This window comes from Macrotis lagotis, chromosome 1 (genome assembly GCF_037893015.1).
Source record: "Macrotis lagotis isolate mMagLag1 chromosome 1, bilby.v1.9.chrom.fasta, whole genome shotgun sequence".
In the NCBI taxonomy this organism is placed as follows: domain Eukaryota; kingdom Metazoa; phylum Chordata; class Mammalia; order Peramelemorphia; family Peramelidae; genus Macrotis; species Macrotis lagotis.
Genome location: NC_133658.1, coordinates 359,353,902 through 359,498,080, shown reverse-complemented (window position 1 = coordinate 359,498,080; position 144,179 = coordinate 359,353,902). Strand labels below are relative to the sequence as shown.

Sequence of the window (144,179 nt, the reverse complement as noted above, 5' to 3'; positions counted from 1 at the left end):
TCTGGCCCTAAGGGGTGGTATGGGGGCTCAGGGCTTCTTGGCCCCAGGACCAGGAATCTGTCTGCTGTGCCACTCAGTGACCCTACAGCAGAGTCAGAGTGAAAGGAGAGAGAAAATATAGCACATGATAGTGGAGAAATAAGAAAGGAGGGAGTTGCAATCAGCAATGGCAACATTGGAAAAATATGGAAGCAACTTTTGCGATGGACTTACCATAAAGAATGCAATCCACCCATGACAGAGTTGTTGGTGTTGGAACAAAGACTGAAGCACATTTTTTACTATTATTATTTGGAGGAGGGTGCAGGGCAAATGGGGCTGGGTGGCCTGGCTGGGGCCACAAACAGGGTGATCTTTAGGTGTCTGAGGCTGGATTTGGACTCGGGTGCTCCTGGCTCAAGGGCTAATGCTGTGTCTGCCACCCAGCCACACCTACTATGATTACTATTTTATTTTATTTTGGGTCTTTTTTTTTCTTCTTTTTGGTTTTTGCCGGGCAGTGGGGATTGGGTGGCTTGCATGTCACATGGCTGGGTGATCATTGGGTCTATGGGGCTGGATGTGGGCTCAGGTGCTCATGGCTCTAGGGCTGTTGCTTCGTCCATTGCACCACCTGGCCATACCTACAATTATTACTATTATTTTTTTTAATTTTAATTTTTTTTCTCTCCCCTTTATCGCCCAAGCAAATATATATTCATGGGGGGGGCATTTTGTTTACTCTTGAACAAGAATATTTTATTAATGTAAAAAAAAATTTGTACAAAATGAGAATAAAAAATATAAAATAAAATAAAAAGAAAAATGATGTCTAGACTCTTTTTTTTGGTCATGACATAATTTTTAAATTATCTTCCCTAATCTGTTTTTCAGGTAAGCTGTTTTTCCAATGAGATATTTCACATTTTCTTCTAATTTTTCATTTTTGGGGTTTTGTTTTATTGTTTCTTGATTTATTACAAGGTCCTCAGTTTCCCTTTAACTCCATTTTATATTTTTCAGGAATTATTTCCTTCATTGAGCTTTTGTATCTCCTTTTCCATTTGATCCAGTTTTTTTTAGGCATTCTTTTTTTAATGCATTCTTCTCCTTATTGTTTTTTTGGACCTCTTTTTCAGTTTGGCTGAGTCTGGTTTGTTTTTTTTTTGTTTGTTTGTTTGTTTTTATTTTTATTTTTGTAAGGCAATGGGGTTAAGTGGCTTGCCCAAGGCCACACAGCTAGGTAATTATTAAATTTCTGAGGTTAAATTTGAACTCAGGTACTCCTGACTCCAGGGCCAGTGCTCTATCCACTGCACCACCCAGCTGCCCCCAGTCTGGTTTTTAAGATGTTATTTTCATCAGTATTTTTTAATATCCCCTTCACCAAGCTGCTGACTCAGTTTTTCATGATTTTTCCTCATTGCTCTCATTTGTCTTCCCAATTTTTCCTTAACCTCTCTTACTTGATTTTCAAAATCCTTTTTGAGCTCTTCCATTACCCTGAAATCAGTTTATATTTTTCTTGGAGGCTTTGAATGAATATAGAAGCTTTGACTTTGCTATCTTCTGAGTGTGTATTTTGATCTTCCATATGACCATAATAAAACTGTATGGTTGGATTTTTTCCTTCTGTTGCTCCCCAGCCTGTGACTTGATCTTAACTCATTGTTAAAGTGGGTCTCTGCTTCAGGGAGGAGGTTGAAGGTTTTTATAGATGGTTTCAGGTAATTCTAGGGACCTGCATGTTTTCAGTTCTGTCAAGGTCTTATAAAAGGTTATGAGTTCTCAGGGCAGCTAGGTGGCATAGTGGATAAAGCACTGGCCTTGGAGTCAGGAGTACCTGGGTTCAAATCTGGTCTCAGACACTTAATATACCTAGCTGTGTGGCCCTGGGCAAGCCACTTAACCCCATTTGCCTTGCAAAAACCTAAAAACAAACAACCCCCCCAAAAAAACCCCAAAAGTTTATGACTTCTCTCCTGGCCTGTGCTCATGTCTGTGGGTGATCACAAGCTCTCCCCTCTTCGCTGGAACTGTGAGGAGGATCCCTGCTCTGCTACAGTAGTAACTTCTGTTGTGTTTCTGCTCTTCTTACTGGGACTGGCGCCCCAGATTGTGACTCAGACAAGAGTATGGCAAAGCAACAGAGTCCTGCCTCAGTGATAGCAGAGACCCTGTAATCTCTTTCTGACCCCCTTACTGTCTATGAACTGATAGCTCTGGGAGCATTTGCTGCTGGTGGTTCAGTGGCTCCTAAGGTCTGTTGGGGTCTGGTCTATGGGACTGTGCTCTTCTCTCATCCTCTTGTGGCAGAGTTTTCCTGATGACCTTCCAAGTTGTCCTTGGCAATCTCTGAGCTAAGAGGTCTGGAAACCATCACTGCTGCCAATGATTCAGTTGCCCTAGGGTCTGTTCCTGGATTGTTGGGGTTGGTTTGCTCTGGCAGGACCTGCACTGAATTGCAGATCCTTTCTAATTACTTTTATCATTGCTATTTATTTAAGGCAATTTATTATTTATCATTTATTTAAGTGACTATCCCAGGGCTACACATCTAGTAAATATTCAGTGTCTGAGGTCAGATTTGAACTCAAGTCTTCCTTACTCCAGGGTTGGTGCTCTATCCACTGTGCCACCTAGCTGCCCACCCTTTCTAGTTCCAGTGTAACAGATCCTTTCTGTTGATCTTCCTAGTTATCTTGACTGGAAAATTGTTTCACTCAGTCTTTTTGTGGGTTCTCCCACTCTAGAAATTATTTAGAATTTAAAAGTATTTGGAGTGGTTTGGGGGAGAACTCGGGAGAGTTCCTGCCTTTATGCTGTCATCTTGATTTTGCTTCTCTATAGCTAGTTTTTGCCAGATTCTTTTCTAGTTTTCAATAATTTTACCAAATACTGTATTTTTATCCTCAAAACTAAAATCTTTATATTTTACCACATACAAGGTTACTATAGTCATTTACTTCTATGGATTATATGTCTACTCTGTGCCACTGATCTTTCTTTCTATTTCCTAGCCAGTACCAGATAGTTCTTAATAATTTTGCTTCAAGATGGCAACAAGAGGGGATTGTCTCTTAGGTGCTCTCTCTCAAAACTTATAAACTAAGTACTCTAATTACATTTCTGAGAGACAGAATACACAGAGGGATCCAGTGAGTCAGTTCTCCAGCCCAAGATAACCTGGAAAAGAGCAGAAAGGCTCTGTTCCATTGGGTTAGAGGAGCAGCCCACCAGAGCAAAGGAACTTCAGCCTCCCGGAGGCAGCCCCAGGATGCTGGGAGCAGGGGCTCATGGCAGCAGGGGCAGTTTCCTGACCTACAAATCGGGGAGCACCAGACACAACTAGGGGGATCAGTGAGGTGGGGGGGACCTCTGCCAGAGCTAGCGCGTGAAGCCCAGACCTCAGAGCACTCAGTGAGCAGTGTGGCCCAGCAACCCAGATCCAGGAACTGGAAGCAGGAGCCAGTAAGCAGGAGCCTCCAGGGTGTGAGTGGTGAGCCTAGGGAAGGGAGTGGAGAGAAACTGCCGAGCTCTGTCCTCTATCCCTGGAACAGGACTCTGGGGCTCTGACCACATTCAGATCCTGATTGCAGTCTAGGTCCCTCATAGAATAGCAGGGCCCCCCCAACCTCAGCCCTGTGGCAGAAGGGTGTGCTTGTGGTCATTCATGGACCAGGAGGGAAGACAGAGCCTCACATAATGAGATCTTTGTGGGGGGATACCCCAATAATACTCAAAAACTCAGGAAGCACCCCAAAACCAGGCTGGGGAAATGAGTAAACAGAGAAAAACAGAGGAATACCACTGAGAAATACCTTGCTTATGATCCCAAGAAAGATCAAAACACTCACTCTTAAGGTAAGGAAGTCCAAGTTCCTGCATCTAAAGACTCCAAGAAAAACAGAAATTGGGCTCAGGCTATGACAGAGCTCAAAAAAGACTTTGAAAATCAAGTGAGGGAGATAGAAGAAAAATTGGGAAAAGAAATGAGATGCAGGAAAAACATGAAAATTAAGTCAGCAACTTAGTCAAGGAGATCCAAAAAAATTGCTGAAGAAAATAACATGTTAAAAACCAGCATAGGTCAAATGGATAAAACAGTTAAAAAAGTTACTGAGGAGAAGAATGCTTTAAAGAGCAGAACTGGATAGATGGAATAAGAGATAAGAAAGCTCTCTGAGGAAAACAAATCCTTCAGATGTACAATGGAATTGAGGGAGGCTGCTGATTTTACAAGGAATCAGGACACAATACTTCACAACCAAAAGAATGAAAATTTCGAAGAAAATGTGAAAGGTCATATTGAAAAAAACAACTGATATGGAAAACAGATTCAGGAAAGATAATTTAAAAGTTATTGGAATGCTTGAAAGTCGTGATCAGGAAAAGAGCCTTGACATCATCTTCAAAGAATTACTACAGGAAAATTGCCCTGATATCCCAGAAGCAGAGGGCAAAATAGAAATTGAGAGAATTCACTGATCTCCCCAAGAAAGAGATCTAAAAAAAAAACAACCCCCAGGAATATTATAGCCAAGTTCCAGAACTCCAAAGTGAAAGAGAAAATATTACAAGCAGGCAGAAGGACACAATTCAAAAATTGTGGAGCTGCAGTCAGGATCACACAGGACTTAGCAGCAACTACATTAAAAGCTCATAGGGCTTGGAATATAATATTCCAGAAGGCAAAAGAGCTCAGAATGCAACTGAGAATCAACTACCCAGGAAAACTGAATGTCCTCTTCCAGGGAAAAAGATGGACTTTCATTGAACCAGGGGAATTTCAAATGTTCCTGTTTGGAATGGCCAGAGCTGAACAGAAAGTTTGATCTTCAAGTACAGGACTCAGATGAAGCATAGAGAAGAAGGGGAAAATATGAGGAACTTAATGATGATTAACTACATGTATTCCTGTATAGAAAAATGATACTGATAATGCTCATCTGAACCTTCTCATTTAATAGAGCAGATAGAAGGACTTTTATAGATGAAGCACAGGAGAGAGCTGAATTTGAAGATATAATATAGTGTAAAAATGGAGTCAATGGCTAAAAGTGAAATGTAATGGGAGAAAGAAAAAGGAGAGGTGAAATAGGCTAAGATATTTCATGTTATAAGATTTTTTATTACAATGATCTACTGCAATGATATGGAAGGGGGGAAGGCAAGGGAGAATGAAGGAATCTTCACTTCCATCAGAGGTGGCTAAGAGAGGAAACAGAATATATACTCAATGGGGTATAGACATGTAGAGTAAGAAGGAGAGAAGGGGTACATGGGGAAGGGGGAGATGTGAGTGATGGAGGATAGGATGGACCATGGGGGGAGAGTGGTCAGATGCAACACATTTTCTGTTTTACTTCTTGCAAGGGGCTGGGATTGGATGGCCTTTCCAGGACCATAGGGCCAGGTGGATGCTGGGCCTAAGGGGTGGTATGTGGGCTCAGGGCCTCTTGGCCCAGGGCCGGGGATCTGTCTGCTGCACCACTCAGCTACCCTACAGCACATTTAAGAAGAGGGACAAAGTGAAAGGAGAGAGAAAATGTAGCATATGGTAGTGGGGAAGTATGAATGGAGGGAATTGCGAGCAATGTCAACAGTGGAAATATATGGAAGTAGCACTTGTGATGGACTTATCATAAAGAATGTGATCCATCCATGACAGAGATGGAGGTGTTGGAACACAGATTGTATCAATTTATATTATTATTATTATTACTGCTGTTATTATTATTATTATTATCTTTTGGGGGGGGGGTTGTAGGGCAAATGGGGCCGGCTGGCTTGCTTGGGGCCACACAGCTGGGTGATTGTTGGATGCCTGAGGCTGGATTTGGACCCAGGTGCTCCTGGCTCCAGGGTCGGTGCTCTGTCTGCTGTGCCACCTGGCCACCCCTACTATTATTATTATTATCATTTTAATTTATTTTGGGTCTTTTTTGGGGGGGTTTTCAGGGCAGTGGGGTTGGGATGGCTTGTCCAGGGTCACACAGCTGGGTGATTGTTGGGTGTCTGAGACCGGATTTAGGCTTGGGTGCTCCTGGCTCCAAGGCCAGTGCTCCATCCACTACACCACCTGGCTGTACATCATTATTATTATTATTATTATTATTTTTAATTTTAATTTTTTTTACTTTACTTTAGCACTCATGTGGGTCTATATTTTTTTGGGGGGAGGGGGTATTATGTTTACTCTTAAACAAGAATATTTTAGTAATGTATAAAAAATCATTTGTGCAAAAATAGGAATAAATAAATAAACAATTTGCTTCATAATATAGTTTCATATTTGGTATTACTATACTTCTTTCCTTTTTATGGTTTTCCTTAATTCCTTTAATATTCTTGTTCTTTTGTTCTTCCAAATGAATTTTAATATTATTTTTCTAGTTTGACAAAATATTTTAGAAATTTTTTCCTAATTAATATTCCATTAATTTCTCCCAGTATTCTCATGTAATAGATAAGCCACATTCCATTTTACATTGAAAGCTGATATGCTTAGAAGTTAAAGTCACATATTTTGCCATGATCCATCAGAAAGGGCAAATAAGCAAAGTTTGAGATTTTAGGGGTGAGACAAGAGAAGGATCAGCAGAAACTAGGACCACTGTTTGGAGTGATAGGATGATAATGTTGAGATTTACTCAATTAGTGTTCTGCTTGTTTTCATTACTAAAGAGAATGGTTTTCAGATTGGAAAGAGAAAATCAACAGTTTAAAACATTTAAATTTAAATTAATTAGTAGATAGAAAAAAATCTAGTTATTTTTAATGAGGTCCAGTAACTAGGGCAAGAAAAATAAAAGTACTCAAAGAAATTGTGGAAATGATGCTACATTGTTGGTGACCTTTTTTTTAAATGTTATTTTATTTTACTTTTTTCAATTATATGCAAAGATAGTTTTCAATATTCATCTTTTTGTAAGGTTTTGAGTTCCATACTTTTCTACCTCCCTTCCTTCCCTCCTCCCTTCCCATGACAGAGAGTAATTTGATATATACAAGTATATATCAAGTACAATATGTTAACCATAATTTGATTTTTTTTGCTAAAAACAAATGACAAAGTTAGTTTTATAAATGAAGTTTTATAAATGAAGATCCTTTGGTAAGGATCTTACCAAAACCCATGGGTGGATGGCATCCTTACGAATGCCAACAAAAACAAACAATTTTGGGGACAATTTATACAGAATGAGCACAAAATCATAAAACTTTTGGTGGCTAACCAATCAGGTTATACATTTGTTTGTCATTGACTACTTTGATGATTATCTGACAAGATCTATTTTTCTCCAGCATAAATGTCTCTTCTTACCAAGGTATCAACTAGAAAGTTTTCCTATCCTTCCAGGATGACTTTCCATCTAACACACAACTTGAAAGCCATTCTTTGAGATACACATATCAAAAGGTCTGCACAGACATAACCTCTTTCCTTAGATCTATCAAAAGGACAGACCCTGTGAGGGGGTGGAAATAAATATCCCAAACCCTACATTCCTCAGGTAGAGCTAACAGAAGAATTACAGAGATCAAGAAATATTAATAAATTGTTAAAGGCTATTAGATTAGGCAAAAAATATTCAACATATTTCCATGTTATGAAAGTTGTGAAAGAAGTCATGATGTAAAAGAAGAATCAGGGGGTTATTAGGTCTCCACCTGTGGATAGAGCGCCAGCCCTGGAGTCGGGGAACCTGAGTTCAGTTCTGGCCTCAGTCACAGGCCTTGGGCAAGTCACTTAATCCTATTGCCTTGCAAAACATTAAAAGAGAAAAGGAAAGAGAAAAGAAAAAAAGAAGGGAAAAAAAGAATCTGAACTAAAAGGGGAAAAGCATGAAAAAAGAAAAAATCTAAAACAAATTTTAAAAAGTGAAAATGGCATGCTTTGGTTTGCATTTAGACTCCATAGTTTTTCCTCTGGATGTGGATGGCATTTTCCATTACAAGTCTTTTAGAATTGTCCTTGATCACTGAACTGCTTAGAGGAGCCAAGTTCATCACAGTTGATAATCACACAATTTTGCTGTTAATGGAGTTTGGTAATTTAAATGGGATGGCTTTGAATAAATAGATTAGTTTACATAGAATTTTTTTTTTATACTTGGCTCTGCTCACCCATTAACATTTCTCCAATTATTTAAATATGACTTTATTTGTATAAGAAATGTTTTATAATTATGTTCATGTAGTTTCTTGACAGGTATACTCCCAGATATTTTATACAGTCTACAATTATTTTATTGTTGTTGATTTTTTTGTGGGGTGGGGCAATGGGATTAAGTGACTTGCTCAAAATCACACAGCTAGGAATATCAAGTGTCAGAGGCTGGATTTGTACTCAGGACAGGTGCTCTATCCATGACACCACCCAGCTGTCCCTCCTACAGGTACTTTAAATGAGGAATCTTCTTGTAGGATTTTGTTTATGACATATAAAAATGTTGATAATTTATGTGGGTCCCGACGTGATTTTCTTAAAATGCAAGGTTCATAATGACATCCAGCTGGCCAATATACTCCATTGGATCCTGCTTGCCTTTAGTATTAAATATTAAATTGTCTAAGAGATTTTTTTTAAAAAGTAGAATAAATTATTAGCAAGAATATAAAACTATAAGCGTATTTACAGATAAAAATGCAGATATGCTTAGAAGTTAAAGATCACACAATTTGTCATGATCAGTCATAAATGATAAATAACAAAGTATAAAGGGAATTCTAGGAGTGTGACAAGAGGAGGATCAGTAGACCCTTAAGACCACTGTTGGAGTGATAGGTTAATAATGTTGAACACTACCTGATTAGGATGCTTAGTATTTGGTAGTTTTACCAAAGAGAATAGTTTTCAGATTGGAAAGAGAAGATCAACAATAATTTTTATAAATTCAAAATTAAAATAAATTAGGAGATAGGGGAAAAGTCTGTATACCAAAAAAGTACTCAAGTCAAAAATAACAGATTGGAAAAATATTTATGTCAAATATGATATAGAAAATGAACATTTAAAATGATAAGGAAGTGATAAATATATGGAAGGAAAATATTCAGTCTCCTATCAATTAGTCAACAAGCATTTGAGTTACCTATTTATTATGTTCCAGGCATTGGGATCAACCCTGGGAATACAATGAAAGGTAAAGGACAGTCCCCGACTTCAAGAAGCTTTCATTTCATTTTAATGTGGGACACAACTTGCAAACAAATATATACAAAGGAAATATAAATAGGACAAAGTAGAGATAAATAGCAGTGGGAAGGTATTAAGATTGAGGGAAGAATAGGAAAGGCTTCCTGTAGAGGATGGAGGAGCCAGTGAAAAGGTTCAGAATCAAGAGGTAGAGGTTCCCCTTATTTGAGAAAGAGCCAGGAGTATGGATCACTGGATTGCAGATATGTAAGAGGGAATATGAGGTGTAAGAAAAATGTAAAAGTGGGAAAGAAACAGGTTTTGAAGGACTTAAAAGTCAGAGGATTTTGTATTTAATTCTGGAAGTAATTGAGAATCACTAGATTTGATTGAGCAGCAAGGTAATATCATTCGATCTATGATTTAGGAAGAGCCTTTTAACAGCTGAGATAGAAGTGGGGTGGGGAGAGATACTTGAGACTGAGTGATGAAGTAGAATATTGCAACAGTTCAGCCATGAGGTAATTAGCGTCTGCACCAGAGTGGTGGCAAGGTCAAAGGAGAGAAGGGCATATATACAAAAGATTTTATGAATGTAGAATCAGCAGGACTTAGTAATAGACTGGAAACGGGTCTTGAGAAAGAGTGAGGAAACTTGTCTGCCTGGGTGAGTGGGAGGATGATGGTACCTTTACAGAAATAGGGAAATTAGGAAGAATGAAAATTTGGGGGAGGAAGATAATAAGTTCAGTTTTAGTCATGTTGAGATGAAGATGCCTGTGGAATATCAAGGGGAGATCAGAAGAGAAATTATGGTTGAACAAGTATATCTGAAAATCATCAGCATAGAGATGATAATTAAATAAGAGCTGATGAGATCACAAGTGAAATAGTATAAAGGGTGAATAGAACCATAAATAGCACCTTGAGGCTACCCCAATGTTGTCAACAATAGATAATAGATTAAAGAATGTTGAACAATTTATAAAAAATGAAAACAAACATTTACTATATGAAGTTGTTTAAAAATAATTAAAAGGTATAAAATTTTATGCTGGTTAGAACTGATATACTGATAGAACAAGTATTAGCTCTATTCTTGGTGGAATTGTGACACTAGAATCTTTTTGGAGAGCAATCTGGAACTACTCTGCAAGTAACAAAAATAATTATACCCTTGTGTTAATCATGTACAAGGAATGTACCCTGAGGATGTTCTGAAAAATAATAAAAGAACTATCTGTTCAAAGATAACTCTAGCAGTATTATTTATAATTAAAAAAAAAACTAGAAGGGGACCTAATGTTCAACAATAAGAAACTGGTTAAATTCATTTTTTTGCATATTAATGCAATAGAATACTAGAATTCACTTAATAAGAAAAGGTAATATAAAGACAACTGGAAGACCTTTAAGAAACTATGAAAAGGGGCAGTTAGGTGGTGCAGTGGATAAAGCACTGGCCCTGGAGTCAGGAGTACCTGGGTTCAAATCCAGTCTCAGACACTTAATAATGACCTAGCTATGTGGCCTTGGGCAAGCCACTTAACCCCACTGCCTTGCAAAACCCTAAAAAAAAAAAGAAAAAAAGGAACAAAAAAATCAAAACAACAAAGGTAAAAGGATAAATATATGAGAGACTGGACAAAAGTGATGAAGAGTGATTCACAAGTTATTTTGAATATTGTTGTATTGAAATTAAATTATTCAAATGTAAGTATTTGTGGAACAAGAATAGGGATTATGGGTTTTGTTAGAGTCCCAGCATCTCAGATTCTGAAAGAAAATTCAGAGGCCATCTAATTCAATTCATATTGCCACAGAAATTCTCCCTATGACATCCAACCTTTGCTTAGCTAGGCCCCCCAAAATGCATGCTAGATATTTTAGTGTATGTGGGGATTTTCTTCTTATTGATGACTTCCTTTGGAGAGATAAGTCCATTAACAGAATCTCTGGTTCAAAGGATATGAACATTTTATTTATTATATTTGCATTTTACAGTTCCACCAACAATGAATTAGTGTTCCTATCATTCCACATTTTCAGCACTATTGCCATTTTTATCATTTTTGTCAATTTCACAGTGTGAAATGAAAGTTCAGAGTTGTTTTAATTTGCATTTCTCATTATTATTTGGAGTATTCATTCATGTAATTATAAATACTTTATAATTCTATTGACAATTGTTCATTTCTATCCTGTGACCATTTATTTATTGAGGAATTTTTTACAAAATTTTATATTTTCCGTGAGCTCCCTCTTCTCTTATCTCACTCATATATGCCTTCTGCCACTCTCTCCTTCACTCCATTTCACATGATAAAATGTTTTTTACTCCTTGACAAACCTAATCTTTTTACCTATTCAAAGGACCCCATTCCATCTCACCTCTTCCAATAAATTGCCATCTCTGTTGTCTCTGTTCTACAATCTTTCCCTATCTAGATTCTTCCCTGCTCTCTACAAACATGCCCAGGTCTCCCTTGGCTGCAAAAAACCCTGTACTTTGATCTTTCCATCCCTGCTATTTATTGTTCTATTTCTCTTCTGCCCTTCCTGTCTAAATGCCTAGAGAAGGCCATCTAAAATAGGTATCTCTCCATCTCTTCTTTTACTCTCTTAACTCCTTGTATAATCCAGTTTCTGATCTCATCATTCCATGAAATGGCTCTCTCCAAAATCTCTAGTCATCTCTTAATTGCTGAACACAAAGCCTTTTCTCAATTCTTTCTTCTTGAACTCTCTATAGCCTTTGACTCTGTTGATCATCTTCTTTGATACTTCACCATAGGTCTTTAGAAAATCTCTCTCCTGGTTTTCCTTCTACCAATCTGACCATTCCTTCTTAATCTTTTGTAGGATCCTCTTCCAGATCATACCTTTTAACCTTAGGTAACTCTCAGATTTCTGCCTTAGATCCTGTTCTCCCTCCACTACTTAACTGACTGATACCCCTGCCAACTATTCCCTGAGATTATGATGAGGAAGTGGGCAGGGAAAACAGCTGTTGGTGGTCTCTTTTCAAGAATCTGCATGGCTGTGGAAGGATACTTAAGTCATCCTGAGTCCTACTGGTTTCCATTCAGTCTTGAATAAACCTGTTTATCTTACCCTCCATAGTTATACATTTTGAGTCTTGTAAACTTGTTTGCTTATAAGGGAAATATATAATTACATCTCTGGGACTATGAAAGGGTCTTAATACTGAAGTTCTCAGCATATGATTGGGGACAATGAGTCATAGAAATGAAAAATACCCTCAAATGCATTTAGGTCTTCCCTCCAGGGAAAATAGCAGTGTTCTCTCATGTTCAGTCTTTGCTAACGATATCAATTAACATAACATAAAATTGGCAGACTACACTATAATGCTAACACTTTCAGGCTTCTGGGCAAAGCACACAAAATTATCAGTACATAATGTTACTGGCACTGCCTGGATGCCCTGGTAACTGGAATTGGCAGTGATAGTCCCTAATGGAAAGCCTGGTGGGTATTGAAGGAGCCTCACTAGTTTTAGCTAAGTTCTGAAAATTTCTCCTTCCGAATTTTTGTGTGGATTATAGGGATGGGAGCAGAAGCATTCCTCTTGTAACTCATCATACTTTGCTTCAGTTCTAGGATTTTCTTTGCACTCAGAGGACCAGAGAACCATGATCAGGTCACTTCACTGACAGCAATGTCTTGGCAACTATAAGCCTACCTAATTGTAAATGAGTAGATCAAATAAAAGAATTTCATTCTGCTTCCAATGGTAAGCTCCTTTTGTGCAGGGACTGAGGCTTTTTGTTTGTTTGTTTGTTTTTTATACCTTTTGTCTTCTAAACTCAGGTGAGGGACCTTGACCAACTTGACTGAATAAATATTGAATTAAATTGGAGTTTCATGTCAGAGTCTGACTCTTTGCCTAATCTTCCAAAGTTCAAAATTCTATTTTGTTTGTCACACAATAAACCCTGAGGTGTTGTTAATAACCAGAAACCCAAAAACCTCCATTCTCTTTCGACTCTTCAGAGGCAGAACAAATGGGTGACCCACTCTTTTTTTGGAAGACTTGTTGGTCTAAGGTTTTGCGTCTTTCTTAGGCTGTAAGGGGTCCCCACTGTTCAAGTTCTAGAAGATCCCATGTTAAATTTTGATCATCTTATTTTTCTTCCTAATAGAATTGAGACTTCTCTTTACCTCTTTCCACTGGAGTCTTCAAACCTTTCCTGTAATACACAAGGCTTGACTTTTAAATAATATTTACTTGTCATTAGAGGCATTGAGGTGGCTCAGTGGATGGAATTCTGGGTCTGGAGAGTCAGGGAGACCTGTTTTGAAATCCCACCTCAGACAATGGGTCTGAGCAAGTCACTTAAACTCTGTTTGCCTTAATTAACTGGAGAGAAAAGGACAAACCACTCCAGGATCTTTTATCAAGAAAACCACATATGGGGTCCTGGAGATTTGGACATGACTGAAGCACTGAGGAGAGTGAAATTTTCTGGGGTTAAAAATATGTCCATTTATACTTATCTCCATTATTTGCAAAGGTAGAGGTCTTCTGGTATGAAATGGTACATATAATGTCAGGTTGACATAATTGCTAGTATCTCTGTGATATGGAGAAATTAGATGCTGACAATTGAAGTCCTATAGATCAAAATAGTTCCTTGGGACTTGCCAAGTGCCGAGGATGAAGATCATCAAGAAACTCAAACTGAGCACCAGCATGAGATGCAAGCAACTTTGGTTAAGTTTCTTTACTTTTGTTTTGGAAGGAAATGGAGAAAACAACAGTTGCTTCAGTGCTTGCCACTCTGCTATCAAAATGGTTGGGGGGAGAAGAGTAGTATGCCAGGAGAACTACACTCTGGAGATACTATCAAGGGCTAAGATAAGAGGCATCGTGGCTGCTTGGTTCTACCTGAGATGGATGACAATGACACTTTCTCCTCTTTCTCATCTCATTTTTTTTTCTCCCTCTCAGAGAGAATTCCTATTCGAAAATTTTTTTTTAAATATCTTATATCTTAATGAATGTCAATGCCAGCTGGATAAAGAATTAATTCTGTTTCTGGTTATGCACTTATTTATGAAGGGGAAGGCAGAAAGAAAAAGGGTAGTGAATGAACTATGGTCTGTAAAGATAAAGGTCAGAAGATTGAATCAGAAAGCTCTAGGTCACTCAGACTCTATTCTGACTGGGGATTTGAACCAACTAAGGAATTGATTTTGATTTAAAAAAATAATTTCAAAGGAAATCAAGTAAATGTCTTTCAAGTGGGGAATGGCTTAGCAAACTGTGGTATATGTATGTCATGGAACACTATTGTTCTATTAGAAACCAGGAGGGAAGGGAATTCAGGGAAGCCTGGAGGGATTTACATGAACTGATGCTGAGTGAGATGAGCAGAACCAGAAATATATTGTAAATCCTAACAGCAACATGGGGGTGATGATCACCCTTAATGGACTTGCTTATTCCATCAGTGCAACAGTCAGGGACAATTTGGGGCTGTCCGTGATGGAGAAAAGACCATCTGTATCCAGAGAAAGAGCTGTGGAATTTGAACAAAAACCAAGGACTATTATCTTTAATTTAGAAAAAAAAACCCTGATATCTTATTATATAATTTTGCTCTCTCATATTTTATTTTTCTTCCTTAAGGATATGATTTCTCTCTCATCACACTCAATTTGGATCAATGTACAACATGGAAACAATGCAAAGACTGATAAATTGCTTTCTGTGGGGGGTGGGGGTGAGGGAAGTAAGATTAGGGGGAAAAATTGTAAAACTCAAAATAAATAAAATCTTTAATTAAAAAAATAAAAAGGAAAAAAATAACTTCATAAATTGCCCAAGGGGAGTAATAACCCACATGAATCTGGATCTCATAATTCTTTTGGAATACAAACTTAGAGAAAGAAGTTTGGTATCAAAAGGACACTTTAGCCAAGTTCACTTTCCCCATTGTCCTGATGACTTAGTCTGCTTCTGAATGCAACCTGCCAGAGTGCAAGCATTTATAAAGGTGAATAGGACTTCTAGAGCAGTTTGAAAGGAGGAGTTGGGTAAGTCTACCTATAACTCCATATTATGACAAGGCCCAGTCTCTTAGAATACCTTTCCACTACTATTTCTCACCTGGCCTGCTCCACCTCCAAGCTTCCTCAATTCATTCATCAATGACTAATATATTCCTGGAATGCCATTATACCCTTCTTAAGTCAGTGACTTTGAATTCCTTGCCTATCATCAGACAAATCTTGTTCTTGGACTTTCTGGTTTCCTTTTCCAATCTGTCACTGAAAATCAACCCACCCCTTCCTCTATGCATCCTGGAATACCTGTTCAATAAATAATAAACTTGCTTTCAACTAAACTCTTTTTCTTTATCCTTCCATCTTCTTGCATTCATTTAGAACTGATTCCCTCCTGATGATACAGCATCATTGGTCACCTGTTTAGCACTGATTACACTTTCACTGATTGCCCCAACTCATGTGGATCACGATTGGGGATTTGGAATACTCCTTGCTCCTCACTGACATTTCCAGACTCTCCCTGTAACATTGTAATTCAGGGATCTCTTTTCTGAGGTTCATTCAATCTGTATCTATCACCCAATTAAGTTCTGGTAAAGATTATCTACTGAAATTCGGGACATTCTCTTTCCTTCCTGAATGAGTTCAGTGCCTGGCTCACAGTCTTTCTCTCCTCCCCCTCCTTTCTCATTCTCTTCTTAACTCTGGTTTTTAGTTTCCGATTCCATCCTCCAGCTCAGTCTGTCTTGTATTCTGTATTATTTCTGCAGCAATAGCCACTAATATTTAATCCATCATTGTTATACTCATCATATTGATGACAGAATTATTATGGAAAATAATAATTAACTTTAAAGTTTAAAATGTTTTAAAATTTGCAGAGCTCTTCACATACATTATCTCATTTGAGTTTTATGATAGCTCTGTAAGATAGCGGGTTATTTCCTCATTTTACAGAGTAAGAAACTGAAGTTCAAAGAAGTTAAGTGGTTTATACTTGCTCACACAGATAATTTTTTTTGGTTGGTTTTTTTTTTTTTGGTTTTTTGCAAGGCAAATGGGGTTAAGTGGCTTGCCCAAGGCCACACAGCTAGGTAATTATTAAGTGTCTGAGACCGGATTTGAAATCAGGTACTCTTGACTCCAGGGCCGGTGCTGAATCCACTGTGCCACCCAGCTGCCTCTACAAAGATAATCTTAAGGGATTCTCAATCTAGGGTTTGTGGGAGCCTGCTTTTTGTAAATCTTATATGATAAAAGGTTCATCTCCTTCCCCATAGAGTTTATATAGCCAATATTGTAGGTCAGAAACCAAATTCAGTTAATGATATCCATCTTAAAAGGATCCATAAGGCTCTCTTATCTCTGGAATGATAGAGTATAGGTATCAATATGAGAATATTTCATTTTTCTTCTCTACATTAGCGTTACAGGTAGAACTTGAACCCAACTTCTGCATTCTATCCATTGTACCCCAACAAGTATTCCATATTGTTTCCTATTAGTAGAATATAAGCTTCTTGAAGATGGGGACCTTATTGTTTTTATTACTCCAGCTCTTGGAACAGTGTCTACCACATAAATACTTACTCAACTGAATTGGGGATAGACTAGAGATAAACTAGTTGGATTCGTGCTAGTGTAGTTCAAAGTGGAAATATGGAAAAATAGGATAGGAAAAATTCCTGCAGCTACAGGGAAGATCTCAACACAAGGCCCAAGGTGTAAAGAACATTAAGAGGGTGTCAGGGTGTGGGGGGGAGTCCATTTCCCCCCCAAAAAACTCCATATGTAAGTCACATGGAGTAGCAAATTAGTCACCACAAAGTAGTGGCTCCCATCAAAGAAGCCAAGCTATCAGAATTGCTAAATTTTGCATAGGTGTAAGACAATTAATGGTGAGTCTCCCAAATCGAACCCTGGGTCAAGAGAGAACTTTGACATAAGGTTTAGGAGTTATCTAGATGCCTCTGGGATTTAGGAGGAGACTTTATAGGGAACCGCGTGGCCTGATCATCTCAGGGGCACTGAACTGCTTATGTGGTCAGCCAGCCTCTGGGGTCCTTGTGTGTCCCTCTCTCATTTATCACGTTTGGCCACAAGCCTATCCTGCAGAAGCAGCGATGAGACAGGAAAGATCTGAGTCCTGGAAGCGGCCATCGGGGTGGCATGGCTCCCAAGGTGTGGCCTCCCTCTCCCCACCAGGGCTGGCTTGGCGGGGTGGGGGAGGGGCGAAGCCGGAAGGCGTTCCTTTTAACTTCCGGAGGAAGGCCTGCCCGCTGTGCCGTCGCCGCCCTATCCCTGGGCCTCCTCTCTAATGTTCTCTTGGTGGCTACTCTACGTCTGTTTCCCTGCCTTTGTGGAGGAAGGCTTTTCCCAGCTAGTCTCTTCTGTCACCCGGAGGGAACGATGGTGGAAAAGCTGCACTTCGGGGCGGGCGCGGGGAAAGCCGAGGTCAAGAAGGAGGCGGGGAGGAAGAGCGCCGACCGAGAGGAAAGAGCGTCATAAAACTAGGAGGAAGGAGGGGTGCTGTTTTCCAGGGGCGGGACAAGTTGGGGGCATAGTGAAGGGAGCTCAAGGATAAGGTGGGATCTTAAAGAGCGAAGCAGGGCGGAGGGGTCACCGGAAGGGGCGGGGAAGAGAGAGAGAGAGATGGTGAAAGATCGGAAGAGAAAGGGAAGGTCAAAGGGGAAAGGCAGGGCCACCGGAAGGGGCCGGCAGAGAGGGAGGGCTCATACCAGGACAGCGGAAGTCATAGAGAGAGGCGGGTTTACGGGAAGGGGTGTGCCCACGTGAGGGGGCGGTTTTCCGCAGAAGGACCTCACTGAGTGGCTAATTCTTCGGGAATGGGCGGGTCAGAGCCTTGCGTTTGTCCTATCTCCTGCGCAGCCTCCTGCCTTGGAGTCCTGTGGTTGGGCCATTTCTCCCTCACTCAGTGAGACTCTGGGTTTGTCTCTTCCTTCCCCGCTTATTTTATTTATGTAGAATAGCATCAATCAAGAGTATCAACCTCTTTTATAAAAAGGAAGAAGAATCACAGCATACCATTGTTTTATAACAAAAATGCGGAAAACCCCCAAACCCTAGAAAAAAAAAGATACCACCGTCAGCGGGGTGGGTTGTGCAGGGCCAGAAAGAGGGAGCAGGGGAATAGTTATAAAAGCTTGCAAAAACCTAAAAAAAAAAAAAAAAGCTTAGGAGGGCAGCTAGTGGGCGCAGAGGATAGAGCACCGGCCCTGGAATCAGGAGGACCTGAGTTCAAAAACGACCTCAGACATTTAATAATTACTTAGCTGTGTGGCCTTGGGCAAGTCACCCCATTGCCTTGCAAAAAAAAAAAAAAACCTAAAAACATTACCTACCCTAATGAAATTATAGGTTCAGAAAAAATATCAAAAATATTACCGGGGGGGGGCAGCTAGGTGGGGCAGTGGATAGAGCACTGGAGTCAGGAGGACCTGAGTTCAAATCGGACCTCAAACAATAATGACCTAGCTGTGCAGCCTTGGGCAAGCCACTTAACCACATTGCCTTGCAAAAAATAAAAGCTTTTATCGTGCCCTGAGATACCAGGATGGATCCCCTGTTTGTCATAATAATAACTAGCATTTATGGAGTTTGCAAAGCACCTTACCATTATCCTCAAAACAAACCCTGTAAGCTGGATGTTATTCTCCCCATTTTACAGATGAGGCAAATTGAGGTTTAAAGAGAGTGTGTGACTTCCTACAGGGTTCCAGGGCCAATGAGGTCACATTTGTGTGTGATAAAAATACACTAAATAAAATCTTCAGAGACTGGGTCTGAACAAAAGTTTTATTTGCTTTCTCGAAAAAGGGCAGACTCAAAAATCACACCAAAAGTGGCAAGAGTCAGAGAGCTGCACTAAAAACACAACAAATTTGGTTTATATAATTTCTAACTAGTTTCTCCCTTACCCCCTTTTCCCTAACCTTCTTTCCCTTCAGCCCATTGGCTGGGTTTTGGGGGGTACAATCTATTCATGGAAACCTATCCTAACAACAGACACAAAGAAAGGAATGTAATTATTTTCAAAATGTCTCTCACCAGATGGTAGATGACCTGTCACCAGATCCTCTTAGTTTAGAGATCCTTATGACCTTCACATTGTTTTGACTAGAAAAAGCAGAATTCTCATGATCAGTGCCTCAGTTAGTAAAACAATCTTATTGCAAAAGCAGGATGTAATGGGTCCCTTGAAATGTAATGTTTTTTCTTGACAAAAACACTTCTTTAACCCTGAGAGGACTTCACCAGAAATATTCCACACACACACACTTGAAATCAAGTCCATCTAGACCTAATCTCCATAATGTGTGTCCTGAGGCCAGATTATTTCCCTGTTGCCTCAACTCTTCTTCAATCCATTTCTTTTTTTTTTTTTTAATGTTTTTGCAAAGCCAAATGGGGTTAAGTGACTTGCCCAAAGTTACACAGCTAGGAAATTAAGTGTTTGAGGTTGGATTTGAACTCAGCTATTCCTGACTCCAGGGCTGTTGCTCTATCCACTGTACCACCTAGCCACCCCCTATCCATAGTTCTGAAAGAGATCTTAACAGATCTGATTATCCAACCCCTTCATTTTATAGATGAAAAAATTTTGTTTCAGAGGTGTTAATTTTCTTTTGAAGGTCACTCAGTTATTAAGCTAGGCTGGCATTCAAATCCAGTTTTCTTAGCTCCCACTACTACATCAGGCAGCCTCTGTATAAGCCTCATTGCTACCATTACATAACTTCTTTTATTACTAGCTAGCTCCTGTCTCAGATATAGCACCATTCAGGATGGTGATGGTGGGGAAGAAGTCTTGATTGTTGGGGCGGCAGAAGACTGAGTGCTTTATTTGGAATTAGGAACACCTGAGTTCAGATTCTATCTCAGACTCTCTGTGGAACCCTGAGCACTTAACCTCAGCCTCAGTTTCTTCACTGTAAAAATGAACATAATAATTGCAGGGTTATGAGGATTAAATGAGAAAGCTAGGTGGCGCTGGGCCTATGGTAAGTTCATTTTGAACCTGGGCTAGTCTACTTAACCCTGTTGGCTTCAGTTTCCCATCTGCAAAGTATCTACCAAGAAAACCCCAAATGGGGTCAGCAAGAGTTGACCTCAACTGAACAATGACTAAATGAGATAATATTTATTAAGCAATATGCAAACCTTAAGGCAACAAATATATAAATACCATTCATTATGATGAAATGATGATTACTGTTGGGAATGTGGTCTGCATCCTATGAGAGATCCCAGGACTATCTAGGCTGCCATGCCCTACTCTTTCCTACTCTTTCACTGGCTACCACTTGGACTCCACCATACCTAGAACCATGTCTTTCTCTTGCTCTTAGAGCCTCATCTGTCTCCTGCATCTCCTGCTTTGCCTCCAGTTCTGCACCTAAAGAGATGAAGAAATAGCTCCCTCCAAGCTTTTTCCTCAGCCTTTTGAGGCATCAATAAGTATTACATACTTACCATGTGGCAGGCAGAAGCTCAATACTGGGGATATAAAACAATGCAAAAACAGTTCTTGCCTTCCAAAGAACTCACTTTCTGAACAGGGAGACAACATGTAAACACTTATGTACAAAAACACTACCGAATAAATGGAAATACTCAGGAGAGGAAGATCAGGAAAGGAGGTCCCTTGAAATGTAAGGAGGATCAAGAAAGGCTTCCTGCAGATGAAATCTTAGCTGGGACTCTAAAGAAGCCGAGAGAGAGAGAGAGAGAGAGAGAGAGAGAGAGAGAGAGAGAGAGAGAGAGAGAGAGAGAGAATTCCAAGTGTGGGGGCCCGCCAAAACAAGGGGAGATTGGGGTGAACTGTGAGAGAAACAATAATGAGGATGATTTCACTGGTTCAGAGAGTACTTGGAGAGGAGTCAAGTGTAAGAAGACTAGAAAGAAAAGAATCTAACAAAGATTTTATATTCATGATTCTGGAGGTGATAGGTGGGCCCTAGAGGTTAATGAGGAGAAGGATGACATATTTAGTCCAGCACTGTAGCAATTGATAGTATTCAAGGGGTGAGAGTGAGAGTAAAGAATGGAACAGCTGCTCCTCTCTAGACCATTTGAGGCTGTCACCGCTCTTCTTCTTGGTTTCTCCTTCTCTTGTCTAGTATTTAAAACTGGAAGGGACCTTGAATGTTATCTAGTCCAAAGTTCTCATTTTTACAGATGAAGAAACTGCCTAAAAGTTACACAGGTAGTAACTAGCACTGATGGTTTCACGCTTCTCATTTCCTCTTTTCTCATTTTTTTTTCTTTTTATGGAGAGCATGTTGTGTTCAATTTTCTTGTTCATCCTCAAAAATTTTTGCTTCTTGGGGTGGCTAGGTGGTGCAGTGGATAAAGCACTGGCCCTGGAGTCAGGAGTACCTTGGTTCAAATCCAGTCTAAGACACTTAATAATTACCTAGCTGTGTGGCCTTGGGCAAGGCACTTAACCCCATTTGCCTTGCAAAAACCTTAAAAAAAATTTTTTTTTTGCTTCTCTGACTCTGGAGTCAAAGAATTTGGATTCAAATCCTGCCTCTGACACATCTCTGTGATGTTGGACAAGTTAATTAACTTCTTGGTACTTTTGTACCTCTTAGTGTAATGAGATTTACCCCATTCAATCCCCTCCCTCCTCCCATGTCTTTCCTGTCCCCCTTTTTAAGGAGGTAGTGTTTTTTAGATCATTCTGAGTCATAGAAAATTCTGAGTATCTGTCACTTCTAGCTAAGTACATTCTATCTAATAGAGTTAAAATTCTTGATAGTTATTAGAGTCTTTCTCCCAAGTGGGGTTAAAGCCAGTTACATCCCATTACATAGCAGTCTCATGTATAGATCATGAATGTTCATCATTTCTGGCTAGGTATATTCTTTCTGTTAGAGTTATTTATGAGATTTATGAGAATCTTTTTCCCCATGCTGGGATAGAGCCAGTTTCAACTTATTGGATAGCAGTTTTTTTTTCCTTTTACCACCCCCCCCTTTTTTTTTTAACCTTTCCATGTGTCTTGAACCTCCTGTTTGAAGTCCAAATTTTCTATTTAGCTGTGGACTTTTAATCAGGAATTTTTGGAATTCTTCCATTTTGTTAAATGTCCATCTTTTTCCCCTGGAAGAGAAGGCTCAGCTTTGCAGGATAGTGGATTCTTGGCTGCATTCCAAGTTCCCTTGCTCTTCGAAATATCTCATTCCAGGCCCTTCTATCCCTTAATGTTGATGCAGCCAGGTCCTGCATGATCCTTACTGTGGCTCCTTGATATTTAAATTGTTTCTTTCTGGCTGCTTGCAGGATTTTCTCTTTTATCTGATAGTTCTGGAATTTGGCTACAACATTCCTTGGTGTTTTCACTTTAGGATCTTTTACTGGAGGGGATCCATGTATTCTTTCAGTAACTACTTTGCCCTCTGGTTCCATGATATCAGGGCAGTTTTCCATCACTAGATCCTGTAATATTAAGTCCAGGCTTTTTTTCCTCTTCAATGTTTTCAGGAAGTCCAGTAATTCTCAGGTTGCCCCTCCTCGATCTATTCTCAAGGTCAGTGGTTTTGTTGATAAGATATTTTACATTTTCTTCTATTTTCTTCTATTTTTAAATTTTATTTAACTGGCTCTTGCTGTCTCATGGAGTCATTAGTTTCTACAGACTCCATTCTTTTTTTTTAGGGAGTTTTCTTCATTAACCTTTTGCAACTCCTTTTCCAATTGGTAAATTCTACTTTTGAAAGAGCTTTCCATTTGACCAATTGAGGTTTTGAGAGAATTATTTTCTTTTTGCATTTGCCTAATTGAGGATCTGAGAGATTTATTCTCATTTTGTATTTGTCCAATTGAGGATCTGAGAGATTTATTCTCATTTTGTATTTGTTCAATTGAGGATCTGAGTGATTTATTCTCCTTTTGTATTTGTCCAATTGCATTTTCTAAGGATTTCTTTTCTTGTTGAGAGGTATTGTCTCTCCCAAATTTTCCAGTTGATTTTTAAACTCCTTCCTTATTTCTTCAAGGGAGTCTTTCTGTGCTGAAGACCAGATTGTATTCTCCTCAGAGGTTCTAGGTCTCTCTGAGTTAGGGTCTTTTCCTTCCAATAATTTTTCTATGGCTCCACCTTTCCGCTGACCCTTCTTCATTTTGCTAAGACCTTGAGTTGGGGAGGGGCTGGTTCACAGGGGCTTGGGATCGCTAGAGGTTTTACTCACTGAATGCAATTGCTCTGGATGGCCAGTAGGAGGTGGTGATTGCTTTCTCTGGAGTGTCTGTGACCTTGATTGAGGCCTTCTCCCTTTGCTTGAAGGGAGGATTTGAAGCTATTGAATTCTTTTGCCTTCAGTCAATGGTGGGCTTTACCCTGGCCTGAGGTCATTCCTCTCTCTATTGTCAGCTGGGCTGGTTCTTCTGCTCACACACCTGTGCCTGAGGCAGAAATAGTCTGTAATTGTTCTGGGAAGGGGCCTCAACTGCAATGGAGGCATGTGAGTTCTTCAGACCAGAGGAGCCCAGGGATGGTGTCCAAAACTCTCCTGCATGGGAACTCTCCCCCAGCCCTATTGGCAAGCTCCAGAAGGACAGCACCAACACCAGTGCTTCTGCTCCCTAGTTGACTCAAGCCCCTGCCATCTAGCCCCACCACTGATCCAGCAGGTCTGGCTCTTGGGCCCTCAGACTCCCTGGCTCCAATTCAGCTGCTAATCTGGCTGATTGGGGGCTGACCCACCCTCTGAGTCCAGACTCATCCACCCAAATTCGTCTAATGCTGCTGCAGGAGACAAATCCTGAGGTAGTTGTTCATTCTTCTGGCTTTTCTTTCTGGGTTTTGTGGGTTGGATTTCTGTTAAGAGGTTTATTTCATATGATAGATGGGGAAAGATCAGGAGAAGTTAGAACTGTGCCTTTCTTCTCTCCACTATCTTGGCCAGAAGTCCTATATGGTCCTTCTAACTGCCCTAATAAATGAGATAGTTCATATGAGTTTTGTCAGTAAATATCATCTTCTCATACAGGAATACATGTAGTTCAACATCATTACATTTCTCATAGTTTGCCCTTCCTGTCCACCCTCTCTGTGCTTTACCTGAGTACTGTACTTGAAAGTCAGATTTTCTGTTTAGCTCTAGCTATTTCATCAGCAAAGTTTGAAAGTCCCCTATTTCACTGAATGTCCATCTTTCCCCTAAAAGAAGATGTTCAGTTTTGCTGGGTAATTGATTCTTGGCTATAATCCAAGATCTTTTGCCTTCTAGAATATTATATTCTAAGCCCAATGAGCCCTTAATGTAGAATCTACTAAATCTTGTGTCATCCTGACAGTGGTTCTATGATATTTGAATTGTTTCTTTTTGACTGCTTGTAATATTTTCTCCTTGACTTGGGAGTTCTGAAATTTGGCTATAATATTCCTGATGGTTTTCATTTTGAGATCTCTTTCATGAGGTGTTTAGTGTATTCTTTCAATCTATTTCTAGGATATTAGGGCAGTTTTCTTGGAGAATATCTTGAAAAATGAAGTCAAGACTCTTTTCCTGGTCATGACTTTCAGATAGTCCAATAATGTTTAAATTATCTCTCCTAAATGTGTTTTACAGGTCTGTTGTTTTGCCAGTGAGTTATTTCACATTTTCTTCTAGTTTTTTGTTCTTTTGGTTTTGTTTTACTGTTTCTTGATTTCTCACAAAGTCATCAACTTCCCTTAGCTCCATTCTACATTTTTTTAGGCTTTTCCAAGGCAAATGGGGCTAATTGGCTTGCCCAAGGCCACACAGCTAGGTAATTATTAAGTGTTGGAGGTTGGATTTGAACTCAGGTACTCCTGACTTCAGGGCCGGTGCTCTATCCACTGTGCCTCCTGGCTTCCCCTCCATTCTACATTTTAAGGAATTATTTTCTTCAGAGAGATTTTGTACCTCCTTTATATGGCCAATTCTTTTAAAGACATTCTTCTCCTTATTGACCTTCTGGACTGCTTTTCCCATTTGACCCAAATTGGTTTTTAAGATGTTATTTTCTTCAGTATTTTTTTTAATCGATTTCACCAAGCTGCTGACTTGGTTTTCATGATTTTCTTGCAATCGCTCTCATTTCTTTTCCCAATTTTTCCTCTACCTCCTTTTTTTGATTTTGAAAATCTTTTTTGAGCTCTTCCATAGCCAATGACCAATTCCAATTTTTCTTGGAGGTTTAGATACAGAAGCTTTGACCTTATTATCTTCTGACTATATAATTTGACCCTCCATGGGACCAAAGTAATAATCCATGGATTTTTTTTTCTTGTGTTGCTTACTCATTTCCCAAGTCTGTGACTTGATTTTAACTCTTCTTTTTTTTATTATAAAAATGCTTTATTTCCTACTCAAGTTTTTGAGCATAGGCATCCTTGAAATCCTCTCTTTTTTAGTTTTCTTTTTTTATTTAAAATTTATTTATTCTCATTTTGTACAAATAATGTTTTTTATACATTAATAAAACATTCTTGTTTAAGAGTAAACAAAATACCCCCTTCCCCCCAAAATATAGACTTGCTTGAGTGATAAATTAAGGGGAGAGAAAAAATTAAAATTAAAATAAAAAATAATAGTAATAATTTTAGATATGGCCAGGTGGCATAGTGGATGGAGCACCAGCCCTGGAGCCAGGAGCACCCAAGCCCATATCTGGCCCATACACCCAACAATCACCCAGCTGTGTGACATGCAAGCCACCCCAACCCCACTGCCCTGCAAAAACCAAAAAAAGAAAAAAAAGACCGCAAATAAAATAAAATAGTAATAATAGTAGGGGTGGCTGGGTGGTGGACAGAGCACTGGCCCTTGAGCCAGGAGCACCTGGGTTCAAATCTGGCCTCAGACACCCAACAATCACCCTGCTATGCAGCCCTAGACAGGCCACCCATCCCCATTTGCCCTGCCCCCCCCAAAATAATAATAATAAAATAATAATAATAAAAAATGTGCTTCAGTCTGTGTTCCAACACCAACTGTGTTGGGGTGGATCACATTGTTTTTTTTTTAACAGTTCAAAATCACATTTATTGCTTTGCATACAATAGCTCATATAGTTATACAGTTAAAGAAAATACTCAAAACAAAGCAATACATCTGGCATTCTCCCCCTCCCAATGGAAAATACATTTTGTTGGAGGGAAAAAAATCAAACTGTATTAGAGAATTTGTACTTCAGTGGGTAGTTACAATTGATAATTACTTAAACCATTACACCAATAATCCAATTAACATTAGCTGATTAGCATGTAAACAAACAGGAACCCTTTCACCACATTTTGGTAAGCAGTAAAGAAAACAAAGCTGAAAACAACCCTTTTAAATGGTCATTTTCAAGTGAGTTTCTATTATATTGAATTTCTTTTTCTTCAGATGAGAGCTCATTAATAGAACATTCCTATATAGACACACAAAGATGCACAAACTGATTATTTATTTTTATTTTTTATTTTTTTGCAAGGCAAATGGGGCTAATTGGCTTGCCCAAGGCCACACAGATAGGGAATTATTAAGTGTCTGAGACCGGACTTGAACCCAGGTACTCCTGACTCCAGGGCCAGTGCTCTATCCACTGTGCAACCTAGCTGCCCCTACAGTATTTATTTCAACAACAAATTAAAGGTCATAATATATATAACTTAAATACCCCACATGCTGTTACTGATATTGGCTTCTTATTCTTTAATCATAAGTTTCTTCCTTTGATGTTCACCAATGAAGTTTTCTCATTAAAAGGCCCATTCTTATCTTCAGGGATGATTGGCATCAAACAAAGTTGTATCATCATCATCATCTGATTCTAAAGGTGTTAATTCCATATTTTCTAGATTTGTGTCCAAAACTCCATATTTTCTTGTTTTTCTATTTCTTCTTTGCATTCTGATGGTTCTGATCACAAAGTACACCAGGACAATGGCACTCACTGCCATCAGCACCAGCAGGGCCCTCTGGGTCATAGGCTTGTTGCTGGGGTTCGGGGTCACAGCCCTCTCCAATCTCAGTAGGCCCCGCTCCCCGGCCGCTACCACTGTTTCTGAGTGCATTCTGGCCATGAAGGGGATGTGACCCTGCCGCCGCCTGGGAGGCCTGGGAGGCTGGGTCCCTCAGGGAGGGAAGCCTCCGAGGCTTGAGGCGTCTTCATCAGGGTCACCTGCAGGGCCTGGGGGGTACTTGGGGCTGCTGCTCCATCCAGCACTAGCAGCAGCAGGAGCAGTGCCAACAGCCTCCTGTTCAGCAAGACCCAGGGCAGGTGGTGGCGACAGGGGTGAGGCAAGGGAGGCATTCTCCTGGGCCGCCCGCTCACCACTGTGGCTTCACCCGCCCCACTGCCCCAGGCCCAGCCCAGGCCCGGGCTTGGCAAGCAACCATGGGCGCAGCAGGAGGAGGCAGACACCCAGATCACATTCTTTATGATAAGTCTATCACAAAAGTTACTTCCATATTTTTCCACCGTTGCCATTGCTGATTGCAACTCCCTCTTTTCTTATTTCTCTACTACCATGTACTATATTTTCTCTCTCCTTTCACTCTGACTCTGCTGTAGGGTAGCTGAGTGGTGCAGCAGACAGATCCCTGACTCTGGGGCCAAGGGGCCCTGAGCCTCCAGACCACCCCTTAGGCCCAGCATCCACCTGGCCCTATGGTCCCAGACAGGCCATCTAATCCCAGCCTCTTGCAAGAAGTAAAAAAGAAAATGTGTTATATCTGACCACTCTCCCCCCATGGTCCATCCTCTCCTCTGATGGGAGTAAAGATTCCCTCATTCCCCCTTGCCATCCCCCCTTCCATATCATTGCAATAGCTCATTGTAATAAAGAAAAATCTTATTATATGAAATATCTTGGCCTATTTCCCCCTTCTTCCTTTTGACTCCATTTTTGCACCATATTACATCTTTAAATTCAGCTTTCTCCTGTGCTTCATCTATAAAAGCTCCTTCTACCTTCTCTGTTAATTGAGAAGGTTCATATGAGTACTATCAGTGTCATTTTTCTATGCAAGAATACAAGCAGTTCATCATTAAGTCCCTCATATTTTCCCCTGCTCCTCCAATCTCTGCTTCACCTGAGTCCTGTATCTGAAGATCAAACCTTCTGTTCAGCTCTGGCCATTCCAACAGGAACAGTTGAAATTCCCCTGGTTCATTGAAAGTCCATCTTTTTCCCCTGGAAGAGGACATTCAGTTTTGCTGGGTAGTTGATTCTTGGTTGCATTCTAAGCTCTTTTGCCTTCCAGTATATTATATTCCAAGCCCTATGAGCTTTTAATGTAGTTGCTGCTAAGTCCTGTGAGATCCTGATTGCAGTTCCACAGTATTTGAATTGTGTCCTTCTGGCTGCTTGTAATATTTTCTCTTTGACTTTGGAGTTCTGGAACTTGGCTATAATATTCCTGGGGGTTGGTTTTTTGGGATCTCTTTCTCAGGGGATCAGTGGATTCTCTCCATTTCTATTTTGCCCTCTGCTTCTAGGATATCAGGGCAATTTTCCTGTAGTAATTCTTTGAAAATGATGTCAAGGCTCTTTTCCTGATCATGACTTTCAGGTATTCCAATAATTTTTAAATTATCTTTCCTAAGTCTGTTTTCCATTTCAGTTGTTTTTTTTTATAAGATGTTTCACATTTTCTTCTAATTTTTCATTCTTTTGGTTCTGAAGTATTGAGTCCTGATTTCTCATAAATTCATCAATCTCCCTGAGTTCTATTCTTTGTCTGAAGGATTTGTTTTCCTCAGAGAGCTTTCTTATGTCTTTTTCCATCTGGCCAATTCTGCTTTTTAAAGCATTCTTCTCCTCAATAACTTTTTGAATTGTTTTATCCATTTGACCTAAGCTGGTTTTTAGCATATTTTCTTCAGCATTTTTTTGGATTTCCTTGACTAAGCTGCTGACTTCATTTTCATGTTTTTCCTGCAACTCCCTCATTTGATTTTCAAAGTCTTTTTTGAGCTCTGTCATAGCCTGAGCCCAGTTTCTGTTTTTTCTTGGAGTCTTTAGATGAAGGAGCTTGTACTTCCTCATCTTTAGACTGAGTATTTTGATCCTTCTTGGGCTCACAGGCAAAATATTTCTCAGTGCTGTTCCTCTTGTTTCTCTGCTTGCTCATTTTCCCAGCCTGAGCCTGTTTTGGGGGTGCTTCCTGAGCTATTGGGACACTCTCACAAGGATCTCAGTGTATGAGACTGTCCTCCCTCTTGGTTTGTGAATGACCATATGCGCCCCCCCCCCCCCCCCCCCGCCACATGGATGAGGTGGGGGGGGCTGCTGTTCTATGGGGGGTATAGACTGCTATCGGGATCTGAATGTGGTCAGAACCCCAGAGTCCTGTTCCAGGGCAGAGCTGGGCAGTCTCTCTTCACTCCCCTCCCTAGGGGCTCATGCCCTGGGGGCTCCTGCTTAAGGGCTCCACCTACTTTTGTTTCCTTGATCTGGACTGCCTTGGCCATGCTGCTTGCTGTGTGCCCTGAGGGCTGGGCTTCATGTGTTCGCTGTGGCAGAGGTCCCCTCCCCTGTTCCCCCAAGTTGTGCCTGTTGCTCCCTGGGGCATAGAGGAGGAAACTCCCCCGCTGCTGTGAGCCAGGGCTATCAGTGCCCTGGGGCTGCCTCCGGGTGTTTGAAGTTCTTTTGCTCTGGCGGGACACCCCTCTGGCTGGCTGTCCCTCCAACCCTGGGGAGCAGAGCCTTTCTGTTCTTTTCCAGGTTACCTTGAGTAGGAGAACTGCCTCACTGGGTCCCTCTGTGGGTTCTGTCTCTTGAAAATTTAGTTAAGAGTCCTTAGTTTACAGGTTTTATGAGGGAGCACCTAAGAGACAATCCTCTCTTGTTGCCATCTTGGCTCCGCCCCCTTCCTCATTTCTGATTTTAACTCTTCTTAAAGTGGGCTCTGCTTCCAGGGTGAAAGATATTGTCCCAGGTTTTTGAGGGTGTTTGCAGCTGTTTTCAGAGATACCCTCCCAGGGACCTCAATTCCTCCAAGGTCTTATGTGAAGTTCTAATGGCTCTCCTGGCCTGTGCTATGGTCTGTGGATGACCACAAGCACTGCCCTCTGACCTGGAGCTGTGAGGGGAGTCCCTGCTCTGCTTTGGCAGTATGGTGCTACAGACTACGACCTGAATCTGTGTATGGACAAAACCACAGAGATCTGCCTCAAGTGACCTCTGCAATCTTCCTTGACCCCCTTACCATTTGTGGACTGAGTGCTCTGAGTGCACTGAGTGCTCTGGAAGTAGCTGCTGGTGGTTCCCCAGACCTGTCCCTGGGCCCCTGGGGTTGGGTCTATACTGAGGCCTGTGTTGGGCTGGCTCTGTTCTCACCCTGCTGTGTCAGTTTTCCTGCTGAGCTTCCCAACTGTCCTTAGCAATCCCTGGACTGAGAGGTCTGGAAACCACCCCTGCTGCCTTGGTACCCTGTGATCTGTTCCTAAATGGCTGGAATCACTTTGCTCCTATCTGGGTCTGGGGTGTGCTGCAGGCCTGTTCTAACCCTGGTTTAACAGACCCTACCCATGGATCTTCCAAGGTGTCTTGGGCTGGAAAATTGTTTCACTCAGTTTTTTTGTGGGTTCTGTCACTCTAGAATATGGTTAGAGTTATTATTTTAAAGGTTTTTGGAGTGGTTTGGGGATTCCTATCGCTAATAATTAAAGAAATGAAAATTAAAACACCCATTTCACACCTATAAAATTGACAAAGTTGACAAAAACAGAAGAGGGGCTATGGAGAAAACAAGCTCATTTCTACATAGTTGGTTGAACTGATTCAGCAATTCTGGAAAGTTATTTGGAACTATGCTCAAAAAATTATAAAACTGTACATAATTGATGATCCAAAGAGATCAAAGAAAGAAACCAATGTATTTATAGCTGCTTCTTTTTGTTATGGTTAAGAAGTGGAAACTAAGTGGGTGTCCTTCAAATAGAAAGTGGTTTAACAAATTATGGCATTTAAAAGTATAGAATTCAGTAGGGTGCGTGTTTAGAAATGATGAAAGAAACAATTTCAAAGAAATCTGGGAACTTTGAAGAAAGTGAGTAGGGTAATGGAAGCAGAATGCAATTTACAGAATTTCCCCATGTATAAGACACACCTTAATTTTGAGCCCAAAATTTGAAAAAAAATGTATTACATAAAGCTATTGAACTCAAGTTTTATTCATCATAAAATTCATACAATTCCTCATCACTGCCAAAACTCCCATTCATTAGCTCGTCCTCATCTGTGCTTGATGATGAATCACTGTCTTAGGAGAGACTCTGCCTGCTTTCTTGCCTGTGCCCTGGTCTGTGAAAGCACAAGCTCTCCCTGGGCAAGTCTAGTTCATGCACATATTTAGTCTATTTCATTTCATGAACCTGAAGCACCAATTGTGTCCTCCTTTGAAATCAGTCACTTCTTTATATTAAAAAAAAATTTAATTCCAAATTCTTTCCCTTTCTCTTGTCTCCCCTCCTTGAGAGAATAAGCAGTTTGATGGAGGTTATACATGTACAGTCATGCAAAGCATATTTCCTTATTAGTCATGTTGTAAAATGACAGACACTTGCCCCCCTCCAAATGTGAAAAAAAAGTGAAGTGAAAAATAGTATGCTTTGATCCACATTTAGATTCCATCAGTTCTTTCTCTTGGATGTGTATATCATTTTTCAACATGAGTCCTTCAGAATTGTCTTGGATCATTGTATTGCTGAGAACAATTAAATCATTCTCAGTTGATCATCCTTTAATATTGCTGTTACTATTTTGGTTCTGCTCACTTCACTTTTCATCAGTTCATATGGGTCTTCCCAGGTTCTTCTGGGATCATCCTGCTTGTCCTTTCTTATAGCACAATAATATTTAATTACAATTCTATACTACAACTTGTTCAGCCAATACTCAGTTAATAGATATCCCCTCAATTTCCAATTCTTAACCACTAAAAAGAGTTGCTATGGGGGTAGGTAGGAACACTAGCCCTGGAGTCAGGAGGACCTGAGTTCAAATCCAAGATGAGATACTTAATAATTAGCTGTGTGACCTTGGGCAAGTCACTTAACCCCATGGCCTTGCAAAAGAAAGAAAAGTTGCTATAAATACTTTTGTACAAATAATTCTTTCCCCCCTTTAAAAAAATTCTTTTTGGAATGCAGATCTAATAGTACCTTTTAGACATTGTTCTAAATTGCTCTCCAGAATGATCGACTCAGTTTTTTCACATCTCCTCCAACATGTATCATTTTCTTTTTCTGTCATATTAGCCAATCTGATAGGTGTGAGGTGGTATCTCAGAGTTGTTTTAATTTGCAGTTTGCTAATCAGTAGTGATTTAGAGCATTTTTCATGACTATAGATAGCTTTGATTTCTTCTGAAAACTGCCTGTTCATATCTTTGACTATCTACTGTATTTCTCTGAAAATAAAACCTAGCATAGATGCTTTCAGGATGCTTGTAATATAAGCCATACTCCAAAAATAAGTCCTAGTTAAGATCATTAGCTAGATGGACATTGCTGTAATACAATGAATGTACTAAATTATAAAATAATAATATTAATCTATAATTAAATATAAATTTTTTTTAGTTTTTTTTGCAAGGCCATGGGGTTAAGTGGCTTGCCCAAGGTCACACAGCTAATTATTAAGTATCTGAGGTCAGATTTGAACTCAGGTACTCCTGACTCCAGGGCCGGTGCTCTATTCGCTATGCCACCTAGCCACCCCATAAATGATATTATTGACAATACTTAAAATAAATGATAATATAAATTATAATTAAGTATTTGTAAATACCTTTGAATGAGAGGTAAATGCCTATATAAACAGATGAACTGGAAACTTATTTCTGAATTGGAGTATAGACACAAGGCATGAATAACGTGGATAGTGGATAAAGTCTGGATGGAAAGAAAATCCCACCTCTAATCATCACTAAAGGCAAAAAAGATAAAACTGAACATGTTTCAGGCTTTTATGTTCTTGAAAATCAAAAAAGCCTGGTACAAATTATAAGGAAGTGGGTCGACTTAATGCTGCTACTTGTTTTGCAAGATGACCAAAGAGTTCTGCTAGTCTGGGATTCAGCCAGCATGGGAAGAAAGTCCTTGCAGAGAGAAGGATAGATCAAATAATGATTCCCATAGAAATGACTACCTAACCAGACATCCCCTGAGAATAAGCCCTAATGCATCTTTTGGAGCAAAAATTAGTATAAAAATTAATATTATTTCAGGGAAATATGGTATCAATTGATTTGTTCTTATATATTTGATTTCATTCTCTATATATTTGAGAAATGAAACCTTTATCAGAGACATTTGGCGTAAAAAATTTTCCTCAGCTTTCTTTTTTCTTTCCAATCTTGGCTGTGTTGGTTTTGTTTGTGCAGTATTTTTTTAATTCAATATAATACAAGTGATCCATTTTATATTTCTTAATGCTAGCTGTGAGACTCTGGACAAGGCATTTAACCTTTCAAAGCCTTAGAAAATGCTCTTAAATATCTGAATTGGTGTAGAAGTCTCTAAATTAATGAAATTTCAGATCTGGATTCAAAAAACCAAAATACCAAAACTTCCATTAATTACAACTATCATCATCATCATTAGGTTGGCCATTGGGTGGTGAAGTAACTCATGAAATAAAGAAAATACAAAATGAACCTCAATCCTATGTATCCCCTTCCACTTCTGAATTATTAATAGCATAGTAATGGAAAAAGGGGGACAGGTTTTCAAACATCACATTTTTTAGACTGTCTATAAATAAAAACATAGATGATGATATTCAATATGAGATCCCTGTTGAATGACCAACAAGTGGATATATTGTACTATTGGAGAAGCTGAATTTTGTAAATCTTGACATTCTTTTGGAATTTGAGGGGATGTCCAGCAACTGGGAATGACTGAACAAGTAAGTTATGGTATTTGAATGTTCTGGATTACTATTGTTCTATAAGAAACAAGGAGTGGTTGACCTTTAGAGATACATGGAAATGCTTGCATGAACTGATGCTGGAAGGGAGCAGAGCCAAGAGAACATTGTACACATTAAGAATGACATTGTGAGATGATCAACTATGATGGACTTGGTTCCTCTCAGCAGTTCAGAGAACAAGGACAACCCTGAGAGGCCTGTCATGGTCAGTGCCATCTACATCCAGAGAAAAAATCCACGGAATCTGAATGTAGTCTATGTTCCCTTTTTAAAAACTTCTCTTGTGTTTTTCTTCCTATCTTATGGTTTTCTTTCTTTCCCCTTAGTCCTAATTCCTCTTACACAAAATGACTGATATGTAAATATGTCAAACACAAACGTACAACTTTTACCAGACTGTTTGCCACCAAGGGAAGGGAGGAGGGAAGGGGGAGGTAGAAAAATGTGTAACTTATAAATTTGCAAATGGATAAATGCTGAAAAACTACCATAGCATGTAATTGGAAAAGTAAAATAAAATATCAATTAAAATTTTTTTTGCTATTAAAAAACTAGAAGAAAATTGCAGCTAAATGGAAGGATACCTCATAGGTTCTTTTTAGAAAGACCAATTAGGTAATTGGCCAAATTTGCTTTATTATGTGCGAATAATTGCAATAGGAAACATGATTTTATGGGACATCTAGTTATCTTGTATTGTCATAAATATTTGATAAATAAAAATAATTAAAATGAAATAATCTCATGAAAATAATTGCAATTTACATTAATTGCAATTGGGATAATATCAATAGAGAATTTAACAACACTATAGCAAAAAATAGTTTCTATATAAATGTTTTTCCCCTATTCTTCTCCCCAACATCATTTGCGGAAGATGAAGAAGTAGAAAAATTCTATGCAGAATTTAATAAGAACCTATAAATTAAATAAAGCCTATACTTTAATAGAGGCTGCTAGATAACTCAGTGAATACATTAGTCCTAGAGTCAGAAAAACCTGAGTTCAAATCCATCCTCTGACACTTATTAACTGTGTGATATTGTGCAAGTCACTTAACTTCTGTTCTAATTCACTGGAGAAGGAAATGACAGACTATTCCAATATCTTTGCCAAGAAAATTTCATGGACAGTATTGGTATATCCAAAGGATCACAGAAAGTTGAACATAACTGAATAAACAATAATACTTTAATAATGAGTATTTTCAGTCTTAAAAAAACCAATATCTTATTCATGGATAAGGTGAATATGGGATGATACTTAAGAGCATGTTGGAAAACAGGATTTAGCTATGAGACACCAAAAGTTTATAGATGATACAAATTATTGATGTGGTAGTCACTCTTGAATCAGTGCATTCAGGTCATCAGATTGTTAGAGCAAAGACCAAAATTAATACTAAACCAGAAATAATAAAAATGAGCACTATAATGTTCAATTAAAATAACTCCAACTGGCAATTTAGCAAGGTTATTGATCCTTCATCCAAATTAGTCTAGAACTAAAATCCTGGAAGATTGTAGTTAAGAAACAATGTAATCTTAGAGCAGTGGTGTCACTGGAGATATTCTCTGGATTTACAGAGGTGGTAGATGATGCAGTGGCTAGGGCACTGTTTCTCATGGTTATTATGAGAATCAAATGAGAGATCTGGCAAGTGCTTAGCACAGTTCCTAGTAACAGTAGGTGCTCAATAAATGTTTCCTTCCTTTCTGTGAAATTGCAGATCCTTGTAATACTGGTATTGAAGAACACCAAGTGACAAATGAGAAATTTAGAAGAAATCAAAAAGTGTAGGACCACAAATTTTAAAGGTGTCTTAGAGATAATCTACTCTTTCATTTTATAGAGGAAAATTTGGGTTCAGAGAGGAAGTTTCTTGCTCAAAGGGGTCCTAACGTTACATCACAGTTGTCTCTGCTCTAATTAGCAGATAGTCTTAGGCCTCATTGCATGCAGTAGACCTTTCTGGCTGAACTTTCAGGAAGCTCCCACAGAGCTACCTTCAATGCTCCACAGTCAGAACTATCTGTCTTTGGTGCTTGGTAGTGTCTATTTCTCTGCTCTACCCTCTTCAGTTAATTTTTAATTTTTGTTTTGTCTTATTCTGGGTTTCTATAAACTACCTCAAATCCTTGTGGGAAGCAGGTGACATGAATAAGCATTGGGAAGCAAGCAGCGTGTAAGTAAACATATGGAGAGAGTCAAGTTCACATGTCATTTGATTTAACTGTTCACATTTATTTACTGGTAATTTCAAAACACTGACAAAACACATCACACTTTGTAACTTTCCCCCCATTGAAATCTCTGTATACTTGGGACATAAAGCTCCAGATTAGCGGCAGTCACTCAAACCAGAGTATTTTCTTCATGATAACACAAAAAATGGTGCAAATATCAAAAACGTGTCCAAAAAATGTGCAAAAGAACCAAAGTGCAAAAGTTTCCTTTGTTGTTGTCACCACAGTAATTCCACCCCCCCCCTCAAATGCCAAACTTAAACAAAAAGGGCCTCTCCCTTCTCAAATAAAGGGCTAGGTTGGGGCCTCAGGGAGGCATCTCCCCAACCCTTAGAAATTGGCAGGGTGGGCACAGGGGGATGTGAGGAGAGGGGGTAAAAGAAGTTAGGTCAGAAACAGTCTCCATTGTCTCCCCCACATCCGAGTGCAAAGATTTCATCCTGGAGAGACAGAAGGCAATGGATGAATTTTCTCCCCTTCTGTGATTTTTCTTCCATTCCAAAGTGCTTGACATTGATGCAGAAAGTATGGATGTTTCCACGTTTGGAGAGGTGAAGGCCTCTTCCTTGAAGAGTCCCTGGCTCCTCTTATTTTCTCCACACCAAAGATTCAGCCCTCCATGGAAACAATACTGTCCTAGCATCTCACCCATGGGTCCTGGACAGGCTAACCTAGCACCAGTCATTTTGCCTCAAGGCAGGAGGTGAAAGAACATCTCTCCATTTAACAGAGAGGCATGACTAGAAAAAATGCCAGGTCCAAGAACCAGAACTAGAGGAGGGTCATTTAGACTTCTTGCCCTCTGCACCAGTAGGGTCTTGACAAAACAACCCTATCATGGCAAAGGACTTGCAAGACATGCCCTTTTGGAATGAGTCACCCTCCTTCCATTGCTGGGTTCTGAGGTCGCTCTTCACTTTGGAGCAGTAATGCAGAGGCAATGGGGTACGAGTAATTCAGCTGGCACAAGCCCTAGACTGCTGAACTCACAGAAGTGGGAGGGTAGAGAGCAGGCAGGATGCTGACAAAGCAAGAGACCCTTCCCCACCAAGGCACCAATTTGCCTCATCAACAGGGGAGTAGTTTCACCACCAAATAGGTAACCCCAGAAAGGGGGGGGACTCCTGCCAGGTCCTATCAGCCCCAAGTTACTCTGGGCAAGTGGTTGCAACTATTTTTCCAGTTCCCCTTAGTCCATCCCAAAATGCCTTTGGTTTTAAAATCCCCTGGTCAGGATAAGCAGTAGTCACTGTAGCACCATAGACAAAAATATCAGCAAGTTCCCATCCTTCTGAGGGAGTGATGCAGGTGGCACCAGGATACCCTTTCTCACATTTCCTAGGACCTGCCCCATTTGTACAGGGACCCCACCTCCTCCCTTCCCCAAGAAAGACTCCTCTGTGACTCCAGAGGTCCCATTTTCAAACCCCCACTCTATGCATCCACAAGAACACTCTTCTACTTCTACTCGGCTATCTGTGGCTGGAGGACTGAGGGCCCAGGACTTCTCATTTCAGCTTCTTCAGCTTCAAGTGAACCCCAGCAGGGCTCCATCTTGGTGAAGTGATGGGGGTAGGAGTGGGCAGTGCTTTGGGTTTTTCTGTCTTTGTTTTGTTTTTTTAAGAAAGAAAAATTCAAATTGTAATAGCCCTTAACTTTCTCCCTAAGTCCTGACCTTATCCTGGGCAAATGGCCTTTCAGGTCAGCACCTATGGTCAGGGCTCCCTACACCCAAGGACATCCCCAGCTCCACCTGCTCATAGTATCATAGTATCACATACTTAACCACAATATTTCCTCACACATAAGACTCACAAGCTCCCATACCTCTCATGTTCTTGCTTTTCTTCCTTGCCACACACAAGATACAACACCTTCTTCACCCCCACACATAACATTTTGCTAAATTCATACTTGTAGGCTCATATACCCCTCCATATCACCCTCCTTGCCACTTTCCTTTATGCTATCCATTTTTATAATACATATTCCTCATATCCTTCAAATAACATATAGCCATGTGACCCTGTGTCAATTGTATGACATACATTTCATATCTCTACCACACTCATACTCAAATAAGACACAGATAATATTGCTCTCACAGGTAATTTACACACTCATGGATCTCTCCATCCACACACATACCATGTATACACACATAGAACACTCAACTATCTGGTAGCATTTCAGTTAATGTGTTCACACCATGCAGATAGACATGACTTCACAGATATTATATATGGGTCCCCTTCATAGAGACATCACAATCCCAAATCATATTCTAAGTTCATATCGTGCACAATTTCATTCACTCATATACTTCCCTTAACACACACATACACACACACAATCCTCCCCTTTACCAGCCCAACATGTCACACAGACAAGCACATCACTCTCCCTCTGGTTCACTTCATCCAGGCATTACACTTCTTTAAAATGACAAATTCAACATGTATATAGGGCAGAGCCTGAGCAAATCCAGGGGCCAGAGCAGAGCTGGTCTGCTTAAATTGGGGCTGGGAATCCTTGGGTTCTTGCCACTGAGTGGGACAGGTAATTAATTGACCTACCTGAAGCCCACTGAACCACTGGCTCTGAACTGTAGTCTATAACCCTGGAGCTCTATGAACAGATTTATACTTTATGGTTTTGGGTTTACCTTTGTTCTTCTTGGAGGCTGGTTCTGTGGACCTCCAAAAGAAGGGAAAATATAGTGTCTTCCCCTGCACTCCTTGTGAAGTACAAGGTAGCTAGACACAGAGCATCCTCTGGCAAAGAGCTCCTGGTCACTAAAGTCTTCAGGGTGGATGGCAGCCACAAGGAGGGCCCATGGTAAGGATCTGAACCCGAGAGTCTTTCTTGCCCACATTCTCAAAAGACCTCACTGATAAGGCTGGAAACAAAGGAATCCCAACATTCCAGCCCAGTCCCCTTTTCAGGAAGATGGTTAGGTGCCACCTGGGTCAAAGGGCAGGTTTGGCAGTGACTGCTCAGGGCCAAGGGTCCCTCTCCTGTCACCACTCCACTCCCAAGCAGAGGTGGCCTAGGTTCCCAGGAGTCCTCACCCTTGTAGGAAACAGTTTGGCAGTGGCAGAGAGAAAGGACAGTTATGAGAAAAGGACAGATGCCAGAGAACTCATTTAAAAAGATAGAAAAGTTCACCTACATGCGTTCCCCACCACACACACTCACAGCCTCCCCCCCCACCCCAACATCTCTTCTTTTAAAAAATTTCTCATGAAGAGCAAGCAGCAAACATGTAAATGACAGGTCAGAAGCGACCCCACATATTCAGTAATAAAGAGTCAAAATGCGACATTTCCATGGGAAGCCTAGCATGAGTTTGACCCACACACTAAAGTGGATTGTAGACATGTAGTAGTGAAGACAGGTTGCTGGTGTTCCATGATGAGAGTGCCCTTCCCCATCCTTGGGGGACAGGGAGGGGCAGCCATTGGAGAAATGGGAACTTGATCTTTCCCCTGGCCCCACGAGCTGCTCAGGGATTTAGTAGAGATTGTCCTGCAAGAGCTAGGCCAACCTCTCTCTCACTAGCAGTCACCTCCAAACTCCTCTGCTTGGGGGTGGTGGGGTGGTGGGGACTTTAGCCAATGAGAAGAGAGCATGTTGGAAAAGCAAAGGAGTGGTCTAAAAAAATGATCCAAACCTTTGTTTGCCTTGAAAGAGACCTTAGACTGTCTCCCAAACCCTGGAACTGGGACCTTGGCACATCATATAGCCCAGGGCTGGTACTCAAGGCATGTTCAAAGAAGGCATCTTGGCTCAAATTCTGACCTCCTCAGCAATGGGGAGGAAGGCAATGAGGGATTTGCCACAGATCCTTTAGAAGCAAGTCTCCCTGTGGTTTAGAATATCGGGGAAAAAGGGGAGTTGGGTCGGTTTTGGGTGGGCTCTACCAGCAGAGGTGACCTTGCCCAGAGAGTCAGGCCTGTGGTTAGGTAGAGTCACCTATGACAGAAAAGGAGTCAGGGTCTTTGCTAAGGCTGAAGGAGAAGAGGGAAGCTGTAGTAAATTGGTGGGTCAACTGAACAGAATAGGAAATCTGACAAAAGAGAGAAAAGTGAGTGAAGACTTCAGAAACATTATGTCAGAAGAAGATGCTTCCTCTTGGATGCTTCCCATTCTGCCAAGCTTTTTTGAAAAGTTGTTCTTGATTGCTCTAAAAAAGTCCAGTTGCCAAAAAAATGAAAGTCCCAGGGGGAGTTACTGAGGAGATTTGAGGGACCATGTGATTACAGCCACTCCATGATCAGAAAAGTCCTATCCCTAGCTACCCCAGCACCCAATAGCACCTACAACAGTTTTAGAATGTGTGGGCACAGCACTGCACCCAAGATAATGGGTTAGCTTGGAAGGAAGGTCTCTCTCCAGTCCATACTCTGCCTTTGCCAGGACCTCAGGAGAAAACTTGGCTTCTGAAGCTAGGGACTGCACTTTCTCCCAAGTCCCTCCATTCCCACTCCCTAAGGACCAACCCCAGAAACATGGAGACCAAACCTGGGATGGAAATAGATGAGACTCCCAACAGGGAGAGTCAAGACAGAGAGAGGAGGGGGATGTAGTTCTGGGGAGCTGGGGCCAGAAGTTGTCAGCAGGAGGGGGAGGACCCTGGTGATTGAGAGTCCTGGCCCGGGGAAACAGTCACTTTAAGGTATCATCGGCATTTCTGAACATGAGAATGGCATTATAGATCTTCAGGGCTGGGCCCAGCTTGATGCACATGATCTTCACGATGTCCGCCTGTGTCAGCAAAAGGAAGGCCTCGCCATCAATCTTCTGGGGTTGGGAGGATGGGGAGGGGAAAAGGTGGTGAGGAGGAAAGGAAAGGCAGCAAAAAGTAAAAGGAGAGAGAGAAAAGGGAGAAAGAGAGGAGAAGGGAAGGGAGAAAAGGTTGATCAGGGAAGAGAAAAGGAGGAACAAGAAAGGGAGGAGGAAAAAAAAGAAAAGAGAAGATGAAAAGAACAAGAAGGGAAGAGAAAGAAGGGAAAGAAAGACAGAAAAGGAGAGAGAAAAAGGGGAAACAGAGATGGGAAAAGAAAATAGGGAGAAGAAAAAGGAAAAAAAAGGAGAGAATGGGGTTGGGAGAAAGGAATAAAGGAAGAGGGACCAAGAGATAAGGACAGAGAAGGAAAGAAAGATGTAGTGGCTTCTCTATAAACACACAGGCATTTGCACAGGCACTGTTGGTTTAGGAACAAAATGTCTTTGGAGTTCATAAAAATATCTAAGGTTGGAATACTGAATTCTGTGTTTTAAAAAAAGAAATTAAATGAGTTGAAGATTTTCTTCCCCTTAGGAAATGTCACCCAAAACTTCCTAATTAGGAAGATATTTGAGCAATGGAAAATTAGGACCTGCTGACAGATATGAACAATACCAGCTTCCAAGTATAACCTCACCTCCTCATAATCCCATCAAATGGAACAAGGAGTTCCCTTGATCATTTATCTTTGCATTCACAGTTTGGTAGCTATTGATTGAGTGACAGAATAGGGAGTGATTGGCATTAAGGGAGACAAGTTAGGGAACTAGGTCTAGGTCTTAAGGATGGAAAAGTACAAGCCAGAACAATTGTTTGTGACTTGGGGAGCTTTTGGGTTTGAAACTATTGTGGGGGCATGGGAAGAAAAAAAGAGTTGGACTACATGAGTTCTAGGGTCATATGATCCAATGTAAGTCCTGAGGGTTATGTGAAGAGGGCATCAAGGGAGCTGTTAGTACTAAGTGTTTTTTTTTTTTTTAGGTTTTTGCAAGGCAAAAGGGGTTAAATGGCTTGCCCAAGGCCACACAGCCAGGTAATTATTAAGTGTCTGAGACCATGTTAGTACTAAGTGAAGGGAGTTATGTGAAGATCAATCTCCCCTACCCCTGGCGCCATGAACATCCCTTCTTAGAGGGAAAGATGCCTGAGAACCAAGAAGTTCTTTAAGGGGGGGGGGAGAAAGGCTTTCTGAACCTGGGGGTCTGATTGTTCATCATGGAAAACCCAGAGAACAATGCTGTTCTCATTCTTCCCATTCACCATCTAGGGGTTCTGGGATCATAGGCCTCTGTGTGGTGGCATGCAAAAGCAAGTACTCTTAGGACATATGTCTTTTCTAGGCTCTTAAAAAGTCAACAATGGGGGTGGCTAGGTGGCAGTGAATAGAGCACTGGCCCTGGAGTCAGGAGAACCTGGGTTCAAATGTGGCCTCAGACAATAATTACTTAGCTGTGTGGCCTTCGGCAAGCCACTTAACCCCATTGCCTTGCAAAAACCTAAAAAAAATAAAGTCAACAATGAGGGGTAGCTAGGTGATAGTGGATACAGCACCGACCCTGAAGTCAGGAGGACCTGAATTCAAATCTGACTTCAGACACTTAATAATTACCTAGCTGTGTGATCTTGGGAAAGTCACTCAACCCCATTGCTTTGCAAAAATTAAAAAAAAAGTCAGCAATGAGCAGAAGGCAATGTTCTCCCAACATGGAAGAATCTATCTCTGACTTAGCCTTCCTGGGATGGGGTTGTGGGAGGGAAGGGTGTCCTTTATGACATCAGCTTCAAGGCCCAAGCTTTTCTCAAACCTGTGTGTATGATTTCCATCCTGTATCATCTCTGGGGTATTGGGTCCTGGATACTCATACCCAGTCTGGAAAGCAGTACAGAAGGTACTAGATCTGTGCTGTTGCCACTAACTGGAAAGCTCCAGGCACCTGCTAGTATTGGCAGAAAGATCTTTGACCAGGCAATCAGAAAGGATATGACCTCCCAGTACTCAAGAATGAAATGTTTGTCCCATTTGGCTAAGGAGGCAGCAGAGGGTTGCAAAACTTCATTGCTGCTTCAATCCATAGTCCTCATTAGTTTATTTTCTAAATCCAATGTTTATTTTTCTATTTAGAAATTCTGATGGCAACATAAAACTGCTTTAGTTTGCTCATGTGGCCTCTCTCCAATTGCTTTTCCTACTGGCCTAATTCTGAGAAAGACCTTACGTTACCTTACATTTAGGGTATCTCAAATGTCTTTAAGTTTTAACAACTTAAATAGTAGTAGTTATTAAATAGGAATTTTTTTTTGTTTTTTTGCAAGGCAAATGGGGTTAAGTGGCTTGCCCAATGCCACACAGCTAGGTAATTATTAAGTGTCTGAGACCAGATTTGAACCCAGGTACTCCTGACTTCAGGGCCAGTGCTTTATCCACTGTACCACCTAAACATCAAAAAACTTAAATAGTATTAGTCATAGAATAGGAATATGAAATAGTATCTAATAGTTTTAATTCATTAGCAATATTAAGTCATATCTAATAGTTTATTAAATAGGAATATTAAAGTTTCTAGTAGCTTATTAATATTTCTATTAAATAGCATTTAAGTCTTAATAGTATTTATTATTAAATAGGAATATTAAATAGTATTTAGTTACACAAAACTAATTAATTGATTTTCAATATCTATCTATATATATATATATATATATATATATATATATAGGCAAAGAGGCTCCTGATTTCATTAGATGAGATTTCTAGGAGGTGAAACTCTGCTTGGAAGCTTGGTTCATATCTTTCTTTTATTCTTTACAGAAATATTTCTTTCCTTTATCTTTTTTAAAAATTGCATTATTTTCATCCTTTAAAAAAAATTTTTTTTTTAAGTACAAATACTTTTTTTTCTTTTTTTTCTCCCAAACCTTTCTCCCTATAGATTATGGCCAGGTGGCCACAGTCAGGAGGTGACTCCAACTGAACTATGGATGGAGGTGCTTTCCACAGAGCTTATATACACAAAGCTCTTTCATTTACTTGAGGTGTTACAAGCACTTTCATCTTTCTCAAATATGATTTCTTTGTCTTCTTTTTCGCTAAGCTCCAGGAACAGATTTGGGGTCGCAGATGTCAGTCTACATCTCCCCCAAGTGCTAGATAGAGCAGATTCCACACAATAATAGAGGCTAAACAAATGACAACTAAATTCATTCCTAAAGGTGAAGAGACTAATCTTCCCAGCACATCTTAGAAAGGTAGTAAGGAGGTAAGGGATCATTGGGCCAGAGATGTATCCAAGATTTAGAAAATTTGAGTTTTAAACACCTAGAAAAAAAATAGAGACATGATCCCAGGACTAAGGTTGAAACTATGCTGCAATGAGGTATATTGGTGGTGAGAATACCTATGTCTATCCTTCAAAATGAAAGTCGAGCAAGAGTCACACTTTCCCCTCTTTCTTCCCACCCATTCAACCACAAGGACACAATGATCATGCTCCACAAAGTTGGCCAGAGACTTTAAAAGGGAAGAAGGCTTACGGGAATTTCTAAAAGAGAAAATTTTGATCATATGGTAGCAAATAGTTGCAATGTGGAAGACAAAGGGGAAACTGTTAAACATAGGAACTATTAAAAGGCTATATTCAAAAGATGGAAGAAGTATCCCATGATTAAGGCCAAGTATTGTACAATATAGTAAGCCTTTGTGTATAAGAAAAGTATTACAAAGTGTAGGATAGGCTGAAGTTTGCAAAAAAAAAAAGCTGAGAATAAGAGAAGTATTGTTTAAAGTCATGCTTAGAAAAAGAAGTAGAAAGGGAAAACTCTGCCACTTTGTAAATATTTATAATTTTAACTTATGACAGAAAAGAATACACTAGGTAGCTCCTCTTTTGTTCCCATCATCACTAGCAATGAGAATGTTCTTCAAACTGGAAAGGGCAAGACCAATTCAAGGAGGAATTTCATGATACCTAAGACAACTGAATATTAGATTATACTCTCTTTGAAGGCAGGGAATGGTTTTTTTTTGTGTGTGTGTGTGTCCCCAGCTGCTGTATCCCCAGCTTGACATAGCAGGAACATAAAGAATATCTACTGATTGATTGAACAGGCAATAAGAGAATTCCTACTCCCTTTACACTACAAGTCTCCAGGTCCAGATGAATCACAACCCAGGCTATGTAAAAGAATTTTCTGATATAATCCCTCAATAACTGCCAATGATCTTTGAGAAATTATGGAGACCAGAAGAAACCCTGGAAGACTGACAAATACCCGCTTTTAAGAGGGGAATAGGGTAGAACTACAGAGCAACTAGCTAGATAGATATATCATTAAATTGCAAAATTTAAAAATGGAATATCAACCAGAGTTTGTAAATATTTAGAAGATGAAGAGCTAATATTAGTTCACTCTAAACTAGTCATCTCCTTTTTTAAGAATAGGTTTCCTTTGGGAGTATGTCAGGGGAATGTGGCAGGCATCACATGTCTTAATATTAAATAGAACACTTGGTACTCTCTTATGATATTCTCAAGGATGAAATGGCAAAATAAGAATAGGGATGATAATAGTATAAAGTAGATTGGATAACTTTACCCAAAGTATGTAGATTGATGACTGAATATCCCAAAGAGAGCAGTTGCAAGTAGGGCTTCTATTTTACCATTATGTTCAATATTTTTAACTTGTTTGATCATTTTCAATATTTTTGCCAATGACTTGGATGAAGACTTTTGAAAATCTTCTCTTATGTAAGATTTTCTTATTAAATCTGCTGATAGATAGCTAGGACCAATGATGACAGAAGCAATATTCAAAACAATCATGAGAAATCAATAGAATCAAATATATTCTAACTAATCAATTGTTCAAGTAGAAAAATGAAGTGGGAAGCCTAGAAGAAAAATGAAGCCTGGGAAGATGATAATGGTTCAAGTGAAAAAGACCTAAAAGGTTTTAATATATAAAACACAAATTCAATGTTAAACAAAAGTGTAATGCAACTGCTAAATACAACCAAATAAAACAAACAAACAAAAACAGTCACAATTAGGCTGCAATGAGCCAAAGATTATTGCCCAGAATAAAGGATGTGAGAATCCTACTGTACTCTGCATTAGTCAGGCCATATCTAAAATATATGTCAGTTGTGCTGTCTGTTCTTGGATTCCTTCTTTAGGAGGGTCATTGACAAATTACGGGGTGCCCACAGGAATGAGGCCTGGATGATGAGAAGTCTGGAACCATGATATACTAGAAATAATTGAAGAACTGGTTGTGAAGAGTCTTGTGAAAAGAAGATTTAGGGGAGATAAGAATAATTATCTTCAAATATTTGAAGGGTTGTCAATGTGGAAGAAAAAGCATGTTTATTCTGGATTTTTCCAGAAGCAAACTTTAGACCAATGAAATAAAATTATAAGGTTTTATCTTAGATGAAATAGAGATTTCATCTCAATCTAAGAAAGATCTCTTCCTAAAGAGTGAGAGCAGTTCAACAATAGAATGCACTCTTTCAGAAGGCAATGAGAGTCCCATCACTGGAGGTATGCAAGCAGAAAAGTATAGGACTTCTAGACTGTTTGAGTAGTTAGACTAGATGGTCCCTAAGGTCCCTTGCAATCCTTAAGAGTTTGAAATAATTGTCATGAATTAGAGTCTGCTTTCTATTTTTAGTTTATTCGACAACCATTTATTAGCTCAAACAAGACCCTTCCTCTTGATTTTAAATGTCATATTTAGATATGTAATGTTATACCTGTGAAATTTTAAAAATATTTACACTGATTGGCACTTCAGACTAATGCTTATTAGTTCAAATAAACAAATGCTAACAGGAGAATAAACACAAACTGAATTAACTTCTTAAGTGCTCATTATTGTCCATCCTGAAATCTAACTGGTACAGAAAGAGACCATTGTGGGCTCTCCAAGGGTTCTGCCATTCCCCCTTTCCATGCAACATTCCTCCCCAGGATATGGGTTATTATTAAGAGGTAGAGATTGAGGGCTGTGAGGAGCGAGGGGTCTCTGATGGAGTGTCTTCTCTGCAGCAGCTAGCAGGGACACCTGCCCTCCCTGATCCCTCTGGCTTGAACAGCAGCCTCCCCGTTGCTTTGACAGGACTTTCCTTACCTCATCTCTGAAGAGTTTAGCTTGTTCATCACAACCCGTCAGAATCTGGACAAAGCTGAAAACCTTAGAAACCACAGAAGGAAGCAGAAGGGAGAGGAAGAGACGGGAAGTAAGAAGGTAAAATAAACAGGTCAGAAAATCTCTGGTTTCCCATGAAGCATGCAGAGGTTGGTTTCCTGTGCCCAAAGCTACCAGATGAGGCTGACCCCAGGCAGGATCTCAGAATGTTACATTTAGTGGCTGCTCCAGAAGTCAGGGTAAGAAGGGAAACCTTGACCTGAGGGCACCAAATGGGAATACTCCTACCCCTTTCTGGGCTGGACTGGCAGCTCCTCTTCTTCACCCCCCTAAAAAAGCCCCCCCCCCCAGTAGGCTTTCCAAAGGTCAGAAAATTGAAGCAGCACCATTAGATGAAAGCATTTGAAAGAGAGCCAGATTTGAACCATTAAGTGTCAGAATATGGGATGGATGATCCTGCAATCATGACTCGCCACCAGTTTGGCTGTACCAGGCTCAGGAAGAGAAGACCTAAAGTTGGGAAGGGGTATTCAGGGCACCTCTGCCAAGTTCTTTCATGCATGGGGTGTGGAGGCAGGGGGAGGAGATGTCCTCCCCCTAGATTCAAGTAGTGCCCTCATACCTCCTCAATGGTCCATTTGGTCACTGATGCTGCATTGACACTTGCTATTCCTGGCAGGAGTTTGCAGTGTTGCTCCCAACATGTGGACAAAGAACGACCCGGGTGAGCTGGCAAGGCCGACATGAAGAAGGATTGGTGCATGTTGTCGGGGGGCAAAGCTGGAAACCAAATGCAAAGCCTGACAGACAAATGGGGAGGGGCGCGAGGCCCACTCTGGGCAGTGCAGGATGTTCCTGAAGGACCACTAGAAGCCAGAAGAGAAGCTGAGACTAGGGAAGGGGGCATGCTTGGAAAGGAATGGGGGGCGGGGATCTGTGAATGTCTGGTGGGTCAATCCCTTTCAACCTCTTTTGTGATCACAATTCAGGTAAGTAAATTACGTGTTTCTGATTCCTCAGAGATTAAGACCTCCCACTTTGCCCCAATACAGGCTTCAGACTTGAGCCGTCCATTCTTAGCCTTTTCCCAAGGCTGATCTTAATCCCTATCCTTGCCTACCCCCCAAATAATGAAAATGTACAGGTGAAGACACTTGGACATCCCATGTAGCTTTATCTTACCAACTTTGAGAGGGAGAATGATTATTGATAAATTATTGATTATTAATGAGAATTGTTATCCATTCTGATGGATCAATATGAATTCATCAGTGTTAATTCTCCACATTGATGGGATGAGATCTGAAGTAAGAAAAATCTGGGTTTGATTTCCTGCCTGACACACTTCTGGGCAAGTCACTTAATCTTTCTGAGCCTCAGGGTCCTCATCTGTAAAATGTGACCACTGGACTGAAGAACATTCTAGCTCTAAATCTGCTCTTATAAATGGTAACCCATTCCTATCTTCCCATCTTATGACTCTCAAACATGCTTCAAATGCTTCACATCCTCTCATAAAATTTCCATGGGGGGGCCTAACATAATGGAAGTCACCCTCTAGGTTTCTTGACATAGTATGGATACAAACAGATGCATATGGATTTCACACTGATTATCTAAATGAGATGGGTGGTGTTTGGCTATGGCAACTTAAAATGGGGATGAGGGTCTTACTCAAGGTCACACAGGTTATGAGAAAGTGGGAAATGGGAGAGAGGGACAGAGGAAGATAATTTATTAAGCTCCCACTATATGCAAAGCATTTTGCAAGTATTAATTAATTGATGAGATAATTTGTTTTATTGATCCTCATCACAGCCCTGGAAAGAAGGGCTATCATTATCATCCCCATTTTACAACTGAGGAAACTGAGGCAGGCAGACAAGTTAAATGACTTGCCCAGTCACACAGCTGGTAAGTACTTGAGGTTGGATTTGACCTCAGGTCTTCCTGACTCCAGGGCTAGTGCTTCATTGTGCCACCTAGCTACCCCAGGCTCAAAAAGAGGAGCTTAACAAATACTTGTTCATTGTGGATTGATGGGATTACACATGTTACATCCCTATCTGACACCAAACTCCCTCTTCCAAGGGAACAAATAATTATAGGGGTTTGTTGGGGACCCAGTTCTTGACATTGTAAGATCCATTTGTGAAAACATTTGAGCTCTTATGTCCTCAGCAAGGTAACATTTAATTAGCTCCTACTGGATGCTCAACATTTTTCTATGTATTCACTATCTCTAGGGTGTCCAGCACTTAGGGTCCATTGTGGTCTTTTAGGAGAAGTGATGGCTCTAATGTTGAAGAGGTCTGGGGTCAAATTCCTCTCTGACATTCACTTGCTGGGTATGAACCTGTACAAGTTATTTAATTTTTATGTGTTTTACTATCCCCATCTTGGGTTTATCTGCTAAACTCTAGGAAGCTGCTCCTACTATTGGTGGAAAGATTCCTTAAATGAGAATTCCTTAAACTGATAAAATCACAGACCTTTCAAGCATTCCTGTCCTGTATCCTCAGGATTGTGTTAAAGGCTGGGGTGGAGCACAAATAGCCCCTATCGATCAGTGCCAGCCAAGACTGGCAACCCTTTCCAAAGCCAGAAAGTTCTCCCTACCCCTTTCTCTGGGGGGGGGGGGGGGGATGAGTGTGGTGCAGTGGAAAGAATATTGGAACTGAAGTCAGTGGACTTGAATTCAAATTCTGATTTTGTCATTTACTATCTGTGCCTTTGGGTAAATCATTTCATTTCTCTGGGTCTAATTTTCCCATCTGTAAAATAAGAGATCTTTAAGCTCCTTTTCATCTCTACATCTGAAATCTTTTTTTAAGGTTTTTTTGCAAGGCAATGGGGTTAAGTGACTTGCCCAAGGCCACACAACTAGGTAATTATTAAGTATCTGAGGTCAAATTTGAACTCAGGTACTCCTGACTCCAGGGCTGGTGCTCTATCCACTGCACCACCTAGCCACCCCTTTATGTCTGAAATCTACCTTTTCTCTCATTCTTCTCTTCTTTTTTCAACTTCTTGTTTCTCTGTTAACTAGCTAAAGAACCAAACTGTATTCTTAAAATTATTTCTTTTAGGTTTTAATTACTGAATTGAGTTTTATGATAGGTATTCTTAAGTTTAAAAGGGTCTTAGAATACCTCCTTATTTATTTATTTGTTTGTTTTTTAGGTTTCTGCAAGGCAATGGGGTTAAGTGGCTTGCCCAAGGCCACACAGCTAGGTAATTATTAAGTGTCTGAGGCTGGATTTGAACTCAGGAACTCCTGACTCCAGGACTGGTGCTCTATCCACTACGCCATCTAGCCGCCCCACCTCCTTATTTAAAAAGTCAAAATCGAATGACTTTTAAATGTGTCTTAGCTAATTAAAAAAAATTTTTTTTGGATTGAGTTTAAATGACTTGTTCAGGGTCACACAGCTAGTAAGCATCTGAGGTCGAATTTGAACCAGGATCCTCCTGACTCCAGGGATAATGTTCTATTCACTGTGACACTTAGTTACCCCTCCACTGATTTATTTTTGAGGGTCAATGACCTCAAATTATTTTTTCACTCAGTGTTTGAGGCCAGACGATCATTTTCTTTGGCTTTAAATCTACTTTAGGATCCAACTGCAACTTTCTTTACTTTCCCCTCATCCCCATTCTCCTCTATGTCTTGTCTCTAAGACTTTTTCCAGCTTTCCAGCTCTCCACTCCTGTCTCTGTCTGTCTGTTTGTCTGTCTCTCTCTCCTGTCCAGGGGTCTAACTTTTTTCATAGACATTGCCTTCTGTGAGGTCCCGAAGGATCTCCTTGTGGTCAAGGCTGGGGGAACTTTTCCCACTGTGTTTCTTTACTCAGAGTAAAGAACTCCAGAGTCCACTCTGCACAACTGCAGAGGACAAAATCTCTGCCAAAGCTCTCCAGTCACCTTGCCTGTAATAAAAGCTTTAAGAAGTCTTCACCTAAAGCAGTGTTGGGAGAAGGGGCAGACCTTATTCTCACAAAGCACAAGAGAAATAATTCTACAACTTTTCTTCTTCACAGCAGAACCATAACTGGAAATTTTTTGGTTTGGATAAAGGAAGTGACCTGGGTGGGGTAAGGGGAGCTCACCTGGGATGTGGAGGCTGGGGGGGGGGGAGGAAGCATGCCCAGGACTGGTGTTGTTGGCACCCAATAAATTTTGTTATCCTGGACAAAGCTCCATCGCCACACCCTAGTTATACCTCTGCTTCACAGTGACCCATGGCAGGATTTCAAACATCACAACCAGCTTCTTCCTCATGCCTACCTGTCATCCCTCTAACTGCATCTCAAGGCCACTTCTCTTGCTCTGACCTCAGGGGGAAATGGAAAACAGATGGTCACTCAACTGCTTTTTTTCCCCCCAAAATACCTTTATGGGGCCGGCTAGGTGGTGCAGTGGATAAAGCACTGGCCCTGGAGTCAGGGGCCGGCTAGGTGGTGCAGTGGATAAAGCACCAGCCCTGGAGTCAGGAGTACCTGGGTTCAAATTCAGTCTCAGACACTTAATAATTACCTAGCTGTGTGGCCTTGGGCAAGTCACTTAATCCCATTTGCCTTGCAAAAACCTAAAAAAAAAAAGATACCTTTACAAGGGAAAAATTCTGGGGTTGAGAGCACCATAATAAAATTCAAAGAAGGATGAATGAGAAATATTGCAGTTTGTTCAGGAAGAGCATTGGCCTTAACATCACAAGATCCATGTTCTAATCCCCACTCACACTTATAGTGTAACCATGTACAAGTCACCTAAACTCTGTAAGATGGAGATAATAAACTCTGTACCATTTAATCTATAAGATAGGTGCAAAATGATTTAAGTACTTCAAAGTATTAGAGAAACAGGAGCTATTAAGAAACCCATTGTCAATAGCACTGACTTCATAAAAAAGTAAATAAGGAGTAGTAAAAAGAAATGTTCAATACCCATTTGCCATTCCCATGATGGGGAAATCACTTCACCCCTCCGTCCTCTGCAAAACAAGAAACTTAACTCGAGAATGAGTAAAGAAATTGTGATATGTGGAAGTAATGAAATATACTGTGTTATAAGTAACAAGGAATATGAAAAATTCTTAGAAGTATGGGGGACTTGTTTGAACAGATGAAGAATGAAGTAAGCAGAACTGAGAAGACAATATACACAATGACCACAACATGGTAAGTGGAAATAACAATAACAAAAAAAATGAAACTGAATATTTTATAATAATGGTCAAGTTTGGCCTTGGAGAAGACGGGACAAAATATTTCCTTTCTTTTTTTTTGAGAAGAGGACTACAGGTAAGTAATAATAGATATACCATCAGATGGAGGTGATGCATTAATTTTGTGGAAGTTTTTTAAAATTTTATTCTTTATTATGAAGGAAGGTTCACTGGATGGGGAGAGGGGGAAGGATATATTTGGGAATGTAGATGATGTAAAAACAAAATAAACAGTAAATCAAATTAAACTTTTTGAACAAAGGGGCTAGACTAGATGATGTTACCAGTAATGCAAATCAATAAAGAATATATTTATGTTGGTCTGTCTCCTTCCCTTGAGTGGCTAGAGCAACCTGAGAAGTTCATCCAGAGTAGACGCCATGTGAGCAGCTGCACCTTTATTGAAGGTGCCCAATGAGAGAAATAGGCAGAAAATGCAGCAAGAAGGAGTTAGGTTAGGCATCAACAAAAATTGCTAGACAAATGGTGAGGATATAAAGGGGCCAGACTTATCACAGCTCCACATGGTCTGTGGTGGACAAGAATGGGTAGAAGTCCTGGAGAGAGCATCACATATCCTACAGAAAAAGGGCAGAGGTGGAAACTGTACCTTCACAACAAGAAGTCTCTGCTTCTTGTATATTTGGGGAGGCACAGGAGGACCTCAAGCCAGATGTAAGCTGCTGACATTGTCCTTGGAATCAACCTAACTTTCTGCTTCTCCACTCTATATTTTCCCTGAAAGACTGCTATGTCTGTCTCCTTGCTTCTTTATTCTTCTAGGAACCTCTAACTTTAACACCCAAGGAGGTGGAGCCATGTACTGAAACCTTCATTGGCCTTGGCTTCTATCATGGAAAAGACCCATCTTGTAGTCTGAGGCCCAGCTTCCACAAGCTGAGCCCCCTTCCACCTATCCAAATATATTTCTCATTATTCTATTAAAAAGAAGTCTTAGATGTAGCCTTCACATTATCCAGTGAATAAGAAGCTTGTTCTCAAGTCTTAAGAGTTTTGACCCTTTCCCTCTTTTTCTTTATTCCAAACCCTCCCTTGAGATCCAGTTTACATCTGATTTCTTCTATAAATCCACCTCAGATACATGACCTTGTAGTGATCATTCCTTATGTAAACTCCTACTGAATTTATGGTTTCTTTCTAAGGGCTTAGGATCAAAAAAAATTTTTTTTTAACATGGCAATGGGGTTAAGTGACTTGCCCAAGGCCACACAGCCAGGTAATTATTAAGTGTCTGAGGCTATATTTGAATTCAGATCCTTCTGATTCCAGGGCTGGTGCTCTATCCACTGCACCACCTAGCTGCCCCAGGATCAAAATTTTAAAATCTCTTTCTTGATCCCTGGTTTGTTATGGACATAATGAGTCCTTTCTGCTTCTTAGCATTATTCAAAATCACTCCACACAGATGAAGTGTCTGTGTCAGTTGTCACAAACCATTGTCTGTGAATGGAAGACTACACAAGTAGGTTGACCACTGAAGATCCAGAGGGGCAACAGCTCCTTATGAAACAAAGCATTGGGGAGCAACCCTCTCTTGGGCAGAAGTCTCTAACAGTGAGCAAATGAATGGAAAAGGAGAGACTATTTGGAAAGGATTGTAGATGGACAACAATACCCTGTCACCTCCTGCTTTCTCTGGCTTCATTCACATTATTCATCAGCAAATCTTAACCAAGACCCTACTGAATGCAGAATCCTAGGCTGGGTTAGGCAGGGATGGAGACACTGAGACAAAGGACAAGCCAAGAAGCTGCTGGGATTGTAGAAAACATGGTCACTCCATGCCAGGACAGCTCCTGGGCACTTACCCAGGAAGTCATCCTGCTGGATTTTCCGATATTTTGGAGGGCGCCCGATCCTAAAGAGAAACAAAGAAAGGTCATGGGAGTTATGGGCCCAACAGACTTCTTGTGGCTGTTACTGTTGTTACTGTTGTTCCAATCTAGATCCCCATGTGCCCCCTGGGCCTTCCTCACAGGACCTGTGGCCCTCCCCCAGAGAAGACACCCCTTGCCCAGCCCCCAGCCCTAGGAGCTGGGTGGCCTTGTCCTACCGGCCATGGTGTCGGGATTTCTTCCTGGGGGTGAAGCCAATGAGATTCCTCTTGCGAGCAGAGGCCTCTGTGTCCGACAGCTCAGCTTTCACTCGGCCCTGGTTCCTCTCGGCCAGGGGGCAGCCTGAGAGGCAATGATGGGCTGTGAACTTTCCAGTGACGTGGCCAGAGCCATCACAGCCAGGTGTGGGGCACTTCCTGGGAAGGGAAAGGAGACACAACCAAAGTGACCAGCAGTCTTGGAACTGGATCCTGCTTCCTGGATGCCCAGGCCTGAGTACCCGAGTCCTCTGCGTAGGCACATTCCTGGATGTCTCTGTGGCCCCTTCCTCTGATTGGTCTTTTTCTCCCGGAAACTCCACTTTAGAGAGGTCAGCTGTGTTCCTTTCTTCTTTCTTCTCTGGGCCTCGGGTCTTATTCTCCAATCTTCTTTCTCCACCATGCCCCTTTCAACTTCTTTTTATATGTGGTCTCCCCATTAGAATGGAAACTCCTTGGGACAGGGGCAGGCTTTCTTTTTACTTCTATTTACATCTCCAGTGCTTAGTGAGTGACCCACAGGAAGCACTGAAACACTTCTTGACTTGACTTCCAATCTGTTGCATCTTCTAGTCCTCCAGAAGATGTTCTGTCCCACTAGGTCTTGTGCTTTCATGACCCAACTCAAACATCTCACTGGTCAAGGGACCCAAATTGGTGAAGACTATGGACAGAGCCAGGGGCAGATGGTGGGGGAGAAGGAAAGGGTTAAAGAAGGTGGGCTGAAAGTGAAAACTCACACAAGCCCCATGTAAACATGGTTATAGCTGTTTACAGAATTCATACTTACAAAATCTTAGTTAGAAGGGGCTTTTAGGGGGTACCTAGGCCAACCTTCCACTCCCAAGAAGAATATCAATTACAAGACATTTAATAGCAGTCAATTAGTCTCTGCTTCAACTCTTTCAGAGATGAGGAGCTCCCTATGTCCATTCCACTGTTGATGAACAACTGAATTTTATTCAGTTTTTCTTTATATTGAACCAAAATCTACTTCCCAATGGTTTCTGTCCATCAGTCCTAGATCTACCCTGAGGTCAAACAGAATTTGTTTAGTCCATCTTCCACATGACAGTCCTTCAGATATTTGAAGGCAATATGCCATTGTCTTTTCAAAGTCTTCTTCATATTAATCATCCCTGGTTCCTTCAGTTGTCTCCATATGACATGATTTCCAGTCCTCTCTCCATCCTGGGCACCATCTCTGGAGCATCAGTTTGTCAATATCCTTCATAAAACATAAACTAAACACAATACTGCAGATTTGACCTGAGGAGTTTCCATTCCATTGTTTTTCTTTAGTGTTTGATTTTTAGCAGGACTCTCTGAGCATCTTCTCTTTCTTCTTGTCATGGTAGTTCCAGATCATCTTCAGAAGTTATCCAAGTCTTCTGAAGTCTAAAAGCTTTTCCCAATACCCAAGAGATGCCCCCTGTTTCTGATTGGGGGCCCCTGATTGGAGAGGCTAGCAGCAGGGTTGGGGGAAGAGGAAGACAGAATCACTTTACTCAGTTTAGGTTAGACTCAGCTGCCAACATAGTGACCTGTGGGCAAGTTTGAACTTCTTAGGGTGGATGTGTAGGTGCCCACCAAAACTTAGGGAATATGCCCTATGACATCTCTCCAACAGAAATAGCATCATCCAGGGCAGGAGGAAGGGGACAGGGTTGCTTTCTCATTCATTCACTTAGTCACTCACCCACCCACCTGTGGTGAAAACTGTATTTGGAGGTCTTAACGTGGGGTGGGCTCTTACAGCTAAGTGGGGGGCAGCCTCCAGGAGAGGAAGAGCTGGGTTCTCTGGGTCCTAGAGAAGAAAGAACAGGGAAAAAGAGGTCAAGTCATCTATGGTTCCTGGGACTGCCAACCCCAGCTTAAGGCTCCTATGCAGAGGATACATTATTACTTAGTTCCTGAAAGCTCCTGCCCATCTACCCTCACCATCCCTCCCCCAGCCCCCCAAACCCAGGGAGGATGGCACTATAAAGGAGAAAGTATTAGGAATCCATGAAATGGTCTCTGCTGGGTAGGGATATGTACTGAGCCAGGGGTATGTGCCCAGGGGTTCTTTGGGGGAGGATAGGTACATACTGAGTGGGGGCTGGAGGGGGTGGCCAGTCTTGGAGCACCAGCCCACAGGGTGTAGGTCAGGATGGTCAGAATCAATCCAAAAGTCGTAGGCATGACTCCAGCCATCAAAGTGGAGCTAAGGAAGCAAGACAACCAGGCTCCAACTCCCCCAGGCCACTGTCAGGAACTCCTCCCTCTCCCCTGACCAGTCTAAATTGCAGGGTGAGCAGAGACAGACAGCTAGAGGATCCCACCACCCTCATAGGACAAGAGAGAGGAACTGTAACCTCTTTCTCCCCTCAATTCTTCATATGAAGCTTTGTAACTATCCCATAGGGACTCACATTGAGTAGAAGGCATATTCCCTTTCCTAGTCTCTGACTCTACCCAGCCCATTCAATGGAGAGAACTCCACAAAGTCTTGGGATAAAGGGGGACCCCTGGGAGAAAGATGGTCAGCAGAAGCTCAGAGGATGAAGTTTGGCTCCCTTCTCTCTTTAAATTCACTCCTTTTTTTGATCTCATTCACTTCCATGTCTTGAACTATCACCTTTATGAATATGACTCTAATTCCAGTCCTGACTTCCCTTCTGCAGACCCATATCTCCAACTACATAATGGGCCTCTCCACCTAGATGCCCCCTCCTGGCAGCTATCATTATCTCCCCACCCAAGAAAAAGACATGCTCCCCTTTCCCAATGAATCTGACTCACAGTCTCTCTCTCTCTCTCACTTCCAGCTCCTATCCTAACAACTTCCAAGTTACATGTTGAGTTCTCCCAAATATCCCAACTTCTCAGGTCATCAATCTATTCTACTCTTTTCTTCTACTCTTCCATTCCACCTCAGCTACACACAGGTCATACTCTTGATCTTGTCTTTATCCAAGAGTATTCCACTCAATGATCAAGAGGGCTTTGCAATCCTTTTATCTGATCAAAACATCATATCATTTTCCTTCTCTCCCTATGCCTTACTCTTCCTAAGCCTATCTTTGTGCTCACTAAAATTGTAATTTCTCCCCCCCCCCCCCCCCAGTATTGTGTCTCCTCTGCTTTGGTCCAACTCTTCTTTCTTATCAATTCAGATCCATTGATGAACCAGATTCATCTCCATACTGTCCTTTACTCTTTTGTTCCCTTGCTCCCATAAAGGAAAAGGAAGATTCATCAAGGATCTATTATGGGCCAAGCACTTTTAAAATATTAACTCACTTACTCTTCACAACTACCCTGGGAGATAGGTGCTGTTATTTTTGCTTGTTTGTAGGTGGCCAGCATTAAGTGACTTGTCCAGGTCACACAATTCCACAAGCTAGAGCCAACTCACCCATCCATACCCTACTATTTTCTTTCATGTAACTGATATTCCAGTCATTCTCTTTTGCTCTGTTGACCATTCTCATTCTATCCTTTCTCATCTTTGTGCTCTTCTCATTCCATACCCCAAACACTGGAATGAAGGTTCACATTACGCACCCCACTTTCATCTCTATCCACTGAATTTCCTCCTTTACCTCAACTAATTTTGCCACCTCTTTCATGAAGCCCTCTTTGACCACCCAGGTGAAAATTCTATCTCCTTTAAATTTCTGAGAGTATTTCTTCATTCATGCATCATTTATTTATTTGTTTATTTGTTTATTTAGGTTTTTGCAAGGCAATGGGGTTAAGTGGCTTGCCCAAGGCCACACAGCTAAGTAATTATTAAGTGTTTGAGACCAGATTTGAACTCAGGTACTCCTGACTCCAGGGCCGGTGCTCTATCCACTGCACCACCTAGCCACCCCTCTCAGAGTACTTTTGCTTGTAACTTTCTTTTATTTGTTTCCTCTTACTCTTCTCATTTTCAATTACTTTTGTATATGTCCTCTTCCTGACTACCTCCTCCCCCATCAGATTATAAACTCCTTGAAAACAGGTGCTCTCTCCGTTATCTATCTATTTTTGTGTTTCTAACTCCAGGCACAGTCACTACCTCACATAGAGAAGATACTTGATAAACATTTTTTGACTTGCCTTGAAGGGCAGGCCAGAACAGTCTTGGAAACAAAAAATGGGACTTATTAGACTCCCACCCAATCTGCCTATTCTCCTTTCCCAGGCCCTGGTGCCACCTTTATCCTGTGGTCTTCCACATCCTCCACGCTGGCCACTCGGATCAGAGCTGGACTTCTTCGGTCCACAGCTTCAAGCTTCATGTTGATGAGGAAACCATGGGGTGGTCGCTGCAAGGGGACAGGTCATCAGGCTGAAAGCCCAGCTTGATGGACTTCCAGAGTGGTCCCTGATGGAATCACCAAACCTCAGGGAGATATCTGACAACACAGGTGTTCTAAACCCCTCAGACCTCCTGGGGTGTTCCCTTTAGGTCTCCATAGGCAGCTGGAGTGGCTATGGGGCTATGGGGCAAATTCAACACCTAGGTCACTGAATCTGAGCTGGAAGGTCACCCAGGGGGCATTTGGTCTAAAGTCTAACCTCCTAACCAACGAAGGAATCTCCTCTTCATAGTGTTTTTTTTTTTTTGGCTTTTGCAAGACAATGGGGTTAAGTGACTTGTCCAAGGTCACACAGCTAAGTAATTATTAAGTGTCTGAGACTGGATTTGAACTCAGATCCTCCGACTCTGGGATTTGTGCTCTATTCACTGTGCCACCTAGATGATCCTTCTTAATAGCTCTTGATAGGCAGTCATTCAGTCTCTGCCTCAACACCTCCCTGGCAGAGAGTGGCACATTTTTTTGGGGGGACAATTCTAATTATGAGGAAGTTCTTCTTTAAAATAAGGCAAAATCTGCCTCTTCTTTTCCTACTGACCCATCCTTGTTCCACAGTTAGGAAACAAGCAGGGCAAGTATGATCCCTCTTCCACATGGGAGTCTATATTTGCAAATATTAGAAGCAATTTGAAGGCCTAGTTGAATTATTCTGAATTCCGAGGTCATAGAAATATTGTGCTTATTTTATATTTCCTTTATTTTTCTCTTGGTTGGGGGTAGGTCATGGTTATGTAGTCTCCAATTATATATGAAAATGGGTGGAACAATTCACATTAAGTAATGAGAAGGCTTCCTGATAGCCTAAGAATAAGCCTAGGGGTATAGAATAGACCAGTGGGCTTGGTCTGAGTAGGTGGGCATGCCAAATTAAGGGGACGGGAGACAGGAATTGTGAAATCAGAAACTCCTTTCTCATTTAAACATAAAACTTACATTTTACAGATGGCCCAGAGAGGTTGTAAATGGCTTAAGGCAATATTCATGATAACAACATATTATTTATAAATCAACTTTAAAAATGACTTCTATGGGACAGTTAGGTGTTACCTTGCAAAAACCTAACAAAAAAAAAAAATGACTTCCACACACTTAACTCATTTGAGTTTCACAACAACCATGGAAAGTAAGAACCTCAAATATTAAAACCCCATTTTACATATGATGAAATTGAATAAACAGAGAGAAACTAATGACTCATGATTATTCAACCAGCATGTAAATCCAGCATTCTTCCATTACTAGAATTCAAACTCGGGCTACCCATCTTGAAAACCTGGGTTTTCCCTACTTTTCCACCTTGTTTCCCATTAGGATGAAAGAAAATATGAACACTCCAACCTGGGAAAGACTCATTTAGATCAGGTAAGACCCAGAGAACTGTCCCTCAGAAGAAGAATTTAGCAGTTATATAATACAATTTGGGATTGGGTAGTTTTATTTATGATTCTTTTTCTTTTTTTTCTTTTTTGGTTTTTGTGGGGGCAATGGAGTTAAACGACTTGCCCAAGGTCACACAGCAAGTGTCAAATGCCTAAGTGGATTTTAACTCAGGTCCTTCTGACTTCAGGGCCACCTAGCTGCCCCTTTATTTGTAGTTCTACTTACTTTACTCTAGTATATTAACTATGAGTTTGAATTTTTTCTTTGCAGATGAAATCTTAACTACATACATTTGTGGCTTGGATTGAGAGAATGGGTTGGAGAGGTAAAAGAGAAAGAAGTAGGTCCTGGACATGTCCTCTAAAATATCTTGGGAGTAGCAACAACAACAGAAGAGGTAGATGGAGAAAATGCAGCTGATCTTCAAGGTTTGGCTCAGGTACTGGCTCTTCAGGAAGCCCTCCCTTATTCTCCAATAGTAAGTGTTGCTTCCCCCCACCATCCTATATTTAAAATATATCAAGTATCTGATATTGATTTAATCACTTTATAGGTTACATCTCCCAGTAATATGTAAACTCCTTGACAGCAGGGAGTGTTGGTTGTTACTATCTTTGCAGACCCTAGAATAATACTATATATCAAATATATCCATCAAATATATATATTTGAACTTAATAAGTTATTGTTGAATTGAATCGAATCTGATTCCAGGGAGCCAGTCAAGAAGGACTCAGGGATTAGGTGACTCTTGGTTGGGGCTGACTAGCTTCATCCATTTATTGATGAAGAACCTACTATGGGCTACTTCATTAGACTATGAGCTCTTTGAAAATAGGGACTGGTTTTTGTCTTTCTTTATATCCCTAATACTAGGCCTAAAATAGGTGCTTAATGCTTGCTGACTGACTGCTAGATTCTGCTATATTCAAAAGCAAAAATGAAAATTTTTCCCTTTCTCAATGACCTTACTTCCTATTAGGAAAACAACAGATGCTCAGAAAAATAAATATAAAATATACCAAAGAAAAATCCAAGAGTGGTTAAAGGTCAAAGCTCTGGAGTCAAAGGTAAGGTCATTTAGAACTACTTCAAGAGCATCAAAGATTTAGGGTTGGAAAGGTCCTCAAAGATCATCTGGTCCAACCCTCTCATTTTACAGGTGAGGAAACAGGCTCAGAGAGGTTAATTGACTTGTCCAGAGTAATACAAGATTTAAACCCAGGTCTTCCAACTCCAACTTCCAGCTCTTTCTTTTGCACCTCACTGGTGTTGTGGAAATAGTGTGTAGGTCAGTGAGGCCCATCCTCCCTTCCTGTGGCCTTTAGATCATTGACAGAACAACCACAGCCCTTTGTCAGACCTCATTCTCATAACCACTCTTGCCATGTCACTTACCACTTTGAAGGCCCAGGAGGGGACAGCAGAGGTTCCAGTCTCTTCAAGGTACTTTTCCCAGCAGAAACTATCAGGATCAGGGTAATCTAGAGGGGAAGATGGTGAGCAAGCAATGAGGGGTAGGAGGTTGTAGGGGGTCTGGGTCTCCAGTCCTCAGGTATGAATGAATTAATCAATGAATGGACCAGGAGCTACGCTGAGTAGCTACTGCATAACTATATGATGGGTCTACCATACTCAAATGGGAAAGGGCCAAAGAACCCCTAGCCAAAGTGGAGAACAAACCCCCAGTTTCCATATTTCAGCTCTGGACATGTCAGATTTCTGGCCACTGAGGCAGGCGGGGGGGGTGGACTGGAAATGAGGCACCCAAATACAGTCATTTCCAAATCCTCTTTGAGTGTTACTGTTCTGGTTTTACTATCCTACTTGTCTCTATTTCCTGAGCTTTCCCAAGACATACAGAAAAGGAATGATGTCTAGGAAAGCATGTATTACTTTGCTCATTGGTATCATTGGAACCACTTGTTAGACACATATCCTTTTGACTGGACTACTAGGAACTTGGGAGCAATGACCTTCCCTTCAGTCTCTTAGAAGGTTCTGAAGGGTTCCACACTCCCAGGATGAGACACTTCCCTTCAATACAAGGTAACAAGGTGGGTAGTGCCCATAGATTGAGAAAGGGCATCCCTCCCATCCAAATCTCCCATAATTGAAATGTATTTGTTGGAGCAGGGGGATAGGATGGAAGGATGACATATGGGGGAAAGGAATCATGCAGGTCACCTTGTGGAGGGGTAAGCGGTTTTCCTTGCTTCTGGCACCAGCCAACAGGGTGAATGTAAGGACTGCTGGGGTCACACCTGAAACACAAGGAGATCTCAATGTTCAGAGTGCAGCTCTCAAGACACTAGACTTCTTTATGGTGGGCAAGTCTTTAGGGATCAAATAGCTCTGGTTTATTGCTTTTTTTTTTTTTTTTTTTTAGATTTTTCAAGGCAGTGGGGTTAAGTAGCTTGCCCAAGGCCACATGGCTAGGAAATTATTAAGTGACTGAGGTCAGATTTGAACTTAGGTACTCCCGACTCCAAGGCTGGTGCTCTATTCACTGTGCCACCTAGCCACCCTTGGTTTATTGCTTTTTTTTTTTAGGTTTTTTTTTTTTTTGCAAGGTAGTGGGGTTAAGTGGCTTGCCCAAGGCCACACAGCTAGGTAATTATTAAGTGTCTGAGGTCAAATTTGAACTCAGGTACTCCTGACTCCAAGGCCAGTGCTTTATCCACTACGCCACCTAGCCACCCCATGGTTTATTGCTTTTTAAAAGTCTTTAATGCTTCAAAGTTTTTTAAAAGCAAATGGTTATGAAAAACTTGAATAGTATAATTAATTTGTCTTAATCTTGTGATCCTTTTCAGATTAATTATCTTATTAATTAGAAAGCCTTTCCTATTTTAAAATAACACAAAATGACATTTGATATTTTTCCCCTCAAGTTAAAAAAACCCCAACAACTGGATAATGCTCTCTATTTAAAAGGTTGGCAGTGGAGGATAAGAGTTTGGTCTTTTATTTGTGGTCTGACAGGAAACCTAATCAGTGAACCCTCCACCCTCTAATCCTGGGTTTCAAGATATAACACCCCTCTCCCAGTTCCAACATTTTTCTTCTTTTCATCTTGGTTTTAGTGAAATTTTCTCCCTCCCCTTAGTAGTCCAACTCTATTTAAGGCCCCCAGGGCTTTGAGACCCTCTCAACTCTTGAAGGCTCCAGTCTATTAGAAAAGAAGTAACAGTCACCTTTTTTTTTTAGGGTTTTTTTTGCAAGGCAAATGGGGTTAAGTGGCTTGCCCAAGGCCACACAGCTAGGTAATTATTAAGTGTCTGAGGTCAAATTTGAACTCAGGTACTCCTGACTCCAGGGCTGGTGCTTTATCCACTGTGCCACCTAGCTGCCCTGTAATAGTCACCTTTGATGAAAAAAAGAGAGGAGGATGAAGAAAGATGAGGTGAAGAAGAGGAGAGAGAAGAAGAGGTAGGGATGAAGAGTTAGAGAGAAAGAGCCAAGTAATACACAGTGGCCTGGTCTTAGAGTGTCTAGTCACCTCCTGGAGACCCTGAAATGAGGGGCAGAAAAGGGAGGTTCAATTCTATTTGGTCCTGAGAATGTTTCCTTGCCATCAGTGGTCCCAGAGGTCTGATAACCTTGGGCTGAAGATCTTAAAGGTGGTTCTGACACTCTGGTTGAAGGAACATAGATTTGGAATTGCAAGGAACTTTATATCCTTGAATCATAAATTTTGAACTGGAAAAGACCTTAGAGGTCATGTAGCATCAATCTTTCATTTTATATGTGAAGAAACTGAGGTCCAAAGGGGACTTGTCCAAAGACCCTGAGAAGAGACAGGAAGGATTTGAATCCAAGCCCTCAAATTCCAGAGTCAGCTAGCATTTCCTCTACTTCACTGAGGTAAATATTGAATGTTGGCATGGAAGTCTCAGGCTAAGACAGCTCCAGTTCCTTTTGCTCTGACCCCCACTCCCCCTTCCCCCAGCTCTTGATCCCAGATCACTGCCCCAACCCTGGCCATGCCAGTACTGCTCCCACTACCAGTAATCGTAAGTGTCATCCCAGTTGTCAAAGTGCACCAAGAAACGCCCGTTCACCACGTCAGTGACGCTGGCCACACAGATGAGGGAGGGGTTCATACGGTCCACAGCCTCCAGCTTCATGCCCACCTGGAAGCCTGTGGGCACTGAGCTCTGCAGGGGAACATGAGCCCCTCTGTCACAGACCAAACTAAGGCTTCTGTCCACTCTTGAGTCCAATGACAGAAGAAGAGCCAGGAACCTCAAGGTCATTCTTGGGGAGGAGAAGGTTGGGGAAATAAAGGCAAATTTGTGCAAAACCCTCAATCTAATTCAATTTCTTAAAACAAATATTATTTAAAAAATTAATTTAATTTATTTTTCCCCTCTGGTTACATGCAAAAACAAATTTCAACATTCACTTCCACAATTTTTAAAAAATTATTAAGAGACTCCTGTATGTCTGGCTGATATAAAACCATAAACAGTTTCTACCCTCAAAGAAGTTACTTTTTTTTTTAAAGGCAATTAGGGTTAGGGTCACACAGCTAGTAAGTGTTAAGTGTCTGAGGTTGGATTTGAATTCAAGTTCTCCGGACTTTAGGGCCAGTAGGTATCCATTATGTCATCTAGCTGCTCCTGAAGAGCTTACATTCTACTAGGTTTCTCAATTCACTTTCCATCTTGCAAAGTTCCTTCAGTGGAACTGAGATGGATGACTGCAGTCCCAAGCATTCATCAGGAGAAACTGCCTAAAGATTGCAGGATTAGAAAAGGGAATGGGTGAACACTTTTCTTTGGGAGAAAATAAAGGGGTAATGATCAGAACCCAACAGGAAGTCTCTGAGAATGGAAGGAGGCATTTATGATTATCTTCCCTACACAGACTGGAACTGTATGGTCCCACCACTTCCCTGAGACCAACAAGCACACAGCCTGGACCTGGGTTGGGCAAGGGTGTATCCTTTTTTGCCTATATAGAGAGGAGAAATCAGTCCCTACCCCCCATCCTAGGGAAGGGCAGGATTCTTGGCTCAGAAGTCTAGAGCTGAAAGCTACCTCTAAGGCCATCTAGTCCAACCCCTACATTTATAGAGGAGGAAATGGAAGCCAATCTAGGGAAAATAACTGCTCAAAGTCACACAGCTTTGGGATGAAGTTGCCATCTGCCTGGTTCCTTCTCCTGGCTTGGTAGTAGGGGATGGGTACTCGGCCACTCACGTTGCTATGGCTGGAAAACAGGTGCTTGGGGGCAGCCTGGGCCTTGGTGCTTCGTAGGTAGTTGCTCCAGCTGAACTCTTCCTCCTTGTAACCTAGTCCCCTCAGGGGGAACAAACAGAGCAGGATATGGAAGCTGGGGCATGGCTTGGTCTTTGGGGGACAGGGGAGCATGAAAGGGACAGTCCCCAGCAGTTGAGTCAAGTCCAGGAGCCTCCCTCCTGCCAAGGGCACCAAGCCCTCCCCATTCCTCCAGGACTTGGTGGTCATGCGGGCAGAAGGGGAGAGCCAAGGAAGGAGTGGAGGGATAGGACAGGCAGATGGACTAGTCTATCCTGGTCTGGGGCCAGCCTCGGCCAAGCCTTACCTTTGGGAGGCTGTAGCCTGTGTCCGGTCTTCTCAAACCAGCCAGCCGGATGGATGTTGGGAGAATCAGCATTGAGCCAGAAGTCATGGCACTCTGAGTAGCCATCAAAGTGCAGGCGCATTCGGTACCCACAGACCTAGGGACGTACAGGACAGCAGATGTAAGAGCTCAAAGGAACAAAACTCCAGCATCAGGTCAGGGATGGAAACAGGGGCCAACAGTCTAATCTTGACTGCCCTGTCTCTCTCCTTCCCGATTCCTATACCTCTTCACCTTCATGCTCTCCTTTTCTCTCATTCATTCATTCATTCAATAAGCATTTATTTTAAAAAGTAAAAATAGTATGCTTTGGTCTGTATTCAGACTCAGTTCTTTCTTTGGATGTGGACGTCATTGTCCATCACAAGTCTTTTGGAATTGTCTTTGATCATTGTATTGCTGAGAAGACCTGAGTCTATCATAGTTAATCATCATACAATGTTACTTTCAAGGTTTTCAGTTTTCTCCTAGTTCTGCTCACTTCACTCAGTATCTGTTTATGTAAGTCTTTCCAGATTTTTCTGAAATTTGCCTGCTCATCATATAGAGCATAATATTCCATTATATTAATATAGCACAACTTCAGCAACATTTACTAAGTGCCTACTATTTGACAGGTACTTTGCTACATCCTAGAGGATGCAAAGTTAGAGTTTAGATTGTGCCCAGGATTTGAGGAAATGGGGACAAGTCTTCGTTCTCAATCTCAATGCAAATATTCCCCCTTGACAGAATCTATTGCCAGGGTTATCTCTCCAGGGGTAACTTTTTAAACCTCTCTCCTTGATCACTCTCCCCTAAGCTCTTGGTCAGCTCCAGCTGCTTCCATGGGTCAAGGATACCTCCTCCTGGAAGTCCATTTGCCACCTCAAGATCAACATGTTTCAAAATGAGTCCAGCATATTCATCATTTGCTAAAAACTCAGTCTTCTTCCAGATTCCTCCCTCTACCCCACCCCTTTGTTCTGAATAACCATGAAACCCCAAAGCCATCACTGACTAAACTGAAAGGGTCCTTGATGCTGAAGTCATAGGGCCTGGGTTCAAATCTCACCTCAGGTGCTTATTGCCTCTGATCTTGAATAGGTCACTAACACTTCCTGGGTCTTGGTTTCCTTATCTGACTGCTCATCTGCTCTGTCACTGGTCTTTACCTAACTTAGTTATTTTTGACAGTCACAAAACATGTTCCCACTGAACACGAGTCCCTGAGTCAGACACAGAGGACCCAAGGACAAACAAGAACCAGTCTCTGCCCTCTGAGAGCTCCCATTCCCAGCAGGAATGCCACTGTTTACAAAAGGCCTTTCCAGTCCCCTCCACTGCTACTGCCTTCCCTCTATAGGCTATCTCCCATTTATACTACATATTTCTTGGATGTGGTGGTTTACATGTGATCTCCCTCATTAGACTATAAGCTCCCTGAGGATAGGGACAGTCTTTTCCCTTCCTTTGTATCTTCTCCCAGCTCCAAGCCTAGTACTTTCCAGTAAATCTCTGCTGACTGACATTCTATGAGAGTGAGAGAAGATGAGCATAGCTTATTAAGAAGGGGTAACCCAGTAAGACTTAAACAAAGCCTGGGAGTCTGAGAGGGAAAAAAGGTAGATCCCGAAGGGCCTCTTCACTAGGGCCCCCAAGCTTTAGTTCTGAGACTATCATAGAGACAGATCTAGCCTCTGGAGTTCAGATAATCTTGCCAAGATGAAAAACCTCTTCCTTCCTTATGGCACTCCCCTGGTTCTGGCTCTCATTTCTTGACTTGTGTCCAAGCCCTGCCCAGGTTGGTGATGATAATGGCATCAAAGTCCTCTAGGATCCAGCCCCAACCTATCCTTCCCCCTTGTGGCTGACCTATTATCTGAAACCTGAACTTCGAACAAACCAATTTATGCAACTAGTCCCCAAATATATCCTCTGTGTTCCAGCTTTAGTATTTTTGTCCCTAAGGATTATTTCCCCTTTATCTCTGTACTTTCCAAATCCTATTCCTCAGTGATAAGGTGGAGATCCAAGGACATCACTCCAGTAAACCTGCAGCACTTCCTCACATTATGTAGCCTGGAAAGCTTCACTGTATGGCGCCAGCTTCTGCTGAGGCTCCTCCCAAACCCCTTTCCTACCAGGGTACACTGACCAGAACTCACCTCTACCACTGTGAGGATGAAATACATGGATGGGTGTTGAGGGTCGATTCCTTCCAGTTTCATGCCCAGCTTAAAACCATTCTTGTTCTGAGGGAAAGCCTGGCACTATAAGATAAAAAGGGGGGCACATCCCTGATCCAGGGTGAAGGTCTGGGGAGGTAGAAGGGGAGGGTTGAGGAGACCTAAACTCATGGCTCAACTAAGCACTGATGGGGGGAAGAAGATGGGGAGATAGACACACACACACACACACACAAACACACACAGAGAGCGAGCAAGAGAGAGAGAGAGAGAGAGAGAGAGAGAGAGAGAGAGAGATGGACAGACATAGATCTGGCTGCTCAGGGATAGCACTGGGACCACTGAACTTTGGCAGCACTTGGGTTCCATCTGTTACCTACCATTTCCCCACTAAACATATTCTTTGACTGAGAAGCAGACATTCAATAGAAGAGCACAGAAATTTAAGGAACAGAACTGTCAGGGGGTGGGTGTGGGTCAGGGAGTTGACCCCCCCCCGGCTCCTCCCCCTTTCAGCCTCTCTTCTCCAGCCTGGCCTTCTCTATCTCCTCCATCAAGCCATCAATAATGTCAGAGACCAGGCAGCAGTGGCCTCCCCAGGGTCCTGAGTTCTGGGGAGGGAAGGCAAGTAGGATTTCCCATATGGAAATTACAGAACTCACATCATGAAAGAGATCCAATGGCGCGGCGATGGCCTTCTGCTCCTCCAGGTACCCGGCCCATGACCACCCATCCTTCTTCTCCTCACCAGGTCCTGCGTGGACAGAATTCTTGCTCATTGCAGCCCGGCACTTGCTTTGCTCAGAATTACCTCGGAATGCTCCATCAGATTCTTTATAACAGGATCCTGGCTAGATCCCAGGTTTGGCCAATAGGAAATGAGAGGCTATGTCCACCTGGTTTTGGTCTGCCAGAACACAGCTGTGTGATGTAACGCAATAAGGGACAGATTTGCAGGCCAAGGGACCTGGCACTGATACTTAAATGATCTGAGGCCTCACTTGGGTGCAGAAAGAAAGAATGAGAGAATGAGACTAGTTGGCTCTTAGCTTCCCTTCCAGCTTCCTATACATGATGTTATGTTTTTTGGGATGTAGGACCTGAGGCACTGTGAATCTGGAGGGGCTGAATAGAGCTAGTGGGTGTGGTTAGCAGATCCCAAGAGGTAAAGAAGGAAGAAAAAGAATCAGAGTTAGGGTTAAGGAGAACAGAATAGGAAAGAAAGGAAGGGGGAGAAAAGTTAGTCAACAAACCTTTATATTAAACATCTACAATTTCCTAAGCATAGCACTAAGTACTGGAAACAAAAAAAGGGGGGGAGGCAAAAATAGGCCCTCTTCCCAGAGTTTACAATCTAAAGGGGGAGACAATATGCAAATAATGAGATACAAATAAGCTACATAAAGGATGAATTGGAGATAATTAAAACTAAACACTAGAGGGGGGTGGAGAAAGAAGGTCACCAGTCGAAGCTGTCTTCAGTGCTCTAGCTCTATACAAGGTAAAGAATGAATCTGAATCTCATTTCCATTGAGTTTAGACAAGCTGGGGTCTTGAGTAAACAGTCTGAGAACTCTCACTTCTAGGACCTTGCTATGAAAAAAATGGGATTTGCTAGAATTCCATTACAACAGATACATGCAAAGAAGACTTCTATTGAATAAAACTAATCTCACATCTCTGCTGTGGGATGGCTCAGAGACCCAAGTCTCTGTTGTATAACCCTGCAATGGGATTTCTTTAGGTCAGTGGTTCTTAAATGTTTTGGTCTTAGGACTCTTTTATCCTTCTTAAAACTACTGAGGATCCCAAAGAAATTTTGTTTATTTGGATTATATTGATATCATTTTAGAAATTAAAACTAGTAACTTATTAATAACTTTATTAAACTTTAAAAATAACAATAATAAACCTATTGCCTGTAAACATAACATTTTTAAAATGGAATTTTCAAAATAATAAGAATTTTGTGAGATTATACATTTTTGCAACTCTCCTTAATATCTAACAGAAGAGAGCTGGATTCTCCTTTCTGCTTTTGTATTTAATCAATCTGTTCTGATATGCTACTTTGGCAGAAGTATATGAAGAAAATTTAGAACTATGCAGCTATGTAGTTGGAAAAGGGTATTTTAATGGGCAAATATCTAGTATTATTATAAAAATAACAGTTCCTCTGGAAGAGTAGCCACACCCCTTAGTGTTTACAGTGGTTCTTATCGCTGCCCTGGATCACTGCAGGTGCTGAGATAAAGAGAACTTTTCACAGTGCTTTTGCCCTACTATCAAGTGAAAGTCCCTCTTCAATTCCCTCTAACCATATTGGACTCCTAAACAAAACTTACCTAAACTCCCAAGATCATCAAAACCAAGAAAGAACAAGAAATAATGTTGAGGGCTTATATGTGTGGGGTATGTGTGTGGGAATGGGGGGGGGGGGGATTCAGGTACTAACTCATATCTTTACTTCTGGGTTTCTGAGCTCTGGGAGACAGGTCATTTGTTTCATCTGCAGCATTGCAGATGGACAAAACATTCATTTAATGAAATTCTATTAAAATTATTCAATACCTTCAGACATAGCCAATTTGGAAATATAGGTCATAAATTTTTTTTCTGTTCTTTTTTACTAGAGAGGGGAGTGGGGAGAGAAAGGCAGGTTGGGAGGGGGAGAAGAGCTAAGAGTTTTAGTGGATGGCAAACTAATTCAAAATCAATGGAACTGTCTAACATGGAAGTCTAAAACACCAGTGCTATTCCAATGAAGACAACATCATGCCAGAAGAAAAAAGATAACTGTTCAATGTCACCAAAGCCCATCTATTTAACATCAGCATTATCTCACTGTGGTTATGAACACACTAGTCATGAAACACCATGATCTCAAAAGAATCAAATTGACAAATCATCCAAAGGACAATGGAAATAAATGTGGAGTGTGAAAAAGTTGGCTTATGATCAGCAATAATTTGTGCATAAAAAGAGGGGTTAAAAAAACACCATAAGGTGATATATGTATCACTGGAAAAGAAGGCGGCCTAGGCATGCCCTGAGAGCAATCAGAGAGATGATGACCTGAGTGGTACAATGAGAATCTCTAAGACAGTAAAGGAAAAAGAAGGGATTCAGTATATTAGATGGATCTTCCATTCATAATTTTTGGGAAGAAATGGATAAAGGAAGCATAGAATGAGAGTAGGGAATAGCTACAATCTACACTGATTAAGATAATTATTTTTTTTAAAGTTTGCTGTAAGAAAACCACTTAAAGAGATCCCATGAAATTCACAGAGGGTCAGGATTGGAATGATGCTTGATGATCTTCTAGTCCAATTTTTTCATTTTATAAATGAAAGAGCCAGAGGACTAATATTTATGTAGCATTTCAAGGTTTACAAAGCATTTCACAAATATTATCTCATTTTGTCCTCACAAGAATATTATCTTCATTTTGCAGATGAGGAAACTGAGACAGACAGAAGTTAAGTGATTTGCTCATGTTCACACATTTAGTGAATTGGATTCCTCTTGACTACAGATCTAATGCTCTTTTCATTATGCCACCTAGTTGATTGTTACTATGACACATGATGCCCACCTCCTAACAGAGAGCTGAAGGACTCAGAATATAGACTGAGACATTTTTTGTTGGATGAGGTCAATGCAGAAATTTATTTTCCTTGACTATGTGTTTGAAATAGCGGTTCTGTTTTTCTTTTTCAATTGGAGAACAGGAAGGAAAAAAGAGTAGGTGGAATTTTGTTGTTTGAAAAAATATTTAAATAAAAAACACAAATAAAGAAGCCAAGGTCCAGAGAGAAGAAAGGATTCAATAGGGACTGAGTTAATTTTAGTCTATACTACTAATCACACTAACTGGTTAGGTGACTTGTATCAGGTCCAAATAATTCTCACAAGTGCTTTTCCTGCTTCACCTTGCTGAAATTATGAACTTCCTTCCTCTGAACATATCACTAATCCTCTATGAACTAGGATAGAGTGTAATAGGAATTGCTGATTTTTAAAATTTTCTTTTATTTCTCCTGCAACTTTTGTTTAACTGAAAAGCCTATCTTCTATTAATATTAATCTTGTTTGACCAAAACCTGTCCAGTGGGAACTGAAAATTTACTTAAAGTCTATTCCTTAAATAAGAATCCAGAGGAAGAATCTCAACAGTCCCTGACTCCTTGGTAACGTGTAAATCTTCCTCATTGGACTATCTGTGAACCCTTTAAGTGTAGATTAATCTGTAACCTGACTTAGTTTATTTATCGAGTTTGAAGGTTGATCCTTTTCTCTTTTCCCTCTTGTCCCTCAATTGAAAAAGAAATACAAAACTATTAAAAACATGCATAGTCAAGTAAAACAAATTTCTGCATTGGCCACATCTAACAAAAAAATGTCTCATTCTATATCTTGAGTTCTTCAACTCTGTCAGGAAGTGGGCATCAAATGTTGTAGTAACAGGCAGCTAGGTGGCACAATGGCTAGGACGTTAGACCTGGAGTTTATTTATAGTTTATTTCCTTAGAGGATGTATGAGATTATGGACTCTGATTGCTAAGTTTGTTCAACTTCTTTGAAGGACGTATGCTGTTTTTTTTAAAATTTTTATGACCTAAGAGGAATGTATAAGATTGTAATATATAAAAGTTTTTTCTCTAATTTTGCCTATAAGCAGGCTTATTAAAATATTTATGATGGGGGTTTTCTCTGGTATGAATCTATTTATAGTTGAGCATAATAATAAAACTTAGGTTTTTAACCTCCATTTGCATTGTGGTAAATTTATTTGATAATAGTTACATACCACATGAACTCAGAGGGGAGATAGTTCTCTCATAACAAGGGGTTCCCAAAGTTTGTAGTAGTATGAAGAATAATTGATAAATATCATCACTATTGATTGAAATTGATAATATTAAAATTGAATTCTGATATTTCTGTAAATTAGAATTTTCAGTTCTGTTCTCAATCTCTTTTATTTCTGGTGTGCATATATTCAATAAACTCAAGAATTTTTTCAAGAATTGGAGGTAGCATGGGAAAGCTTATGGATACTTGGTTAATAGGAACACAGACTAGAAAATTTTAGGGAACTCTCCGACCTGGCAGATGATCTTCAAGAATTACTGTGGCTAATCTTTACAATGAATGATTCTGACAAAGGACTCATTTCTAAAATATACAGAGAACTGAGTCATATTTTTAAAACAAAAAGCCATTCCCCAATTGACAAATGGTCAAAGGATATGCAAAGGAAATTTACAGATGAGGAGATCAAAGCAATACATAGCCATATGAAAAAATGCTCTAAATCATTAATTATTAGAGAAATGCAAATTAAAGCTTCTCTGAGGTACCACCTCACACCTCTCAGATTGGCCAGTATGACCAGGAAGGATAATGATCATTGTTGGAAGGGATGTGGGAAATCTGGGACACTATTACACTGTTGGTGGAGCTGTGAACTCATCCAACCCTTCTGGAGAGCTATTTGGAACTATGCCCAAAGGGCAACAAAAATGTGCATACCCTTTGACCCAGCAATACCACTACTGCGTCTATACCCTGAAGAGATGAGGAAAAAGGGTAAAAACATTACTTGTACAAAAATATTTATAGCAGCCCTGTTTGTGGTGGCAAAGAATTGGAAATCCAGTAAATGTCCTTCAATTGGGGAATGGTTTAGCAAACTGTGGTATATGTATTTCATGGAACACTATTGTTCTATTAGAAACCAGGAGGGACGGGATTTCAGGGAAGCCTGAAGGGATTTGCATGAACTGATGCTGAGTGAGATGAGCAGAACCAGAAAAACACTGTACACCCTAACAGCAACATGGTGGTGATGTTCAACCTTGAAGGACTTGCTCATTCCATCAGCGCAACAATTGGGAACAATTTTTGGCTGTCTGTAAAGGAGAGTACCATCTGTATCCAGATAAGGAGCTGTGGAGTTTGAACAAAGTACAAGGACTATTCCCTTTAATTCGGGAAAAAAAAAAAAAACCCAGATGTCTTATGGTTTGATCTGGTTACCTCTGAGAATTCTGTTCTCTTTAAGGATATGATTTCTCTCTCATCACACCCAATTTGGATCGAGGTACAACATGGAAACAAAGTAAAGACTGACGGAGTGCTATATCTGTGGGGTGGGGGTGGGGGAGGGAAGCAAGATTGGGGGAAAACTGTAAAACTCAAATAATATCTTTAATAAAAATTAAAAAAAAAAGAATTACTGTGGTTGAAAAGTACATTGTCTTTTTGCCAGTCTGCTATGAACTTAGTTTTGTTGTTTCTTAGATGACAAACATGCTATCTGTCAACAAGTCCATAACTGAAGACTTGTCAACTTGGCAAGACCCATGAAAGCCTCTGCTCAAAGTGTCCCCTCCAAGCCATGATGAACTACTCCAGAAAGAGATAGTGGAGGCTGAGTGAATTATGTCGGTAGAGGAATGATGTTGTTGCTGGCAGGAATGTAGATCACAGCAGATATGCATAGGAGAGTGTATAGGCATTTTTTCACATTTAGTTCAATAAAGGATTATACTCCAGAAATGGCAGCTCAGAGAGAAATCAAATGATGGATTTTAAATGTATAAAGGCTTCTCCATCTGGGCCAAGTGGTTAGAATCTGCATCACAAAAGAACTAAACCTATCCTCTGGAGCCCTAAGCTAAAGAGTAGGTAGAACTCTCCCTGGAGCAGGGGCTGGAGAAATCACCCTCAAGTCGAAGCTCAATTTGTGACAACAGAGAAGCTGAACCACAGTGGAAGGTTGGCAGGTGGCACCAGAGAGCCACAGCAGCCCTGCAGATTGGGGGGGGGGTGCCAATGAGCATTAATGGTTCTGCAGCACTGAGGTCACAGAACTTTGATGGCTACAGATTTCCTAGTATGTGCCCCCTTTTCTTTGTTCCTTGTTACCAAAGCAGGGATATGAAAACATCTTGGAACTATCTTCTCCATTGTGAATGGTAGAGATTGGATTTTATCTTGTCATTTATTTTGCTTTGTTGTTTGATTTCTTTTTATCTTGAATTAATGCATCCTCTGGTTGTAACAGGAGCTCATGAGTTGCAGTTTTTATAGTGCTTATTAGCACAAGGCTTTTAATAAATGTCCTGATTGGTTGACTGATTTGTTAAGTCAATGTATGCTAAGCCACAAAATGCCTCAAACCTCAGGGAGTTTTCTGGGAGTCTACATGCTGGGGAGGATACTCAGATGTTTCTTCAGTCATTTCAGTCATATCTGACTCTTCGTGACCCCCATCTGGGGATTTCTTGGCAAAGATGCTATAATTGTTTGCCATTTCTTTCTCCAGCTCATTTTACAGATGAGGAAACCGACAGGGTTAAGTGACTTGCCTAAGATCACACAGAAAGTATCTGAGGCTGGATTTGAACTCAGGAAGATCAATCTTCCTGACTTCAGGTCTAGTACTCTATTCACTGTGCTGCCTAGCTGCCTTGCTAGGAGTACAGATGCTACCATTAAATATATTCGCTTGATACCCTCATCCTCCTCCCCCAATACACACACACACACACACACACACACACACACAGAGCTATCAACCAATGCTGTTGAATGTCCAAGTGATTTGACTTGTGCTTGTCAAGACCAAATTTTTTTCATTTTTTCTCCCTAGTTCCCCTTAAATGCTCCAACCCAACTTGGCCTAAGAATGTAGTACCTTTTTCTCTAACTGAATAATGAAAAATAAAGCCTCTTGAAATTCAGAGGAGTCAGTCTATTGTGTAAGGGGAAAGGCAACATTCCACCTAGGTTTGCTTTGAATTAAGGGCTGAAGATGAGCCCAACAACAGGTAGACCTCATCTGACTTCCTACCATGTTCTTTGCTGAGACAGCCTCTACTAGTGAAATAAGTCCTGAGTGTGGAGAGGTTGGATCAACTGGATTAATATTCACTATGTGTGTGATCTTGAGCAAGTCATCAACTCCCTAGATCTCAGTTTCTTCTATAAAATGAGAATGTTGACTCCCTGGTCTCTCAGGTCCTTTCTAGCACTTAATCTGTGATCTGTACCTGCTCTGCTTTGCTTCTTCCCCTGACCTGTTTGACCAGCCTCAACTGTGAATTGCTAAGACTGGTTATCTGATAGACACAAGGCTTCCCAATATCCCTGCACCTCTCCTTGAGTTTACCTTTTGTGAAGGATGTGGAAGACAAGACACAGGATGGATCCCAACTTTTTGAACACCATCATGAGCACTAAAGACCTAAACCATAGAATCTAACTTCTAGGGCTGAGTGTCACTGTTCAGGTTGGTCCATAGCAAACTCTCCTGTGCCAATGCACATTCTCAGGCTTAATAAACTTCTATGTCCTCATAGGCATACTATGTCTACTGACATCTCTCCCAACACACACAGATACAGCAAACATGTACATACTTGTACAGTGCCATCCAAATCATTCATATTTGTACATACAATGCACTCCACATACTGATTCCTATATATATAGCCACACATAGATGCAAACATATACAATCGCAAGGACAAAGAACACTGATAACCTTACATATATAAAATCACAGCCCCTTACCATACATATATTCTTATACTTTCACACATATTCACTAGGTGGTCATGTGTATTTCTAGAGGGTGCTAGGTGGAGTGTGCTAGTCCTAGAGTCAGGAAGTCTTAAATTCAAATCTGGCCTTAGACAATTACTATTCAGTAATTTCAGGCATGTCCAATTCTTCATTACCCCCTTTGGAGCTTTTCCTGGTAAAGATTCTGGAATTATTTGTCATTTCCTTCTCCAGTTCATTTGAAAGGAAATTGAGGAAATATGCTGAAGTGAATTGCCCAGGGTCACCCAGCTCAAAGTGAAGCCAGATTTGAACTTGGGTCTTCCTGACTCCAGGCCTGCCGCTCTATTCACTGAGCCACTTCAGTGCCCTCAGAAATTACCAGCTGTTGCAAAAAAAAAAAAGAAATTAGCAGATGCCTAGCCACTTAATTTCTGTTTGCCTCAGTTTCCTCCACTGTAAAAATGGGAATAATAACAGCACCTATCTCTCAGGGTTGAAGTGAGGATCAAATGAGAAAATATTTGTAAAAAGAACTTAGCACATGAAGTGAGCTTGTTCCCTTCTCTTCCTTCTGGCAGGCAGCCCACTAAGACCATCCCTGTTATTCCTTCTTCAGAGACACCCATCCTGCTTTGCCTTTGCTCAGACACTGAGTTGCTCCCCTACTTATACAAATCCTCCCCCCGCCCAAGCACAGCATCCACTTCAATCCTCTGGATTCTCTCACCCTGCAACCTTCTGCTTGAGTCCAACCTTTCCTCTCCCCAGGGGCTACCTTCTTTCTGCTCCTACTCCATCACCTTCCAGACAGAAACAAAGCTGAGAACCAGTCTGAGATTCATGCTTCCCAGCCCAAATAATGTCCCTGCAGCTCATGGTTGCAGATTCTCAAAGCTGAAAGGCTCTCCAAACACATCTAGTTCAACCCATCCCAGAACAAAATCCTACACTGGTACATCTCCAGCAAATGGTACATTTGTTAGGTTCTGATCCACAAAAAAACTGCTGTCCCTGGCATGGTCAACTTCAATTGCTTCTGTGGGGTTTGGATTTGGTTACTTTTTATTTTTTTTAGGTTTTTACAAGGCAAATGGGGTTAAGTGGCTTGCTGAAGGCCACACAGCTAGGTAATTATTAGGTGGCTGAGGTCGCATTTGAACTCAGGTACTCCTGACTCCAGGGCCTGTGCTCTATCCACTGAACCACCTAGGCGCCCTTGATTTGATTACTTCTAACCTCTCTCTATTTCTATTTCTTTTTTTAGTTTTTTTTTTTTTTGCAAAGCAATGAGGTTAAGTGACTTGCCTAAGGGGTCACATAGCTAGATAATTATTAAGTGTTTGAGGACAGTTTTGAATTCAAGTCCTCCTGACTCCAGGGTTGTCATCCACTGTGCCACCTACCTGCCCCAACTTCTATTTCTAAGTTCTATTATTCCTATTTCTATTTATAAGATCCTGTCATTTTAGGGGTGGAGTGGTATTAGATTCAGGGCCCTGGGCCAATTTGAAGTTGGAAATCCCTGAAGGGGCTGAACAATGCCAGGGCTATGGCTGATGTAGAGAAGGAAAATAAAGAGCAGATGAACAGAACAGGAATGAGAACGGAAGGGAGAAGGCCACCAATTCTATGGTGAAACATGCTTGACTAGGAATTATGAACTGATGGTGTGATCCTGGGAAAGTTACTTCCCCTGTCTGGGGGATGATGGGGAGGGGGGCTTTGCTAAGTGGGGATTCCTAGTTCTAGCCTCCTGGGCTTGTCCAAATCATTGGAAGGGAAACCGAATACAGAGAAAGAGAACTCTAGGTTCAAAGATGGAAGGATTATTCCTTTGCTTCTCTAGGTCTGTTTCTCATTGGGGGATTGTACTAAATGAAGATCAACTGCATTAACTTTTCCATCAAAAGTACTGAATTTGGAGTTAGAGGAACCAGGTTCAAATCCATCCTCTGTCATTTCCTCTTGATGTGATCTTGGACAAGTCACTTTCCTGGGCCTCAGTTTCCTCATCTATAAAATGAAATGGATTAGACTAGATGACTTCTAAGGTTTCTTCTCACTCTAAATCAATGATCTTCTGAAATCAAAGGCCCTTTCACATCAAAGAAAGGGCAGACAGCACCCTAAGAAGCAGTAATTGTCTATGTTTAAAGGTTGCTGTTACCAACGCTTCTTCTTGGGACATGGGTACTAAAGGATTAGTCATACCCTAAAGAAGCAGCTCTGCTCTGGGTCCTCCTGTGGCATCCTAAATCTCTTCCAGCATATACCACTTACTTGGTCAACAAAGAGCCTCGGGCATGTCCATGTCATTAGGATTACAGAAAGTATCTACCATAGTACCTCAAGGACCAGCCAAGGAGCTCATGGGAGGAAAAGCAGAACTTATTAGGAGATGCTCAGTATCTATTAGAAAAGCATCAGCTTTGGCTGATTTTAGAAAAATATGGAAAGATTTACATGAAATAATGAAGAGCGAAATAAGCAAAATCAAAAGAACATTGAACATAGCAACAGTAATATTGTTCTAAAAACTATTGAACAACTAAATCATTTTGAGAATTACATCTATATAAATCAACTACAAAGAAGAGAAAAAACTGATAGAGGTATATAGAGTATGGTTTTAGATATATAATATATATATATATGTTTAATAGTGACCTTTTCTAGGAGGACAGAGGAAAAAAGGTGCACAGCATAGAATAAAAGAAAACTTAGAAGGAAGAACAGAAAAGCAAGGTAGCTTTGAAAATGATGTATAGTATTTATTACATAGTTTTCAAAAAAAGTAGAGTGTGAAATGGAAATTCATAGTTTTATATTGAATTTTCTTTAGGTGGTACTTTGCATATGGAAATGTTCTCTTTTTGTCTTTTTGTATTTAAGTTAAAAAAGTGAAAAAAGAAAGAAAAAAGAAAAGAGCCAGCTTCAGCCTGGTCTTTTGATCAATGAATCCCACAATCAATCAATGAAAATTTATAAAGTATCTACTATGTGCATTTTCTAAGTGTTGGAGAAAGCAAGAAATCAGGAAAGGAGAGGAAACCTTCATTGGAGTGGGATTTTAAGGAAAATACCCACCACTGAATTAAATTAAAGATTAAAGAAGCTTGAATTTAGTCATGTTTTGTTAAATCAGATTGTAAGCTTCTAGAGAGCACAGTGGGTTCTTAATAACACTAGCTAGCATTTACACAGTGCTTTAAGTTTTGCAAAGAGCTTTACATAAGACATTATCCTCACAACAACTGAGAGGTAGGATCTATTATTCCCATTTTATAGAAGAGGAAATAGGGCAAGACAAATTAAGTAATTTGGACGGGGTAACACTGCACTATGTCACCCAGCTGCCTAAATCTAATATTCCAGATACTTGTAGGCAAGAACAACATTAACAAAGACCACAGCTACTAAAAAGTAGCAGCCCCCCCTAAGTCAACATCTATGTGAAGATAAGAGTCCAAGAAGCAGACCTAACATAGCAACACTATGTGCTAGAGATCTAGGGTTAAAATGCCTCTGATACATATGGGCTTTGTGACTTTGGACAAGTCATCTGATCTCTTTAATGGACCCTAGCAGTTCTCTAAGTCACAAACCAAAGGCAAATTTGGAAGAGGGAGTTTCCTATCCCAATAAAATCACGAGCATGGTCTTAAAAATTATAATAATGGTAATAATAGCTCTCATTTTGATGGTAATTCCAAAGCACATTTATGTGCATCAGAGAGCAAATATTATCATTCTCCTGTTATTTTTAGTTTTTTGCAAGGTAATGGGGTTAAGTGACTTGCCCAAGGTCACACAGTTAAGTAATTATTAAGTGTCTGAGGCTGGATTTAAACTCAGGTCCTCCTGACTCCAAGACTGGTGCTCTATATTCACTGTACCACCTAGCTGCCCCTATCATTCTTCTTTTACAAAAGAAGAAACTGGTAATTGTTTAAAGATTTGTCCAGTTACATAACTGGGAAGCAATACTTACTTGTTTTCCCATTAGAATTTAATCTTCTTGCAATCAGGAACTATTTCATTCCTTTATTTGTTTCTTTTTAAATTTAGAATTTTATTTTTATAGACACTATCTCCCTATCTGACCCAGCCTGAAAATTCAGGGATGACTCATGAGCTCCATCCCACTATTAATGGACATAGGATTTTAGACTTGTTCCATTTCTAACCTGGCCCAATTGCCTCCTCCTTCTTGAGCAGTTCCCACTCCTAGAGTCTAAAATATGAATGTCGATCTCAGGCCAGACACCTGCTCAGCAAAGCCCACTGCAGTTTAGAACTCCCAAGCGATCCATCGACTTCAGCCTCCCATGTAATGGTGGGAAGTACAAGTGTGCACCATCGCACTCGGTCATTTCTTGTACTTGTATCCCCAGCATTTAGCCTGATATGTAACAGGTATTTAATAAAATGTCTGTTGAATAATTGATTAATTAAATCCAACTCTCCTATCTCCAGGTCCAATGCTCTTTTCATCACACACCATACCACCTAAAGTAAAGAATGGTTTAGAGCAAAATATGGTAATAATATGGACTAAGGATGAAGCTACACTACCCAGACTGTTCAAGCATCCAGTAAAATGGTAGAGAGAGGAGATGCCCAGGGATATAGCAAGGTAAGCATTGGCACAAGCTGGCAGAGGACATTGTCAGATGGTAACCGAGCAGAATGGGTGGGTTTGGAAATTCCAAACAATCCTTTAATTTAATCATCCTCTTTGAAAGAGAAAAGTAAGACCCAATGAAAATAGGGGATCAGAGGAGGGAGTAAAGAAAAAAAAAGGGTAAAAATCTCTGAATAAAACTAGACAGACACTTGAATAGTTGAAGGTTAATTAACTCTGGGAAAGGTCACAGATGGTTTCAGCCTTAAGCCTTCTACAATTTGGTTGTTTTCTATTTAATAATGCCAGAGTTTCTCCTCCCCACTCTGCCTCTAATGACTAAATCTCAGGATAGGGGAAAGAAAATGAAACCATAGGCTGAAGAAATTTTAAGAGTCTAGATATCCTGTAATGGGAATTTTTGATTTTTTATTTCATATTCTTTAATTTGGTGCTCAGGACCATTCCTCTTGCAACTTCTGATTGCAATATCTGTCTTCTATTAATATTAGAATAATATTAACCTATTCAAAACCTGACTTCTGGAATAATAATATTAAGGGAAGATAGTTGACATTACTGAGATAAGAAAACAAATGAGAAATAAAACATTTATAAAACCTCTGCCCTCAAATATTTTATTGGGGGGAGAATTTCTCTGATGTCAAGTCTTTCTGACACGTAAATCTTTTTCTCACTTAGTCCATTATGATTTCTGCACAAAGTAGCCTTCTAGTTTTGTAAGTGTGGGATTTTGCAAGTGATGCTTAATCTGTGCCCTGATAGCTTATCTATAGTTTAACTCTATTTGTTTCCTTAGGGAATGTATGAGACTGTGACTGACCAAATTTGTTCAACATTTATGACACTGAAGGAAGCATGGGATTATGAATCAGTCTTTTGTTTAACTTTTATGGACCTAGTGGAATGTACAAGATTACAATATGTTAAAAAAAATTATCTTAGTCACTATGACATAATTTTGTCAATAAAAAGTCATTAGAATCCTAATTTTTCCTATTTTTTCCTTTTTTTGAAAGTCTGATATACTTAAATCTAATAAAAACTAGATTTTTACCTATATAATTTCTGCATTGAGGTGGATAGATTTTGGCAGCAATGACTTACACTTAAATTAAAAAGGGGATCATTTCTTGAATAACAATCTCAATTCCAAGATTGAGAAGATCTGAGACTTCATTAAGTGGAGAGAATGTTTGGCCTTTCATCAGGTGAAGTCAATTTCTTGTCACAACTCTAGCTGAATTTTTATGCAACCCAAGACAAGGACATAGTTGTTGGGTGAAGGTTGTTTTAAACTTAGGCCAAAGTAAAGCCTGGGGATCACAAGGAAGTAATATCTATGGAGATGTGTCTAGATTAGGGATGGGGAATCATTTTTTCTGTCCAAGACTGGATATTTATAACATCATTCATGGACCAAACAAAATTATCAACTTAAAAAATATTTGGTCAAACATTTAATTAATTCACCTCTAAAAAGCTCCTAGATTTATTGAATTTTGAGTACTGCCCACAGTTGTCTTAGCAGCACCAGACCAAATGATTTTGAGGGTCATATACAATCTGAGGGACAGAGGCTTCCCACCCAGTCAAGAGGCCCTAAAGGTAAAGTGGAAAATGACTACCTTAAAAAGGGGGACATTATAGACAGTGAACTAGGCTCACAAAGAACAGAAAGATCATATCAGCACTGAGAAGTCACCAGAGATTTTAAATAGTACCTGAAGGTTTACCTTTCACTCATGCTATCTGATTTGATCCTTAAAACAAACCTATGAGGTAGTTGCTATTTTTAATCCCCATTTTATAGAGATGAGAACACAACAGCTAAGAGAAGTGTTCTTCATGTCAGTTAGGGACCAAAGCAGGATTTGAATTCAGGTCTTCCTGACTTGAAGATCCAACATTCTATCTACTATGCTACCTAGCTGCCCAATATCTGGTATTAATTTTATTTAAGAAAGAAAGAAGTATTGAAGTAAGAATATAGACTCATAAAATCTCAGTTAGAATGAGGCTCAAAAGACCATCTCCAACACAGACCTGGGCAGAAAGTCTTTCTACATCATTGTTGACAAGGGGTCATGTAGCCTCTTCTTGAAGACTTTCTTTCATGGTGAAGTCACTACCTACTAAGACTGCCCACTCTACTTTGACTGGTTCCTTTCCCCCCCCTCTTTTTTTTGTTGGTTTTTTTGCAAGGCAAATGGGGTTAAGTGGTTTGCCCAAGGCCACACAGCTAGGTAATTATTAAGTGTCTGAGACGGTATTGAACTAAGCTACTCCTGACTCCCCAGCAGGTGCTCTATCCATTGTGCCACCTAGCTGCCCCCCGACTGGTTCCAATGGTTAGGAAGCATTTCCTTTGTATGCATTTGAAATTTCTCTTGCTGAAACTTCCACCAAATGATCCTAGTAGTTTTCTTAGACAGAACAACTCTAATCTTTCTTCCACATTAATAACTCTTCATAAACTTGATGATAGACAATACATGTCCTATAAGTCTCTTCTAGCAATATTGTTCTATTAGAAACCAGGAGGGATAGGAATTCAGCACATTTTTTTGTTATTATTTGGGGGAGGGTGCAGGGCAAGTGGGGCTGGGTGGCCTGCCTGGGGCCACATAGCAGGGTGATCTTTGGGTGTCTGGGGCTGGATTTGGACCCAGGTGCTCCTGGCTCAAGGGCCAATGCTCTGTCTGCCACCCAGCCACTCCTACTATTATTACTATTTTATTTTATTTTGAGTCTTTTTTCCCCCTTCTTTTTGGTTTTTGCAGGGCAGTAGGGTTGGGGTGGCTTGCATGTCACATGGCTGGGTGATTGTTGGGTGTACGGGCCCGGATGTGGGCTGGGGTGTTCATGGCTCCAGGGATGGTGCTTCATCCATTGCACCACCTGGCCATACCTACAATTATTACTATTATTTCTTTTTAATTTTAATTTTTTTCTCTCCCCTTTACTTTATCGCTCAAGCAAGTCTATATTTATGGAGGGGAGGGGGTATTTCGTTTACTCTTAAACAAGAATATTTTATTAATGTATAAAAAACATTATTTGTACAAAATGAGAATAAATATTAAATAAAGAAGCACATAGAAACAAACAAACAAAAAAAAAAAAAAGAAAATTCAGCAACTGGTCCTTTCCATGTCCTGGAATAGAGGTTATTACAATAAAGGTATTGGAGCATTAAAGTGTTCTCTTATCAACACATTACTTATTTTGAGTTCAAGTCACACAATCAGAATCCCAGAATTTCAATAGGGAGGGATTATTATTTTTATATTATATATTATTATACAGAGATTATGTATCCATACCATAGCTGATTAAGAATCTCCTCTATCCAATCTGGAATTATGCCCAAAGGGCAATAAAAATGTACGTACCCCTTGATCCAGCAATACCACTACTGGGTCTATACCCTGAAGAGATCATGCAAATGGTTAAAAACATCATTTGTACTAAAAATATTCACAGCAGCCTTTGTGATAGCAAAGAATGGGAAATCAAGTCAATGTCCATCAATTGGGGAATGGCTGAACAAATTATAGTATATATATATGTGATGGAATACTATTATTCTATTAGAAACCAGGAGGGATGGGAATTCAGGGAAGCCTGGAAAGATTTGCATGAACTGATGCTGAGCAAGATGAGCTGAACCAGAAAAACATTGTATACCCTAAAAGCAACATAGGGGTGATGATCAACCTTAACAGACTTGCTCATTCCATCAGTGCAACAATCAGGGACAATTTTAGAGTACCTGTGATGGAGAATACCATCTGTATCCAGAGAAAGAACCGTGGAGTTTAAACAAAGACTAAAATCTATTACCTTCAATTTTTAAAAAAAGTATCTTATGTACTACATAATTTTGCTATTTCTAATATTTTATTTTCTCCTAAAGGATGTGATTTCTCTCTCAACACATTCAATTTTGATCAATGTACAGTATGGAAATAATGTAAAGATTATCAGACTGCCTTCTGGGGAGGGGTAGGGGGAAGGAAGGGAAGGTGGGGGAAAAAATGTAAAATTCAAAACTTTACAAAAATGATAGGTAGAAACTACTATTGTATATAATTGGAAAACAATTTTTTTTTTAAAAAAGAATCTCTTCTACATCCCACACACAATGATCTATAATCTTCAACAGCAACAATAGCACTTCTATTTCTACCTCAGTTTATTCAAATGTTCTCTATCATTCTTTCCTTTCCAATTCCTGGATTTCCTTAAAAAAGTTTATCTCTTGATGAAAAAGAAGGCATTTCAGGCCTTGGAAAGCCCACTAAGATCTTCATGTAGCTTAATTTTCCCTCTTTATCTCTAGAGATATTATTTTCTTGAAGTAAAGGAGGAACAAAAAGGAGGAACTAAAATTGAGAAATGCGAAAGGAGATAGTGATAATAGGCATGGCACCCCATAGGAAAAAATCTGAAGAGAGATCAATAAATAGGCTATTTCCCTGGTATCCAAGTTCTGGGTCTCCACTGGCCATTAAGCATCCATCCTTCCTAATGGGAGTGAGGCTTCAAAACAGATAAGTGTTTGAGCCTATGACTTTCAAAGTGAAAGAGACTGAAAACTGAAAGAGATGGACACAAGAGATGGTCCCAGAAAGTACAATCTCTCTTTTGGAATAAAGGAGAGAATGTGAGGAGCTTTTCCTGTACCTGAGTCAGCTCAGTTTGGGAGGAGAATGAGCCAAATTAAGCCCAGCAAGAGTAAAAGGAGTCTCATGGGCTTCAAGTCAGCACTCTTATTGTAGGTTATGTGCTTCCATTCAATTTAGATCTATGGTTATCATGGATGCAAATGTAAAGCCTATATCATAATGTCTTCTCTTGGGGGGAAGAGGAAGGGAAGGGAGGGAGGGAGAAAAAAAATTGTAAAACTCAAAACCTTGCAAATAAAATGATTGGTACTACCATTAAATGCAATTGAAAAACAAATAAAATATTTACAAAAAAATATGCTTCAATCTGCAAAAAAAAAATGTGCCTCACCTAGGACTCACTTAGGATGTTTACCAGATATAGATTCTCATAGTCCAGATTTTAGTGGGGGAAGAAAATATATGCCAAATTTCAACAGGGATTTTCCTGTCTGGGAAACAACTAGACCTGTGATCAAATGGAATGTTTAAACTACATTACATATGAGTGAAGCTTCTATTTTTATTATCCTTTTTCCTTAATCCAATTAAACAATTTACTAAGTTAATGACCTTTCAAAACTAACTGACAATAATACCACACTATAAAGGAAGAGGAGTAACTGAAAGGCATAAGCCAGGAAGCTGAATAACTCTTATCTCTTCTCAGATACGTTGAAATTCTGGAAGACATATTAGAGGGCAGAGTGCCAGTAGCTATCAATGACCACCATATACTTGGGTTCTAACTTTAGAAAGCTTTCCTCCTAAAACTGTCCTCTCTTCTAATTTCTCAAAGGAATTTCCATACCCCTAGTCATTCATGCTTGCAGCCTTGATGTCATCCTCAATTTCTCAGGATCTCTTTCTTTTCCCCCAAATCTAATCTGTTGCCAAGGCCCAAAAATCTTACCTAGTAATATCTCTGGTAAATGCCCTCTATTCTCCTCTGACACTATCATCCTTCGGCAGCCCCTTATCTCCTCACACTTGAATTATTGTAATAACCTGTTGAACTCCCAACTCAGTTCCATCCTTCCTTTCCAGTCTTCTCATAACTAACTTCATATACTCTGTGATCTAGTGTCTCTGGCCTCACACAAGAATTTTCATCTCCTCTTTTCTCTGTTTGTCCTCAAGATTTGAATGTTCTCCCTTCTCGTGTCTCCTGGCTTTCTTCAAGTGCCAGCTAAAACTCTAGCTTCTAGACAGGAAGCCTTTCTCAATCTCCCTTAATTCTAGTGCCTTCCCTCTGCTGATTGTCTCCAGTTTAGATCTTGTTTGCACACTTGTTTCCTCTTTTAGTCATACTGTGAGCTCCTTGGGGAAAGAGACCATCTTTAGCCTTTCTCTGTATCTTAGCACAAAGTCAAGTGTTTAGTAGATGTTGATGTCTAATGATTAAAGGTTAAACAATTGACAATGGGAGGACAAAGAAGAAGGGAACAGAAGGTTTGGTAGCATAAATGAAGCTGGACCAGCAGCAGGGCTGGTTGTAGGTAAAGGTAGAGAGAGGTGTGTTATTCAATAGTGTCTAAATTCAAATTGACAGGGATCTCTGCCTGAGGCATACAGACCTAGAAATCCATACATTAGCATTATCTAGGGCATGGTGTATTTTTATTTATTTTGTTAAACATTTTTCAATTACATTTTAATCTGGTTCTACCCTGGAAGTATATTGGGCTGGAGGGCTTGTGAGTTTGACAGCTCTGTCTAGATAAACAAGGGCATGTTGAATATGTAGAGAGACAATTGGAGCCTTGATTAAACAGAAACTGATGAAATGGCAATGGAATTGGGAACAGGGTGCTACTCGACCCCAAAGAACTGAATGAGAGCTTCCCCTACAACCATCCTGAGTTCATTCCCTTGGTTGGATACTGGATTTCAAAATTTGTTAGACATCTACTAGCTGTGTGACCATGAGAAAAAGTCACTTAACCCAGGTACCTCAACTTTCTCAGTCTTCTAATGAGAATTATGGTCTCAAAGACCTCTAAGGTCCCTTTTAGCTCTCTAAATCTATAATTCTACATTGACCCGGTGAAAATTCCTGAAGTCTCATCATTGATCAAGACCAATTAGCATTTATTCAAAATTTATAGAATAATGCAGGCAATGACACAGGCCACAATCCATGTGTGGTCCCTTCCTATTGGCAACAGAGCATCCAGAGGAATGTTAATTTGGTGACTTTTCAATACCTGAAGAAGAGGGGGATTGTTTGACAGCATGGTGTGTTCTCACTGAAGGAATAGGATACGATATATGCACAAAAACCATCTCAGAAGGTTGCCCTCCATGAGATAGAAGACTTTAAAAACCATCTGACCTTGTTAATCATGTTAGTCAATAGTATCATCAGGGCATCTTCCAAAATGATGAGACAGAAGCCTAGGAAGATCCAGATAAGAGTTGTCTCAGAGATTTTTGAATAAAAGATGAAAAGTAGACCAGTATGCCATGATACAAATTTAAGATGCTTTGGACTTTATGCCAGATAAGCCACTGGTTTTCAGCCATGTGCAGGAGATATATTATTAGACTCTCAATGATAGAAGATGACAGCCTTCACCAGTCTTAACATGAATCTACTAATTTGAGCCTATATCCCTTGCAATCTTTAAGTCATTTACTACTTTTCAATAGTTCACGAAGAAGGTAATTGGGAACATGACCTACCTAGAGGGTGTCATCATTTTTGACAAGTCTTTTGGAAGAATGTGAAAAAATGAAACAAAAATGTCACAACAGTTGGAAGATGTTGGTCTGAAACTGTCAATAAAGAACTATCAGTTTCGTAGCAACTGTGACTAATACGAGGGCAGCATAATGTCTCCACAGGGAAGGAATTAGCTAGAAACACTCATTAGCTGACCCCCATCTAAATAGTTTCAGGAGCTAAGAACTTTTCTAGGAAATGGTGACTATCAAAAATTTTGTAAATGAGGTATAGAGGTATAGGTACAAATATAGAAGTGTGTGCCAGGGACTGAGGTCTTAACAGAAGTCTCAGGGGAGTTAGTATTTAGCATTTCTACAGTTACAAGAATGATGTTACCTGCAGATATTTGGATGTAAGTCACAGTTACCTATTGACCTATTCTTTAGAATCTCAGAAGATGGAGAAGACATACTTCCGACCTAACTGAAGGGAGCCTCCCACTCTAGCTATGGCCTCAGCTAAGAAAAATGCTGATAGATATGACCCTAAAGTTCCCTTTTATGTATTTTGGCAAGAAATCTTGGTATATCAGGTAACACTTATGATATCAGATTCACAGAAAGCTTCCTTACATCAAGGCAGCTTGGATAAAGCACTAGACTTGGTGTCAGGGAGATCTGAATTGGAATTCTGCTGTTGACACTTGCTAGTGTGTGATTCTGGGCAAGCCACTTAATCTCTCAGCCTCAATTTCCTTATTTGTAAAACGAGAATGACAATAGCACCAAGCTCCCAGGATTGATATGAGGAAACAATGAGATAATAATACAAGTAAATTGTTTTTCAAACTTCAAAATGTTATATAAATGTCAGCAATTAATGTTAGCTATTAAACCAAGGAAATGGAAGTTTGGATTAGGCATAGAAAAAGCTTTTGACAAAGTATAGCACTCATTCATGCTAAAAACCTTATAAAGTATAAGTGAAGGGACCTTTGTTTAATATTATAAAAAGCATCTCTCTAAAACCAAAAGCAAGAATTATATGCAAGATGGATACACTAGAACTCTTTCCAATAAATGTGGAAGTGAAGCAAGGATGTCTACTCTCTCCATTACTATTTGACATAGTTATAGAAATGCTAGCAACAGCAATAAGACAAGAGAAAGAAATTAAAGGCATACAAGAAGGAGATAAAACTATTCCTAATTGCTAATGATGTGATGACATATTTGGAAAATCCTTGGAAATCAGCAAAGATATTGAGATAATTATGTCTTCAACAAACTTTCTAGCTATAAAATAAACCCTCAAAAACCAACTACATAGCTACACAATAATTACAAAACACAAGAAGCAATATAGAAAGGGATATTCTACTCTAAATAATTACAAAATGCATAAAATCTCTGAGTTTGATCTACTAAAGCACACAAAAGATTTGTTGAGATTCAATTACAAAGTGTTCCTTAAAGAAAGAAATAATTTAAATATCTAGAGAAATATTCATGGATGGGTTGTACCAATATAATAAAAATGACAATGCTACCAAAGTTAATATACATTTTTAATACTATATCAATCAAATTACCAAGGGGATTATTTATAGAAATATATATATATATATATATATATATATATATATATATATACACACACACATTTTATATAATATAAAAATATCATCAAAATTCCATTCGGAAAAACGAAAGATCTAGAATATCAAGGGAAATGAAGAAGGGGGAATAGTGCTTCTAGATTATATTACAAAGTAGCAGTCATCAAAACTGTCCAGTACTAGTTAGAAAATAGAGAAGTAGATCAATAGAACACACTAGTCCAGGATGAATAGAAACAATGGAACTCAATGCTCAGTTTTTAATAGAGGTCCTGTAAAAAGATATATTGCAACTGCCAATTACTCAACTGAGAAGTTGGGTTAGCAGGAGGATGAGAAAGATGGAGAGTTGGTTAACTGGGCTCTGAGAAAAACAGTCCATTCTTCAATTGTAGGGAGACTCTCAGAGCATGAAAGTAGCTTTGGAAGTTAGTTGAGTTTATCCTTTTTCTCAACATCCTAACTCTTCCAGGAAGCCAACAGGAAACCTGGAGACAGAATTAGTCAGCATGGGCCATCTAACATGCCCAGAATAGGGACTGCAGGCCAGCAGACCTGAGGACACTACTCATTGCTTGGCCCTACCTACAAGTCAGGACTACAGCAAAAGTGCCAGAACTGCTGGATCAGTGACCAAACTAATTAATATTTTAAGAACAATAGTGGGGGAGAACACTTAATGTGTAACTTTGAAGACCTGGGTATTTGTTATACAATATGCTTTTAATGCCATATTATCCTTTGCTGACAAACATGCTAATATACTAGTGCTTGCAGGCTCAAGTTATATGGGTCTGTTACTTCTGTATCTGACCTCTGTGACATGCCTTAATTATACACAACACTGTGACAGGATGCTCCTTGTTATATACTTTATGATTTTTTGTTTGATCTGATTATGAGGTTAAAATATATGCTATTTTTTTAAACATGTACTCATCTTGCCGCATCCACTTCTGATAATTTAAAGGTGAGGGAACTGCATAAATACTATATAGTATCATTAGGATAATTACCTATAATTATGTCATAGCAAATTGAGTTATTTATAATGTATGTAATTGATAGATGCTTATAATGGATGCTCAAAGGTGTTTAATTGTACTTCATGGGAGTTGTAGAAACTACCATTTTTTCTCACAGGAAGCAGGCAAAAAAGAAAGTAATAGAAGGCAGTTTACCCCTTTGTCAGACCACTGACCATTAGACTATAAATTTCTTGAGGGCAGGGACTATCTTTTGTCTTTCTTTCAGGCACTAACACAGTACCTGAAACATAGTAGATGCTAAAAATATTCTATTAACTGATTGACAGCCTGACATAGCTTCACTTGCCTTCTACCTGTAAAGAAGGCAGATGGATGGTGGCGAGACTGGATACAGAATCATGCATGCCCTTTGAAAGTGAAGAAAAGAGGTAGAAAAGCTAGTTGGCACAGTGGATAGAGTACTGGCCCTGGAGTCAAGAGGACCTGAGTTCAAATCTGGCCTCTGACTCTTAATAATTCCCTAATTGTATGACCTTGGGCAAGTCATTTAACTCCATTGCCTTGTAAAAAAACAACAAAAAAGGGGTGGCTAGGTGGTGCAGTGGATAAAGCACTGGCCCCGGAGTCAGGAGTACCTGAGTTCAAATCCAGCCTCAGACACTTAATAATTACCTAGCTGTGTGGCCTTGGGCAAGCCACTTAACCCTACTGCCTTGCAAAAAAACAACAACAAAATAACCCTAAAAAACCCCAACAAAAATGGAGGGAAGAGACACATGGGTTCCTGCTCAAGAGGCAAATTCTATCAGTCCTGTAAGCGCTAATCCCTCTTAATAAAGACAGACTCCAAGGATAAATGAAGTGGCAGACTTCCAAAATGAAAGGAAGTATGAAAGGGGAAAGAATACCGGAGCCATAGGATTTAAGTTCAAATCTCAGTTCTGCTGCTTCCTAACTGTGTAAGCTTGAGCAAGTCACTAGGGCTTCAGCTTCCTCATCTATACAATGAGAAGGTTGGATGAGGTAACTTGTAAAGCTCTTTCTTCCCTTCCAGTTCTATGTCACTTGCCCTATGAGTGGAGACTGAGACAGAAAGAATAAGCTAGTTTCTGCTTGCTAACAGAGGTATTCTTTGGCATTGGGTAAAAAGCAAGCAAATGGTCTAAACCTACCCTAGCAGAAAGGAAAGGGGCCTAATAGATTTCAAGCCTCTGTATTTATGATGAATTAAGACTCATAAAATGAATCTTAGGGGTCTCTCTCTACATTGTGCTGCATCAGGAAGTTGAGACATTTATGGCTGGATACTCCCATACAGTAATTTCCTATACTCTAGAGTTGAAGATTTGAGCTGGGGAATATAATGGGTATTAAACTTAATTTTTGGCCAGAAGGAGCTGAACATAGAATGTTTTTGTTGTTCTGTTATTTCAATTGTGTCCAGCTCTCCATGACCCCATCTTGGGGTTTTCTTGGCAAAGATACTAGCCTGGTTTGCCATTTCCTTCTCCAGCTCACTTCACAGGTGAGGAAACTGAGGCAAACAAGGTTAAGTGACTTGCTCAGAGTTGTCTAGGTCTGAACCAGATCTGAACTCAAGAAGGTGAGCACACTATCCACATATACCACTACCACAATTGGAATGTACATGCTACCAATGTTTTAAGTAATTAACATTAAAATTAAAATAAATTTTAAGTAATTAACATATTTTTATTGTTCTCTTTCTCTAATTCAATTAAAGAGAATCGTGTATAAAAGCAAGGGAAGTGACCAGTGTATGAGAGCAATAAGAGTGGGAGAACAGACCTTGTAGTACAAGGCAGCTGGCTCTTCACTCTTCTGTCATTGTTAACATTCATAATAATCCTCTAGTTTTGCCTGATATTTCTGTTCCTTTTAAATGTGGTATTCCCTTAGGTAGCCATAATCCAGTCACGAAAACCATCCCAAGTTCAATAATAGCTAAAAGGTTGAATTTGCTTCCTTATATAAATTTTCCTAGTTTACCATACTTTTCATCCATAGTTTTCCCATGGATATCTAAAATCAGATATTTTAGTGCTGATTTTATTCTTAGATATTGTTTACCACAATGTTTTATTTGCTTCAATATAGCTTGGCAGATTAAATATACATATTAAATATACATATACCAGATATAAATTTTCTCTCTCTTCAGTTTCAGTTAAAGCCTTAGATTCATACATAGATTTGCAAATTCTAGAAAAATAGTATTTTATTAGTCTCGCTAGGAATACTTCAATCTTGGCCAAGGGTCCATCATTCCCAATGGTCTAAGGCATGGCCAAAAATCTACATTCTACCCTAATGCCATCTCCTTAATCAGTTTTTTTTTTTACTTCCCAAACTAACCCTCCCTTGAAGCCACCACCCTCAATCTGGCAACTATGATGAAAATACTACCCCTGACCCTAAGGCATTCTATTTCTTACCTAGTAATTCATCTTTCTGAAAACTGAACAAATGTATCTATTTATTTAATCTATAAACAAACATCCAGTCCAGGACAGTCTCACAATATACAACAGTCATGGATGAATACATTCACGTGCCACCATGATGAGAATCAAATAGGCAGGACCTGGACAGGGCCATTCAGTAAGTCCTAACACATGGGAACAATGGGGGACAGAGGGTTTGAGTCTGAAGTAAGCCAACAGAATGGTAAGAAATAAATAAAGTTTGATATATTCTTCAACTGTTTAACTTTCTGTGAAAAAATAATAAGATTTTCATGTGAGAAGTTTAAACTGCTCTTAAAAAATAAAACTGTGTTTCTTTTTTCACCTTTTCAAATTACCTTCATTAATTCTGTATGTATTGTCTATGTACCTACTTATTCACATGTTGTCTTCCCCATTAGATTCCTTATGGGAAGGGGCTGTTTTTGCTTTTTCTTTGTAATCCAGCAGTCAGCAGTGTCTGGCATACAGTAGGCACTTAATACAAACTTACTGATTAAAACTATTCCTGTGGAGGTTAGAAGGTCAAAGAGTAGTCTGGAGAAATAAACATCCCAGAGAAATTGGGGGTGGAAGTAGGGAAGACCCAGAGCCAGGCACAATTTTATAAAAAATAATTCCCTTTCTCCAACTCATGGAAGAGGAAGGGAACAAGTCTTTATTAAGCACCTACTATGTGCTAGTCATTGTGCTAAAAACTTTACAAATAGGATCTCATTTGATTCTCAATAACCTTAGGAGGTAGGTGTGAGGATTATCTCCATACAGTAGCCATACTGGAGGAAACTGAGGCAGACAGAAATTAGATAACTTGCCAAGGGTCACACAACTAGGCTGGATTTAAACTCAAGGCTCCCTGACTCCAGGTCCTGCATTCTACCAACTATGCCCCCTGGCTGAGAGCAGTTGGTCTACACTCCACCACCCCTCTGTACACAGGTACCATACCAGGCTGGCTACTCCACTCTTCACTTTCGGGGGTGTCAGCAGTGGACTCTGCCTCCAGGCTCTTTTGTTCTTCTTGTTTTTCCTGTGGAAGATAAGCCTCTTTCCATTTTCTAGGATGGCATCTCTGCCCCAATGTGAAATTTATCCACACAGCCTCCTGGATGCTTTTTCAGATATGTACCACCCAAAAAGCTTTGGACCAGTGGGCAGCTACAGACAGGGAAACTGAGGCCTCAAACACATCTAATGTGCTGGGCTCAGGTCAAGCTTCTAGTTGTTACCCTAGGAGCATACTCATCTCTACATTTTTTTTTTTTAGGATTTTACAAGGCAAATGGGGTTAAGTGACTTGCCCAAGGCCACACATCTAGGTAATTAATAAGTGTCTGAGGCCGGATTTGAACCCAGGTACTCCTGACTCCAGGGCTGGTGCTCTATCCACTGTGCCACCTAGCTGCCCCGAGCATACTCATCTCTCTTTATTCCTCCCTAATTGCTCCAAGGCTGTTCTTGTACTCTACTCTGACCTGTCCTCTGGCCCTCAGCACCCTCAAACCACAGTGCAGAACCTCCAAAACCCACTTCTTTTTCCCCATTTCATGAAGGAGTTGTATGGCTCAGTGGCCATTGTGACCTGACCTTTCATGTATTCTTCCAACAGATTTTGCTGCTGCTGTTACTTAGGTGAACCCAAGGACTCAGAAGATGCCCATCCATAATAGCAGGGCAGGGAACCTCTAGCCCTCAGGTTGTGTAAGGCCTGGAAATAATTTAGTCTAGCACTGCCAGGGCAACTGCAGGTGGGACTCGAAATCCAGTAAATCTAGGAGCTTTTTAGGGTTAGGATTTTTAAATTGACAATTTTATATGGCCTGTAAATAATGTTACAAATATCCAAATGGCCCTTGACAGAAAAAGGTACCCCACTTGCTACAGAGTATCCCCATCTTTTTGCCAACTCAGGTTTTCAGTTCCCTGACAACAGGGATGGGTCTAAGTCTATTGTCCCCCCCACCCACCCCAGCCCATGGCCCTATACACAGCAAAAACCCTACTAAGCATTTTAGTACAGAGATGAAGGCACCTGAAGACATTGTGAGTTCTCTAAGCCAGCCTGGGTCACCATCACCCTACCCCACCCTCAGATGTCTTCTTCCTTTCCCTAGACTTGCTGCTTACCAGAGGTTCAGACTCGGATTCCTCCTCAGACGGGCTCTGGTACTCCTTTCTCTTCCTCTTCTTCACAGGCTTCAGGAGCTCAGATGTGGTGATACTGCCCCCTGAGTTCTCCACAATCACAGACCTGAAGGAGGAAGAAACAGGGAGACCTGAGGGAAATGAGGGTCTTATCTCTCCATAGGGACCACACCAGCTCCCTGGATCTTATCCCCTCAAAAGATGGACACCCGGGACTGTCTTCCTACCCATCTCAACCAATCCCCTCCAGGATCCAATGAACCAAATGCCATAATGAATGAATGAATGAATGAATGAATGAATGAATGGAGAAGTCTTGATTAAGAACTTATGATTCTCCTTGCCCTTGAGAAGTTTACATTCTAATGGGAAAGACCACAAATGTAAGGGGTTGGAGGCCAGAGAAGGATTCCATCCATCCTCTGAACTGCGGGCAGTACCTGGCCGAAGTCCCAGATGTCTGAAAAGTTCTTGGGTGATCCTGGAAAGCCTCCCACTCAAAGAGGGGCTCCAGATCAAGGGCTCTCTTGCAGCCACCAGCCTGAGAGGGGGCAGACCTTCACCACCACCCCCAGGTCCCCACTCCTCTTACCGTTCTTTGAATTGTCGATGACACTGCTCGCTGCAGAACCCCCTGATTTGCCCCGATATATTTTGTCGCCCACACATGTGGCAATGACCCAAAGATTCCTCCTCTTGGCGTCCCTGAGGGCATTCTACGTCAGGACCAAAGGATGTGAGGTGGTTAGGGTACCATAATTCCCCACTCCATTCTTGGTCCCTGGAACCTTCAACCAATTGACATGGGTCTCTCTGCCCAACCTCCCCTTCTGCCTCTTCTCCTGGCCAGAACTTTTGATTTCACCCAGGGGAATCCCAAACACAATGGATTCCTGGGAAGAGAATCTGGACTCCACAGCTGGGCCAAAGCCCCACAAAAGCCCCTTTTACCCTTTTCTCCAGCCCCAGGGCCCAGCACTCAGTCTGGGGAATGTCCTACCCTGCATTTGGGAAGCAGCATCACCACCACCTGCTGGGCCCTGAGGGGCTCTGTCTGGGTCTGAGTCTTCCCGGAGTAGTTCTGGGGAGGTTATCTTGTCCGTGCCCACCACCTTCAGAGTTCCATAATCACTGATCCGTAGCTGGTGGAGAGAGGGAAAGATAAACTGATTCCTACCAGATAGCTTTCTTATTTTTGTTCCATGCCTAACAAGGGTAACAAGCCCCCTTCTCCCACCTTTATGTTAGCAGAGGCCTTCAAGAATGGAAGGTGCTGGGGGGGGGGGGGAGAAGACCTAGAGGAGATTCCCAGAAAAAGAGCTTTAGTTCAAGGTTAAGATTGAGAAATTAAGTATAGAGGATGGGGGGGAGGGAAGTATGGCTGGGGATGTATGTAAATACTTCTGCTCTTACTCTGGGACAAGGAGGGGAGTTCTGCTAAGGCCTTCTCTTTCTCTTTTAAATTTGGATCATAGGGACAAGGGCCATAGGTAAGGGCTGGAAGGGACCTTAGGAGCCAACTTGTCCAACCTCCTCATTTTATAGAAGATGAAACTGAGAAGCAGGGAGCTCCAATGTTCTGCCCGGTTATCCAAGTGCTATATCAGAAGGGTAGATTTGAACTCAGCTCCTCTAATTTCCAAAGCCAGCATTCTTGACCTTATATCACATGTATATCATGCCATAGTTTACTTAGCTACCTCACTCATGAAGGCCTCCAGGCTTCCCCACTACCCTTCCACCACGGTGGTTGGGGATGCTTTCCATCCATACTGACTGACCCGGAGGTTGCTCCCAGGTAGGGAGGTTGCCCCATCCTTCCACTCTAGCACACGGACAGTGCTGCCAGCTTGCCCAGAACTGAGCTGGGGGAGGACCGTAGCGGTGACAGGTTCACTCCCTGGGACTCGCTCTGATCCTCCTGCTCTTGTAGACTCCCTGGGAAATCGTGGGATCTCTAAAGTATTGGAGGGGAGGCTGATGGTTGTGGTGTTGGCTGAGAGAAGAACATAGACAGAGGGTGAACAAGCCCCCAAAGAACTTCATTATTCCATTAATTGCTGTCCTAAATCCTGATTCCTCTGGGCCCCACCATATTTCTTCCTTTCCTCAATGGAGCTGGAAGGCATCATTTATTCCAGTCACCTCTTACCCACTGGACAAAGTCTGGTAAGAAAGGATTCTCCAGACATGGTCTGGAGATTTCTAGCTAGGATGTTACCAAGAACTCAGGGAGCCCAAAGAGGATGAGCTTGGGTCGTCCCAGGGCTGGTCTCTCAGTTCCCTGGCCCACCATGGAAGAGATAGGGAGACCTCAAAAGCTGAGGCAAGAGAGGGTCTCCAGGATAGTTGGGATCCTGGATCTATGCAGAGATGCAAGATCACCTAGCAGGAATGGGCATGTGTGGCTTTTTAGTTCACTCATGGGAGGTTCTTTCTAAGCTCCCACCCTGCTATGAGCCACTGGTGGTCAGAGAAAAGGCAGTGATGAGGGCTGAGAACTTGGGGCCCAGGGGCACCTGGGATGATGAAGGTGGTGGCTGGCAGGTGGCCAGTGCTGTCGTTGGCAACCAGGTGGACGCTGACCTCCCCAGCAGCAGTGCCTTTCAAGGTCCTCAACATCTCCATCTCCACTCTTCCATCCATAGGCCACCCAATGGCCCTACCAGCCACCTGCACATAAACCACCAATAAAAATTAATTCATTGAAAAGCAGGCACCAAAAGAGGTTTCAGTGCCAGGAAATGTTTCCCCAAAGATGGACCTGACTCATCCTCAATGATTCTTATTGTAGGTACATTTATCACAGCATGTTGGGGTTCAGAAAAAAATTTGTTCAGTCTGGTTGTGTCTTGCCACAAGAACAAGGACGGGGAAAATCCACACAAATCAGTTTTCTAGCTCCCAGTCCTCTCCAGTTCAAGGATCAGGTGAGGAAGCAAAGATGTTTGTTTGTAAGGACCTTCAAAATTGTTTGAAGACCCCAGGTCTTGGGAAAGAGGGAGAGGGCAGGAATCTGTACCCATCTTACAGGATCATAGAAATATTGCCATAAAGCATCTTGGAAGTCATGTCCAACTCCGTCACTTTACAGATGAGGAAACTGAGGCCTAGGGAAGCTAAATGATTTGCCCTAGATCACATAGGTAAAAGAAAGGTAGGATTTCATCTCTATTCCCATTGACTCCAATGCTCTTTCTTCCATCTTAGGAAAGAAGCACTAAAGACTTTCTAACATCCAATCTAATAGAACAAAGACACAGGGAATAAGGAGCATGATACCCTCCTCTGAGGGTCCATTTTAGGAGGGACACTGAAGAAGAGCTATAAAAAATCTAAAGCATGGTCAGGATGGGGAGGCAGGAAACCACATCACCTTTAAGATGGATTGAAGGAACTGGAAATGTTTAGCTGGGAGAGGACCAGACCCAGGGTGCAGATGTGATCATGGACTTCAATAGCTCAAGGGCAATTAAGACAAAAAGGGATGGATGTTTGCATGGTTCCATGAGGACCAATGAGGAAAATGATAGGGAAGTTGAAATACATAAAGAAATTAAAAAAAAAACCAGTAAGAGCTATCCGACACTGGAAATGGGCTGCCTCAGGTGTCTTAACTACCTGTGTGACCTTAATCAACGTGGAGGCTGCATTAAATGATCTTGGAGGTCCTTTCCAACTCTACCTCTACAGGCCTATTAGGACTCTCCATCAATGGCCAGTCTTCAAGTAGGGGCTGGGCAATTATCTTTAGAGATACTGTAAAAGGGATGTACGCTTTGGACTAGATGCCCTCTGAGATTCCAGCATGGCGGAATGGATGAAGAGTTTCAAAACCAAGAGGATTCTAGTCCCTATCCCATTTCTGACACTTTCTGGTTGTATGACTTTGGAAAGTCATTTAACCTCTTAATACTCCAGGCAACTTCTTAAGACTATGTATGTTGCAGAAAAGGTATTGACCTCTATTGGCAGAAGGAAATTCCTCACCTGGGAGGAAACCAATGAAATCATAGGTTTAACTTCTAGAAAGTAACTTTCTCAGGGTTATAGAATGCAGCTAGGACTTGGGCACGCGGACACGTCTTTTGACGTGCCCTTTTGACTTTGAGATCTTTGTATGACATGTTCTCCTTTCTTGCCATATGCACAGGTTGTCTACAGGTGAAATAGCATTGGAAAGAGAGTGACCAGCCTCCAATTATGACAGTAGACTAAAGCTGCCTCTACTTTAGCCTGGGCTAGGTAAGTTAAATTCACCACGCAGGGTCAGGTACAGGAGGCCAAGGAAGTCAACCTTTGCCATAGGTGGTTAAAAAATATCCATCTAAACCTCAACAACCCTAAAACATTAACCTGAAACCAAAAGCAATTTTTGAGACTGAAATTTCCCCCCCAAAAGGGAAGTCAGAGTGGATAGTGGACTAGGAAAACAGAAGATCTGAATTCATATCCTATCTCAAGTCACTTTCCCACTGGGTGATTCCTGGGCAAATCACTAAGACTCAGTTTCCTGATCTGCAAAATAGGAATAATAATAATAGCCCCTCCTTTCCAGATTGTGACAATGTGCAAAGCACTTGATAAATTGTGTTACCTATATCTAATTCTGACTCCTAAGCAGCTTCAGCTAAGCCCTCGGAGCATAAAGACTCCAGTAGAGAAAAAAGCCTGGTCCAGGATGTTGAATGTCCCTGATTCTAACCTAGTCTATAGGATTCTAGGGGAAGTAGCAGTGGTAGCAGCAGCAGCAGCAGTAGTAGTAGTAGCAGCAGCATCCCTGGGGATGAGCCCTATCAGACTCAAGCAGCCACAAATCAGCAGGGACACTATGTAAGAGGCAAATAGGAGAATAATTATCCTCTGGGAGAAAATTGCTCATTTTTTTAAGTGAATGGATTTTTCTTTTCTTTTTTCAAAGGCAGCTAAGGTACTAGTTAACATTCCAGAAAAGCATTTAAGTATAAATGGTGCAGGGGTACCTTGAAAAGCAATATGCTTTCCCAAACAAGCTGTTTAGATAAGTGTTTTATAAATAGACTCACAGGAGACAGAGCAAATGGTGGAGAGAGACAGAGACAGAGACAGAGAAGAGGGGAGGAGAGACAGAGACAGAGACAGACAGATGGAGACAGAGACAGAGACAGACAGACAGATGGAGACAGAGACAGAGAGAAACAGAGAGAGAGAGTGAGATTTGTAGGCCCAAGTTAAAATCTCAGCTATGCTACCAATTTAGAATGAGACCTAGGAAGTAACTTTTCTTCCCTGAGTCTCAGTTTCCTCACCTATAAAATGATCTGAGCAACCCATCCAGCTCTTAATCTTTATAATATGATGATCCGGCAATACCCCCACAGACATTTATTAAGTACCAATTGCAAACTAAATACACAAAGACAGAAATGAAACCCCCTGTCTCAAGGAGTTGGGGTGGTCCAACATGTATACAGATAAATCAGTGTAACATATGTACACAAAATAAAGGGGTGGGGAGGAGAGTTGTGAGGGGAGAGACCTAATAAATAGGATCAGAAAGAACAAAGCTCATCAGCACTGGGTCATGTCCCTTAGAGCTGAGAATGTTCAGAAAACATCCAACAGCATCATCCAAAGGACAAGGACTTTTCATCTAAAATGAAAAGAGGCAACCCTCCTTCCATATGGGGAGGGGTGGTCTTTGTGGAACATCAAAGACTAGAGTCATGAAAGGGAAGAAGGGGGAGCTGTTCACCAGTGCCTAGATTCTTCAAGGGGGCTCAATACAAGGTTGAAAGAGGTAAATTCAGGACAAGGCAAAGGAAGTCTGACTGTCCACAACTGGGAGTAAACTTATGGAATATGTTATCCCAAGAGGGACAGGCTGTATGATATAATTAGGTTTAAATAAATTCACAGAGGATAGATTTTTAAAATGGGAAGTTAGAAATCTTTGGACATCTCTTTTCCCATCCTCTATCAGACTGGCATCAAACATAAATAAATTAAACATGCCCCCTTTTACCAAGTGTAGTATTCTAATAGATACAAATTTCAGGGGTTCAAAATTGTTTCTCATGAGATTTTGATGCCTCAAGCAGGAAAATAAATATTCATTAAAATGAATTCTTATTTATCTTTAACTCAAACTAATTTCAGAATCTTGAAGTAGGAGAAATCAGAGAAGGCTTCAAGGAGAAAGTGGAGCCATACTTGGGTCTAAAAGGAATGCTAAGACTATAAACAAAAGGGATGGGGGTGGAGTGGGCCACCTTTAGCTTCTATATTACTCCCCTCCCAAGTACACTAAGCCCCACACCTGAAGTTCCTCTTTACTGGCCCATTTCCCTGGCCCCAGTTCCAAAAAATCTAGCATGACCTTTCCCAAACCATCCAATGCTGGAATTTCTTTTAAAAGTACAACTTAAATGCTACTTCCTCTAAGAAGTCTTCCTTGGGGTACTGGTTTAGTTCTGTCCTGGTACCTCAATAAACACCTTGCTTGCTTCTCCCATTCCTTTATCATATATTATTTGCTGTTAGTTTGTATTCTAATTAATAGTATCATATATTCAGGGCCATAACAGACCTTAAGGGACCTGAGTCCAAGTACTCAGCTTACAGTGGTAGAAATTAAGGCTTTGAAGTTAGATGGCATAATCAGAGTAAATGGCAGACCTAGGATGTGAACCTAGATTTTCTGAATCCAAATTCTGTGATTTTTTCTTGCAACATATTGGTCATATTTGTATATTTATCACACGTGACTATGGTTTACAAAATAACAACCTTTCACAGCCTTGGTTTCTTCACCTGTAACGTGGAGACAATGGCGTTCTCCCTCAACCAGTGTCATTGTGAGATATTTTATGTAATGGTGTAATAAGCCTGGACCAACCATTTAAATATTATTATTGAAATGTGAACTCTAGAGGCATAGGAGCGTTCCCATTTTCTCTAAACTTTGTATCTGTTCCAGAGCCGGTTAAATAAATGTTTAATGAATTGCCCCCAGTAGGTTTTGGGCATCCACAAATGGGAACCATCCTTCCCAAGGTTTCTAGAACAGTCTAGATTTGAAGATAAGAAAGTTTACTTTGATCTCCTTACAGATGAGATATCATGTGTTAGAATTTGGTTGGGAAAATAGTCCCTTTAACCAACAGGATCCCTTCACCTGTAGACAAGGCCAAAGCCATAGAACGGGGCTTAGGAAAGATGCAAGGCTTTTTGCTGATGGGGATGAGGGGTGTGTGGCCGGGCCCAGAACCTTTGCTCTTACGGCAGCGTGTGTCTGGTCCCCTCCTCGCCCCCCCATTTCTATCCCTCTCTCCCTTGCAAACATCGGGTGCCCCTCCCCCGCAACAAGGGAGATCGCTGCAAACTTCCAGTCCGCAGGCTGCCGGGCCTGGGTCCGCGCCCTCCGCGCTCCGGGGGCCGGCTCCGGGCTCGGCTCCGGGCTCGGCTCCGGGGGCCGGCTCCGGGCTCGGCTCCAGGCTCGGCTCCGGGCCGCGCTCCGGGGGCCGGCTCCGGGCTCGGCTCCGGGCCGCGCTCTGGGGGCCGGCTCCAGGCTCGGCTCCGGGCTCGGCTCCGGGGGCCGGCTCCGGGCTCGGCTCCGGGGGCCGGCTCCAGGCTCGGCTCCAGGCTCGGCTCCAGGCTCGGCTCCGGGCCGCGCTCTGGGGGCCGGCTTCAGGCTCGGCTCCGGGCTCGGCTCCGGGGGCCGGCTCCAGGCTCGGCTCCAGGCTCGGCTCCGGGCTCGGCTCCGGGCCGCGCTCCGGGGGCCGGCTCCGGGCTCGGCTCCAGGCTCGCCCGCGCTCGCCCACTCGGAGCCTCCGCCCCCGCCCCCGCCCCGCCTTTGCAGCCCTGGCTCGGAGCCCTTGTCATCCTAAAACCACTTTACTTTTTTTAAAACATCAAAATGGCGGAATTCTTTTTATTCCTGTCCCCCCACCCCCCGGCCGATCTCATCTTCTTTTCCCGGAAAAAAAATCAATGAAAGGGGGAGAAAAAAAGTAAGTTTGAGAAATGACCCATTTTCCAGAAAAGGAAAAATCAGAGCTCTCCAGCCCCCTCCTCCTCTACGTTAATTAAAACTCTTAATTGGTAGCATTCAAAAAAACACACCCAAACTCTCCAGGTGAGCCAGAAAACGCCCCGAAACCAGCCCAGCCCCCGCTCCCCTTCCCGACCCGTGGGGCAGCCAAGCCCACTTCCCCCGGGGATGTTCTCGAACATCATCCTCACCCCCCACCCCCCTGGCCACAGCCGTGCCCGCGGAAGGCGGTCCGCTTGGCCGAGGCCGGAGCGGGGGCCGCTCCAAACCCCCCGCCCGGCCGGCCGAGAGGGAGCCGGGCCCCGGGAGCCCGAGGGGCGCCTCCGCGGGCGGCACCGGGACGGCTTAAGGAGGGCGATGGATCCCTGCCTTCTCCGGTCCCTTACCTACAATCCCCAGCCCGTGCTCCCCGGACGCGGAGCCTGCGGCTTCCCAGGCCGGCGCGCGCCTGCGCGCACGGCCCCGCCCCGCCTCCGCTGCAGAAGCGTACCGGGAGGAGCCGACGAGCCGGCGTGGTGACCCCCCACAGAGCGGGGCGGGGCCGGCGCAGCCCCGGGGCGAGCCGCCCCACGGCGGGGCTGCGGGCGAGCCCCCGGGGTCCGCCGCAACGGGGCCTCCCGAGCTGCGGCGGCCTCCGGCCCCCGGGACGCCGCTCTCCGGGCGCACAGCGGCTGCACGGGGGTCGTGCGCCCCCCAGAATGGCGAGCCCAGGTTGGGCGGCTCCACACCTGTTTGAGCGCTCCGAAGCCCATTCGGCGCCGAGTCCCCCCGACCCAGGAGAGCAGTCCGAGGGGGGACAGCCGTGCCCTCCCCTTCCTCACCTCTCCTGCTCGAGGTCACAGATCTAGGATCTTTTTTTCAAATGCCCAACTCAAAAACCCAGGACAAAGTAGAGAGCTCTCCAATCTGTTGAAAGAGGTGGGGGTGTCCAGTCCGAGGAGACTTGGGGTGCGGGAAGGGATAAGCGGGAGATGATCCGTCTTCTGGATCAAAGATCTGAGGGGATCTTATGTTTTTGCAAGGCAAATGGGGTTAAGTGGCGTGCCCAAGGCCACACAGCTAGGTAATTATTAAATGTCTGAGGTCGAATTTGAACCCAGGTACTCCTGACTCCAGGGCCGGTGCTTTTATCCACTGCGCCACCTAGCCGCCCCCTGAGGGGATCTTATATGAAAGAGAGATTAGAGTTTTTTTCTTCAAGAGGGTGGTTGCTAAGTTTACAGGGAAATCTTGTAATTTTTAGACCTTGCCGTCTTAACTTAGATCCCATCTTAGTTGATCTCAATATGCCCAGAGGACAATATGCCCAGAAGAGTCCTTAATTAACTGGCCTGGAATCAGTTCCAATCCTTGAAGCATCTTTTCTCCCAAGCTTCCCTCTTGGGGGCTCTAGACCACTGCTTTGTATGGCTATCTCTTCACCCCTCCCTACCCCTACCACAGTACCCTAATGTCCATTAAGTGCAACATGTGGTAACAATCTTTGCACTGACTTCCTGAAAGGAAAATTGTGATGATCAAATTAGTCTATATAAAGAGGTATTTTCTATTCTACTCATATAAAGTGTTATGTGAAACAAGATGACTTACACCTAGATTCCCAATAAATATTTATGTAGTGAATGAATCATGGTAGATACAGGATGACAACTGGGAGATGCCTTCAACATTTACTCCAACCCTGTTCCCACTACTGGATGGAGAAATCACTTGCCCAAGGTCACAACATTTTGGTGATGGACCTAGGGCTAGAACCTCCCAATGCCCAGTCCAGTTGCCAACTGAATGAGAGCAACTTTTTAATATAGGATCCTAGACAGGCATGGCAACCCATTTCTGTTGCTTATCAGTGTTAGAATCTGACCTATGGGTGGACACCGCTGTATTTCCAGCAGGGATGAAAAGATTCATCCTCATCCTCATCATCTCATTGATTTAAAGCTAGAAAGGACCTAAGAAGGTTTTATTCCAAGCTCTTATTTTACAGATGAGTAAATGGAGGCCAAGGTAGGTTAAATAACACTTCAAGTCATACAGATTGTAAGTGGCAGAGAAGGGATATGAACTCAGATTCAGAGTTTTTTGCCCTCACTTCTCATCCCTTACTAGTTTGGGAGATTTCATTTGGTAGAATCACAAATAGCATTCTACCAAAATGAAAAGACAGGGTTTTTTTTGTTTTGATTTGTTTTTTAGATTTTTCAAGGAAATGGGGTTAAGTGGCTTGCCCAAGGTCACATAGCTAGGTAATTATTAAGTGTCTGAGACCGGATTTGAACCCAGGCACTTCTGACTCCAAGGCCGGTGCTCTATTCACTGCACCACCTAACCGCCCCAAAAGACAGTTTTGGGAGAGAGGTCATGATGGCCACAGGACTTTGATTGACAGCCCAAAAGGGAAAAGGGGGAACTGAACAGATTGGCAAATTAAGTCTTGGGAGGAACAAAGTACACCCAGGACAAAGTCCTGCCCACAGTACTAGTTTAAAATCTCATTTTTTTCAATAGGTTTTATATTTAAATGATGTATCATACCCAGAATATGGTGCAGTCAAAGTTTTGTTCATGCTGATAAAGGAAAGTGGCAATATTGTGCACAGATTCATCCCCAGGGAATAATGGCAAATGGAGTAATTGTTCTGGGCTGGTGTAAGGAAGCCATATTTCTGGTGTATGTGTGGTAGGGGAATTATATACACTATAGATATAAACTACTCTTAGAACATGTGCAGTGGAATTAGAGCTCAAAGTTTTATAAGAATGGTGTGCAAACTCACTGCTATGATCTCACAGGCTTGGGACCCTGGCCTGATTTCCAGGTGAAACTAAGATTAGGAAGCTTATCACTAGCTGCAGACACTTCTATGAATAACTCTGTAGTACTTGTTATATAGAGGTTTACTCTGCCTTAAAAAAGAAATCCTTTATTAAAATCTAGAGGGAGGTTAGAGTTTGAAGGTAGCGTTGGACACTCAACTGTCACTTTCCAGATAAAGAATCTTGAGATCCAGGAGATGGAGACTTGCCCAAGGTCACAAAGACAATAAGAGGAAAGGCAGTATTTGATCCCAGATCTTTTGACTATAGAGCAAACTGTCTCACCTAGGAAATAAATTCATGGACATGATAATACTACCAGCTTTTACATGGCTCTTTAATGGTTGATGAAGTACTTTATAAATATTCTTTTATCCTCACAATAGCCCTGAGAGATAGGCACTTTTATTATCCCCATTTTACAGATGAGGAAACTGAGGCATAGATTATGTGACTTGTTCAAGGTCACACAGCTAGTAAATGACTGAAGCTAAGTTGGAACTCAGTTCTTCTTGGCTCTAGGTCCAGTGCTCTATCATACATTGTGGAACCTCAAATAGAGACAAGACAAGAGATTTCTACCTGAATGAATAGAAAGATGGGTTGGTTCTCAAATTATCTAAGCAAGCCAGGGTGGGTTCCAGGTCCCAGTTGAAGTTCCTCAAAGCTCTTAGGAAACTTGCAATATTACTGAGACAGGCAGCAGTGACTTGGTTAGAAAACGTGTGTGTGTGTGTGTGTGTGAAAAGGACCTGAGATATTCATTTATGTGCCTATATAAAAGGTATAGAAACTTTTTGCTATGGCAGCAGGATAGTACGGTAAAGGTTACCAGTTTCACCTGTTGCACTCTAGTGTTACTATCTCCATGAAGCTTACTGAAACAAGATAATTTGCATGGTTGAGCATTAGCTGCCAAGGTTGACATTGAGTAGTTGTGCATACCTAAATTCCCAGAATAATGAGAACTCACTGAGAAATGTAGATCATATGTATGGGAGGTGAGGAGCGAACTGTAGGACACATAGCCTGTATTCTAGGTCAAGAAAGAGAAGAAATCAATTTTTTACCCTGATCCAACTAGGAGTTAGGACATTGGAATTTGTTTTTGGGGGGAGTTTGGGGATGGAGTGAGAAAGGAGATATAGTATACATGAATAAGCGGAATTTAGACATCAAACTGAGCAATCTTTTTTTGTGACAGTCAAGAGTGATGTCTATAATAAAGGAACTGAAAATGTGTTGATACGCCCTAGGTTTGTTGGCCAAGAAATGCTTTACAAGAGACTTAATATTCCCTCTAAGGAGGAAATAGTAAGCAGGGACACATGATAACTTTTTTTTTTTTAGATTTTTTCCAAGGCAGTGGGGTTAAGTGGCTTGCCCAAGGTCACACAGCTAGGTAATTATTAAGTGTCTGAGGCTGGATTTGAACTCAGGTACTCCTGACTCCAGGGCCAGTGCTCTATCCACTATGCCACCTAGCTGCCCCATATGATAACTTTAGCAAATAGCAACTAGGTAATGCAGGGAATAGAGTGCTGGGCTCGGAAACAGCAAGATCTAAGTTCAAATCCAACTTTGCACATTAAAGTGGAACCTTGGGCAAATTACTTAATTTCTTCATGCCTCAGTTTCCTCATCTGTAAAATGTGGATTATAATATTTCCTATTCTACAGAGTTGTTGTGAAGATCAAGTGAGATATTTGCCTGGCATATAGTAAGCCCTATAAAAATGTTAGCTATCATTCTTCAGAAAAGCAGCAATGAATGGCAGTTGTGAAGGCATAGGAAGAAGCTCCATCAAATGATAAAGGTGAAAGAGATTAGCAACAGCAAGGAGAGCCCTAGGACAAAACCAAAGGGACACTGCACAGTACTCCACCCTGGAACATGCATTTCTAGGAAAATTACTTATTTCCTACTATCATAAGAATCTCCTTAACATTTTGGTATCTCAGGTTCAGCAGGGGATATTTTTTAATAATAAAAATTATGCTAGCATGGTTCAAGCCCCAGTCAGAATAGCAAAGTAAACAAAGAAAACATCAAATCATTCTCAACCTGCTCCTCCACTTCAACTATACCAAAAGGATACAATCTCAGTGGGAAGGGAAAAAATTTTTTTTGAGAAAATCAAAAGTATCAACCTCCCTTGGTGATGTCCCAAAGTGTCCTTTTGCTCCTCTCAGAGGTCATTTTTTCATTCAAGGACTGCTTTTTGTGGCAATTCTGTCACACCAAAGCCAACAGTCACTGTTTTTCCAGTTATTTACTGACACTTCTTTCCTTAGAAGAGTAGTATGACCTGGTGAGACTATTCTGGGTCAGTATGCCAGGAGGTTAATCAATATATTCCTAGCTTTTCTACTTTAAGGTTTATTTTGACCAGGCAATGGGGTTAAGTGATTTGCCCAAGGCCACACAGCTAGGTAATTATTAAGTGTCTGAAGCTGGATTTGAACTCAGGTACTCCTGATTCCAGGGCTCTATCTACTGTGCCACCTAGCCAACCCAGCTTTTCTACTTTTAAGACTATACTTGACTGGTAGACAAAAGGGTTTCTCTCAAGAAATTATTGAAATCTTGCTTCTTCATCCTCTCCCCCCTTCATAAAAACATTTCCTTACTCCTAGTTGGGTCAGGATGAATAAATTTCCTTTATATCATTCCTGATTGATAGGGCAAGCTGTTGTTTCCCTCCAGCCTCATAGTTATCACTCTTGACCCAAGCTACCTCTTCTCCCCTTCACTAAGGCTTTTTGATGCTGGGAGTTAAATACAAACATCCCTTTTCATTTGTTCTTCCATTCCTCATCAACATGTAGCAAGCAGCTAATGCTCATACCCAAAATTGTCCAGAAGCCTCAGGAAGTCTCAAAGAGGCACTTAGTAAGGGGAGGAGAGGGAGGGGTAAGAAGCAAGAAAGAGTACTGACCTGTATTCCTACTATCTCAGGAAAAAAATCCCAGTCTCCTTTACACAGACAAGATATTGTATCTGCTTCGTAGGTTATGCAAAGTCCCATGGGATTCTTTGCCTGCCCAGTTCACTCACTGGCTCTATGAGCACTCTTTTTTTTATTTCAAATTATTCCTTTCAAACAGATACAGGAATTGGAGAATGGTGTAATTTACCTTAGAGATAGCTCTAGGCATTCGTATTACAGATAATAATCCAAAAATAATTTTTATCTGACTGTTCCTGGCTTCTGGGTTCTTCCTTCTCCAAATTATGCTCTACAAAGCTGTCAAACAACATTTGAAATAGGTCTGGTTGTGTCACTCCTCAGTTAAAAAAACCTTCAGTGGCTCCCTCTAGTTTCTAGAATAAAATAACACCTCCTGCTTGTAGCTTGTCATTTGTTCTCAAAGACCATGACATCAGGGAGGTGATGCCAAGACAAGCAAGTAAATTAAATTTAAATGGGGGGGGGGAGGGCTGTGCAAAGTCACCAGCTTCATTTTCTCTTCTGGGGTCATCTTGTTCCAGTAGCCAGATATGGATCAGGATGACTGGAGATAGCCCTGTATGCAGTAGAAGACTGGCCTTTTTGATTTCTGTTTAGCCCAACATTTAAGTACTCTTCATAAAGCTCTGGTCCTGGAGTCAGGAAGACCTGAGTAAAAATATGGCCTCAGACACTTAACTGCTCTTTGACCCTGGACAAGTCACTTCACCTCTGTTTGCCTCAATTCACTGGAGAAGGAAAGGGTGGACCATTCCACCATGTTTGTCAAGAAAATCTCATGGACAGTACTTTTGTGCTATGGTCCATGGGGTCATGAAAAGTCAGATATGAATGAATGAATGAACTTAGTCTCTGTCTTAGTTTCCTCAACTATAAAATGGAAATAATAGCTACTCCCTTCCTAAGGCTGTTGTGAGGATCAAGAGAGATTATATTTGTCAGTTTACCTGGAACATAAGTTTAGTTGCTTTTCAGTCTTGTCTGACTCCTCATTGACCTTTTTTTTCTTGGCAAAGATACCAGAGTGGTTTGCTTTTTCCTTCTCCAGCTCCTTTTACAGATGAGGAAATTAAAGCAAACAGTGTTAAGTGACTTACCCAAGGTTTCACAGCTAGAAAGTGTATGAGGATGGTTTGAACTCAGGAAGATTAGTCTTCCTGGTTCCTGTCCTGGTGCTCTATTCATAGCACCTAAATGCTTGTTTCCTTCCTTCAATCTCCCTCCACCTGTCCACTGTAAGGCAGCACTGCTTCAAAAATTCAAAGAGCTGGGTTCATATTTCAGTTCTGATACTTACTACCTGTGTACCTGTGGGTAGTGGCATTAGTTCTATTTCCTTATAGGACTTTTTCATTGCTCTAAATCAGTTTTCTTATCATCTTCATTTCTTCCTACTCTCCTTTACATAATCTCTTTTAGCTTAACAAGATGATTAACTCTTTCCTGAATTTGGCAATTCTACTCTTTGATAACGAAGAATAAGAACCAACCTCTGATGTCATGGTCTTCTTTGAGAATTAAGGATAAACATTATTATTATTATTATTATTATTATTATTATTATTATTATTATTATTACCCTCATTTTACAGCTGAAGATACTGAAATGGAGATGTGTGGAAAGATTTGCCTTGGGTCACACAGATGGTAAATGTTTGAGGAAGTATTATGAATTTGGGTCTTCAGGACTCCAAGTCTGATACTCTGTTTACTGCACCATTTAGTTGTCTCCTAGCTCTTTAAGCTTTTTTAAAATATACCACCCAGAAACTAGGTCAAACAAATGTTAAATGTGTTCTGACCAGGGAAGAATACAATGGGACATTTGCCTCCATCATTTCAGACAACACAATGCAACACTAGCATCTACTATGAGCCACATACAGGGCAAGGAGGGTAGCAAGGTGGTGCCACAGTGCATAGAAGATGGGTCTGGAGTGAGGAAGACTCATTTTCATGAGTTCAAATATAGCCCCAGACACTTCCAAGCTGAGTGACCTTGGACATGTCACTTAACCCTGCTTGTCTCAGTTTCCTCATCTGTAAAATGAACTGTATGTAGAAGGAAATGGCAAACCACTCCACTATCTTTGTCAAAAAAAACAAACAAACCCCAAACTGAAATGGGATCATGAAGAGTCAGACATGACTGAAAAAAAAAATAACTCAATAACAATGTGTGCTCATGCACTATGCTAACAGCAAAGGAAACAAATTTGAAAAAGATAGTCCCTGCCCTCAGTAAGCTTACAATCTAATGAATAAAGACAAGACACAACAGGAAACTGGGAAGAGGTACAAAGGGTATCCAGCACAGGGGTACAATGAAGTTGAGTGGAACCCAAGTAGTAAACTGGTGGCAAATGAAAAACTGACTTGATTCATCTTCCTGTGTTCAAATCTGGCCTCAAACACGTATTAGCTGTGTGACTCTGGGCAAGTCACTTACTTTTTGCCTCAGTTTCCTCATCTGTAAAATGAGCTGTAGAAAGAAATGGCAAACCACTCCATTATCTTTGCCAAGAAAACTTCAAATGAAATCATAAAGAGTCCAACAGGACTGAACTCTCCTACACAAATTTTATTTTCATCAAGCTGAGTTCAAATCCGGTCTCAGACACTTAATAATTACCTAGCTGTATGGCCACTTTCCCTGATTGCCTTGCAAAAACCTTAAAAAAAAAGAACAAAAACATACAAAACCTGACGATTAGCAATAAACAAAAAGTCTTTTAAAAAGTATAATACTCATTTATGCTAAAAATTCTACAAGATATAATCAAACTTTTTTAGTATAATAAATATACTTAACCAAAACAAAAAGCAATGAATATCCACTAGATGCTTTCTCAAAAAATACATGAGTATTTTAAAATTTATTTTAATTTATACACTATTATTTAGTATAGTTCTAAAAATCCTAGCAATAGCAATAAGATAAAAAAATATATAAACACATAAAATAAGCAAAGAAGAGATAAAACTATCTTTATTTTGTGAAGACATGATGGTTTTCTTAGCAAATCCTAGTAGGAATAGAGACAAGGTTGAAGGCTACAAAATAAACATACAAAAATTAAAAACACTTCTATATTATGAAGCCATAACTCAAAAAGCAATAATCGAAAGGGAAATCTTAGTTTTTAAAAAAAATCCACAAGATGCATAAAGACTTCAGAATAAATTATCTGATCAAAAGCATTTGGTATTGATTAATAAACTAGAAAAGTAGAGCAGTGAAACAAGGTAGAAAATGAAGAATTAAAAAACAATGCAACTCAATGATCTAGTATTTGGTAAACCAGAAAACACAAATTACTCAGGAAAGGACTTCCTATTTGGTAACAATTTCTGGGAAAACTAGAAGCCAATATGGAAGAAATTAGCTTTACTCCACAATGAATTCAAATGGATATGACCTGAATGTTTAAAGATCATATTATTAAAAAATTAGATGAGCAGTGATAAAATACTTGTATAGCTATGAGTATAGATACTTACTCAATACTTAAGAGACAGAGGTAATTCTAAAATATAAAAGACATAATTTTCATTGTATGAAATGAAGGACAATCTAGAAGAAGAGAAGCAAAAAACAACACTGAAAGAAATTATGCACACTAATTGATCTTGAAGACTGTGTGGTAGACACAATTTAAAGATCCCAAATCTCCCAGAAGATCATAACAAGGCAAAGAATCTGAACATTAAAATTACAAGAAATAGCACAAAAGAACTGTCCAGAATATCTGAACACAGAAAATGTAATGCCAATTCAAGAAATCAGGAAAAAACCAAGACTGCAAACTCCAAGTCATATAGTGGTTAAGTTTAACAATTCAAATCAGAAATAACAAATTTTGTAAATAATACAAAGAAAAGGAATATCAAATCACACAAGACTAGTCTTCAAACATCAGAAAATGCAGGAAGAAATGGATATGTTCTGTTATTGTCCAGTATAACCTACCCTGTAAATCTGAACTTAACCACCAAAAAAAGTATGTTCAATATTTAAAAGGTGGTGGTGTGGGAAAAGACCCTAAAGGTATCCCTTAGGACACAGAAGGGGTGACTGAATGCAGCAGCCAAGGATACTAACAAGAGAGCGACAGAAGAGATCAGTAAAAATTACCTACTAAATCTACACAAAGAAACTATGGTGAAAAAAGAGGTTCAGTGAAAGTAACAGAAGAGGTGAGCCTAGGGGCAATATGAACAGAATCTGGTGACATCCTGCTTACAAATAAATCATTGTTTGTTTTGTTTTTTTCCATCATTAGACGGAAGGGTATATTCAAGGAAGAGAGGGGAGTGCGCCCAGAGGGCTACCTATGAAAGGAAGGTGATCTTTGTGATGGAAGGAAGAAAAGATCTTGCAGGAAAGTGGGTAAAGAAAGAGAAAGAATTAGGAAGTGGCAAGGAAGAATGCTCCTATGGGTAAAGAAAGGTGTTCTATGAAGGGGGATGGAAACCTTGTTCTGTGTATGTGATGACATGGGGTCCTTCAATGGGGCAGTGTCCTCTCTTGGCACCTGCAGGAACTGGCACTACCCTAGATATGAGTTGCTACTTGTTGCAAGTGGCAGAAATTGCTTATAGGAAAAAGTTCAAAATGGAGACCTTAGTTGTTGATTCCATGTGGAATACAGAGATTAGAGATAAAGTAGATAATTCTAACATAGCCAGGTGGTGCAATGAAAAAAGTGCCAGGCCTGAAGTCAGGAAGACTCATGTGTTCCATTCTAGTCTCAGACATTTATTAGTTATGTAAACCTAGGCAAGTCACTTAACCCTTTTTGCCTCAGTTTCCTCATCTGTAAAGTAAGCTAGAGAAGAAAATGGCAATTATACCAGAGTCTTTGCTAAGAAAATCCCAAATAGGGTCACAAAGCATCAGACATGACTAAAAAAATGATGGAAAAAAAAAGATGATTATATGGGTCATAAATATGAAGCAGAAAATGAGAATCTATAGTTACTAATGAATAGGACTAGTTGAAGAGAGGGAAAAGAGGAGAGAGTGGAATTAAATAAGCAGATAAAAGGGTGGGGTGGGACTAATTAACAGAACCTAAAAGGAAAGAGGTAACAACAGAACAGGGGCTGAGGGGAAGAGAACCAGTGGGAATAGGGCTATTTTTAAAAAAGATCAAGCTAAAATAACTGAAAGGACATAGTACTGTGTTTACAGAGATAAATAGAAGAAAATATAAAAATTACTCATAATTTAAATGTGCCTATTAAATATTTAAAAGTCAACTAATTCTATTACTAAATAAATCATTTGGAATAATAGACAAAGAAGGGGCACTACCAAACTCTTTTATGAAACAAAAAGGATACTGATATCTAAACCAGGAAGAATAAAAAAAGAAAAAGAAAATTTTAGACCAATTTCATTAATGAATATGGATGAATAAATCCTAAATAAAATTCTAGTTAAAAGATTACAACAATATATGACAAAAGGGGATTCATACTAGGAATGCAGGAATGGTTTAACATAAGGAATACTATTAACATTATTTGATTATATCAATAATAAAAATAACAAAAATCATATAATTATATCAATATTTACAGAAAAAGTATTTGATAAAGTTCAATACTCAATTCTATTAAAAATACTAGAAAATTTAGGTATAACCAGACTTTTCCTTAAGTTGAGAAGCATTTACCTAAATGTAAAGACTTCCCACTAAGATCAAGTGTGAAACAAGAATGCCTACTGTCATCAATATTATTAAATATACTATATTGGAAATCCTAGAAATAGCAGTAAGAAAAGGAGAAATAGAAGGATTTCAGAGTAGGGAATGAGGTAATACAACTATATATATATTTTTGCAGATGATATATTACACCTGGAAAATCCTAAAGAATCAACTAAAAAGTTTCTCATAGAAAGTGATAGCTAGAGATACCCCCAAACAAACCTAAGAACAATATGAACAAAATCATAAAATTGTTGCATACAAATAAAATCAGATTTAAATGGAGAAATATTGATTGCCCATGGGTAGGCAGGACCAATATAATAAAAATAACAATTTTACCAAAATTAATCTCTACATTCAATGCCAATCCAATTAAATTAGCAAAAAATTATTTTTCAGAGCTAGAAAAAATAATTACAAAATTCATTTGAAAGGACAAAAGATCAAGAATATCAAAGGAACTATTGAAAAATGTGAAGAAATGAGGTTTATCAGTACTAGATCTTAAACTATATTATAAGGCAGTAATGATTAAAACAGTGGCTAAGAAATAGAAAGGTAGATTGGAAGAGAGTAGACATACAATTCACAACACATACAGTAACTATGTTTGACAAGTATAAAGATTTACATTTTAGGGGTAAGAATTTATTATTTGGTAAAAAAAAATTTGCTGAGAAAACTAGAAAGCAGTCTGGCAAAAATTAGGCATATTTTACATCATTTACCAAGATAAGGTAAATGAGTACATGACTTAGATATAAAGGTGATTAAAAGAAAATTTGAAGCACATGAAATCAATTTATGAACAAACAGGAGATAGAGAGGATTGTGAGATATAATTCTTATTACATTAAATTAAAACGTTTTTGAATAAAACAAATGTAGCCAAGATCAAAAGGTCTCATCTCTCAAATATATAAAGAACCTTGCCAAATTTATACAAGTCTTTCCCCAATTGATAATGGTCAAAGGCTATGAACAGGTAGTTTTCCAATGAAGAAATCAAAATAATTTATAGTAATATGGAAAAATGCTTTAAATCATTCTTGGAGAAAAGTAAATTAAAACAACCTTGAGATATTATTTTATACCTATAAGGTTGGCTAAAATGATAGGGAAAGACACTAATGTTGGAGGGGGATGTGGAAAAATTGGGACCTTAAATTCATTGTTGGTATATCTGTGAGCTGATCCAACCACTTTGAAGAGCAATATGGAATTATACTGATGCCCTTTTATGGCCATTAGTACCACCGGGATGACTGGAGAAAAAGGAAAAGAACCTGTGTGCTCTGAAATATTTAGAGCATCTCTCTTTCTGGAGGCAAAAAACTGGAAATTGCAGGGATACTGATCAATTGGGGAATGACTAAATAAATTGTGGTACATGATCAGGATGGAATAGTTCTCTGTCTTAAGAAGTGATGAGCTCAATGATTTTAGAAAAACATGGAAAGACTTGCATGAAATAAAGAAGAACAAAATGGACAGAACTGAGAGAATGTTTAAGAGCAATATTGTTTTAAGAACAACTTTGAATGACCAAGTCATTCTATTATAAATACCCAAATTAATTATAAAGGTCCTATGAAGAAAGATGTGTTTTTATACAAAGAACTGACACATAAACACACATATAAACATGTATATTTTATGCATACACATGTATATATTTTTATATACATACATATTTGTGTAGACATTCGGGGAGGTGGGTAGGAGGAAAGGGAAAATGAAAGTTACATGGTAATCTTGTATATTTAAAAGAAAAAGGAGGGGCAGCTAGGTGGTGCAGTGGATATAGCACCAGCCCTGGAGTCAGGAGGACCTGGGTTCAGATCCGGCCTCAGACAATAATTACCTAGCTGTGTGGCCTTGGGCAAGCCACTTAAATCCATTGCCTTAAAATTAAAAAAAAGATTAAAGAAAAGAAATAGGAAGTTGTATATAATAGATCTGTAGTTTCAGGTGCAATCTTCTTTTTCTATATTTCACTTTGCTATGGAAATGTTTGTTTTATTTCTTAAGTTCAGAGTAAAAATAATTAGAAAAAGAGTGAAAGATTGGTTAAGAAAACAAAACCCTACCGGCTCTTACTTAAAAGAAACACATTTTGCTTTTACTTTTTTTTTGCTTTAGGCTTTTTTTTTTTTGCCAGGTAATGGGGTTAAGTGGCTTGCCCAAGGCCACACAGCTAGATAATTAAGTGTCTGAGGCCGGATTTGAACTCAGGTCCTCCTGACTCCAGGGCGGCACTCTATCCACTGCACCACCTAGCTGCCCTAAGAAACACATTTTAAAAACAAAGACATACAAAATAAAATAAAGGGGATGGGGGAAAAAATCACAATGTATCAAGTGAAAGCAGGAATTGCAATCAAGCTATGTGACAAAGCAAAATCATAAAAAAAAAAGGAAAAACAAGGAAACCATGTTATATGGAAAGAAATCAGATACAAACCAATCTCAGTAATAAATTTATATTCTCCAAATGTCTTAGTATCCAAATTCATGAAGGAAATATTAAATGAGCTATAAGAAGACAAGGACAGTATAACACAATAGTGACAGGAGATGAAAAAAGCAGGAATAGTTTGGTCTTTTACAAACCATAACACAATAAAATGTCATTGCTTTAGAGCTCACAAACAAAAGATACAGACTGAAATGGAGACTTAGCAATGACATACTAAATAATGAGTGGATAAAAGAAATCATAGAATCAATGAATTATTATAATATGAAAGAAAATGACAATAGTGAAACAATATACCAAAATTTCTGCAATAGAGCTAAAGTAGTTCCCCAGGGAAAAATCACAACCACATCCCAGGGAAAAATCACAACCTCATAAACATACATGTACAAAATAAAGAGAGGATTAATGAATTGAATACATATTTTAAAAAATCAGCAAATCAACAAAAAAACAACCCAAAATAGGAAATAGCAAAAATTAGAAAAGAAACAGATAAATTATAAATAAAACAGTAAAAAATGACAAAACTAAAAGTTGGTTCTATGAAAACTGATAAATTTGAATATAACCCAATATCAGAAAAGGAAATATATCTGAGTAAGGGAATTTCTAAAGAAAAAAAATCTCCCAGTCTTTATGGATTCACAAGAGAATTCTATCAATCTTTTAAGGAAAAATTAGCACACACTTCACAAGTTATTCTTAAAAACTGAAGAAAACACTCCCAGAATACTTTTATGAGACAAGTTATAATTGTAATACCTAAACCAGAAAAAGATAAAACACAGAAGGCTATATAGCAATATCATTAATGAATATTGACTTAAACACTTTAAACAAAATCCTGTCAAAATGTAGTGAGATAGGGGTTGGCTAGGTGGTTCAGTGGATAGAGTACTGGCCTTGGAGTCAGGAGTACCTGAGTTCAAATCAGCCCTCAGACACTTGATAATTACCTAGCTGTGTAGCCTTGGGCAAGCCACTTAACCCCATTTGCCTTGCAAAAAAACCCAACAAAAAACTAAACTAAAAAAAATATAGTGAGATAAGACAAGAATTATAGAAAGGAATCAATTCATTGATTCAATAAGATTCAAAGATACAAATGAGATTTATAGCAGCAATGTAAAGATGATTCCACATTTGAAAAGCAACATAATTAATCATATTAAAAATTAAAACATTCTAAAACTACATGATACCTCAATATCTGTAGAAAAAGTATTTGACAAAGTATAACAATCTTTTTTTTCTAAAAACATCACAGAATATAGGCACAGAAGGACTTTCAAAAATATTTTCATAATGGTAGGGGTTCCAGGTATGGATCATTTCTTGTAAAGTCAGATTTTCTTTCAAAAATTGACTGGTTTGGCTAAAAAAAAATTTTTTTTTAAAGGGGAAAGGAGGGAGAAGAGAAAAGCTAGGTTATATAAAAAACAGAAGATATTAATAAAGATCTATTTGGAACTTGTTAAAAAAACAAAAAAGCTGTTTAATGGCTGAGGTTTTTAGATTTATTGAACACAACATATTTATAAGCTTGCATACTTAGTGGTGTTTTGTTCAGTAAACTCAAAGATCCTAAAAACCATTGGGGAAACTGGAAAAATAGTGTGGTAGAAACTTATAGACCAATACTTTACAGCCTTTAAAGGAATAAGATCAAAATGGGTATATGATTTAGACATAAATGGTGACATCATAAGTAAATTAATGGGGCAAGAAAGAAATAACCTTTCATAACTAGGTATGGAAAGAATTCAAGGCTAAACAAGTGATAGCGACTATCATGTAAGACAAAATGGACAATTTTGATTACATAAAGTTAAAAAGGTTTTACACGTAAAAATCTAACATCTAGACTTAGGAAGGAAACGGTTCACTGAGGGAAAAAATCTTTAAGTTTCTCTGATAAAAACTTCATTTTCAAGATTTATAAGGAAATTGCTCAAATGTATAAGAATAAGAGCCATTCTGAAAATGACAAATGGTCAATTTAAGAAGCTTTCAAAGGAAATCATAAGCCATCAACAGTCATATGAAAAAAATTCTGCAAATCACTAATACACATACATACTAAAACAATTCTGTGACCTTTACCTCATCTATCAAACTGGTAAAGTTGACAAAAAAGGAAACAGATTCAGATATACAAGACTGGTGGAGCTGTTAGTCCAGTTATCCATTAAAGTTGGAACTCTGCTGCTAAAGTTACAAAACTGTGAAAACCCTTTCACCTGCTGATATTACCACTAGGCCTATATCCAAAAGTGAACAATGGAGATAAAGAATCCATATGTTAAAAAATGTTTATAGTAACTTCTTGTGATGGCAAAGAACTACAAGGAATGTCCATCAATTGGTTGATGACTGAACAAATTAAAGTAAATGAATGTAATGGAAAAATTTTGTGATGCTATTCACATCCAATGAAAGAACTGGAGTCTGATGCAGTGTAAAGCATACTATTTTCACTTTTTTTGTGTTTTTTGGTTGTTTCTTTATAAATGACTAAAATGCAAATATTTTACATGAATGCACATGTGTAACCTATATCAGATTGCTTGCTGTCTTCGAAAGGGGCCAGAGGGAGAAAATTTGCAACTCAAAAAATCTTATAAAAGTGAATATTGAAAATTGTCTTTATATGGAATTTTGAAAATACTAAAAACATTAAAAAAATTTTTTGAAAGGCTTAAGTACTCTGATCACTGCTAAGACCAATGATGCTTTCAAAGAACTGATGAATGCTACTCACTTCCTAGATTCAAATATGCAGACTGAGACCATATTTTTCTAGAAACAGCTAATCCAAGAACCTGGTTTCTTATGATTTTTAATATTGGTTAAATCAAATTACTTTGCTTTCTTGAGGCTAATCCATCCCAATTTCTTCACAGAATCATTCTTGTTCCTCTCACCTTGGTATTTTCTATCATGCAAGTCAACATGTATAATGGGATACATTAATGGAAAAGTATACTAGGATAGCCTTACTGCTGTCAAGTGAGAAAAAGCTGTTAGGTGGCATTCGAGTGTGGAATGCTGAACATAGAAAAAGGATCAGCTTTTTTTTTTTTTGCAAGGAAGTGGGGTTAAGTGACTTGTTCAAGTTAACAAGCTAGGTAGTGTCCAAGGCTGCATTTGAACTCAGGTCCTCATTATTTCAAGACCTGTGCTCTATTCACTGTCAACTGCCCCAAGATCATCTTTAGAGTTCAAATATGTCCTCAGACAATACATGTATGACCATGAGCAAGACACTTAACCTTCCTTACCTCAGTTTTTTCATCTTCAAAATGCACTGGAGAAGGAAATGACAAACCACTCCAGTATCATTGCCAACAAAACTTCAAAAAGGGTCAGTCTTGGCTAAACACCAATAGGTCATTAGTTTTTATGAAGAATATTGTATTTTGGGGTGGCTAGGTGGCACAGTGGATAAAGCACCAGCCTTGGAGTCAGGAGTACCTGGGTTCAAATCCCATCTCAGACACTTAATAATTACCTAGCTGTGTGGCCTTGGGGCAAGCCACTTAACCCCATTTGCATTGCAAAAAAAAAATCTAAAAAAATATAATGTATTTGGTTCATGTGATGGAAAATATCCCCGTCAAAAGAACAATGGACCCCGACTAAAGCATACTATTTTCAATTAAAAAATTTTTATGCTTTTCCCCCAACTTTTGTTCTGATATTTCTTATACAATGTGACTTTTTAGCTCTGGATAACCTAAATCAGATATTCACTGTTGGGGGGGAGGGAAAGACTGGAGAAAATATGACTCAAAATCTTACCAAAAAAATGAATGTTGAAAACAATCTGCAAGTAGTTGGAAAAATGTCTTTAACTTACTAAACTGTACATGAGGACTCAGACACATACTTAGAAAACAATATATTCTCTCTATTGCATATTTTACTGTTAAAAATTTCCCCATTTCATTTTTAGTTGTAGTTGCATTTGGCAACTTTTCAGTGGTTTGACACCTGAAACAAGTTCAATTCCATTTTTTTTTAGATAAATAAACTAAGGGTAAGAGAGATTAATTGGTAAAATAAGAACAATGCAGGTCCCTCAAAGAAGCAAATACAGACTCATGACGAGGGAAATGGGAAACTGGATCTTGTCTTGGCTTGTCCATTCCATCATTCTTAGTAAGCATTTTGCAAACAGGTGTGTAATTGTGTATTCCTTTTCAGACCTATTAGTTCATCTAGTTTAAATCCCTCATTTTTCAGTTGACAGTAATATTTACAAGATTTCTAAATTTTGCCTCATAGCATATAGTTTACAAGGTGGGTCTGTTAAAATAATTTCTGAAGGAGGATTTGTCTATCACCACTATATGACAAAATAGAAATATTTCAAATACTACAAACAAAAAACTAATCAGAACCATTAAATAAGTTATGTTTATGTTACTGTGACCAGATAAATTCAAGAAATGCAGTAGGCTTTGTAGTTACTTAAAGTTTTATTTAATAATACAGCTAAACAATTATCTATATAGCCAAGGCAGTAGTCAACAATGTCCAAACATGCTAATATTGCTATATACTGTAGTATAACTTTTAAAGAGAAAAGCCCAAATGAAGGACCACCTTTGCCTTGGAAATTTTGAAAAGTCAATTTCACCCCCCTCCAAACTACTCTTAGGTTGAAGGAAAAAATTCTAACCAAGTTCCTCAAAGAATGAATCCACAAAGGCCAAAGGTGAGCTATTTTATAGTTTTTTTATTTTGGCATAGTGCCCAAGAGATAGTACACTCAACCATTAATTTCTGGTCACTAGCATGAGTAAAAATAGACTGCTACTACTCTCTAATATATTATGGTACTTAGCTCTTCTATAAATGAAAAAGAACATCCTCTCTGTTCTAGTAAACATCTAAAAAAACTTAAAACAAGCAGCTCTTTTTCTACAACTTAACAAGGAAAACCTAGCTATCACAAAGCAAAACACCGGTAATTTTGCACCTTGTTGTATCTTGGCAGCAAGTTAAATGACCTGTATCTGTATTTCCATCTCTAAGATATTTCAGAATGAAGAATTCTTTAAGGACACTAGACTCCTAAAGTTAGGTTTCAAAAGTCCAAGTCCTAGATGGTGTGTATCTTTAGATAAACTGAACCAGTCCTCCTTTCAGTTTCTAATACTCATTTTTCCAATTCAAAATTTGAGGCAATTTTTTTGGTCAGGTCTTTTAACATCAACCTCACAAATTATTCCTAAGTGACAAAAAAAAATGTATTTTAGAATTTTTAGGCTGAGAATTGATTTTTTCTTAATCTAGATCTAAGGAACAACTAGAAGTAAAATTAGTGCCTCAATTGTATATCTTGCCAGTCTAAGTTAGAATGCTATCTTCCTACTTTGTAAAAATTTTAACAGTAAATCAAATAAAAATCTCAGCCCTAATATTTAAAAGCTTCATTCACTGCACTACTGTGAATCTTTGCTTTTATGAACACTTCTAAGCCATGAGACCAATATTTTGCTGACTTGTGACTATGGCTGAGGGAAGGCCTCATTTATAAGTGTCAAGGTAATAAAAATTTTCAATTTATATATTCTGGAAATTGCTAATTCTCCCTCACTCAGGTAACAGGTATCTGCCTAACTCCCAATATCTTGTCTTTGCCCCAGGTCAAGTACTTGTAGGCATTTAAGAACTTAGATCATACACATGTATATACTCCAAATTAATCTAAATGTAGTTATCATGAATGTGAATTCAAGTTTCATGTTATTAGGAGTGAAATTTAAGTTTATGAGGAAAACAGAGGTTTAGAATTACCACTGATTTAAAAAACTCAACTACATTATATAAATTTAATAAGAACATTCTAATCACACATTATTAAATTCTCTTAACTAAAAGGAGATAACTGGGTGAGATTTTATTTTTTAACTTAATATAATTAGAGGCAGCATGGCTAAGCAGAGACAGCCAGCTTCTTTACTAAGGAAGACTTGGCTGGTGAATTCCATACATTGTCACTTTAGTGTTCAAGGAAAAGTGTCTAATACTAAACTGCCTCCTTATATCAACAGACTGTTTCAGCATCTAGTAAGGAAACAATAGGTCTAAGTCCCAGTCCACCAACTTGGTAAATAGCATTTTCTAATTCGGATTATAAAAGTAATTAATTTTGAAAATATAATCTAATCTGAATACAATGGAAGACTAAGGAATAGCTGCTGCTCCTTGTTCAAGTTGCAAATCCTACAACCAAATATTTGATGTTAATGACACTGACCACCAGAAAATGGTAGTAATTAAGACAATCATCCAAAAATATTTGCAAAGTCATTTACCTGGGGCACTAGCAAACCTCAAGGTAGAACATTTCAACTTTGCCACATTTCCTGCATTACCTAAATGACTACAAAGACCTTTAGTTTCTAATGTGGGGAAAAAAAAGTAGGGGGTGGGAGAAGATTTACTTTAGCAAATTTTAATTAATAACATGGAAATACAATGGTATACCAAATTGAATTTATTGCTGATTTGAGGTTTGCCTAATTTTACACTTAACCATACACAATACAGTTTGTATTTTTCCAAAAAAAAAAAAAAAAGAGACAAAACTGCTCAAAAGCCATTTAATATTGACCTGTGGCTTTCATTCCCTTGGTAGCAAACCTTTAATATAACTCAGGATTATTTGTAACTTGAACATAATTAAAAAAACACCAAACTGAGTCCTCTCCAATGCTTTAAAAGTTTAAAGCGTTTTTGAGAGTTTAATACTTTAAAAAGAAAACTTCATTCAACAGCAGATCCTGCTGAAATGCTAAAAATCATAAGTAAGCCTAATCTCTACAAAAGTTATTACTGCTGAAATACTATAAAATCAAAGAGCTTAATTTCTACAAAAGGGGGGGTTTCTCTGCTTGCTTTGTGTCACCATTTCTTCTAGAGCCTCATTTCTTCCCCATTAATTTTGCTTCCAAATCAAACCTTTATGCCTCTATCTTCAGGTTTTCTCCTGAGAAAAGGCCAACATTGGAAGTACTAACATCACAGAATAATTGCCTGGCAAGTAAGAAAGTGTTCCATAAAGTGTGCAAAGGAGTTCAGGACTTTTAATCTCTTGAACTAGATCTTGACCGTGATCGAGATCTAGAATGAGATACTGATGTAGACCTTTTGACTGGAGGAGACTCAGAACGAGCCTTTGATGGTGGTGGAGGTTGTGGTGAATTAGAGTGAGACTGGCTTCTTGATCTTGATTTTGACTTTGTCTCTCCTTTTCCATTTTCTTTGGGAGATGGAGACCTGGACCTACTGTGTGACTTCTCCGACTTGGCCTTGGATCTGCTACGAGATCGAGATCCTCGATCAGACTTGGCCTTAGATTTGCTCTTTGATCTAGACTTCCTGCCTTTAGATCTGGAACGTGAATGGTCTTTGCTTCGAGACCTAGATTTGGATCTTGAAAAGAGATAAATTACAAAAATTTATCATGTACAATGTCTAATGACCATACCTTAAAGAGGCCAGGACTTCAAAAAAACCTATCAACCAAACAACAAAATACACTCCCTTACCTTGAGCGACTTTTTGAGGCACTACGGGATCTACTTCGGCTGCTTCTGCGACTCCTACTTCTAGATCTTCGCCTAGACCGGGACCTAGAAATAGAAAGCAAGGACTGTATTGTTTTTCTCTTTGCATCACCACCTCCCTTTCACACACTTACAAAAATTAACAAATAAATGCTTTTTCTATTCATTTATAAAATGAAACTCTGGCTAAAGATTTTATTTAATTGGCATTCAAGCTATATTGAGAATTATTTCTAGTAAATCTAGTAACTTGACTACCAACAATCCCTGCTCTAAAATCTAACTAATCACCAAGTCACATGATATAAAGCAAATTACCTGAAATTTTTGGCACTCTTCTTTGTTATGACACAAACTAAGAACCTTAATTCTGACTCCAAACACTAGCGGCACTTTCTACAAGAGTATGTGAAATACTAATTGGCTACACAAGAAAGTCGGTCTTAATAGTAACCAAAGGTTTAAATTACCTAGATCTACTTCCAGAATAGGACCTTCTATGGCTTGTCCGTGGCTTATCTTCAATAAGCCTTATATTTCTTCCATTTATTTCTGTGCCATCCAATTTATCTAAAGCACGCTTCATATCAGAATAGGAACGAAATTCAATTACACCTTCGTTTGTTCGTTCTTTGTGAGCATCTGCATATGTAACTTCTCCAGCTTGTCTCATGAAATCCTATGTAACCAGAGCAGTCTAGTTAGTTCTCGAAATCTAATACACAATTGCTTAAATTTAAAAAGTAATTATTCCAAGACACAAAAATACTTTCACCAGAACACTTTCTAAGATATATAACTAGGAATACCTTGGAAAACTAACTACAACTGGGGGGGTGGGGGCTAGGTGGCACAGTGGATAGAGCCCCAGCCCGGCAGTGAGGAGTACCCAAGTTCAAATCCAGCTTCAGACACTTAATAATAATAATACTAATAATTACCTAGCTGTGGGGCCTTGGGCAAGCCACTTCCCCCTTGACAAAAAAAAAACCTAAAAAGAAACTAAAAATACCTTTAAATCCTGCCAACTGCAACGACTAGAAAGATTTTCTACAATCAGTCTGTATTCTGTTCGAACAGGTGGTCCATATTTATCTCTGCCAGTGGCTCTGCGACTGCTGTATCCTCCTCCTCCACCACCTTTATCACATAAAGGAATAGTTAGATGCTTCATAATGCTAAAAGCACAAAATGTTTTGAAAGTTAGTACAAACAAAGTAATTTATTTACTGGAGTAGGACTTTTGTTTTTATCTTGCTAAACCTCCAACACATATGTGATTTGCCATACATTATATTAAGGGCAAGTCAAATAAACTAAAATCCTACTAAATTTCTCCTACAATCTGTTAGAAAGTGACTGCTCCTTTATTCAATTTACCTCGCTAAGTTTTATTTTACAGAACATTGTAAAATATAAAACTTAACTGATTACATGCATTTCTACATTTTACAAAAATGTTTACTAGTTACACTAAGTACTTACATCACAGTGTGAGGTTTTTGGTGGTGGTTTGGCCACAAAACACGCAAGGTAACAGTCACCTAGTTCAGATTAACCAGTTTTGTCTAACCCTTGGAATCCTCACCATCACCCTGCGTCTAATGGCAAAAGGCTGCTGTCGTCATGGCTTCCGGTAAGGTCAGCCAAAGGGTCATAGGGCAAGGGTCACACAATGTATGGAAAAGCCAAGGCCAATCAGGAAAGGCAGTCATCTTAGCCTCAGTGGACACAGCCTCAGCCCCATTGGTCACTTTCAAATTGAAACATCAAGGACTTGTTAAAAAGTTTGAATTCAACATGCAACAATTTCAACATTTAACATTTCAATCCAGTAGCAACAACGCCCCCTCCCCCGACATGCCCCAACCACACTCCGTCACAGCGCGCCACTAGCTCTGCCTCCTGCTCTGAGTACGGGCTCCAGAGGAGCCGCTCGCGGGCTGTCCGCCGGAGCAGCCTCCGCGCCTGCCCAGGGCCGCCGCCCCCCAGCCCACCGCTCCGCCCCGGAGCCCGGCTGCCTGGAGACACGCAGGGGGCGCCCCTCTGCGGGGGCGCCACCCCCCGGGAGCCGCGGGCACCCCCCCACCCCCCGGCCGCCGGCCCGGGGCTCCCGGGGCTGGGAGGGCGGTGCTCCGGGCGGGCCGCACGCCCGCCCTCCCCGCCAGGGGGAGCCCCCGCGGGCCGCCCCTCGCTACGCTGCCTGCCTGCCTGCCCCCCGCCCCGGCCCGGCCGCCTTCCCCCGAGGCGTCGCGGCACGCGCGGAACTGGACTCACTGCGGCTGCCGTAGCTATAGCCGTCGCGGTCCCGCCGGGGGCCCCGGGCGTGCTCCACGATCACGCGCTCTCCGCACAGGTCCTTGCCGTTCAGCTCGTAAACGGCGTCGTCGGCGTCGCGGGAGTCCTCGAACTCCACAAAGCCGTACCTGGGCCGAGGGAAGGGGGCGGGGAGGCCCGGCGGCCGTCAGGCCCCTCGCGCGCGCGTGCGGCCCCGCCCCCTGTCAGCCGGGCGGCCGCCATCTTGAGAGCGAGCTCCGCCACGCGGCGGCGCGGACGCTCCTCGCCACCCCCCGGCACTCCGCCCCGCCTCGCCCCGAGAGGCGCCGCGAGCGCCGGGCCGCCCGGGCCGCGCGCTCACCCGTTTTTCAGGTCCACTTCCAGCAGGCGCCCGTAGCCGCTGAAGAAGCGCTGGATGTCTTTCTCGCGGACGTGGTAGCTGAGGCGCCCGATGTAGACGCGCGGCATCTCCGCTGGTGGGCGGGGGGAGGGGAGGAGGCGGCCGGGGGGAGGCGGTGAGGAAGGGAAGGAGAGAGAAGGGGAGAGAGAGAGAGAGAGAAAGAGAGAGGAGGAGAGGAGAACAGGAGGATGCGGCCGGGGGACGGAGCAACAACGGCGGCCGAATCCCAGCCACACAATGGCGCGCGCGCTTTGAGGCCGTGGCTATAAGGGCGGAGCGGGGTGGGGCCTCCCGGCACGCTGCCTGCGTCACCGCGCAGGTGCGGGGGGGGCGCACGCATGCGCGAAGCTCGCGCTCCTCGCACCCAGCCTCGCCGACGGGAAGCGAGCGGCTTCCAGAGGTCCTCCCCCCGCCCACGGCCGACCTCGCGTAGCCCCCGCAAAGGCGGCCGTAAGCGAGGCGGCTTTCCGGGATCCTTTTAACTGTGGCGACTGTAGGGTAAAGTAACCGCCCACAAAGCTCTGCCTTGGGATTGGTCCGGACGGGGGGGGAGGTTCGGATCATCACCTCTGTCCATTGGCTGGCGAGCCTCTAGGGTGGGACACTCCGCCCCGGGATTGGTCCCTCGGCGCCGGCTCCTAGCGTGCTCGGCGTATCTCCCCCACCCACACGCCGTCAGGGTGCGAGGTGCCATCGGATTGGTCCGGCCTGTCGGAGTGGGACGCAGTGCGCGCTTATTGGCCCCTTGGGAGCCTGGTGGGTTGACCCGGCTTTCCCTGCGGGCAAGGAGCTCCCGAGGAAGAAGATGGCCGTAGGCAGAGTCCCGCCGGCCCAAGTCCTGCTTCCCACTAAGTGTGCCATCCTGGACACGTCACTTCAGTTCTCTGTTGGCCGCCTAACTCTTCTTAATGCGGACGGCAGCGGCGCGTCTCAGAGGGCTGCTGTGAGCCTCGAGTGAAGCATCATGGAAAGCACTCCGCAAACCTCCAGCCCCTCTCTGCCCCGCAGGTGTCGCTTGCTGGCGGTGCTTAGCCCGGGGGGCTTGGATGGGGGAGATGCCGTCCGGTTGGCCGCGGTGAAGGGAGCGGGGCGAGGGAAAGGTGGCGCTTATGGTAAATGCCCCGCTCCAGCTGTCAGCCTCCTCTGGCCTCGCCTTTCTTCTTCCCTATTCTGACCCCATGGTCAAAGCAATTCAACTGTGCTCCAACCCCGACTTTGCAATTCCTGGGCCCTTTCCCCTTGGTGCCCTTGCCGTGCCAGTGTTCCCCCGGATTCATTCTGCCCCCCGGCCTTCACCGCTCTCGGGATGCTGGCGAACAGATCTGGGGGAAGGCGGGCTGTGAATCTGTATCGGATCCATTTTGACCCCGCAGGCCCCACAGTCATGCTTTTGTTGTTCAGTCGTTTTTAGGTTTTTAGTTGTATCTGGCTCTTTGTGACACCGTTTTGGGTTTTTTTTTTCCCTTGGCAAAGATACTGACTGGGTTTGCAAATTTCCTTCTCCAACTCATTTTACAGATGAGGAAACTGAGGCAAACCAGGTTAGGTGACTTGCCCAGGTCTGAGTTCAAATTTAAACTCAGGTCTTTTCAAACTCCAGGCCCATCTAGCTGTCGTAACCTTTTTTTTTTTGTTTGCCCTTCATTTTCTTTTTTTTTGTACTTAAAGATTTTGAATTTTACAATTTTTCCCCTAATTTTACTTCCCTCCCCCCCACCCCCCCCACAGAAGGCAATTTCCCATTGTTTCCCTGGTATACATTGATCCAATTGAATGTGATGAGAGAGAAATTATATCCTCAAGGAAGAAACAAAGTATAAGAGGTAGCAAAATCATACAATAAGATATCAAACACAAAACTTTACAAAAAGATGAATGTTAAAAACTTTGCATGTAATTGGAAACAATAAAATAACATTAAAAATGGAATGTATTAGAGAAAAATGGTAATTTGTGATATAGAAATGTATCCCTAATATCTTTATTATGCTGCAGTTGGATCAACCACTGCTTGTTCAAACTCCACAATTCTTTCTCTGGATACAGACGGTATTCTCCATGGCAGGCGGCCCCAAATTGTCCTTGATTGTTGCACTGATGGAATGAGCGAGTCCATCAAGTTTGATCATCACCCCCATGTTGCTGTTAGGGTGCACGATGTTTTTCTGGTTCTGCTCATCTCACTCAACATCAGTTCATGCAAATCCCTCCAGGCTTCCCTGAATTCCCAGCCCTCCTGGTTTCTAATAGAACAATAGTGTTCCATGAAATACATATGCCACACTTTGCTAAGCCATTCCTCCATCGAAGGATATTTACTTAATTTCCAATTCTTTGCCACCACAAACAGGGCTGCTATGAATATTTTTGTATAAGTGATGTTTTTACCCTTTTTCATCATCTCTTCAGGGTATAGACCCAGTAGTGAATACCAGACAGTTTTGATGACTGATGCTTTATAATATAATTTTAGATAAGCCATCTTCTTTTGCACTTTTTTTTCATTAAATCCCTGGAAATTCTTGACTTATTTCTTCATATGAATTTACTTACAACTTTTTCTAACTCATTAAAGTAACTTTTTGGAATTGTGATTGGTAGGACACTAAACTGGTAGTTTAGTTTTGGTAGAATTATCATTTTTATTATATTAACTCAACCTATCCATGAGCAGTTGATGTTTGCCCAGTTACTTAAATCTGATTTTATTTGTGTGAGAAGTGTTTTGTAATTGTTTTCAGGGGGTGGCTAGGTGGCAGTGGATAAAGCACCAGCCCTGGAGTCAGGAGTACCTGGGTTCAAATTTGGTCTCAGACACTTAATAATTACCTAGCTGTGTGGCCTCCTTGGGCAAGCCACTTAACTCCATTTGCCTTGCAAAAAACAAAAACAAACAAAAAACCTAATTGTTTTCAAAAAGTTTCGGAGTCTGCCTTGGCAAATAGACTCCTAAGTGTTTTCCATAATCCTTTTAATCTTCCCTAATTGTTTTCTATATCTCTGTCCCCTTTCTCTGGCTATTCCATATGTTTTCACTCCATTCCTTCTCTCAGCAGAGGGCCTTTCATCCATTTTATTGAGCAAATAGGATCCTTCTGCCTTGCACTTTCTCCTCTGGTTAAAATTTCAAAATCCCTCGACATAATTTTTCATTCTCTCCTTTGCTCCATTATCTTCCCCTCTTTGTGTTCCTTTGACTCTATATACCCTCCTGTATCCTCAAGCACCTTGTACCCTAGGTTTTATTTCTCTAATCTTCTATCTCCTATTTACTAGCTGTTTCCTTTCCTATTACCAACAGACACAAATCCAGATTTTCCCAATTCTTTCAAGACCACAATAAAACAGTAACAACAAAACCTCTGCTGTTCCCACCACGCCCTCATCATATATCTCTGAGCTTTCCTCCCCTGCCTCTCCTCCCACTAATTTCTCAACCCCTTGCAGTTTGGCTTCCAACCTCACAACTCAACTGAAACTGCTCTCTTCAAGGTTACCAGTGATTTCCTAACTGCCAAATCGTCTCCTACTCTGTTTTTATCTTTTTTTAACCTTTTAGCAGCATTGATATTGTTAAATAATGTCTATTTGAGATTGTCAAGCACTACTTCTTCCTGTAACCTCTCTTCCTCCCGGATTTTAGTTTCTTTTTCTCATTACTCCTCAGTGTTCTGCATCTAATCATGATTGTCTCCTAAGGCCCTCTTCTTTTTTTCTCCTTATGTCCCTATCTCAAAGATTGTGCAGCTTCTTTGAGCTGTCTCATCTTTATGCAGCTAATATGATATGTGTGATTATACACATTAACAGCAACAATGTGTAATGATCACCTCTAATGGACTCAACACCTCTCTGCAGTTCAGTGATCAAGAACAATTCTAAAAGACTTAAGATGGAAAATGCCATCCAAGTTCAGAGAAAATACTGTGAAATCTGAAGACAAGCATACTATGTTTTTAAAACTTCTTTCATGTTTTTCTTTCTTTCTCATGGTTTTTTTCCTTTTAGTTCTGGTTCTTTCACAACATGCCTAATATGGAAATGCGTTAAACAGGATTGTATGTGTACAACCTGTATCAGATTATTCACTGTCATGGGAAGGGAACTTTAGACCTTTCTAGAGAAAGTGGAACTCAAGACCTTACAAAAAGATGAATGTTAAAAACTCTTTGCATGTAATTGGAAACAATAAAATAACATTAAAAAATAAAATGGAATGCAATAGGGCAAAATGATAATATGTGATATAGAAATCTATCCCTAATGTCTTTCTTATGCTGCAGTTGGATCAACCATTGCCTGTTGGATATCTCCTGCTGAAAATGCTGCAGCCATTTGAAAAACAACAGATTCAAAATGGAACTTCATTAACCTTATTTTTAATCTTAAAGCTTTATATTATTTATTATAAATGATATATAATTGCACACATGTAGGTATAAAATATTAAATATTAGAGCTATCTAATCAGTCATCAATACACATTTAATAAAGCATCTAAGCGTTAGACTCTGTGCTAAGCACTGGGGATACAAAAAGAGGCAAAAAGACAGTCCCTTCCCTTGAGCTTACAATATAAGGGATGGGATGGGGAAACAAACATGCAATACCCAAAGCAAGCTGTACGTGAAATATAATCTCAGTAAGGCATGGCAAATATGCAGGGTTGGGAGGGCTTCCTTCAAAAGGTGAGACTTTAGTTGGGATTTGCAGTCAGGAATCAAAGCTGAGAAGGGAGAGCATTCCAGGTATGGGGGACAGTCAAAGAAAGTCCTCTAAATTGAGAGGTGGATCATCATCCTACAGTAGCCAGGAGGCCAGTGTCACTAGATCAGGATAAGGTGGGTCAGGTGGGGTAAAATGTTTAAAGAGGACTAGGTCATTCTCAACAGAGAATTTTGTATTTGCTCTTAGACGCAATAGGAACTTGAATATATTGAGTGGGGGGATGTGGTAACATGATCAGATCTGAGCTATAGGAAAATCACTAGTGGCTGGCTCCATCAGATTCCTCTGTCTGTGTTGAGGATACCTACATTGTTCTAGCTTTTCAGGTTCACAACTTTTGTTTCTCTTCCTTCACCTTCCACATTCAGTTTCCAAGTCTGATCAACTCCCAACTCCTCAGCATATCTTGTTTCTCTCATTCCCTTCACTCACATAGCCATCATCTTATTTTAGGGCTCATCAACTTTTTCCTAGACTATTACTATAGCTTCATAATTGGGCTTTCTGCTTCAAATCTCTTCCTTATTCAAACCATCCTCCATATAGTTGCCAAATTGATATCCTTAGAGAACAGATGTGATCATATCACTCCCCTGCTCCAGAAACTATTGATTCTATGTTCAGTTTAATAAATATTTGATGGATTGAGATCCTTGGAGGTAAATATTTGGGACGACTCTGTCTTGTGCTGTGGTTTAGATTAAGGAATGGGACAAAATGAGGCACACATAAACCTTATAACATTTAACAATATATTCAGTAAAGATACAACATGGATTCAATTATTGCTACTCTTGGATCCACATAAACCATGGGAGTACTGCTGTGTACTGATCAGGAGGGTGTGTTGATTAACATGGCAGTGGAAAATCAAGCCTGAGGAGTGCTAAGTAGATGACTGGGAAGCTGTCAAGAGTTCCACTCTCAGCTTCCTGAACTAGTAAAGTTTCAAGGATTGTTTCCTTGTCTTTTTAGGGGGAAAAGAATCACCTCTGGGATAGGGATCTTCTAATCTTATTTCCTTGAGTCCCAATCAGATTAGTTTTAAATGTTGCTCTTACAAGCGGCAAGATGTGACCATTGAAGAGACCTATGGTCACAGGGTGATGTGAGGTGCTTTTCGCGGATATATAGGAATAGGAAGAGATCAGTGATCACTTCACTAGTGAGTATAGTCATGGCAAGACTCCCATTTGATGCAGAGGGGCTTTTTATATCCCTAAGGTCAAATAACAACATGCAGGTAGTTTGGTTTTTGTTTTTACAGAGGACAGTGAGAAAGAGAAATTCCTACAGGATAGAAGAGAACAGGCAAGGGTCATGTCTTTGACTGGGGGGCTTTGTCACTTTCCCAGAATATCCTCTGCCAGTTAGGTTTATACAAGCTATCAGAATTGAGGTAGAGGTTTAGAACAAGTAGGAGATTTGGCTTTCTCTAGAGTAGAGAGTGGGGCAGGTGAGTGAGAAGGAATGGGCAAAACAGGAGCTAGAGGAACCTAAGACTGAGGAAACAGAAACTTAAGCCAGAAAGTAAAAACAAGAGAAATAGGAGCAATAAGTACCATATAAACAGGTTTAGACCTTTTAAACTCTTTACAATTTACAGAATTCATCTTGAATTCTACACAATTCTTAAATGCATTGGTGATTGATTTCTTTTTAGAGACTTTACAAAATTAACAGAGGCCACTTCCTTATAAGCAAAGCATGGCGAAGAGAACATTCTTGGAATGGGAAAGTCAAGAGTTGGGAGATGATGTTTTTTGTATGAGAAGCATCAAAGAGGCCAGTGTCCCTGGATCACAGAGTACATGGTGATGATGGTGGCAGTGGTGGTTATGAGGTGTAAGAAGACTGGGGGAATGGCATGAACTAAGGCATGGGACATGAGGGAGCAAAATGAGAACAGAATGGGTAATAGTTCAGTAAGGCTATAGAGTTGAAAATATTAAGGGAAGTGGTGTGAGATGAGGTTAGAATGGTAATTTGGATCTAGATGGTAAAAGGCCTTTAAGAAGGTAAAAATTTAAACTTACTGTTATGCAGCAAGGAACAAAGGAAAACTGTGGTGTATAAAAGTGATATCGTGGGGCTGGGTTAGAAAGATTTCTTGGACAAAGGTTTAGAAGGTAGACTGGAGAGAGGAGAGGCCAGAGTCAGAGAGACTAATAAGAAGGATGTTAGAATAGTCTAGGTGAGTAGAGATATAAGTGAGAGTGGGAGTGGAGAATGAATGACAAGTATTAATCACTACTTTCTCCACTAGATGCTTAGATCCCTGACTACTTTGGGCCCCATTGCCTGAAGGCCCAGGATGTTATCTTTTAGCCCTGCCCGGGGATCCTTAGGACCCTTTAGGGGGTTGGAGTACTTTGGTTCTCTGTCAATGACTCCATCCAACTCAGATGGCATTGTGGAGGGATAATCTCCTCTACCTTAGTTCTATTTAACCACCAATAGTAGGATTAGCTCATAAAGAAATATTGACTTCAATACTGACCTTCAAAAAAATTTACTTGTAACACTCGTATAACCACAAACATACAAATTTACCCATAGACACATGGGAGGCATAATCTTCCTCTCCTCTAGACTTGCACTACTAGTTCATTCTATGGGGAGAAGAGTAGTATTAGGTTCCCTTCCTATAGAGCTTAGTCTTGGTTTCAAATCCCCAAATCCCACTGAAGCTCAAGTCACAGGTACTATGACTTCTGTCAGTCACCTGGTCAGGTTTCCTGGTGCAACATCCCACCCTGGAATCCTCCCTTCAAGGTCAGTACCCCTTGAACTCCGAGGTCCACCATCAATCACCGCTGGTAGCTAAAACCAAGGATAACCAAAACAGAATAGAAACAAACACTCTGAAGACCATTTCTCTCAACTGGGGCAAAAAGATCAGGAGATGGATTGACCCTCCCTGTTCATTTCCTGACACCTGAATTGTGGTTATGCTTGGTTTGATTTTGATACCCCTAAAGATGGTGCAGAAAAGAGAGACTATCCCATTCTGACCAGTTTTAAAGAAATAGCCCCCTTTGTCTAGGAAATCAATCAAAGGAGACTCCTCCTACCTATGTCGTAGGGGAAAAAGGGAACCTTCATCTTAGGTGATCAAGGTTTGACATACCCCCTTACACATGCAAGACAGTTTCTGACCTTTCAATCTAAAGGAGAAGACATCACATGAAACAAAATTTGGAAAAGTGGGAGGAAGGTGAGGCATGGATTGGAGATATCTAGGAAATAGTGAAGGCCCTGGGAACAAATAAAAAAGATAAAAGTTCACCAATCAGGGCCCAGAGATAGAATTTCATTCTATATACCTATAAACATATTATTAATTAGATATCCATAATTCTTTATACCTGTGAGGGAAAGAGAAGAATCAAGCATTACTTGAAGGTTGTGAACCAAAGTAACTGGGAGGATGGTAGTTACATCAGTAGAAATAGAAAAATTAGAAGTGTGGGAAAGAACATTAAAAGAAAAGTGAATTAATTCAGTTTGGGATATGTTGAGTTAGGAATCTGACCTTACAAAATTGGAATTCTGAAAAGAAGTTAAGGGTAGAAATAGAGATTTGGAAGTCATCTTCACAGAAGGGATAAATGAATCATAGTGTAATGGAAAGAAGACTAAACTCAGAAGCACAAAACCTAAATCCTAATCCTGGACCATCATTTAGTAATATGTATGTCTCTGAGCAGGTCATTTATTCAGTTCATCTGTAAAATGAAAGGTTTGCACCTCTAAGATGCAACATCTAAGTAGGCCCATTTCAGTTTTTCATTTTTGTATGAAGACATGGGAATGGAGACAATGAAAGGTAAATAAGGATTTAGGGGAGGAGTCTTAGTGGACAGTCTTGGTTGAAGGAAGGGAGGACTTCCTGTAGCAGGACAAAACCCTGTAGTAGCTGTTAGAGAGATCCTGAACAATTTGAAGGAAAAGCCCTTCTCTTTCTTAAGAATATTGATGTAGATGGAGGAACTAAATTTCCATGAAAATAACTTTAAACAAATATGTATTATGAGAAATATCATCACAACAATCACATGAAGATATATGTCTCTTAAAAATACCCCAGGGTCAACTAGGTGGTAGAGTGGATAAAGCACCAGCTCTGAAGTCAGGAGGACCTGAGTTCAAATGAGACCTCAAATATTTCCCACTCACTAGCTGTGTAATCTTCGGCAAGTCAATGCTATTGCCCCATAAAAACAAAACAACAGCAATAACCTCAAAGAAACAATTATAATTTATAAAACCAAGTAAATATACATTTAAAATATTTGCACTTTAAAAAATTCTATATACAAATATATATAAGTTATTCTTTCTATGTCCTTTCCTATTTTACTTACACATTCACCTTTGTATTTGTGCCCTTTTTATGTAGTCATACTTAATGTGTATTCTGTTCTAGTTTTATTTTCTCTATATTGCTTTGTTTATCTCCATCTTTCTTTACATTTTTCAGTTTATGATTCTTTTTTTTGTTTTGTTTTTTTATATGGCAATGGAGTTAAGTGACTTGCCTAAGGTCACACAGCTAGGTAATTATTAACTGTCTGAGGTCGAATTTGAACTCAGGTCCTCCTGACTCCAGGGCCAGTGCTCTATCCACTGCACCACCTAGCTGTCCCCGATCTACGATTATTAAGTTATTTTCTTTTTTAAAAAAAAAATTTAAATGGTATGTTTTTATTATCAAGAATTCATTTTTCTCCCTTTCTAAATGGAAAAGAAAGAAAAACAAATAAATAAATAACTTTTTCAACAATATAGTTAAGGAAAACCAATTTTCAAATGTACCCAGTCCAAAAATGTGTCTCATTTTCCATATTTAGCCCATCACCACTCTATTAGTAGATGAATGGCATTCTGCATCACTTATTCTCTGGATTTTTAGTTGATTAGAATCTTAAGTTCTTCTAAATTGTTTATTTTTGAATTATTGATATTATAGCATATATTGTTCTCCTGGTTCTGCTCACTTTACTCTTCATCCCAGTTATTTCTGAAACTGTCTCTTCATAACTTAATAGCACAGTAGCATTCCTTCACATTTGGTCAGCCATTCTTCAAATTTCCAGGTTTTTTCCACCACAAAAAGAGATGCAATAAATATTTTTATACATATAAGTTCTTTCCCTCCTTCTTTGATTTCTTTGGGGTATAGGCCTAGTAGTGGCATTGCTGGGTCAAAACCTACATCTCAGAGATCAAAGGAATAAGAAAATGTCCTATCAATAAAAACAGCACACGTTTTGGTGAATTTTTTTTTCATTTTTGAAACCTTGTCATGATATGGAAGATTGAACCACCTCTAGAAAATACAAAGACTTGGAGTGAGGTCTTGGCAAAATACTCTATGTGTTATCTAAAGACCAACCTCATTAAATTCAAAGGATTCAATCCAGAGGCATGACTGAAAGAGAATTTGTTTTTCATCCACAGCATCACTAAGCATTTACTAAGGTGTAGAAGAGGTGCAACTAAGTGACTCAGTGGAAAGAGCGCTGGGCCTGGAGACAGGAAGACTTGTCTTTTTTAGTTCAAGTTGGGTCTTAGACATTTACTAGTTGTGTAACCCTGGATATGTTGCTTAATTTAACCCTTTTTGCCTGAGTTTTTTCTTCGTGAGTTGGAAAAGGAAATGACAAACCACTTTGGTATCTTTGCCCAGAAAATCCCAAATGGGATCACTACAAAGAAATACTTATGAAAAGACAATAGCTGATTTCCAAATCTACATTAAAGCATTATAATGCATGAATCTATCTATTTCTTCACAAATTCTGCACCATACTGTATTTGTGCCTATTTGGTTCATTGGAGTTAGTGACATGGAGCTGTTTTAATTTGCATTTCTTAGGAAGCATAAAGTTAAACTTCATTTTATTAGACCTAGACACCAGATCTGCTATTTCATTTCTATAGGGAACCACTAGATAAGGAAACTCCCTCTACTCTACAATTTACTATCTTATTGCAGGCCCACATGGCCAATATGTGCTGGAGGCTGGGCTTGAACCTGTGTCTTCCTAGTTCTGAGCTGGCACTCCTATTCACTATGCCAAACTACCTTACCATCATTTATTTGACAGGATAAGCATTTTTGTTTATTGTATGCAATTTGCATTCTTTCTTTCTTTTTTTGAGACAATTGAGGTTAAGTGATTTGCCCAGGGTCACCCCAGCTAATGCTTGAGACTGAATTTGAACTCAGATCCTCCTGATTCCAAGGCCAGTTCTCTATCCACTCTACCAACTTGATGACTCAGTTTCTTGTGTAAGTTATCTGTTCACATCCTTGTTCATTTTATCTATTAGGGACTGGATTTCAATAGTTGTATGTTTCTTTTAGCTGTTAAGTTTTTATGTTACATTTACTTTAAATATTTTCCTTAACTGATTATTTTCCCTTTTTATTGGTTATATTTTTTGTTACACAGAAATATTTTATTATTGTGTAACTTAATCTACCTACTTTATTTATAATGATTCTTTTTTTTTAGGTTTTTGCAAGGCAATGGGGTTAAGTGGCTTGCCCAAGGCTACACAGCTAGGTAATTAAGTGTCTGAGGCTGGATTTGAACTCAGGTACTTTTGACAACAGGACTGGTGCTCTATCCACTGTACCACCTAGCCGCCCCTACAATGATTCTTTCAATGAGTATCTCTTTTCCACAAATGGGATAAATATATAATGCTGTCTTAAAATATTTATGATTCTTTTGATGTTTTATTCATTGATCCAACTGTGATATAATGTATTAAAATGCCTTGAAGGGTTAAATCATTTTTTCACTTTTTTTTGACATTTTATTTTATTTTTCCAATTGAATGTTATAAAAGTTTTTCAACATTCATCTACATATATATATATATATGTATATATATATATATGTATATACATTTTTTCTATCACCCTTCCTTTCTATCCCTTTCCCCTCAGTGGTGATTAGTCTAGTAAAAGGTTGTACATGTTCATTTGTAGTTAACATGTTTCTATATTAGTCCTTTGGTTTATGAGGAATTAAGATTAGGAAAACGAAAGAAAATCATGGGATAGGAAGGAAAAACATAAGAGAAGTTTTAAAAAAAGTGAACATAGTATTCATTCCAATTCTGTGGGTTTTTTTGTTTTGTTTTGTTTTGTTTTCCTCTGGATGTGGATGGTGTTGTCCATTACAGGTCTCCCAGGGTTGTCTTAGATCTCAAATGCCCTTAATGTGTGCAATGTTTTCTTGGTTCTGCTTCCTTCACTCAGCATCAGTTCATGTAATTGGTTCCATGCTTCTCTAAAGTCCTATCATTTATGGTTTCTTATAGAACAGTAGTACTTTATAACATTCATAATACCATAACTTGTTCAACCATTCTCCAATTGATGGGCATCCCCTCAATTTCCAATTCTTTGCCATTATAAAAAGTTACTGTAAATATTTTTGAACATGTGGAACTTTTCACATTTTTTGTTTTAGTTTTTTTTCTTTGAAAAGAAGTCTAGTATTGGTATTGCTGGGTCAAAGTTTTATTGTTCTTTGGCTCTCCAGAATGGTTAGATTAGTTCATGACTCAACCAACAATACATTAATATCCCAATCTTCCCACAACATCTCCAATATTGATGATTTTCCCCTTTAAGTCTTCTTAGTCAATCTGACAGATGTGAGGTGATACCCCATAGTTGTTTTAATTTGCATTTCTTGAATCACTAATGATTTGAAATATTTTTTCATATGATTATATACAGCTTTAATGTCTTCATTTGAAAACTCCCTGCACATATACTTTGACCATTTTCCAATTAAGGAATGACTTGTAACCTCATAAATTTGATTTAATTCTCTCTATATTTTAGAAATGAGACCTTTATCAGAACCCTTAGCTGTGAAATTTGTTTCCCAGCTTTCTGTATTCTTTCCATTCTTGTTTTATTAGTGCAAAAACTTTTCAATTTAATATAGTCAAAATCATCCATTTTGCAATTTATAATGTACTCTACCTCTTGTTTGGTCATATATTTCTCTTCTTTTCAAGATCCAATAGATAGAATATTTCTTGTTCTGTTAATTGTTCAATGGTATAACCTTTCATGTCTAACTCCTGTATCCATTTTTGACTTTTTGTCACTTTGTTATTTAGTTTGCCCAACATAAAATGAATGATGAATCCATTAGAATGAAAACTCCTTGAGGTAATGGAATGTTTAATTTTCATATTTGTCTCCCCAGTGCCTAGTATGGTTCTTGGTATGTTAGTATTTGTTTAATTTAATTTATTCAAATCTTTGCCCTATTTTTTGTTCTTTTTATCTTTACATTAACCAAAAAATCTTTTATAAACACTTGGTTCTATTTTGGGGTTCTTTATTTTATTCTATTAATCTGTTATTCTTTTTTTGCTAAATTGTCAGATAATCTTGGTGTATATTGATTTGTAGTATATTTGAAAGTCAGGTTCAACAAATCCCCATTATCAGTTTTTTAAAGTATCATTTTATGTTTTAATTTTTTCATATGAAGTTATATAAAATAATCATCTGATATTTTGATTTGATCCAACCTATAAATTAGTGTGAGAAATAGTGTTATTATGAGCGAAAGCTGAACTGATTAGAACTTGGGTTCAAATCAAGAAGTGTATGAAGTGACCACATGTGAGACTTCTAGTTGTGGAGTGAAGTTTATTGGAGGCAAAAATAGGAAAAGGTGCCAATTAGCAAGCTCAGCAGCAGAGTTTGCTGATTCTGGACCAGAGGCTTACACAAGTGATATCTTGTATCCCAGACACTTAATTACATAACAGTTATATGCTAGGAATAGTTGAGATCATTATTCCAAATACTTAAGACGTCTCTTAACCTGAGTAGAGATGTTTTTAAACTTTTCAGGGCCAAGACAGAAAAGTAGTGTATAGCAATAACAGTAATGCCTTGCATTTTCTTCTCATAACCACCTTGGGAGATGTGTTATTACTATTGCCATTTTACAGATAAGGAAACTAAAGCAGAAAGCTATTAAATGATGTTCTCAAGATCTTACAGGTATTAAAGTCTTTTTGTCTTCAGTCTAATGATGGATGGAGAAATGTGTTGAACCACAGGATGGAGGAATGCATTGAGCTTATGATCTTGGATTTGGATTTTATTACTGTCTTAAGGTGAAATTCTCCCTTATTGACATTATACATGTCATCAGTAGAAAACTAGAAGTTTGACCTCAGGTCAAGTGGTTTCTTTTTTTCACTTTCTCTGATGGGAAAACCAAGGTCTGAGAGAGATTGATGCTGGGGTAAATAAACTTAAATTGAAAAGCAAAACTTCTTGTTTCTATCTTGTGGAAAGCAAATTTGACTAAGTGCAGATTTTTTTCCTTTCAAGATGATTCACCATAGTCCACTCCTTGGAAGAACAAAATCAGATTCTAGAGATGCAGTAGGTTATTAGAAGAGGCGTAATTAGGTATGGTTGAATTGGTTGTTGACAATTCTGGTGGCAGCTCTGCTCAAAAATAGCAGATATAAAGGGTTGGGTCTTTGGAATGGCAATCCTATTGAGACCCACAGCATTAACTGGGCTATTACAATTAAGACTCCATTCATCAAACCCATCGGCTAGGATGGTGATTTAGGCTCCCTGGATAAGGAAATCGATTATATTCATGTTTTGGAACAGCAGAATAGTATCCTCTCAGGAAAGGATACTCCTTCAGGGGACTATGAAAATAAGACGTGTAAATAAAAGGGACATAGGGGTAGCAGTGGGGGATATAAAAAAACCCCATCAGAGTTTGAGAATTCTTACTACTCCCCCTATCCTACCATGGATTCCCATGGTAGGAGTGTCTTTGAAGCATTATTTTGTTCTAGTCTCCTCCAATTTTAGTCTGACCTTGCAAACATTTCCTTCTCTCTATGCATATTAGATGGCTGCATAAAGATTATTATGGAGCAGATGGAAAAATTTCTCAGGAGTATAGTGGAAGAACTGACTGTGAAAATGGGAGGAAGAGACACTGGTGGTGATGGAAAACCTGATGGTATTCTGCCAAGATCTTATCTGGACAGACTGATCTCTGAATAATTTTGCTGGATCTTTTAGTCTTGTAGTTTAAAAAAAGTTTTATTTATGAAGTTACCACAGTAACTTCCTGATTATAAGAATCAGGAAATCAAACCTTTTCTCACCTCCTATAGCATCTTAAACAAATTAAAACAGTTAAACAAAATCAATTGACACAGCAAGTATCTGACATCACATTCTACCTTCTTCACTTATTACTCCTCTCCCTCAAGGAGGGAAGTGTATTTTATCACCTGTTCTCCTAAACCAACTTTGATTATTCTAACTAATTTTTTCCTGTTTAAAGTATACTTTTTGCATTGTTAACTCATGAATTATATCTTCATACTAACCCAAGGGTGTCATGGGTCTGACAGTTGTCAACTAGGTTCGAGTCTGATCCTTTCAAGGGAGGGTAAATAAGGGGATCTTCAGAAAAGCCCAACCACCTTGATTTCTTGAAGTCACTTTTTAAAATGATCTCCCTTTCTTTATTTATTCATCTGGAAGAGATTCTAGAGATGTGCTACTTGGTACTCTTATTAGAGTTTGGTATGTCATTTATGAACAAATGTATGTCATTTAATTAGTCTGCTCATAAGCTGCTTCAGTTGCCAATTCATCAATGTGCCTATCATATCAGGTTAAAACAAGCTTTCTTTTTTTTGAAAGATTTTATTTATTTTGTTTTACAAGTTTTCTTCCATTCTTGCTTCCCCCCCCCCCCAACAGAAGGCATTCTGTTAGTCTTTACATTGGTTCCATGTTATACATTGATCTCAGTTGAATGTGATGACAGAGAAATCATATCCTTAAGGAAGAAAAATAAAGTATGAGAGTAAAATTACATAATAAGATAGCAGTGTTTTTTTCCCTAATTTGAAGGTCTTTGGTCTTTTGTGCAAAGTCCATAATTCTTTTTCTGGATACAGATGGTATTCTCCATTGCAGATAACCCCAAATTGTCCCTGGTTGTTGCACTGATTGGAAGCAAGTCCATCAAGGTTGATCATCACCCCCATGTTGCTAATAGGGTGTACAATGTTTTTCTGGTTCTGCTTATTTCACTCAGCATCAGTTCATGCAAATCCTTTCAGGCTTCCCTGAATTTCCATCCCTCCTGGTTTCTAATAGAACAATAGCGTTCCATGACATCCATATACCACAGTTTGTTAAGC

General features: G+C 40.2%; 2 protein-coding genes across 5 annotated transcripts; both read right to left on the bottom strand.

Annotated features, from left to right (window-relative positions):
* Nucleotides 1–35,944: 35,944 nt before the first annotated feature.
* L3MBTL1 (L3MBTL histone methyl-lysine binding protein 1) lies at nt 35,945–104,420 on the bottom strand. Of its 4 annotated transcripts, none has more exons than XM_074212174.1 (22): nt 104,337–104,420; nt 98,438–98,591; nt 97,700–97,914; nt 96,919–97,060; nt 96,511–96,634; nt 95,901–96,024; nt 94,722–94,803; nt 68,780–68,871; nt 68,097–68,201; nt 65,911–66,046; nt 65,547–65,638; nt 64,348–64,499; nt 62,527–62,603; nt 61,738–61,823; nt 58,795–58,905; nt 56,699–56,813; nt 56,315–56,414; nt 54,569–54,766; nt 54,324–54,373; nt 47,890–48,047; nt 47,250–47,312; nt 35,945–41,131 (listed from the first exon to the last, which is right to left on the bottom strand). In XM_074212174.1, exons 2-22 carry the CDS (start codon nt 98,562–98,564, stop codon nt 40,997–40,999), a joined length of 2,484 nt encoding a protein of 827 aa, XP_074068275.1. In that variant the 5' UTR covers nt 98,565–98,591; nt 104,337–104,420; the 3' UTR covers nt 35,945–40,996. The 4 variants fall into 4 exon arrangements, with proteins under 4 accessions (XP_074068275.1, XP_074068273.1, XP_074068272.1 ...); XM_074212172.1 differs by having other exon boundaries at nt 35,947–41,131; nt 47,890–47,996; XM_074212171.1 differs by lacking the exon at nt 35,945–41,131 and having other exon boundaries at nt 43,852–47,312; nt 47,890–47,996.
* A 17,982-nt stretch (nt 104,421–122,402) lies between these two features.
* On the bottom strand, nt 122,403–128,481 carry SRSF6 (serine and arginine rich splicing factor 6). The gene is made up of 6 exons (XM_074212170.1): nt 128,160–128,481; nt 127,799–127,947; nt 126,534–126,661; nt 125,992–126,200; nt 125,504–125,587; nt 122,403–125,387 (listed from the first exon to the last, which is right to left on the bottom strand). Exons 1-6 carry the CDS (start codon nt 128,264–128,266, stop codon nt 125,039–125,041), a joined length of 1,026 nt encoding a protein of 341 aa, XP_074068271.1. The 5' UTR covers nt 128,267–128,481; the 3' UTR covers nt 122,403–125,038.
* Nucleotides 128,482–144,179: the final 15,698 nt, after the last annotated feature.

What these genes read in the sequence shown, in the direction of transcription:
- L3MBTL1 (XM_074212171.1), bottom strand. Translation starts at nt 98,564, where the DNA reads ATGGATGGAAGAGTGGAGATGGAGATGTTGAGGACCTTGAAAGGCACT. An exon ending in TGGAAGACCACAGGATAAAG is followed by an intron (nt 56,814 to 58,794) that starts GTGGCACCAGGG and finishes TTGCTTCCTTAG; the next exon opens with CTCCACTTTGATGGCTGGAG. An exon ending in CCAAATGGACCATTGAGGAG is followed by an intron (nt 47,313 to 47,889) that starts GTATGAGGGCAC and finishes GTGGTTTCTAAG; the next exon opens with GTTTTCAGCTTTGTCCAGAT.
- SRSF6 (XM_074212170.1), bottom strand. Translation starts at nt 128,266, where the DNA reads ATGCCGCGCGTCTACATCGGGCGCCTCAGCTACCACGTCCGCGAGAAA. An exon ending in GCAGTTGGCAGGATTTAAAG is followed by an intron (nt 126,201 to 126,533) that starts GTATTTTTAGTT and finishes CTGGTTACATAG; the next exon opens with GATTTCATGAGACAAGCTGG. An exon ending in TATTCTGGAAGTAGATCTAG is followed by an intron (nt 125,588 to 125,991) that starts GTAATTTAAACC and finishes TTCTATTTCTAG; the next exon opens with GTCCCGGTCTAGGCGAAGAT.